The following is a 141758-nucleotide window of genomic DNA, read 5'->3' on the forward strand; positions in this document are numbered from 1 at the left end:
AAACCCATATCATGTCTCCTTGATCAACGGACCAGGAGACATGAAACGGCCCAATCGAATCAAATGAATGGTTCCAATTGTGAAATGAATGTGATTCCAAATCCATGGCATCTCCAATATAGGCCTGTATGATGAATGGTCCAGATGAAGCTAACCCAAAACATAAAATACCGGCCGAAATGTTACGAGAAGAAACAACGACAAACTACATTATGTGTATTCTCTCTATCGAATCGATATCTAAACGAGGACGGCAGGTACAATCATTGATGCCAATTCAAACATAATATCTCTTTCCCCCCCTAAAGATTCTTCTCATTTGGATCATCCTATGCAAAAACAAAGCTTCAAAACTCGATACTTCCCACGCCCACATTACAAACCACAAAAAACAAAAACCCAACCCCCATTTTCCCCACAAACCCCTCCTTCAAAAACACAGAGGTAAAAAAAAAAAAACTCACATTAGCCGCGGAATGCTATCTCGTGCCTTTCGTCCGAGACCAAAATTCGACCGGAAAAGCCCGAAAAGCGTCGGATATGAAGGAAGCAGCAGCCAGTCGGGTTACTCACAGCTGCCGGTTGAAGAAGGAACAACCGGCGGGTGTGAGTTTCCGATGCAAGTGACGTTTTGTGACGGGAGTGGTTTTAGGGCTTTGGGACTGAAAGAGGTTTTGCGGTCTTCTGTTCAGGTTTTGGGGGAAAGCCGGTTTGGGATATCGGAAAAGGTGGTTTTGGTGGAGGGAGTGGTTTTTTGTGCTAAGCGGTTTCGGAGGGTTTGTGTGGGAAAGGTGGAGTTTGGGAGGCGTGTGGAGTGTTTGGCACGTGTTACGGGGCAGAGCTCGTATTTGGTTCCTCTCCGCGCGTATATGTACTCGAAGCGTACTAAGGTCGTGCTCTGCGATTATTACGCCATGGGAAGCCTCGCCGATTTGCTGGCCGGTGAGTATACGTATTATTGCGTCTGCTATGGTGTTCGCGCGTGAAGTCCGGTATGTTTCGAAAGTACAGTGGGGGCCGCTTTATAGGATGATCGAAACCGTTCATTTGTTGGGTCAACAACGTAAATAGGCTTTACCACTTAGATCATCTCCATATGCTGATCCTAACCCTACGATCTATAGAGGTTTCTATCGGAGGGTTATGATCATCTTTGGATCATCCTTTGAAGCGGTCCCACTGTACTTGTCAAAAGATACTGGAGTTTTGGTTTGGTGCCCATAATTGCACCGATGAACGGTCCGGATCATCCAATTACCAAAGGTCATACTTTTGGGAAGTAGGCAATCCAATCCGAGGTGGGTTGACTGGATGGACGCCCCGGATCAGTTAGTTATCAAACAGTCCATCATCCTGAAAAAATAGAAAGCTGAGTAATGATACCGCACTACCGGGCTTCGGACCCTTGAATTGGCCCACATAAGTGGCGCCAGTGGGGCCTCATATGTCAGCCTTTGTCTTCCTATTTTTCGAGTTTTAAACAATTCATTAGCTCTTCTAGTTTTACTCACACCTAAAAAATCCTCTTTCACGTCCAATGGATGATGTGTCTTAGATTGCAGCATGGGCTTATTTGGAAGGGGCCCATATTGGTCCTCCACAGGGCCTAGCACTCAAATGGGCATGTGCACATTATCCTAATTATGGGTCTATAATTTTTCGGCCTTAATAGAATCCAAAAATAAAGGCCCATAAAGAGTTTGTCGGATTAAAGTTATTGTCCATACTCATTTTAATCGGATCCTATGGGACCTAATTGAATCCTAAACTATGGATCTGTAAAGTTTTTGTCGGACTACTGTTTAGTGTCCATATCCATTCCAATGGGATCCTATAAGACCCTGACGATTAGTTGGACCATCAGGATCTTTTGACAACCCTACTCTTAGGCATGGTTTTAAATTTCGGTTTCGGTCCAAATTTCGGCATTGGACGAAATTGCCAAAATTTCAGCCGAAGTCCAGTAAAAAGAGACGAAATGTCATTTCTTTGGGCCGAAATTACCAAACTTTCGGCTGAAGTTCGGTAAAATAATATTTAAATGGAATTTCAACCAAATTTTTGTACATTTCGGATATTTCGGTGCGTTTCGGTTTCAGTCTTGAATTTCAGATTATGGTCGAAATTTAAAACCATGCTCTTAAGTATCTAAACAGCATTTGAGATTATATGAGAACATAGTCACAAATATCTCTGATTATTTTGAAAATATTGTGATATTTTGTAATTTTTTGATAAAACGACAAAATCTAAAAAAAAATCTGAGGTTTTGAAAAAATATCAAGATATCTTCATCTTCATTTTGGATATTTTTTGATAATTATCACCTTGCCTTTTATTTTTAATTGGCCGCAGAGGGAATTGTAGTAGCCTTTGACAGCTGGTTAACTAATAAAAGATAAGGTGATCGAGCTCACCCTGTTATCAAAACATGCTAGTGCGAATGTCAGTAGCCTCTATTTTTTATTGCTAAATATCGCAATAACTTCATGATATTATTTGTTGTCTTCATTTTGTTCTTGAATGTTATTTTTTTTTATATATTTCATTCACTGAGAAATTCCTGAGATAAATATTTGTGACCAAGGTTTAAAATTTCGGTTTTGGTACCGGTTTCGGACCTTGAAATTTTGAAATTTCGGTCGAAATCTAGTACAAAACCCGAAACTAATATTTTATTCAATATTAAATTTCGGCCGAAATTACTGAAATTTCGGTGAAATATTAAAAAAACAGATTTTTTGGGGCAAATTTCGGAAAAACCGAAATTTCGACCGAAATTCCAAAATTTCGGCCGAAATAAAGACCGTTTCGGTTTTTATGGATTTCGTTGTTGGTCGATGTCGGTCCGAAATTTCGGATTTCGGTCGAAATTTAAAACCATGTTTGTGACTGTATGATAACTGAAACCTATATGAGTATTGAATCTGGATTATTTTCTTAAGGTACAAGGGAGCACGGCCACACCCCGCTAGATTGGCACACTCGATTTGTTATAATTCTTAATGTGGCGAGAGCGATAGCGTTCATCCACAACCAATCTCCAACGCACAATGAAGACCTCCAAATGAACGTTCATGGCAACATCAAATCCTCCAATGTGTTCATAAATACAGATTTTACGGCCCGTTTATCAGACTACGGATTCGCCCACCTAGCCGAGCCGGCAGAATTCTCTTCGCCGCGGAAGCTGCCTGATAAAGGGAGCTTGGACTCTCCCCCGGAGTTGTCTCAGAAAAGTGACATTTATAACTTTGGGTCCATGGTGTTGGACATTCTAGCTGGGCCCAATGCCCCAATTCAAATACACTGTATATTAGAGAGGAAGGAGGAGATTAGAAAGGGAGTCTTTGAATTTTTTGAGTTCCATGTAGAGGGGAGAAGCAGAAGGGAGGCCTTTCTTGTGATGGAGATTGCATTGGCTTGCACCGAGTCTCCTGAGGGAAGGCCCTCTGCTGATCAGATGGTGGTAGCTTTGAGAGAGATTGTTAGCATTAGATAAATTACCTGTCTATACTTATATGCCGTCCTATAGGCCCTGTTTGGTTTGCAGTAAAGCTCTTTCCACCTTGGAAAGGCTTTCTAGGAAAACCCTTTTCTTTTCCTTTTCCATGGAAATCCATTTCGTCGTTTCGTACAAGAAACATGAAATAAAAAGCTTTTTACTAGGAGATATTTCTCTTGTTTGGATACATGTTGTTGGGAAAAGAAATGTAAGCACATTAGTTAAGTGATTAATAATGACCAATGGGCCCTACATTTTTCTTGTTGAAATTTGGATGTTTCTAATTCTCTGTTCGATCTCTATGACTGTTACATAAGTAGGCTATTGATGGATAGCTAAGATAATAGGATTTCTATGAGTTTAGCTCTATGTGAGCACCCACGGGGTGGTTCGCTAGATTGACAGCCACGACTCATTCCATGCGAGTCGAGATGGTTAGGAATTCTCTACATTTAAATCCCAAATGTGCATTATAATTTTCTAATCAGCACTCTTGATCATGTACACCAACATGTCGCGGGGCAACATGGCACTCAGTCATGTGATCCAAACCCAGTAAAGGATAATTCAGAAAAAAATTATGCCTAAATGAGGAATTACATCTACAAGATATAGAACTCCATACCACAATCCAGACTTTATATCATTTAACAGTAAAAGGGAATCCAGTCCTCAACTATTGAACAAAATACAAAAGTTTCGCAATCAGACAATTTACCGTGCCCACTCCATCAGGGAAAATCCTCATTGAAATTAAAATCGAGCAGCCCAGATTATCTACAAACCCTTAAAGTCGACAGTTCAGAAGAGAAATATACAAACATCTGAGATCTGACAAGGAAAAACCTAAATCAGAAACTAATCAATAAGAACATAATGGAAAAACCGAGAAACCAAACCCAACGACAGACCAAACCCTAGACATCATTGAAGTATGTGAGATATAATAAGTCGTGATACAACCCCGATATTTCTTTCTGTCCGCGGAAAGGAAACACGCATTCCAAGTTCTCAAACAGAAAGAAATTCGGGGATTTGCGATGAGTTTATTTAAAAAATGGAAAGAGCAATCCATGAAGGATTTCCTTTCCGTCTACAAACAAACACCGGAAAGAGGTGAAAAAGTGGAAAAGGGTTTCCTTTCCAGCTCTTTCCACACCTTTCTTGCAAACCAAACAGGCCCATAGAGAAAATACTGTGTGTTTGCTTTTGTACTACTAGATACTCTAAAATTCAATATTTATACCCAAACTGCTCCTATTTGTTAGATAACAAACTTAGAAAAACTTAATTCATACATTTTAAAAGGGAAATGATAGTCACTCCCTTTTCTTACCCAGGCCACCCCCTCTAGTGTATGCATGGCATGACTACTCCTTTTCCAACAAGGGGGTGACCCCGGGAAGAAAACGGGGTGATTGTTATCATTTCCAATTTTAAAATGTGGCCTGTTTGAATTCTGGTCCCTTTTATGCAAGAAAGAGAGACTAACCTCTAAGTTTAAGTAATGCCCAACGGTCAATAGTGGGAGGAAAGGGCGAAAAGAAACCTCTTTAGAAGTGTAATAGAGGACCAGAGATCCGAAGCGAACAATCAGTTGAAGAAGCAGAGTTTTGAGGCCTATTATTAAAGGGACACACTTGTTCTAGTGGCGTACCCTCTGCGAACAATCAGTTGAAGGAGCAGAGTTTTGAGGCCTATTATCAAAGGGACACACTTGTTGTAGTGGCGTACCCTTTGCGAACAATCAGTTGAAGGAGCTGACTTTTGAGGCCTATTATTAAACGGACACACTTGTTCTAGCGGCATACCCTTTGTATGACGGGTGAGCTTGGAAATAGGAATCACCGATTAAGCCATTGGATGCAGACGCTTTCCAGAGGTGGAGTCTTCTACTTCTTCCTATTTTCTACAAAAAACTCTTAACATAGAGGAATGCTAACATGAAGGGCGACTTTGGAAAAAACCAGCTACAAGGGCGCCCCATTGTACCATCTCACCAAAGTGTATTTACAATGGCAGACAAAATATAAAATTAAAGAAAAAATAATTGTACTTTGGTGAGATGGTCCAATTGTAGCTGGCTTTTGCAAAGGCATCCTTAAGCTTAGCATTTAGCTGCCGAGTGTTATCAGAAGGATCCAAATCCTTGAACAACTCAAGCTTGGAGAAGACAAAATTGGAAATCACATCCATTCAAAACATCTCCAATCAATCGATGGTATATCTCGAATTTGCACCTCTGATAATTTTTTATGTACCGTTCATTGGAAGTCATTTATTGGAATTGGAGAGTTGGGATAACCAAGTACAATTTTCGGGTAATCTCATCCCCATGATAAAGAGCCTATAACAAATAGAGCTTTAATGACTTTGAGATTACATTAGTCGTGTTGGGGATAAGCTTCTCGTGCAGTTTCCTCTCATAGTTGTGATTTCATAGGGCGGGAATGTATAGTCACAAGAAGTAAAGTGGGCCCACATATTTAAGATGATCTAACCCGTTGATTTGTAGGTCTCCTCTGTAGATAGGTCGTGCCCCCACAAATCTTCTCCATATTGATGATTTGAACCCTTTGATTTGTGGACGTTTAATACTGTAATTCTTTAAAAATTTCTCAGCTGCCTATATTATATCCAATATAACCCCTTCTTTTCTTCATACTATTAGCCATGCAATTCACATACTCATCATCCCCTTCATTTCCTCCTACTTTTAGCCATGTAATTCACATGTTCATTCCCACAAATATAAGCAAAACGGAACACTACAAAGTCCACCATAAGACGATAAGAAGTTCAAAATTCAGATGGTATAGGATTACTTAAATTTAAAAGATTATAGACTTGGGTTTAATCATCAAAAGCCCATCACGAGGATGGGCCTCATTACCATCTCAAGAGAGGAATATCCGGGCATTTTCCTGTAAAGTTGGCAAATTTCTTTGGCAAGAAGGAAAACAAAAAAAAGTAGGGTAAAAAGGGCAGAGAACATATATTATGGATGATAATACTCTTCCATGCTACAGGATTGACAATTTGCCACACTATTTTGATGCAGATTCTTATGGTGGGGAATAAACAATGCAACAAAAAAGAGATGCATCGGAAAAAGGGTTAATGGATGAAAGAATTAGTATATTACCAAAGCCTTAATGGCCGAAAGGCGACATTGCCTGCATGGGCAGCTCTTCATCTTGGCCTTGCCCTAACTGCATCGATCCAGCACCCATGTTGGGAGGCAGGGCTCCAGCCATTGGATACATGTGATTGGGAACGTGAGCGGGCAAAGATGCCATAACCGCAAGACCTGCATTCCAATTTCCCAAGGGCCTAGACCCCATAATCCCATTGGGTGTGGCTCCGAAAGGAATGTTGTTGTATTGAGATGCGTCCATACCAACCATTGGAAACGGCTGCTGCCCCAGAATTGAAGGCTGGTTGCTTAACATCGTAGTGTTAGGGATTGTATAATCTCTGCTTCGATCGTTGTTTGCCTGAAATAGCAAAAACCAGTTAAAAACATATAGATAGATTCTCCTCTGCAAACCATATATAAGCTGTGCTCGATGCCATAGAACCCTGATTCAGAGTTCGCCATGTTCCAGTGGAATTAGGAGAAAGTAGATTTTTTTTATTTTTTTGAAAGGTAACAATTTCATTGATGACTGTAAACTTATTGCAACGACGGGGCCAAGGCGTCCCAACAATGTAACACGTCTGGAGCAAGCCCCACAAAAATTAACCCACATTTAGTTTTTCCTACCCCCGAAAAAATATACAACCCAATGTGCCCAATATAGGAGAAAGTAGCTGGAGTGGACTTCATAAATCTGATGGAGATAAACCGGAATCACATGCAACTTGCTATGAGAAACTCAAATAGGTTGACTGCCAAATAGTCAAGACTCATTGGCATTTTCTAAAACCAAACGAGACAATTCCCTTAGAGTTAGTTTGGTGTGCAATGTAATTGGATTATCCGTGCAATTTGTGTGCAAACTTGGAATCGATTCTTTATTTAGTTAGATTGCAAGTTTAACACAAATTGCAGCCCGTAATCCAGTTAGACTGCACGCCCAATTTGCTACTATGTTAGGAATACCTTAACATTGAGATCGGTGTGGCGTGAATATGAGAGATGAAGCTTGCAAAACCCTCCATCATAGATGCAGTGTCCTTCTAGGGCTTCCTTGGCAACAATAGCTGTCTGCACATCTGCACAAGGACCAATGCCATTGCAAGATGCAAAGGTGTAAATTTACAATTTATTTAATCATCTGTAACTGCAAGACAAGGAATTTCTTCAACTATGCTAGCTATATGAACGACAGAGAAAGGTAACCTTAATTTGGGATTTTCAGGTAAAAAAATGGGATGAACTTGATCACTATGAGCCCATAGCCCCTACTCTCGACGATATAAAAATACAAACCAAGCAATGCAGGTTCTCCAAATTTCTCGCAGGCTTGAATCGATATCTAGAGCTTCAACAGGCTAAGAGTGATCGAGAAAGATGAGTTACCTAATCTTGAATCCATCTACAACTATATCATAGGAGAAGCTACTCAGTACTCTCTCATCATACTACCTTTCTCCGCACGAACTGGACCATTGGCTTTGGTCCCCCGACACGGATGGCGAGTTCTTGGTGCGGTCATTTTTTAAAAAGTTGAATGACGATAGCGGTCCTCCATCTCGATGTTCATGCGTATTGAGTCGGATTGCTCCCCCTCGAGTCACGGCTTATGCATGGACTGTGGTGCATCATTGCATTAACTCTTGTTATCGCCTCAAGCGACGAGGAATTCGCCTTGCAAGCTGGTTTGTGCTATGCAGGAAATCGGAGGAAACTCTGGACCATTTATTACTTCATTGTCATTATTCTTACAGAACATGGAACTACGTTAAATTTTTTTGGCATCTCTTGGATTTTTCACGGTAGGATATCGAAAACAATTACTAATTGGTGTGGTGCGTTCCATGGCTGCCTTGGAAAATCTATGCGGGACGCTATCCCATATGCGGTTATCTGGAATATCTGGGCAGAGCGAAATGGCAGGATATTTCAAAGCAAGGATAAAAATGGCAAGATATCGCGCTCAACTGCAAATTATCTATCATCGCCTGGGTTCACGCAAAGGAGGGTCTGCCTAATTCCGTTGGGACGGCACTGCATAATTGGACCTCCATTATTTATGAAAAAAAGGCATCAAATCTTATAGCACCGAGTTGGAAACCTCCGCCAGATGGGTGGTTTAAGCTTAACTTCGACTGGAGTTCTTTTGGAAATCCGGGAAGAGCTGGTCTTGGTGGCGTGATCCGGGATGCTGAGGGTCGCGTTGTTATGACATATTCAGGATCGGCAGGTGTCTGCGATGCAAATGAAGCGTAGGCGAAGACACTACTATTTGGCTTGAAGTGGTACGAAGGAAACAACCTTGGCCCTTTAATTGTGGAGGATGAGACTGCAAATACCATTGAGTGGGCTCTGAATCGCACCTGCGGACCGTGGAGACTTCACAACACAATTGATGAAATCTGGGATTTGGTGTGTCTCATACGCCCTCAAATCCACCACATGAAGCGTACTGCAAAAACTATGGCAGACGGTTTGGCTAGGGAAGGTGTGGAAATTCCTAACACACGTGTTATTGTATCAGAATTGGCTACGGTCACACCAATCTGATTTTGGCTACAAAATGTTTCTTTGTATTGGGTTTTATCCTGGCCTTTATGGTCTTTTTGGGGGACCTCTTGTCCCCCCTCTCCTGTAATACCTTATAGTCTCATCTAATAAAATTTGTTACCTTTCAAAAAAATAATCATAGGAGAAGCTAGCTGAAAATCCACTTTTTGGGTGCTGGTTCGGAAACCAATGTAGAGCCTTCAACTCAAGCAAGCATACTTGAGAGGACATCTGCCAGCACAACCACAGTTGAGAGGGGAGTAGACAGGGATTGATCAACACACTGCAGCAACATCAACGACAAACCAAAGTGATCTAGCTAAGAAGGATCTAAATCAACAATTTGCTGCCCTCAAAGTATCATCCAGTGCCTTTTCTACTAAGAAGTATCTGCACATGCATCTGCTAATCACGCTTCTAAAAAAAGGGTCATGTTTCGGCCGAAATTTTGTAACTTCCAAAAAATTTCAAAAAAAATGGAATTAGCCGAAATTTGGGCCGACACCGAATTCATGCACTTTCGATATCGGCCCTAGCCGAAATCCGAAATTTCATTTTCGACTGAAATTTGAAACCAAGCTTCTACTTCATGGATCATTGATTCAGGTGCGACAGGCCATATGATGACTCGATGAGTAAGCATAATGAGAGTCTGTCCTTTTTTTCCTATGTTTGGTAGGATTAAACTTGCAGATGGATCCTTTTCTAAGTTAACCAGAAAAGGAATCCACCAATTGTCTTCTTTAATTTCATTATCCCTCTCATTGCATTTTCCAGGATCTGAAAAATGAAACTTGTGATTGATGATGGGCGTGAGGATAACGGACCATACAAGCTATATATGAAGACTCATCCCTACAATGTGTCATTCAGAGTTAGTCGATCATTCACATGAAGTGTATTTGTGGCATTATCGTTTGGGCCATATGTCGTTGAAGTCTTTAAAAATGCTATTTCTGAATAAATTTAGTTCGGGTGATGAATCGAAGGAACCTTTCAGTATTAATAAAAGTTCTACACCATTCTCTTTAATCCATTCAGATGAATGGGATCCAGCTCCTTTAAAATATGTTTTTGGCTTTCGTTACTTTGTTTATGATTATTCACACATTACTTGGATATGTTTGATTAAACCGCAACAAAATGGCGTGGCTACAAGGAAAAACCGTCACCCATTAGAAATGACTCGATCACTTCTCATCGGGATGTCTAAAAATCCATTGGGGTGAAGAAATTTTAACTACATCCTATATGATTAATCAGATGCCTACACCTTTCCTAGAGGGAAATTATCCCTATAAACTTCACAAATTCAATAATTCACTATTTTATTTTCCTCCAAAGACATTTGGGTGTGTGCATTGTTCATTAACTGAGTCTAGCAAGGACCAAGTTAGATTTTCTTTTTCCTTTTTTTTTCTTTTTTTTGAATGGACCAAGTTAGATTTTCAATCCAAGAAGTGTGTATTTTTTGGATATTGCAACACTCATAAAGGATGGAAATGTTTTTGTCCAATCGTTCAGAAACGAGTTGTATCTGAAGATGCCACTTTTTATGATATTTCATAATTATCTTCTTGATCGATATGGTTATTTCATATTTATCTTTTTGATCGATATGGTTACAGCTACTCTCCTTTCAATCCATACCTCTTCCAGTCGTGATTATGATTCAAGAGAATGTCTAGAAAAGACTCTGCATGTTTACACTAGGAAAAAGTCTCAGATCCAGCAAATAGACCAGCCCAAAAACACCTATAATCATCTATTTCATTAGGTATTCCTTCTACCCTTCATGTATTTCTTTTCTTTTTTCTTTTGAATACCCTCCACGTATTTCTTATATTCGTTTTACTTCTTCTTATTTTCCTATTGCTCTCTGTAAATAAAAGAGGATTTGTACTCATCATCAACTAAATCACTTTGTTTCTATTGTTCACTGTCTCCTTTGTTTCTATTCCTGCCAATCTTGTAGATGCCTTGACTCATCCTAAGTGGAAGAAGCAATGGCCGAGGAGATGAGATCATTAGAGAAATAGAGATCTTGGGATCTAGTTGACTTAAGTAAAGCATGTTGGATGAAAGTGGGTTTACACTACGAAGTACAAGCCAAATGGAGATGTTGATGGGTGTAAAGCTCGCGTTGTGGGTTATGGCAAAAGCCTTCACACAATAGGAGACTTTCTCCCTTTTTTCTAAGCTAAACTCAGGGAGTGTTCTTCAATCTGATGTTGCCACATACTCTAGGCCATTAAATCAGTTAGACGTGAAAGAATGCATTTTTCACAAAGATCTTCAGAAGAAAGTCTACATGGAGTTTCCTCAAGGGGAGAAAGGGAAGGCGTGTAGACTTATAGAGGCCATTCTTAGTTGAAGCAATCACCACGTGCATGGTTTCAGCATCTACGTGCATCTCTTTCTCAGCATTGCTTTCAATGAAGTATCTGTGACCATTCAATCTTCATTAGGTAGACATCAAGTACTACAAGTCTACAACTATTCTGATAGCATATGTAGGAGACATTCTACAAATAAATAAATAAAAGAATGTAGGTGACATTGTGTTTATTGGGGATCGTTCAAGAGAATGAAAATGTTCAACAATACGTGCAGTGTGATCGATATCAAGGATCTACAGTATCTTAAGTATTATTAAAATTGCTTGTTCTAAGGAAAAAAGGGACTGATTCCCAATTCCAAGTCCATACCAACGAAATATGAAATAACTAAATGGCATGGAGTCATAAAAATCCAATCAAGACAACAAAAATATGATATATTGTTATTTTAGAACAAGCAGAAAACACCATAAAAAATTCAGATGACATCAATGTACATAGAATCATTCCAAAAATAGAGTAGAAAATATTGACACTAGAATGACTAATTTCAAGACTAACCAGAAAAATTTCAACTTTCTAGCACTTGTAATGCATAAGTGGGACGTCAAAATAGCCACAGCATTCTCAGTCAGTTGATTCATGTTATCAAGTACACAGATAGGAGGTATATAGGGGTTGGGTCTTTAGATAAATCAGCCAAGGCTTTTTGCCTCAACCTTGAGGTCGTAGTTTCAATCCCAGCTTATCTACGAGAAAAAGGAGGTACATACACCATAGCTTATTCGACACAAATAAAACCAGCTGGAAGTACATAACAAAGAGCCGTATCCAATAAGATGTGAGTTTGAAGAGTACCAGCATACTGAACTAAAGCTTGAATTCCAGCATTCTTCTCAAACATGGCAATTTTTTGGATAGGACCAAAAGCCGAAAAAACCTGACCAACAAACAAAACATGGAAGGTAACTGGAGTATGGACTAAAGCATTCCTAACTAAGCAAATAAAGCATTAGAAATAGTAACTAATTACCGTGTGTAAAACATCCACATTCACAGCATATTGCATGTTCTCAATGGATGCAAGAAGAACATTACTCTCGGGTTCTTGTTTTTTACCATCAAGCCCCGTACAGAACTGCATTGTCGACAGTGACGTTCATTTTATAAGATAGAAGCATGGATTTAAATTTTGGTTCCGGTTAATTTCGGCCGAAATCTGGTAAAAAAAAGTCTAATTTTTAGTTTTGAAATTTCAGTAATTTCGGCCGAAATTTTGGAAAAATATCATATTTTTGAAAGAAAAAAAAATCATTCTCCCCAAATTTTGGCGGGTTCGGCAGATTTTGGTTTCAGTCCCAACCGAAATCCGAAATTCAGGTATTTCGGCCGAAATTAAAACCATGGATAGAAGTCAGAAATAACCCCTACTGTCCCTAATATGTTCCCATGGAACAGCTATTACTATTCACATACCTGACCATTGCCATCAATAGCTGAAGCAGCAACAGGAAGGTAGGGATTTGTGTAGTCCCTAAGCATGAGGGAAAAAATAAGTACTGCAAATGTCAATAAAAAGTCTAAAAGAGACAACAGCATCCGCCAACCATTACAAGGAAACCCCAACAAGAGAGAAGAAAACGAACTCAAATAAGAGATACATCTGATGTAAAGACTAAGAAAGATCTTGTGCAGCATGAAGATGAAAAACTTATGAGTATCAAAATTACTTAAAAAATAAAAGAATGGATAAAAAAATCCATTCAAGCATAAGAAAATCAAGAAAAAAGCAAACAGGAATAACTTATTGTTATAAAGGAAAAACATATCCGCGTCAGTCTCCCTAGATAAATTCAAAAAAAAAAAAAAACCCAAGTCATTATTGTAAAAACCCAAAATAGATTCTAAAATCCAAAGTCTATGCATTTACTTTTTAAGCCAAAAACCCTCAATCCTCCTTCCCTGGCAGATGGCTCCCATTATCAGACAGCAACAACTAAGTTCTGAAAGTTCAAAAACATTTCACAGCACCAACTAATTCTTACAGTTTAGAAACATTTCAAAATAAAAATAAAAATTGGTAAGTAAGCTGGGATTAAAAACATTTCAAATTCTAGTACATTTATACAAATTCATCTTCTAAGGGAACTACATTGTAATCTAGAGGTATATTATGTATAGATCACTCCAAGAAGTCATCATTATACGTTTAATTTATTTTCAAAATAAAAAACATCTAATAATAGGTAAGTAAATATTCAAACTATGCAGATCTCTCACACTCGAAAATCCTCATTCTAAGGAGCAACCAACACAGTTATGAGAAACTCATTCCAAGCCAACAGTATGAGAAACTCAGAAACTGCAATGACTTCTACGCAAACAAGATAGGAAAAAGTGCCTCCTTTCCCATAGTTTGCAGTGAAACCGTAACTGTTCCTCCTCCAGTTCAGTTATGCCGCATTCAAACACAATAAATGTGAGAGGCTGCTGAGTAATTCTATTTTCTGAGTCTTGGCCATTATATGGGAAAATTCATACGTATACGATAAAGCACCAACGGTTTGACCATAAATTGAATGGACTTGGGTTTTAAAAAGAAAATGCCCTATCAGACACATTTCATAAGCCATATTCAGCAGCTGCACATGCATACTAATAGCTAAAAAAACTAGCTTACCGGCTCCGGTGGCTTTGAAATTTCACATTCAGATCAGTGTGTCCAGAAAAAGTTATCCTGAGTGTACATGGCCCAACATGCTCCTGAAGCAAGTATCTATAATTTCTCATAGAAAAATGAAAAATACTGTTAAAGTATAAAAGATTAAATAACACCTTCTCCAATAGCTTAAGCTTTTGGACTAATTGGTTGTTTCACATGGTCTCAGAGCAATGATCGTGAGTTCAAACCTCAATATTAAAAATCCACATGGCCAGCCCAAAAAGAGGGGCCACATGTGCCATGTGTAGGCCAACCCTAAAAAGAGGGTCCACACGTGAGGGGGACTGTTAAAGTATAAAGATTAAATAACACTTTCTCCAATAGCTTAAGCTTTTGGAGTAATTGGTTGTTTCACAAATACCTCAGTAATCTATCCAGTCCACAAACGCCAAACTGAATGAAAATTACAGATTCAATCTCACCTAGGAATGCTTCTCCCATCCAGAGCATTTTTTGCAGCACATGAAGTTTCAGAATCAGAAAACTGAACCAATGCCTAAAGAGCACAGATTTTGTGAATAAAAAAAGATTTAAATACAAAGAAAGAGCACATAGAACTCTGACATGATGACAATTGACAAGATAAATATAGACAAGCATATAACCTGAAAACCAGCTGTCTTCTCAAAGGTAGCAATCTTATGTACAAACCCATAAGCGGAAAAGACCTGCATCAGGACAACTGTGAGTTCTACCAACAAATTCCAAAGCGAAACTTGGAGTAAATTAAAAAAGTATGCAGTGTCCATTTGTATTCAATTAAGGTTTTAAGTACTCCAAGAAACTGGGCAATGTATAGAAACCAGAAAGTTGCAGTGCCAATAGGCTGTTGGATTTGGATGCATAAATTAACATGGTTGGGCAAATTACCAGGCACATCCCCATAATAATATAAGTACACATCAACCTGGAACACTGCGCAGCACTTGTGTTGCATGAAAATAGAATAAGGGCACTAACATCAATAGAAGAGAAAACCACACAGAGACATAAATATATGCATGAAGGACAGTACTCAGAAAGAAAAAACGTAGCATCATGACTGTTATCCAAAACATATGGACAAAGTATGGTTGAGAATCAAGCATACATAGTGGCCCAGATGCCAGTGAGAGAAAGTGATAAACCTACAAAAATGAAACAGCTATGGTAAAACGTATTGTCAAGCAAAAACACAAAAAAGTAATGATGCATGATAATATGATGTGGTCCCATGACTTGAAAGAATCAACCCTTGGAAATAAACTTTGGAGCAAAAATAGAGTTTAGAAGCTCAGACGAGAACTTAGCCAAGGTAAAAAGTAGTCAACCTGTGCTAGTTGGTGATTGATGAGGTCATTTTTTTGCTTACTCACAGAAGTCAAAGGAGTTTTTTCAATAGGGTGAAACTCGGACACAGACTAGAACTGGGCCAAAGGTAAAATCAAGTAGTCTTCGGTGAGTCAATGACTGACTCAGGGAGTTTTTAAACACCGCAAAAAAAAAAAAAAAAAAAACACTGAAGGTACCTGAACACCCAATTGTCATAGATATCAATGGATATCTCAACCTTAGCCTCTCTTCTTCATAATCTGACAATGTCTTGAGCATTTGCTATTCCCATTTTCTAGAAGCAATACATTGAAAAAAGAAAAAGAAAAAAAGAAAAAACTTGCACCGTGTCTGGTCTGATCTTTCTTCACAGAGAAATTTTGCATATCTTTTCCAGTGAGTTTTTTCCATTAAGCTACTAGGATTTATCTAATTCCAATAGTGTAAAGAAAGGGTGACATAATACTAATTTTCAGTCAATCCTTGAACTTCAGGGCTGTATACAATCTCACTAAACTTTGTAATGTCATTTGTCACCCTCTCCTTCAGATCAAATACTAAAGCTCCATACAAGAAAGTGCAGCCCTCAACACAAACAAAGGATTTCCCCATGACTATTAGAGTCTTGATTTTTCTCCAATAACACGAGGGAAGACACACACGAAAGCTGTCAAACCACTTGGCTGTCTGGTGGAATCCAATTGTAAAATTTGAACAACATTAGTTTCTTTAGCATCAAAATTGAATAAAATTTATTAGATAATAAACACATAGCATTAGTTTGGCATCAACATAAGTACTTTAAGAAATTGACTTAAATTTACTAGCCAATAAACACATAGCATTAATTTGTTTCAACATAAATACCTCAAGAACAAAAAATAGTACTAATACATGTGAAACACTCATAAACCTGGAAATGTATGCAGTGTGTATGAAACAACTTTAGTAAGTTGATTGATAAAAAATGGTAATTGGATCTCAATTAATTCAATTTTTCCTTAAATATCACATTTGGAATAAGGAGATTGTTTCATATTTCCTAATCTCCGTGCGCTTAACGTCTCCTTAGCACATTATTTCTCAAGTTCTACTTTACGGACCACATTGGTCCAAAATATTTTGGGCGACCCTGGTCCACTGTACAAAAATGCCTATTTACTATAGCTCAAGCCACATGCAAAGTGAATCCTAATGGCAGGAAACACAGCTTATAATGATGTAGAATACAAATAATAAAAAAATATGTAACCTAGTGATATATAGCAACAACTTCAAAAAGAATTGTTCATGAGCATAAGAAGCCACACTAGACTAGCAGTGACACACACACGGTTCCAGCGAAGAGCATATATAGAAAATAAAGTCACTGATTCTTATATGCTAAAGTTCCATATTGACAAACAAACAAATAGAGAAATTTCATGTCTTAAATTTCTTGGACATAATAATGGGAGAAGGGGTGAGGGATAGAGAGGAGAGAAGAAAACAGAGAAACCCTAGCTCTTTTAGATTGTAAGGATAGGAGGAGAAGTAGGGTCAAGAGACGGCATTGAGCCAGGGAAAGGAGACAAACACACATGCGCTTTCTCCCGATGCAGTAGGCTGCCATCAAAGATGTTTCCGTGTGAAATGGACCTGCTGATCCATTTAGATTCATGTTAAACAAAAGCCTTACAATAATTACAAGCTATTCTATATTCATATCAGCATCCCCTGCAAATGAAAGTGAGCCATTAGGGACACGTATTCCTCTCTCTTCCATAAACAAAAAGCTAAGAATTTGCTTACCAAGTGTAAAACATCAATGCTGACATCGCCTGCCTCAACACCCTCAATTGTTATCAGCAACACATTGCTAGCAATGTCCCCGGTAGTTTTGTTATTGACTATCTCTTGCCTGTTGGAATATTGAAGGTAGACAGGTTTCCCTCGTACCTGAGCCGGCTCAGACGACGAAGCATAATATGAAATCATCGCAATTGCTTGATTTAAATCTGCCTGCAAGTATTCAAAAAAGCACAAAAGGATGAATGTCAACGTGTTTGAATCAGAAGAAAGGATGTGACCGACAAGTTTGGGTCAAAACTATCGTACTCACAAATTCAATAAAGGCCTGGTTGTGATTTGCTCCAACATTGCATTTCGTGTTGACAACTTTACCAAATGGCTTCCCCAGTTCAATCAATTCTTGTTCAGTGCATTCCCATGGTAAATTTCTCAAATGAAGTACCTTAGAAGGTGGTTGGGTGTAACGAAACTGGGGCTGACCAGACACAGATGCCATTGAACCCAAAACCTAGATGCTATTTGCTGAGGAAAATATGCAATATTAGAAAGACAAAAACACATATTACACATTCCTGGCATAGAAAAAGTTATTAAAAAAGAAATCACACTTCAAGTTTGGAACAAAGTTAACAAATAATAACAAAAATTTTGTTTAAAGCACGAAATATTTGGATTCCGTCATGGATTAGGCCAACTACAGAAACAATAGCAAACCAGAGACAAAACATGTTTCTATCCCGAAAATCTCTCCTCTCTCTTAAGTCTCCTTTATCTCCTCTCTTCTTCTTTTTTGAATGGTTCCCGTTCCTTTATCTCCTTTTTTTCTAGACTTTTATTTTTCTTTTAGTAATAGTTTTGTTCTGTTATCGTATCCTAAATTTTAGTTCATTGCGATTAAATAATAGCCATCTTATGGCTTGTAAAGCAGAGAAGTTTCGTTGAATACAAATTTGGAGAGTTTTCACCTTTTTTTATAGGTAAGCTAGGGTTTGGAAGGGACCCCTACCGGTTTATTAGTTAGAGAGAAAGATGTTACATCCAAGGGAACAAGATGTCGTCCCTACCTCGGAAAACATGAGTGAGAGAAATACAAAAACCCGGGTTAGACAAAGACATAACATTAAACCTAAAAATTCAAATTGATCAATGCTCTTGAGTTACATAATCAACTAGCGTGATGGGAGCATGTGGGGATCATTGGAAGCGTCTTAGGCAATTCTTCTTTGGAACCGTTTGCCACACCTTCGGATAGTGATACATTTGACTTCTCCAGTTCCGGGACCTCTCCTTCACTGTCCTCTTGCTCAACTGGGATCAAATTGACTAGATGATGCTCATCCACCCATGATACTTTCTTCTTCCGAGCTTCTTTCCTAGGCTATTTTTCTCTCCCCGACTCACCTTAAAGATTAATAGTTATCTCCCTTCCATATTTATTGTTTAGCTGATTTCCTTCATTCATCTTTGTTGTTTCTAGATCCTCGGTTTCTATTAGATCATCTTCACTCTCAGAGGAGTATTTCGATTAGAGATTTTCTTCTTCAAAATTCACAATATTTGTGTGTTGAATCAAAGAGGCTCGGGAAACATATCACAGCACCAGATAAAAAGATATTCGGCCATCCTAAGTAAAAACAATTCAGAAAAAAATCCATCACCAACGTAGACAATTTCAAATCACAATTTCAATCTACATAAACTCAAAAAAAAAAAAAAAAAAAATACTAGAACTGCTTACATGTTTCAGATTTCAACTTCAAAATATAGAAAATCGAACCGAGAACGAACAATCAATGCAAAGAAAACCAAACAGAAAGTCATGAAACACAGATCTAAGAGCATGGAATCTACAACTGGGAGAAATATAACATAAAATGTTGACGAAATAGAGGAAAAATAGGGAAGAATTACGAGATGTATGGCAAATCAACCATGAATAAAAAAGCATTCGAGGCGCGAAATAGTTTGAGAAACGGCAAGGGGGGAAAGTTACCTGAAAATCGCTCTCTTAGTTTCCCGATTAGGGTAACAGAAAAAAAAAAGTGCTTTAATGGAGAAAGTGTATGGTAGAAGATGACACGGAACGTTTTGGCTCTGGTAATTGGATTTTGGGGTCCTTTTAGCGGTGAGGTTCGTTGGGCGCACAAAATTGCAAGTACGCATGGTGACTATTTTTAGATGAAGATGTAAATATTATGGGGAATGATAAATTCGCACCCACTATTGGATAATTCGCATCATCCACTACAAAGGACGGTGTGTGGCACACTTTTAACGCTTTTTAACGTCTAACTATCCTACAGGGGTGCGAATTTATTTTCACGCGGAGCATCGTATACTAGTAGGAGCCCTACACTATAATGAGAGATGCTTTTTATGGAAATGATTATATTCGCCCCATTTTCTTGTTAACTTTTTATGTGAAAAAATCTTTTTGCAATTCAAACCTACGATGGAGTATTTTTTTGTCATTATGTGTTTGTCCCTTTTATTTTTTTGGGACTTGCTTTATGCTTCTGGGCTTCCCTCTTAAAGTACTAAAGCCATGAGAAAACTTTAGTCATAGGTGGGAAGTGTGAGAGGGTGAGAGTGGCCATATATATACTTTTCTTGTGAATGAGCAAGAGATCATGGGGATCCTACGCGCACGGATCGCCCACTTGGATCCGGCGGGCTTTTGGTCTTACCACACACGCGCGCCGCCCAGCTCGACCGTGCGTGTGGGCTTGACCTTCTTATTTTCCTTTTGTTAAGATTTTCTTTTTCCTTTAAATTTTAATCTTATCCTTTTAGTTACCATTTTGATGAGTGGTTTCGTGTGGGGAAGTTGACCGTTTGAAAACGTCTTTTATGCAAATAGTGGGTGCGACGTTTCAACTTAACTGATCCTTCCTTATCTCTAAAGATTCGTTTTTTAGAGAGAAGAATCCTTCGGGAAAAAGACTCTTCATTTTTCTCTCGTTTCTTCTTTCCGCCCTTTGCGATCTATCTGCTTTTCCTCCAAGTTTTTCGATCGAGGCATCAGGCTCACATAGGCAAGTTCGATAGGCTTTGAGTTGCGTGAGTGCACACCCCTGAAGCGAAAGTCGTTGTATCGTGGAGGCATACGTCGTGAAGCCCATTTGCACCATTGATCCATCATTATGGGGCGAGATTTGTCTCGAGGACATCGGATTTTAATCCATGCCTCGACTCCATAAGTTCTTCTTTTCTTATCTTCTATTTACAGATCTTTTTACGCTACTGGTTTATTGCATCTGCCAATTCGATTTCTTCGTTAAGGTATTGTTGCTTTTGCCATTAATCCCTAAATTCAGATATACATAGTTCTAACATTTCTTCCCGCTGAGTATTCATAAATACACTACGGGGGTGGCCCGGCGAAGAAAATGGGGTGAATATATCACTTCAGGCTGTTTATACCTTTCTTTCTTTTTTTAATGGGTAGCTGTTTATACCTTTACCTTAACTATCCACGATTAGTATTCACAATTGGCAATTGCTGTATTTGATGGATAGGAAGATAATGGCATTGCCTCTTTTTTAGTAAGGAAATAAATTAGGGCTTTTAAAAAAAATAATAAAAGACCACTTGTCATATGAACAATAGATGCAAGGGCCCTCTTTATGCAAGGGCTAAAGAAGGGCCCTTGAATAGATCCACGTCATTAAGTGCAACCTAATTCAGTTTCTCAACCGGCTTTAAAAATGACACGGATCTATTCAATGGCCCTTCTCCGACCCTTGCATAAAGAGGGCCCTTGCATCTATCATTCCTCAAGAAATTCTTAAAAAGCACCTTTTTCTTCTCCACGGAATATAGAAACCCGCCTATTGTTTGCCTTCTAATATCAAATGACCACCTCTTGTCTGATCATCATGGTAGGAGGTAAGATCGACTTCCACCTAAGATTAATAAATGTCAATTAAAATGAACACAGCCAATGGATCCCATTCAATAGCATTGATTGAACGGTCATTGTCTTTCAACCGACAAGTTTCAGAGTACGAGCCACCTCGATGGGACCCTTAATCTTAAATGGGTTTTTTCTGATAGGTGGGCACCGATTTAGGTGGTGTTGGGGTTCCACGCAAAAGCAATAGTCTCACATTGGACATGTGAAATGGATGTGGATTGGTTATAAGGGAATGGGCACCCTCCCTCTAACAGCTAGCTTTTAGGGGTTGAGTTCTTTCCAGTTTGATTCCCTACTGGTGGCAATGAGATGGCAATGAGATCAGACAAAATCATTAGATAATTAAAAATGAAAAAAAAAAAAAAAAAAACATGTAATAGGATTTGAGACCAACCTTGACCTAAGAAGACAGATGAATGGTGCACCAAATAGTTCAAACTAACGAAAGCATGGCAGACATTGCTGACTCTCCCTTGAACCTCGAGCTCCCCTTGAAGAGGCAATGCTAGAAGCCCTTGAGGGAGAGTGAGCAGTGGATGCCATGGATGGACTTTGCTCCACATAACTAACCAGGGCAAGGAACCATAAATAGCGGTCGCGTAAGCGAGACTAGATTTGTTCACTCAACCCCCAAGAACTTCGAACTGGTCCAATGTGGCAACACCAACTGGGTCACCCGCGGAAAGGTTTGAAGCCTTTGACAGAGAGTGAACAAAGAAAGCCGTGAAAAATCCACACATAGCCAAGTAAATGAGACACGCTTTGTTCACTCGCCCCAAGAGCTTCGAACCCGTCTGATGTGGCAGTGCCAGTGTGCCCTAGGACACTTGGCTCAGCCTACATGGCAAGGTTTGAAGCCCTTGAGGGAGAGTGAACAACCAATGCCGCAAAAAATCCACACATGCCATTGTTTGATTGGCTTGACTAACTAAGCAATGACCTGAGACTTCCATTTTATAGGCCACAGAAATGGCAACAAAGGGGATTTGACTGGTTTCTATGGTGGGCCCAACATATCTTTTGACACTTGTTATTAGTGGTGAAACCATATCCAACTGATTCCCAAAGGAATACCAAAAGTCAATTGGAAGGCTGCCCCTTTAAGCCTTAGCCTTAGCAGGGCCTTATCTCAATCAGAAAGAATAAAGTGGAATGGTTCCCATTGACATTCCATGCATCTTTTCCTTGGTTTTCATCTCTTCAATGGCATTTTACAACTTGACCATGGATCTCCCAATCCTATTGCAGCTGTTTTTACTCACTTGAAACCTGGTTAATCAAGGAAATTGAAACGCCTGAAAACCTACCCTTGAATGTTAGGATCAATTGGGATTGTGAATAGAACATTAATAAGTGGGTTTTATGCCATGTGTTGGGGAACCTTGACTTTGTTTTTTCATTGAATATTAGATCACCAAGAGGCGAGAGATGTATAGGGAGAGTGGGTCTGTGGGAGAGGGAGAGAATTGCGTAGGTATGAGGGAGGAGATGATGCAAAGTGGCTGAAAAATAATGAAAGAAAAAACTCCTTTTGGCATCATCTCCTCTCTCGTGCCATCTTTATTCTCTCCCCATCCCGCCCTTCTTACCCCGCCTCTCCCACAACTTTATTAACTTATTCCATGCAAGAAAATTACGTGGCTGCCAAACATGGCTATCGTTGTTCTTTTCCGTTCTTGGGTTATTGCCTTTGCGGCTCCTTCATTGTAATCATCTGTTTTTTCTTTTAATATATCTGGTCAGGTTCTGCCTGACCCCAGCTTACCCATCAATAAAAACAAGCGACCCCTAATAAGCCATAACCATAACCATATCATTTCCCTCTAGATCGTGGATAGGAAAAAGATTTTTGTTTCCTTCCATCTAAACAGCATTGGTTCGTCGATGATCTTACGGCATAGGATGGATTGGGCGATTAGTATATCAATGGTCTCGATCAGCCTACATGTGTGAATCTCTCTCTCTCTCGTTCATCCGAAAATGTTCGCCACGTCCTCACTTTTTAAAAACTGGAAGCATCGCCGATTCAAGACCCTCAGATTTCATGCGACCTTTCGAAATAATCCTCCCTTGAAACCCCTCTCGGATGTAGTTTCTTGTAACATCTCGATAACAATTAACGCGCGTATGGGCGAATTAGAAACCGCCCGCAAACTGTTCGACGAAATGCCTCAAAGAACCGTCGTGTCTTGGAACTCCTTAATTTCTGGCTATACCAAGTGGGGTAGAAGCAACGAAGCGTTAGATATAGTTTCCATGATGCATCAACACGGAATAAAACTCAATGAAACCACTTTCTCTACTGTTCTGAGTGCGTGTTCTCGTTCAAAATCTTTGTATCATGGGAAACAGATACATTGCCTTGTTTTGAAATCTGGGTCTGAGGATTTCGAGTTCGTTGGGAGTTCTTTGCTGAATTTCTACGCGTCCTGTTATGATATCGATGATGCCCGTCGAGTGTTTGAGATATTGCGTGAGAGGAATCATTCGGTATGGAGTTTGATGCTTGTGGGTTATGTCCAGTGTAATTTGATGGATGATGCTCTGGATGTTTTCATGAGAATGCCATCTAGAGATCTCATTTCGTGGACCGCTTTGATTTCGGGTTATGCGAGGAGCGAGGAAGAATGTAAGAAGGCTTTGGAATTCTTTTGCTTACTGAGAGTTAGCGGTGAGGTTGAACCAAATGAATTTACATTGGATAGTGTTATAAGGGCTTGTGGTAGGTTGGGAGCTCTGAATCAAGGGAAAAAGATTCATGGGCTTTTGATTAGATATGGGTTTGAATTTGATCACTCAATCTGTGGGGGACTGATTTATTTTTACTGTAAGTGTAATTATATCGACGATGCGAAGAGGTTATATGATGGATTGAGTAACCCATGTTTAAGCATTTCAAACACACTAATTGACGGTTTTATCTCTATGCTTAGGATTGAAGAAGCAGAGATCATCTTTAAAGGAATGGTTGAATTGAGTCCAGTGTCATATAACCTAATGATCAAAGGGTATGGACAGAGTGGCCGAATAGAGGATTCAGAAAGCTTGTTTGAGAAAATGCCTTGCAAAACCATAGTTTCTTCGAATACCATGATCTCTGTTTATTGCCGGAATGGTAAATTCACTGAAGCTTTGAAGATTTTCGAAGGGACGAAAGGGGAGAAAAACACAGTGGCATGGAATTCAATGATTTCGGGTTATGTTCAAAATGATCAATCCGAAGAGGCGTTAAAGCTTTATGTGTGTATGCACCGATTAGCGGTAGAACGTAACAGGTCCACGTTCTCTACATTATTTCACGTCTGTTCGGGACTTGGAGTTATTCAACAAGGAAAACTACTCCATGCCCATGTGATTAAAACACCATTTGAATCAAACGTCTATGTTGGGACGTCTCTAATAGATATGTATGCTAAATGTGGGAGTATAAATGATGCTCAAACCGCATTCCTTAACACCAATTCCCCTAATGTGGCTGCATGGACTGCTTTGATCAATGGGTACGCCCATCATGGACTTGGAATTGAAGCAGCTTTACTATTTGAGCAGATGTTAGAGCAAGAAGTAAGTCCAAATGTGGTTACTTTTGTTGGGATTTTACTGGGTTGCAGCCGGGCGGGTCTGGTCAGTGAGGGGATGAGTTTCTTCCATGCCATGGAAAGGAACTTTGGCCTAGTGCCGACTTTAGAACACTATGCTTGTGTGGTTGATCTTCTAGGCCGATCAGGTTATCTACGCGAAGCTGAGGAATTTATTAATGGAATGCCAATTGAAGCAGATAGTGTGGTTTGGGGGACATTGCTTAGTGCTTGTTGGTTTTTTATGGACATGGAGGTGGGTGAGAGGGTGGCGGAGAGAATGCTTGGTTTGGATCCTAAACAGGTTTCTACTTATGTGATTATGTCTAATATTTATGCAGGAGTAGGGAGGTGGGAAGACGTGTTGAAGCTGAGGAAAAGATTGAGAAACATGGAATTGAAGAAGAAACCAGGGTGTAGTTGGATTGAGGTAAATAACACTGTTCATGTATTTTGTGTAGAAGATAGAAATCACCCACGCTGTAATGAGATCTATGCAATTTTGGAGGAGCTAACAGCAAAATGTTTACTCTAATTTTCACTTTGATTATTCTCTCTACCAATATCAAAAGTATAATTTTTTTTCATCATCCCACACTCCCACCCTTTTAAATTTAGTATCATTATTATTCTCTAAATCATAAACATCAAAAAGATGTTCTCTACCCCCTTTTGATCTTCCTGTTTTGTGTGTGCACAGGGGGGAATTTGTTTGTTTTTTTGTTTTTTGAGCATTAACGACAGAAACTTTATAGTTTATATATAGCAAATGAACCAACATTTACAGCAGCAGTGGTAAATCAAGTTAGGAGGTGGGCTTCCTTGGGCCGACGGAGATTGGCCCTCGAGTGCAAAGGCAAAAGGGAGCTTGACTGGAAGACCCACCTGTCGAGTGGGGATGGAAGTTGGCCTTAGTGATCCGATGGTGCTGAGTGGAAGGCCGTGATACGTCATCAACATAACAGAAAACCCCAAATTGAACCAGAAATTCCACGCCTTGTAAGATTTTAACCCTGCCAAATCCCAATTGCCTTCTATGAAAATCCTCAAGAATGCCTCCTTTCGTGGTGGACAGTTCAACTAGAGTGGAACTGATTCACCTACTTGTTAGAATGTTTTCATTCTTAGGTGGCCTGGGTGTGAGCCCATCATTTGCCATTCTCAACATGGCAACATTCTTGTATTGGACTTTTGATTAGAGGCTAATTTTAGAAAGCAAGAAGCTTGATGGAAGCTTTTGCATATTGATTATAAGAGCAATGATAGATGCAAGGGAGCCCTTGCATAAAGAGGCGTAATAGGGCCCGTGATTGGTTCCACGTCATTAATTGTAACCGAATTTGCTTTTTCAACTGATTTGAAACAGTTACACTCAATGACGTGGAACCAATCAAGGGCCCTTTTTTGGCTCTTTATGCAAGGGCTCCCTTGCATCTATCATTCCTCTGATTATAAATAGCCCAAGGGTCAGTTTTCCCATGCTCTCTTATGAATGAAAATCACATACTCTATCGTTTTGGGTTTTGGGGAAAGGAGAGTAAGTTTTTATGTTCAAAAAAGATATTCCTCAATGAGAAAGCTTCTTGGTACTGTTTCTTACGTCCTCGAGCTATGGTGTCTCACAAGGCACTGCTCAAGTGGAAAGGGAAGATAATCTCGTATGGGAGATTGCACCAAAGTGGAATAAAATCCTTACGATTTCTATTACTCATGACTCCTTAAATACAACTTCAAAATACGCATATTGGATAACTCTTAAAAGATAGCTACCATCCCTACAAGATAACTCTTATCAAAACAACCTAGCTAACTCTATCTTATCCTAACAAAATAAAAAGAAAAGAGTCCTACCTAACAAAAAAAACACACGTACCAACCCACCTCCCTACAACAGCCTTGTCCTCAAGGTCGAACCACTCCTCCCGTAATTGAACGCCTTCCTTTTCTTCATCAAATTCAATGCCTTCTACCCAAAATAATTGTTGTAACTTGCACCGATGGCCAGGTGGAACCTTTCGTCACAGTTGTAACATAACCCACATTGTCTTCGATCTTTAGCTTCGTCTGGTGTGAGATGCTTATGGAAGGAATTGAAGGATCCTTAGTTGTGGTAGTCGAACCACAAGATGGCATGCTCGGTCGCACCACATGAAGCCAGATAACCTCCTCTTCCTCCTGGAGCCGTGCTAAATTGAAAACTTTAGGAAAAGTAGCCGGTTTCATCTTCACCAACCCTTAACTCGTCCTTGAGACCGCTAATGAAAACCTTAGTAAGGTAGGATTCAAATTGTAATGCCCCGGATTTTTAGAAATACCAACTCGGTGCGTAGAAGAATATTACATCATCTTTCTCAAAAACTTTCATTATTCCCAAGATCTCAAATACAATAACTACGTTTAGAGGGTTTACAGAAATTAGGTCTAACTTATTACATCTTAATTCAAGACATAGTTGATACATATTTAAAACATATTTGTCCTTTAGAACAGTTCTGGATTCAACTCTAGCATTCCTCATCTTTCATCTATACTTCACCTGGGGGTTGGAACAATAAAACAAGGAAAAAAGGGTGAGCTCAAATAGCCCAGTAGGGTATAAACAACAAGTGATGTAGAATTGTCAAGCTCATAAGAACATGATATTTTGCAGATAGGACATCTCACATTATAAACATAGAAAGAAAGAATAAGCACAACATACTTTCCAAACGTATAGAGAAAACTTACAGAACTTGATATCAAGAATTATATATAGAATTATATATATAGACTTCATTAAGCATAGATGCTTTCATTCATAGCCATATCTCGGCCCATTCATAACCATACCTCGGCTCATAATCCTCTAGATTTACACTCTCTAGAGTCGTCTTTACCCACGTGCACATGGAGGACTATAACGCGTCCACCCGTCATCATATCATAACTCAGTTCATATTCAAAATTAGGGTATCACAAGATAAACTCTAAACATAAACATATCTCACGGAAACAAGTTTTGAGGATACAAAATGGAATTATAGCTTTATCAGTAAAATCATTTATCTGAAAGGAATGGGGTCTGAAAGAAAGGATCCCCCTTGGATTCTCATCAGTTGTGGATCTTAGAAGGATAGAAACTCTTATAGCAATTGCGTATAAAGAGAATCAAAGAATATGAAATATTCACATCCAGTATATCAAAAGAGAATCAATGGAAGAAAACCCTTACATATAGCAAAAGATAATCAATGGAAGAAAACCCTTACATATAGCAAAAGAGAATCAATGGAAGAAAACCCTTACATATAGTTTTCCAGTCACAGGTTTGTTTGAGCTTACACCTTGGAGTGGATAACCTGTAAATATATTCCAATTTTATCAAATTCATGTTTTAAGGCAGTGTCCTTTCTGTCCAGGTAATGTCCATCTATGTCCAAAATAATGTTTCCTGTGTTCAGTGTTCTTTCTATTAAATTTTTAAGATCATGGGGCCCAGCATGCACTATTTATATGGACCCCACATGTTACTATTCATTTGGACCCCACAGGTTACTATGCTCAGCAGTTCACCATTCTTTGATTTAGATTATTTCTTGGCTATTATGCTCAGCAGTTCGTCTTTCTTTGATTAAAGTTTACTTTACGATTACTATGCTAGCATTTCACCGTTCAAATAAGATGATAAAACTTGCATAATCTATAGCGAGTTATCGCCTCTTATGCATGCTTTATCCTAATATTTACATAGGTGGTAGAACCAACCATATTACCCATAATAAATACTTTAACTACCTATATGAAAGACTTACCTTGGTAGTGATAAAGTGGATTTCCTTTTCCTTCTCCTCTCTCTTACTCTTTCTTCTCTCTCGTTCTCTTTTCTCTCTCTCTTTTTTTCTTCTTCTTCTTCTCTTCCTCTATTTATAGGTATTTTTTTCAACTACAGTCTTAAATTCACAACTATTCTCTTAAATGCTTTCACAAATATATAAGAATAGTAAAGGTATAAATAAATGAATAGTAAAGGCTGCTTGAATAGTAACAGGATGATTAATATTATTTAATTATTATTTTCGTCGGTAAAGCGCAACTACTCATTAATGATAGTGGTTGTGGAGTGACCCGTTTAACCAATGAGTTAATGAAAGTGGTTGCGGTGTGTCCTTCTGGTAGCGGTTCCCACTAGTGATGGGTCCCGCTGGCGTTGGGTCCCGCTATTTGTGGGTCCCACTGGTGGTAGGACCCGCTTGTGTGGGGCCCGCTGATGTGGGACCCGCTTATGTGGGGCCGGCTGATGTGGGACCCACTGTTGGTGGGACCCGCTTGTGAATAGTACTCGGTGGGTCCTACTGTGAATAGTAATTTTGAATAGTTTATCTCAATAGTGAACTTGCTTAGTATTTCTGCATAGTAATCTTACGTAGTATTTCTGCATAGTAATCTTGCATAGTGACTATTGTAAATAGTAATTATGAATAGTAACTATTAGTAATTTTTAATATGTGTAAGTATCTACTCATTTTTAGTTGACATCTGGGGCGGTGGTTTAGTGGTAGGAAGCCGTTCAATCCTCGCTCAGCGTTGGGTTCGAATCGCGTACGCCCCATTATGCCAGATGTTCTCATGCCCGATTAACTCGGGAAAAAATGAGTAATGGCCGATGATTACCCACCTATGAGGTCATTTTTATTTATTTATATATATATATATATATATATATATATATATATTTTACCGGTTATTACACAAATAACTATTTTACCTTGTTGGACAACTCATGGAATTCCTTTTGATATTCCAAAACCGTAGAAACTTGCTGTAGCTTAGATAATCGGCATGCATAATTTTCGCTACGTATAGGACCGAAACAAGCATCCATTGCTCCCACCATATCGTCCCATGTTGCCTCGAGCTTATAATCGGTATACCATTGGTACCATTTAAGTGTGTCACCTTCCATATTAAGAGTCGCCACAATTAACCATTGCTCCACTCGTACTTGATGATACCTAAAATAATGCTTTGCCTGGAGGATCCATCCGTTTGGATTTTTTCCCATCAAAGCAAGGGAAATCTAATCGCAACAACCTTATTTGGATTCCTTCTTTGTTCCAAAGGATTGATCGATGCCCCTAGTCGCGCTGCTATGCGAAGGTATGCTTCCTTGTGCTTGAGAGCAATCGATAGAGCCTTCCGAGTCCCTAAGTGCTGGATGCAACTTATTTAATTTTTTTACGATCTCATGTAGTATCGCACCGTGTTGCCCGCGCCCCTCTCATTCATGTGATATATTCTTGTTCCATTAGCCATCGGATTGTACGGCTATGATACCAAGTTGTTATGTTCAAAAAAGATATTCCTCAATGAGAAAGCTTTTCGGTAATGTTTCGTGCGTCCTCAAGCTATGGTGTCTTACAAGGCACTGCTCAAGAGGAAAGGGAAGATAAAATCGTATGAGAGAATGCACCAAACTAGAGGGGAAATGATTTCTACTATTGATGACTCCTTAAATACAGCTACAAAATACGCATACTAGATAACTCCTAAAGAGATAGCTACCATCTCTACAATATAGCATCTAATGACTTTATTTACACATATTACTCTTATCAAAACAACCTACCCGATTATATCTTATTCTAACAGACAACAAAGAAAAGAATCCTACCTAACAAAAAAAACACACACACACACTTATCACAGGAGTTCTCTTTCACGGCTGAGAGTGGTGGCTTTCCATCAGCCTAGAAAGGTAGGACAGGAGAGAAGAGCTCTGAGAGTTTCTTGCTCAAGCTCAAGATTCGAGAAGGATATCTCATCCGCTCGGAAAAAGCTTAGGGATGACCAAAGGTACACCTCTCGCCCTCCATTAACCAATAAATTTTCTTTGATGTTGATGGCCAAAGATCCGGAAGAGACCAACCATAAAGTTTTATGTGTTACCCTACTCTTTTCTTTCTAGACCTTCTTTTGCTAGCTATTGCATGTGAGAGCAGCCACACAGCCTCACTTTTCAGCAGATTTTCTCTTCATTCATTTAATAATTCATCTGTCACAACAGCCAGCCGTGAAATGCCTTTAGTCCCTAGCAATCCCTTTAGAACATGGTAGTGCCGATATCTGTAAGCTTATTCGCTGCAATTTCTATGCATTTGTATTGTCGGACGGGGCAATAATAAATTCGCACCCCTGTATCATGAATTGGGGTTAAAAGTCTGCCACATACGCTCCTTTACAGTGGTGCGAATTATCCTACAAGGGGTGCGAATTTATCATCTCCCTTTCGGACGTGCTATCTAATCAGTATGTGTTTTGTGGGTCCCACATCAATCAACGGTGTTTATAAAATACACGTGTGCAACGCGTACAATTGATTATTATTATTATAGGCTTGTAACGCAATAATTTAGAGTAGAGAATGTGGTGACGTGGAGTGATAGGAGGTATAGAAATTGAGATGCACAGCAGGTGAGAGGATAAGCAGAGAGCGCGGGAAAACCCCCAATTCCCACTCCTTCCCAACAAAGTCTCCATTCGAAATCTACTTTGTAAATGCGACACAGATGAATTCTTCTCCTCTAACCAGGTCAGTAGAAAAATCTCTCTCTCTCAAAAGGGTTTAAACAAAAAATTAGTTTCTCCGTTTTAATTTCTGCTTATAATCCGATTTCAGCACCTGTTATTCGATCGGTTGGAGCTCTTCCATCTCCCTTTTACAGTTAGGGTTTCTCTGCAATGGAAGAAATGAAATTAGGGTTTACTCCAACAAGAATTTCAGCCAGAGATTTCCTAGGGCAAGCCTTTCGTCTGGTATCTTTCACTTTTTTTTTATTCAAATCCTTTTCAAGTAGATACCTTGTTCTTCGATCTGCCTGTGGATTTCTCTGCTTTACTATTTCGTTTCATTTTGACTTTTCAATTATTCTGTTTTTTTTGTCTGAATGATTAGTTACTGTTCTGTTTGATTTTTAGCGTAATGTAGCTAGTATTTCATTTCTTTATTGAATCATGTTGAGATTCTGATTTAAATTTTAAGTCAATTGTTCGTGTATTTTTCGAATGAGTTTAATTGGTTTTTGATTCTTAGAGATTTCATTCAGATACTGGTGCAGGCGTGTCTCATGAAGCTATGTTAATTAGTTCAAGAGCAAATGGGCTATGTGCATTTGGTTTGCCTTGGATCTGTTGCTGGTTTTTGTTATTTTGTTCTGATTGTGTTGTGCTTTGAGGTGCCTTTAAGTGCTACTCATTTGCATCTTTTGTAGAATTGCAAATGACTGGGTTTTGGATTATATGTAAGGCTAATTCAAATCCAACAATTCAGTTTGGTCAATTAAAATCCAACAGTTCAATTTATGTTCATAGAAATTAAGTCACAATACTAGTCGAGTCCTGTTTTGCAAGATTGAGCATGAATTGCATAATTCGATTAGAGATAGAATAACATATAATTCTGTCGTAGATATTTGTAACGATTTTAAATTTAATTTTACCTGTAGAAAATTGGCAGGCTACTATTCAAAACAAAAATAAATAAATAAAAATAAATTAAAACTGGCGGGCCAAATATGATCATGCAAAAGAATAAGAAAGCAATACACAAAGATCATACACATGATTTACGTGGTTCAGCATAAAAGCCTACATTCACATGTGAGTTAGAGAACTTCCACTATGAGAAAAATATTGAAGATTTCAATGATTTCCCTTGATCAATCGAGCCCCAACCCCCCAAGAGGTCTCTCTCTCTCTCTCTCTCTCTCTACCACAAGGAAAAGCTCTCCTGTGTTGTTCTTCCCTAGAGTTCAAAATAGGAAACAAGACAAAAACCCAACAATCTCCACCTTGCCTTGCTTCGCAATCCTCATTACCTGAAGATCAACTATATTGTATACTATCAAGTCGATGGAACCTTTACGACTCCCCATACATTGGAATGCATGTATTTAAATATACTGTTCCTTCTATGTTACTCATGTCTTGAACCTAACCTTGCACTGTTTCCCATACAAACAATACTTGCGAAAGCCCAATTTGCACATTCTAACCTGCTTAAGCAATTTTCTCTCATGAATGCAACTCCTTCTTGCTCGTATGACCTAGATGCGTGTGCTATAGGGCTACATCATCTTTAAAGTGGATTAGTCACAATTGATCCTTATCATTGTATTCCCTTGCAACCTATACAAGGTTTCTTCATTCTTTTCATTCGTCACAACCATTGCCCCTTTGTTACTTTTAGGCTCATGTATGTTGCCATGAAGGTGCACTAATTGGAATCTAAAGCCCCCGAGGAGATCAAAATTTTCAACTGTGAGACATGCCTCATATTAGATAAAGTCCTCACCATCCCATCAAACATCTTGATTCTAAGGGCTCATATTATGATTGTCTTGCATGTTGCATCATTGCCTATTAGAATTGTTCTTATGTTCCAAGGTTTGTAAGAATCAGACAAATCCTTATATGGACACTGTTTGTGATATTATAAATAACCGCAAGTGCACGGATCGTGTAAATACGGGTCGAACTCAGGGAAGAGCTTATTGTGATTTCGACCATTATACTACTTAGAAAATAAACTTAGATATATTGTTGCTTGGAATGGACTCAGGATTTCCGTGGACTACAACCTCGGATCCAACAATATATTTGAGTTTATAAACTAAATAGATATGGATTGAATACAATGAAGAAACGATTACCAATTTAATCCTTATATTTAGGCAAAGTGAACCAATAAAGGATTTCTATTAATTATCTAACCTAATTAGAAAACCAAAATCTAAAACCTAAATTAATTGAGAAAAATTGATTAGAAAAACTACTCTAAAGTGAATTGAAAAATCAATTGGAAAAGTATTTGGAAATCTAATTGAAACTTTAATTTGATTAAAAAATCAATTGGAAAAGTAATTGGAAATCTAATTGAAACTTTAATTCGATTAAAATATTACTTAGGGTTAGAATCCACCATGTGTTCGGATTGGATAATTAATTAAACCAATTTTTGCTTTAGATAGTGTGTTTGATAAATCCTCTCAATGGGGAATAAGATCTATGGATGTCATTACCCATGAGTGATTGGTCAAACATGCTACCCAATTTTATAGATTATATAAGAAATTATATTTGTTTATCGACAATTACTCATACGAAAGGGGAAAGCCAATGTCATGAATAATTGGGAATCCACAAATATAAACCCCTATATATGATGTTATTTTATGCTATTGATTTTAATTAATCATCTTTCTCCTTCCCTATGGTTTCATCTAAACCCCAAGTAATTTGGGTTTAGTTACTCATGGAGAGGTAGAAAGAAACAAACATAAAGAAAAATAATGCCATCTAGAACTTAGAAAAGGGAAAAGAGACAAAAATAACTTCTTCTCTAGTCTTGAATTATCAAAAAGTATATCGAATTGTAATTGTAATAATGGGCAAAAAAAAAAAAAAAACTTAGTCTTTTTCTCCTCCTTGCGATGGTTGAATCCTTGATCGCCTTGCTTCAAGCCTTGGTGTCGCCTTTGACGGTTGGATCGAATGAATGAACACACCACACGCCTTTATGTAATTTGAAGAGAAAGATAGAACAAGAGCAAGTGATGGGCGGGATTTCTTTGAAGAGAACAAGAGAAAAGTGGCTGAAAAATTGGAGCAAGAAGACATAGAGAGAGAGAGAGAGAGAGTAAAAACAAAAACTCTAAAAGGGAGAGTGAGAGTGTTTTTCGAAATTTTTGTGTGTCTCAATAAAAATAAACATCCACCCCCTTCAAAATAGTAACCGGCCTCTTTCCTTATCATACTCCTCCTCTATTAGGTATATCTTTCCAATTGTAGCTAATTGTGTTAACATAGTTGCTAACAACAAGCTAACCATAGTAGAAATAATCTTTCAAGGTAGTATGCTTCTTAACAACAAAAAGGTGGGGCCTACAATAGCAATTCCATTTTATCGTGGGTATGGGTAATGTTTTAGTAACAAGAAAGCAATGAATGGCATGCATTCCTAAACTAACGTCCAGGTGGGTCCCACATATGTTGCCATAGAAATTAAGCTTCTATTATTCACAATCCCTGTTGTCATCTTTCCATGCACGTGCATGCATGCCTTCTTTATAATCCTTTCCATGCAAAGTACATTGCTTTACGTGCATGTTTATGCATACTCTTCTCCATGCAAGGCAACAGTACCTTGTATCGTGTTTTTATCAATAATAATGCCCATAATGGCTGGACGAGAATGCATTTTTAACATGAGAGAGTTGGCACCTTGGTGTAATCCCAACCATCCATTCAAGTAAGCCACTATATCGATTAACTTGTACCCCTAATAATTCCCTTTAGGGTCATCCAGACCGTTCATCCAAATGAGAATTTTGATAAAATTATTGGTGAACAAAACCACTTTATAAGACCCACTTAATCAAAACCGTTCACTTGATTGGGTCACATAGGTTGCATCCCAAGATATCATTTCCATTGATGGGGCCTACAATACAACTTGCCGTCCCTCTAATTTACCTTCATAAACCGATCCGACCGTCCATTTTATGGTCAAAGATATGAATTAGTAACGCCCATAACCCATTTCCATAGATTGATCTAAACCGTAAAATTGTAGATATTATATGATTGGTTTGGATCGTCCATGATGGTGTCTGTACCACTCGACCAAATTGGTGTGGGCTTATAAAAAGGGCTGATCCGAACTGCTCAAAGGATGGGCTACAAAGATGGCATTAATGTAGATGATCCGAACCACTTCCTTTGGATAATCTAGACCGTCCAATTTGCTTGTCTAATTTAGCAACTTAGAAATGGGCAAAAAATGGAAAGTTCAAAATTGAATTGGGATCAAGAATTGGGAGCAATGGTAGGACCAATGTTGGGTGTAAGAGCAAGATTCGGCCAATGTTAGATTCGCAATGATGAGGTCAGAGGGGGCAAATTTGAATTTTTGATGGGAGACGGCCAATTGGATATAGGGAATTAATGACATGGGATATGGGTATTGACCATTGGCATTGAGTGCACTGACTTGGTCAAGCCGGATTGCAGGTTGCAGTTACATGTTTTGGATTGACACGGGTTGTCTAGGGCTAACTTGAGTTCTTATATTTGACCCATGGTTGATCTCACACTTGAATGTTCTTCGGAATTTCATCTCTTTACCTCCATTTTTCATGGAAATTCAAGAATAACCCTGAAATACCAAAAACAAAGAAAATACCTTAGTAGTACCGCTCTAAACAATAAAATATGCATGCTTTTCCTACCTACAATTCACACATAAATTTGCTCATCAGACACATGTGGTAAGAACATTCAAACTCCATGATCCACGCCTCTATTAAGTAGTTCATGGAAACAGATAATGCATCCTCCTCATTATCTTAACTATTTGGTTGCAACACTAACCTAATTAGAGGCCCTATCCTTCTTTGTTTCCTCTAGATCAAGCAGATGTTTCTTGCAATCCATCTTCGTATGATCCCCCTTTTGTCACCAGTAGCATACTAGCTTTCTACTCTTTCCTCTTGTGTTAGATCAAGATCCTCTCTTAAAAGGACGCTCTTCCTTGACCTCCCCATTCCTTATCTACTATTATTTCTCTTGGCTAAGTGGCTATCAAGCCTTCATTCTCAATCTCCACCTCAATAGTCAACACTTGAGTTATAATTATGTTGAAACTGTTTAGATGAGAAATAAGAGTAGCCACTTCTTCCATTCCAAGTCCATACAATTATTTCCTTTTCAAATAACTTGTTTGTCAAAGATTTTGCCACATTTAGACTTTCTATTCTATAATCCATGAGTAGAATTAATACCAAGGACATTGTCCATTACCTCATCTACAAGACATAGTCGAATATCATCGACTGCTTTAAACTCATCCCAATTTCCAGTTTTCATTGTTTCCGATTTCATTGCTTTTCCTGACAATACCTTGAGTAACCCTTCTTGAACCAACAAGTCATTCACTCTTTGTTGCCATTTTCTGAAATTATCCTTGTCATCAAACCTTTCAACCTCAATCTCCGTGTTTGAGCAATTGAGCCTTTCATAGCCATCTTGGATCACTCCTTCAAGCTCATCGCAAAACTCCACCTCCAACGAGAATCTACCGCCCCCTCACCGAGTTTCGTAGTTCTTGCCTGATTTAATCAATCTAACAACTCTGATTCCGCTTTGTACAAAACCAACACGCCAAATACGATTAAATATCATGCCAACAAACAAGAAAAATGGCAACACGCAGAGTATGCACATGATTTATGTGGTTCGACGTAAAACCCTACGTCCACGGACGAGTGAGAGAACTTCCTCTATGAGTAAGAACTGGAAGATTACAATAGTTTCCCTTGATCATTCTTACCCATATCAATTGAATCCAGAACCCTTTCTCCTATTCTCTCTCACATTTCCCCACAAAAGCTCTCTCTCTCTCTCTCTCTCTCTCTCTCTCTCTCTCTCTCCTTCATTAGATCTTTATCTTTTACCACAAGAAAAAAAACACTTTCCTCTATTGTTCTTCCCATTTGGTTGTAACTTTTACCACAAGAAAAAAACAGTTTCCTCTGTTGTTCTTCCCATTTGGTTGTAACTTTTAGTATCTCCCCATTCCTTTGCCGTAACATGTGGTCGCATCCTTTATTTACGCTCTATGAAATGGTTTTTTTTTTTTTTTTTGAATGGTCTATGAAATTGTTCTTATTTATTAGTTTGTTTGTTTACACTGAGCAGCAGAATATTGCTAACCTACGCAGTGTTTATTTTACCTATAGCATCTACAATAATTGTTATTTGCATGCTTGAGTTTACTTTTTGAATTTCTGCTGTTTCTTTTCTTTTTAAATGGTGTGTGATCTGACTTAATGAACATATTTTTCTTTGAATGTAATTGTATTGGATAATCAGACCAAGACATTGATCGTTCTGTATGTGTGCTCTCTGTATCTTTTATATAGCTAGCCCGTGTTTAGTCTTTCTATAAAGGTGGCATTTCAAATTGTTTGTTCTGGTTTTGAAAGATTAACATGATATGGTGTCTGCACAGTCTGAATTACTTGTTTGGATATCTCTGGACCATGGGTTGATTCCCTCTACTTTTTGGATATAATTTTCTGTCCTTCCAGATCCACTATTGGTCCAGGCTGCGAGAGGAGATCCCATCAGTCGACCTCCAGCATGGATGATGCGGCAAGCGGGAAGGTATATGGCTGTTTACAGAAAGCTTGCAGAGAAATACCCATCCTTCAGAGAGAGGTCAGAGACCACTGAACTCATTGTGGAAATTTCTTTGCAGCCTTGGAAATCCTTCCGTCCTGATGGCGTTATTATTTTCTCGGACATACTTACCCCTCTACCTGCATTTGGTGTTCCATTTGACATAGAGGACGTAAAGGGTCCAGTTATTCAGTCTCCAATTTGTTCTGAAGAGGGGCTGAAGACATTGCATCCCATTGACTTGGAGAAACTTCATTTTGTAGGGGAATCACTAAGAATTTTGCGAAGGGAGGTAAATATGACAGCTCTAAATGTTTAGATTTTTTTTGGCTACTTTTAATTTTAGGAAATTTCTTTTAAAGTAAGTGAATCATTGATACCCTGGTATTTTCACTGTTTTCCTCCGTAATTTTATCTCAATCAGATACTTTTCCCGGCACCCTGTTTCTCAGATCAGTTTTATGCACATGTTCACCATTTTAGCATCTAATGGCGCACTTGATACTGTTGCCTCGGTCTTGCGCCACTCATTAGGTGTTCAGTCATTCAGATGCGCTAGTCTGATGAATAACATTTTCCAAGTATATTCTGTGCATGACTGAGAGATCTACACTTTGTTTTTCTGTGGGTCGCCTCTTACTCTTGAGGATATTAGATTGTATCAGAATCTCCGTTTTACCTCTCAACAGGCCTAGTTAATTCTTTTGTCAAATCATTTACTATTGAGACTCAGACTTCAGTTAGCTAGCCTCCGGAAGATCAACTTAGCAAGATACCTCTTGAGTTCAGTATCTATTTTACTGTTTGCATGGTGTTAAAGTATAAAAAAGATTAAATAACACCTTCTCCAACAGCTTAAGCTTTTGGAGTAGTTGGTCGTTTCACATGGTATTAGAGCTAAGGTCATGGGTTCAAAACTCCTTGATATTAAAAATCCACATCTAATGGCCAACCCAAAAGAGAGGCCACATGTGCCACGTGTAGGCCGACCCTAAAAAGAGGGGCCAAACGTGAGGGGGAGTGTTAAAGTATAAAAAGATTAAATAAAGCCTTCTCCATCAGCTTAAGCTTTTGGAGTAATTGGTCATTTCACACATGGCATGTGGGGCTTTTTGAATTTGATTCTTTTTTCAATTGATGGTTCATCTACCTGAAGTATAATTTTTTTTTTTCACACTGATGATCATGATCTTTCTTCTTGTTATATCCTTGTCTGACTTTCCTCAGTCTTTCCTTATATATAGGTTGGGGACAAGGCAGCAGTTCTGGGTTTTGTAGGAGCACCATGGACAATTGCTACATATGTTGTGGAAGGGGGTACAACTCGCACATATACAACTATAAAGAGCATGTGTCATACTGCACCACATGTATTGATGGCTCTTCTCTCTCATCTGAGTCAGGCAATATCTGACTATATCATTTTCCAAGTAAATTCTGGAGCCCAATGCATACAAATCTTTGACTCATGGGGTGGACAGCTACCGCCTGATATGTGGGAGAGATGGTCAAAGCCTTACATTGAAGAGGTAATTAGTTTCTTGATAGTGACAGAATGGTATGTGGTTAACTGGTTATGAGGCTCAAAGAGTTGACTTTGCAAATTGAGTTACTGTATCACCTAATTGTCAGTGATGAAAGATAGGTTCCGCTGTGAAGTCTATGAAATAGCATCCAGTGAAACATGCATAATCAGTTATTTATGGAGTGGAGACATGTTTTTAAAATGCTTACAAGGGGTTCATCATAAATGGAGTAATGTGAAATTCAAAATTGTTCACTTTGGTTGTCTTGTCAGTTTCATTGATAGCAAAGTTGCACTAGAAGCTCACCGAAATTGAAGCACCTCAAAACTGAGGTGAGTACATCTAGGATGCTGAACACACACACCTCTCCTTTATAGGCATTTAATGATAACCAGAAAACATTAGAAAAACATCATTAGTTATTCCAGTATACCTATTCACAGTCTTGAAAACATTATTGGCCTAAAGTATTTTATTTTATTATTATTATTTTTTTGAATGGTGCCTAAAGTATTTTATTAGATAATCTGTTTTGCATTTTACCTTTCCCAGAGTCAGAAATTCTTTTTGCTTTGTTAAAAGCCAATTAACTGGACCAATGAGGCAGATGCCATTCTTGGCTGGCCATGTCTGTCATCCAATGCTTTCCAATTCTGATTTTTTGTCTGGCCACCTTATAAAGAGAATCCATTTCAGGCATCATGTCAAATTCAAGAGAGAACATGTCCACTTTCTTGAGTTAAGTGGATGAAGTTGAGAAAGACCATTCCGTCGAAGTTGTTTAGGAAGGAGAGCTGTCCAAGTCACATGACAAACAATCACTGAAATACACTCAAACCATCTATTAGATGGTTCTGATCCACACCGCATTAAATTGATGCTTGGTTCTTCTAAAAGTCTGGACTTTCGTCAAACATTCATCATAAACAAAATACAAGGAACATGGCTCATGCGTCTTGGCATTGCCAGATGATTGAATTGCATGGTGGTCTGTTACACTTGTTGATGAATGACAATATTGCTTCTGGATCTGATGCATGTAGTCCTCTTTCCTATAGTTTAATGTGGCCTTGTATATTCAAATACACCAAATAGCATGTATCTATGACAATGGGGGTTCTAGTTTCAACTGCCACGTTATCTCTTAAGCTCATGGATGTACTAATCCATCGAACTGGCAAAAGAACTTTCACCCTTTCTTTCAAAACTTGAATCAGCTGTCCACACCATGCATCTTATGCTGTACTTTCTGATTCTTGGCGATTTGTTAGTTTCATTTTAGCCTTAACTTAAAACAATTAAACTGAAAACTATTAAGATAAAATTGATTTAAATGAAGGATTTGCTTTTCGCCATATATGGGGTTATCTGTAGCTTCGAACCTGAAGGGCCCAGCTACTAACATTGTCTAATTAGATCATATGCTAGCGGGCATCTTCTTCTGCATTGAAGTATTGTCTTCCTTGTTCAAACTGGCGGTTGCTTCTACCTTTTCAATTTTTTTCTTCTTTTATTTGTAGTCTTTTATGTTTTAATCTGATTAGATATTTAAATATGGAAGAGGCAACATAAACAGGAAAACCAAAAGTGCCTTTGTTCATTTGTTTTCATGATCTGTGGATGTTTTCAGCGACCCCAAACTGTCTTATGCATACATGACTCTGTCAGACACTGGCCTTCACATAAGAAAAGGATATGTTGCCATGAAATCTCGATTTACTTGTTATACTGTGATGACCATTTGAGATTGTTGAACTGCAGATGGTGAGTGCAGTAAGGAAGAAGTGCCCTCAAACACCACTTGTCCTATACATCAATGGCAATGGTGGCCTTCTTGAGCGCATGAAAGGAATCGGAGTTGATGTGATTGGGCTTGACTGGACTGTAGATATGGCAGATGGAAGAAGGCGGTTAGGCAGTGAAATTAGCGTCCAGGGAAATGTCGACCCAGCTTATTTATTTTCCCCTCTTTCAGCTTTGACAGATGAAATTCAGAGGTTATATTCTGTAGATTTTTAGTGTTTTAGTAGTTTCTTGCTAGCCCTCACCCAATCTTCAAAATAGGCCTGTTGACTTGCCCTCGGTCTATTTTGTTACTCTTTATTGACCATAAACTTTCACCCTTCTTTTTTCCTTTTTAAGATGAAAAATTGTTATTAACTTTTTAGTAAAAAGAAAAAGAACAGACACTGTGGTCACTCTTTTTTCAGGGGTAAGCTGGGTTTGAACCTTTGACTATTATTGACTTTGATTTTTGGCTAGCTAGATCAATACTAGTCTTGAGTTTTAGTGTTTTAAGCTAAGTGCGTCAAGGTTTTGGCATGTTTCAACTTTCAACCATAGCTTAAGATACCAACAAAAAAAAGATACAAATATTTGCAAGTTACAAGTTTCTATTAATCATTTAAATACTCCAGCAACATGGGTCACCCAAAAATCGAAGTTTCATGATTTCATTGATTTGGATCTATTTCTTTATTTATTTCAGCAGTTGGAAGTTTTGATCGGCTCTGGAAGTCATTCTATTGCCTAAAAAAATCTTCAGGGCTCACCGTTCTTATCTTTTAGCATCTTCATTGATCATTTCCAGTTCTCCAAACTGCAATTTTTCTGCTTCATCTGTCATAATTGAATTGTGATATCATGCCTATCTGATTAAGCTGATAAGAGGGCATTTGGCAGGGTCGTGGGATGTGCTGGACAAAAGGGGCATATCCTTAACCTTGGGCACGGTGTGCTTGTGGGAACTCCTGAAGAGGCCGTGGCACATTTCTTTGATGTTGCAAGGGGGTTGAAGTATGATACAGTATTCAAAGACAGCGTGGCAGAGAAATTAGAATCAGTAGTTTGAAGATGGACTATGAGGCAAACTGCAAATTAGAAGTTCTATTATCCACCAACATTGCATATTGCTTCCTCAAATCAAAATTTTGAGCTTATTTTAGAGTGCAGAGCGCTGTAACGAGTGGTCTATTGTTGTTCAAGCGATGGATCCTCAACGGAACATGTGGCGGAAAACTCTGCACGCCTGTAGATGAACATGTAAGCAAGCGTCCTCTTTTTTTTTGTGTGTACTATTTCTCCAGCTAATCGAATTAGTAAAAATGATAAAATGCCTTGATTCTTGTCCATTCCATGCTTGTCTCCTTTGTTGGAAACGAATTGAAAGGCGCTTTTCTGATTATTCGGAAATGAGAAGTTTGAAATTCATGGTTCAATGGATATTTCATTTTAAACATTGGTCAATAGGCTCAAATTTTCAGGATTGAACTCATTATATTTAAAAGTAGAAAGATGGAATGTGATGCTCTAACAATCAAGCTCGAAATGTGTACATCGGGTGTGGAGATCCACTGCACATCACTTAACTTGCAACAGGTGACACTAATGTCCTCTCCTTGTCCAATTGCAGGTTTATTATTGTTATTATTATTGTTTTGAGATAAATTTTAGGTTGTTTAATTACCCAAAAAAAGGAAAATTATTGCAAGCCATGATTATGGCGGGGTTCCCACTGACAGCAAAAATGCCGTTGAACATGTTTATAACATCTTGATCCTATGATTCTGTCTTTGATCCATTAAACCTCTTTTGGGTGATGCCAATAGAAGTGAAAGCCTTGATTTTGTGGTCCTTTTATCTTTTGCTTGGGATGTGTATTCGGAATGGGACCCAAGGCTGTATGGGTCTCCTGATGTTCTACAAGATCAATGGTCTTGATTGCACTTACATAGCCTCTTGTGGGATCTTAGAATTGGTCGTCATAGTTGATCTTGACAGTACCGTATACCTAGTTGTTCTCTTGAATTAGCTGATAGAGCACTGCTAGGAAAACGGGATTTCGTTTTGGGAAGAAAAAAGGGCTTCAACCATTTGAGCCACGTCTATTAAAAGACAAATGGAGGGAGCTCAAATCCCCACGAAAGCAATAAATACACATTTAAAAGGGTCACATAAACGGTCATTTCTGTCCCCTTCTTATTTCCCAAACGGAATACCGTTTTCAAAATGTTTTCCAAACTGAAAAATTTGAGTGTTTTTCATGTGATAGTGGGTTGCGGGCTTGCCCAAGTACGGGGCTAGGTGGGACTCAGCCCGGTATGGGACATGTCTAAATAACTTAATATAAATAACTTAATCTAACATGTATAAAACACCCAAAAGCCTCAATAATACTTAAGCCCTTCAGACCTGTCTCATACTTAGTTGGGTCCCACCTATAGTCTCATACGCAGGCAGGGCAGGTCTCCACTTAGAACCGTATAATAGGGAAAAATCCTGTTGAGCTTATGTATCAAACAATGATTTCTCCTCACTGTCATTGAAGTATAGTATTTGTTAGTACGGCAAAAATTCACATGCTACAGATGTTAAAAATGGAATGATTGGAAATAAGTTTTAGACCACAGGAGATCTGAAACAAGTTCAGACCTTCCCGATCAATCAAAGGTGGGAGGGACCCACTATGTTGGGGTGAGCAGTGAGCATGCCTCATTGTCTACAGAAGTAGGAAATAACTATGCGTTTTGCTCACGAGTGATGAGCATTCAAATGCTCTTGGAAAATGGAAACAGTATCCTACACATGTTTTGATTAAAAAGCCTAAAAACATGTGTAATATATTGTTTCCAAGAGCATTTAAATGGGCTCTCGTCAGCTAAACCCAATAACGTTTGGGACATAGGATGCCGAGAAGATTTGGATTTGAATTTGGATTTCTCACATTTGCAGCTATTTTTGCATTGTAATTTGGATCCGATCAAATTCTTGGATTTCTAATTCAACAGCTGACAGAGAAAAAAATTTGATTTATAAATATGCTGTGGAAATAAGAAATTGGAAATCCACAGATCTGGCAGTTTCCTTCACCCTCTTTGCTCCTCAACCTCTCCTCTCCACTAGGAAGTATACCCCCTTCCCCCTCTCTCTCTGTCTCCCTCTCCATGAGCTGCCGGACGGGCCCTAACAGAAGTTGCAAACAATCAATGGTTAAGGGCGAATGTATCATTTTCCGTTTTTTTTTCTTTAAAATGGAAAAAACTGAAAATGCGTTTGCCGGGAGTCGAACCCGGGTCTATTGCTTGGAAGGCAATTATCCTGACCGTTGGACTACAAACGCTTTACTGGCAATTTTTTTCATTTAAAAATTTTATTTTCTGTGACATAAGACAGGAAACGAATAAAGTTATGCCGCGAATAAGCTCGTGTTCTGTCGTCAAAAATTTGTCCTGAAATCGAACGAACAGAGACAAAATGAGATAGAGAGTAGGTATGGAAATTGATTGAAGATGAAAGAAAGGGGAGATGCCCGTAGGATCTGTTAACGTGAACTTTTTGAGGTCAAATCACTTTACAAGGGGAGCGCATAATCCTACAATTGGGGCGAAAAAAGCGTACCTCGTCTTCGATACGAACAAAGTGTTTTTCAGTTTTGTTCGATTTAACGACGATTTCTCCAGAGAGGAACATCAGAAGCTTTCCAGAGTGGTTTTAAGCTTCGATTTCTACAAGTAGGTTTACATAGAGAGTAAAAATTCTCAAAATCGCCTCTGTTTTTCTTGCATTTCTCAATCAACAAAGTTTCCGCAATGGCGCAAGTAGTAGCTTCTAGATCTGTTACTGGCTCTTTACTGTGCCCTACTTCAAGATCTGAAAACGGAAAAATGGTGCTCGAGAAGCTCAAACCCTCTAGTTTTCTGCCAAAATTCTTACGAGTGAAGAATCAGAACAAGGAAAAACTTTTCCGCTGCGGCGTTCCTGTCATGGCTAAGAGATCAGTCCGAGCTGAGCCAGATGTTCTTCCAGTTTTTCCGGAAGATGTTCCGAAGATTGTAAGATTCTGAAACCTTAGTTCATCTGCCTGGAAAGAGGAAATGTTTTATTTTCCTTTTGAAATCTCTTATAGACTCCGAACTTTAATTTTATTTAATCTGATAGTTATGATATTTTTTTCCTTTTTAAATCTCTTTTAGAGCTGCATTCCTCTGTGATTTGATCTCTCTCTCTCTCTCTCTCCGAACTTTAATTTCCCTGGACCTTTTTCTTAATCGTTATGACCTAACAGAACTTGTTGTATGAATTGTAAGAGATTAATGCAATATTTGTCCATCTCTTGTTTGCATGATTTTCCTAATTTTTCTTTTTAACTGTAAGCGATCAAAGGATTTTTCTTCTATTTGCGCTTGGTTCTTGTTACGAACCCGAACGGTTCGTAACGTGATTGATCTTCTTAGAGGGAAGATCAGCCTCTTGATCCACTTTGAGGGAAGGATCAGTCCTCCTTTGTGCAAAAGACACAATTTTTAAGATGCTTTCTTCATTCATTTCCATTAACAATAACATCTGCTTATATAAAACACTCAAAGACAAACATAAAAAGATCTTATTATAAGAATAGAAATAGCGAATTAGAAACTCTCCTAATCTAACCTAACTACTAAATATATTAAGATATGATCTTATTCACTAAAATATCTAATTAACCTATTCCACTAAGTGGGACCCATCTAGGTACATATCAGTTCTATGGAGTATAGAGATTTTACAAGTAAGTTTTTTGTCTATTCACTTTAGTTACTTTCCGAATAGAAATTTTCTTCAAATTAGGCTTACTGCACATGACCACTACTTTTGCCTTATTTGTTTGGTGCTGACGAGTGCATTATGAATTTTTTCTTTCCAAGTAATTGGTCATCACACCCAAGGTTTTAAATTTCGGTTTCGGCTACAATTTTGGACTTCACCGGAACGGAAATTTCAGCCAAAATCCCTAAATTTTGGTCAAAATTGGGTAAAGTTATCGAAACAGCTGATTTTTCTCCCCAAGTTGAAATTTCGACCGAAATTTGGTACGTTTCGGGAATTCGGTTTTGGTTTCGTTGTTGACTGAAATCCGAAATTTCGGATTTCAGTAGAAATTTAAAACCTTGATCACACCTACTTGTTTATTGGTGGCTGCATTTGAATTTCTTTCGATTTTTCATTTTCAAAACCTTTTTTTTTAATGGTTTCATTTTCAAATCTTAGGATGTATAACTTCACTGCTAAGAGATCTGACTACATGTAGATATTAGTCTATTTGTGACAATGAATTCGTGAACATGTATTTTACATGTTATCAGCCATAAGAAGATATGATTTGGAATATATGCCATGATTACTGCATAAGCTTTCTTCACTTATTGATGGACTGATGTTTTTGTGAAACAAGTTGACTTTTTTGTTATAAACTATACATTATGCTGGAAGATATCATGCATTTTGAAGTCCCTTTAATTAATCTGCTTATTTATTGGCGTAATCAAGGATGTTGGATATGTTGGTTTGAAAATCCGACCCAATTAATCTGCTCCCTTTCAAGTGCATGGTATCTGGTATTGCAACCGTCACATTGATTTTGAGCACATAGTCCTTTAAAGCATGATCAAATATAATGATATTGCTAATGTATAGAAGTCTGTAAGATGGTTTGTGAAGCTGCATCGACTGTGTCAATGGTTCGGTTTGTGCTATACCTAATCCACCCATATATGTGAAGATCAAATCATTGGCCTGACCCATGTAGTTGGGGGACATTCGATTACACCAAATTATAACCTATCTTTTATTTTTACATTAATATCAATCTGTTGAGTATGATTGAATTTGCTTCAGCTTGGTTCATTAGAAATTTGTTTGTTAGCTAATGTCATCTATTACACCCTTACTATTTTGAAGGCTTATTTATGACCACATGCCTTTCAATTTAAATAGAAGCATTTGATCGTACTCAACCCTTGTTAGGATTTCATTTTTTTTACTTCACTAATTAATGATACTTATTGATGGTCAGGGAGAAGAGGAATTTCAACATCTCCAGGGCATTCCGCAGTTTGGGGACACATCTATGGGCATGTGGTCTAAGCCAAGTGTTAGACGCAAGACAAAAATTGTTTGCACGATAGGTCCTTCGACTAATACGCGAGAAATGATATGGAAGCTAGCTGAGTCTGGTATGAATGTTGCGCGAATGAACATGTCTCATGGAGACCATGCATCTCATCAGAAAGTCATTGATCTTGTCAAAGAATACAATGCTCAATCAAAAGACAATGTGATTGCTATTATGCTTGATACTAAGGCATGCTTTCTCCATACTATATCCTTTTCTTGCATTATTAACTTGGCAGGTAAGGTTGCTTAGCCAAAATTGAAAGGTTTGGGTCATTAAATAATGCTTTTGCCACTTTGTTTTTTAACAGAATAATCGTTTTCTTCATACTATATCCTTTTTTTTTATTTTTGCATTATAATGTTTTTGCCACTTTTGTCTCTAAAACAGTATTGGTCAGGTAGCAGTTTCTGAGTATCCCCGTCTTTTCATTCTATGGGACTTATGCACTTTGATGAGTGAAGTCCTTGATAATTTAATAAAGGTCCGCCTAATTTTTCATATGCTGCGTCGCGTGGGAGCCAATATCCTGGAATATTTGTCTTTGTGTTCCAGGTTTCCATGCATATGCATAGGCATGCATATGTTAATATTGCAGACAGTTCTTCCCTCATTGCAAATTAATGGATGAAATTATAAAGGCCGCGAGCTGCTGTCTAATACACAATTCTTGAATTTCAACTTTCCTCTCATTTATAATTTTCATTTTCATTTGTTATATTTCAGGGCCCTGAGGTTAGGAGTGGGGACTTGCCACAGCCTATTGTGTTAGCTAGTGGCCAAGAATTCACTTTCACCATCCAAAGAGGAGTTGGGACAGAAAATTGTGTTAGTGTAAACTATGATGATTTTGTTAATGATGTAGAAGTGGGCGACATGCTTCTGGTTGATGGTATGTGATCAATTCAAGACTCACATATATTTGTTGGGGATCATAAATCTTCTTTGCTGTGATATTAAAATTTGAAAATTGGAACTTCTAGAAACTGCACAAATTTGGCTTCTATGATGATTTAGTTAAACTAACCCTCAGTTTGTTTCTTTAGGAGGAATGATGTCATTTTTGGTGAAGTCCAAGACAGAGGATTCAGTCAAATGTGAAGTTGTAGATGGAGGTGAACTCAAGTCGAGACGACATTTGAATGTTCGAGGAAAGAGTGCTACCTTACCATCCATCACGGGTGAGCTTTTGAACTGCATCCAATCGTATCATTGTCAATTTCTCGAGGGTTTTTTTAATGGTGATTTTATGAATGAAAAACCCTATGACCGAGGTGGTCAAGAGGTGGAGTACAATAAAATGAAAACACAAAAAATGTAAGATACAACACAATTTTCTAGAGGGTTTGTCAGTGTCTTTTGGTGATTCCTATCTTATGGATGGTCTTTAATTTGATGATAGTTCTTTCTTCTTGTATAAATGCAGATAACCATTTGCTTCTTCTTTTTTTTGAATGGTATAACCATTTGCTTCTATTTTCTGCAGAAAAAGATTGGGATGACATTAAATTTGGGGTTGATAATAAAGTGGACTGCTATGCTGTTTCCTTTGTTAAAGATGCAAAAGTGGTCCATGAATTGAAGGATTATCTACGAAGTAAGTATCTGGTACAAATCTCTATCTTTTGATAGGTATATGTTAAATCAAGAAGCACATTTTGGCTGGATTTATTTTACGCAACATCAGTTAAATCTCCTGTCCTATTGTTTTTGCAGATTGTGGTGCAGATATACATGTGATTGTCAAAATTGAAAGTGCAGACTCTATACCAAATCTCCATTCTATTATTTCTGCATCTGATGGGGTATAGCACCAGAATCTGTATATTGCAAATCTTCAACTTGTTTCTAAATTTATTACCTATCCCAAACCTATATGTTTGGTTCCACTGTTTGGATTTCTTAACAGTTTAGTCAGTATCTTTTGCCCCTTGGTATGCTCCCCAATCTTGTCGGTGTTGAAACATCAGGGTCTGGGATCCTTGGTCGTCTTCTCCTTTGTGTTAAAGAGAAACTTATCGTGCCAAAGTAATTGTGATTGTGTTTGTCTGGAGTTGACACACTTTGTTATCTTCCAGCATCTATTATATGTAAAAGAACCAAGTCTTCGTGGTTGGTTATCTGTTAGAGCTTATTGTGCTATAGTAGTTGGTGTGATCTGGATCTTTAGATAAGAATGGACGAACTCCTTCCAAGTTTTTAAGCCCACTATGGTATTCTTTCACTGTTATTCTTGTTGTGTACAATGATTTGCACTTTCAAACACTATTTAAATATCTTCCTTCGTGTTCTTTGCAATTCATATTTGAAAGTTGTTCTAGGCTTCTAGCTATAGTTTAGAGGTTAGGTTACAACAATGCTGTTTCTGTGGAGTGAGCTAAAATCCAAAATATGGAATAAACAAGTGTTTGCATGAATTTACAGCTCAGTCAATTCTGTTCCCATTCTCTAACCAAGGATTTGGATATCTATCATGTTTTGTTTCGTCGAACATCTAATTCAGATGGTGCAGTAGTTTACTATTAGAGAAGAACTATTTGATATAAAATGTAAATATCAGATTAGAGTGGGAGTTTTCATATGGCGGATGGTCATGAATGCAAGTGCATAAAAAAATAAAATGGGGCCTATCGACGTCAGGGCTCAGCAAATGAATGGTTTAGATCGCTCTTTATATGGGCCCAACTTTATATATAGTTTTTACGCACTTGCATGCACAGCCTTTCACCTTATAAAAACTCATTATAACAGCATCGTGCACTAAATAATGAATTATTGTCTCTAATCCATCTTTGATTTTTTGGCCATGAATAAAAAAAAATTGAAGCCCTTTTAGATTGATTACTTTTATTTTAACTTTACCCTTCTGACACTTTGTATCATTATCAAGTTTGCCCTTTGCATGTTTAAACTTAGATGGTCCTCGGTGTGTATGTGAACGCCTTAATAGTTATTACCTGGAGCATAGTGGTTACAATGTGAAGTTACTATCGTCTTGGCGACTGTCGTTTTTTCATCATAGAATGGTGAAACTACATTACAGTCTTTTCTATCTGTGATGAACTGAATTTGCTTTCTTACAGGCAAGATCTTATTTTTTGGCTTGGTTTATTTGCAATTATTCTCGTGTCTTTTTATTAGTTATAAATTATTTTATTGTATACACATTGGTTTATGATATTTCTGAGTGAAGGCTATGGTGGCTCGGGGTGATCTCGGGGCTGAGCTCCCTGTTGAGGAGGTTCCTTTGCTACAGGTATATTCATTTTTTTTTTTTGAATGGTTGCTACAGGTATATTCATATGCTGTTCGATTTCGTATTCATTGATGCGCTCTTCGATGTATTATATATTATCTCAATCCACTGATATTATTTCTATTGATTTACCTTTCAAATCCCACCTTTTTGGTTGCTTGGCTTAAATGTTTATTTATGCACCATTCACGTGCTTTAAGAATACAAGGTATTTATCTTCAGATTAGTCAATAACAAGAGAATCAATTTATAGGGCATTGTATAGCTGGGAAAATTGGTAACTGAGCACTTCCATTGCCATGTGCATCTTTTCTGTAACTCTCCCCTGGTGGTATTCTGAGATTGCTCACCGTCATAAGTCTTGGACCATCCAAAGCCATGATTTCTCATGCCACTGTGTATGTTGTCTACGTCACCAAGAATTTGGAGGTTGACACTGAACAGTGATTGAAAACTGGATGGGTATAAAATAATATAATATTTTTGTATGATTTGCAGAAGCTCTTGAAGGACGGTAATAGGGAATGAGAAATAGAAGCTAATAGTTTTCTATGGTCTTTGTTTAGATTATCTAGAACTACTAGAGCCTTTTATCTTTCGGGGCGTGCGATCATTTGTGGTCTCTTTCGGGGCGTGCGATCATTTATTCTAGATCGCTGCTCTCCTTATTAGGCCCATCCAGAGTGTGTGATTCTAACGAGGCTGAATTGAGAGTACTCCTATGAGCCTAAGATGGTATACAAATGTTAAGGCTTGCCCCCTTGCTCATCGAAGGTGATTAAGCAAATGTTTTATCATGGGCTAGCAGCAAAGCAAGTGGACCATGGAAGTTTGCAATTATTATTTTAGAAATCAGGGATCTTGTCCGGAAAATCGGGCCACAACTCCAACATATGAAGAGATCAGAAAATGAACAAGCTGATAAATTGGCAAAAGGAGTGGATAAGGAAGGAGTGGAGATTGTTAATCTAGATTTAGAGGAACCAACGGTGGAGCTTTAACGATTAGTAGAGTGGACTGTTTTGGGCTTTTCTGCTGTAAATACTTTGAAGGACATCTTGTCCCTATGTTGGACTGCTGTTTTAGTTTGATAGTAATGAAATCATTACTTTTCAAGAAAAAAACTACTAGAACCTTGTAATCATCAGAAATAGGTTTTCTGATTTTGGCCTAACTTGTCACATACAGTTTTTAAGTGAAATAATTTTTTTAAAGGTAACAGAATTTTATTAATGAGACAAGAGCCTAGTTACAACAACTGGGACAACATCCCACATCTGCTAACCCCAATATTACATCTGTGACACCCGCTCCCCAAGCCCAAGACCCTCTAAATGTGTAACATATTTAACCACTGAGAACTGAGAACCCCACAACCCACTAGGTATGATCCCTGAAATTGCTGGGAGAGCCTTTTCATCGTGAGGCTCCCAAGAGATGGATGCCAAAACTGGATGTCTTGCGGCATAGCAATCTGCAGACAGATGACAGCACCAGGGTGAAACAAAACTTCTATACCGAGAGAATTGAATCCAAACCGAACCAGGAAAAAAATATGGACAGGGTCATGATGATCCCACTGGAACCAGCAGAACCATACTCTGAAATGCAATCCTTTTAACACAACAGGTAGTCAGGATTAAGCCTCTAGCTCAATTGGTTAAGGCTTTGTTCTTCAACCTAGATGTTGAAGGTTCAATCCCCACTTACCTACCAAAAAGAAGCATAAGGGGCCGTTTGGATACATGGATTCTAGAACCTTGGATTTCCTCAAAATCGTAGATGGGAGAGGAGAGAAGGAGACCAATCTGTTTCACTTCTCTTTAGAATCTTGGATTTTAGGTAAGAAATCGAGGTTTTAGAAATCTCTCCCCCATCCTGAGATTATTAAATATGAAATGATGGACAAAATGTATTTTTAGTAGTTTTCATGCTCAACATATCTCAATCGCATCTTCTTTTGTTCCTATTACATTTGATTGTTTTCAATCAGTATTTATGGTAATAAAACTTTAGTTTCTGTTAACCTTTGATAAGCTGGCTATAAGTTTCAATGAACCATATACATGTCTACCTTGAGAGGGCTTTCTGTGCAACTTTACTTCCTTCTGCGGACTAACAATATACATTGTCACCAAACTGCATGTTGATACCTGGCATCAGTTCATAGGCACACAGACTTCGAGAAAAACTATAGCACATATAAAAGTTGGCAATATTTGCCTGTATTGAGTACTATCATTTTCAAGGCATATGTTGCTTGGTTATTGCCATGATCTTTAAAATTAAGTTTATTTGTAAGGGGCTAATCAATTTTTTATTTGAGTCTATATAAAAGTATCTATTTGATACACTAATCGAACAGGCTTCATCAAAACTTGTATTTCTTGTGCACGCAGGAAGAGATTATTAGGATGTGCCGTAGTATGGGAAAAGCAGTTATTGTAGCGACAAATATGTTGGAAAGCATGATTGTTCATCCTACCCCAACCCGAGCAGAGGTCTCAGACATTGCTATTGCAGTTCGTGAGGGTGCTGATGCAGTCATGCTCTCTGGAGAAACTGCTCATGGAAAGTATGAATTCTATTATTTTTCAATAATTTTTCTCATTAGAACTTCAGAATCTAGAAAAAAACCCAAGGAGATCATATCTATTTGAAGAAACTGGACTTGTGATGCTTAATAACTTGCATATTTGGTGATTAACCCTTAAATTATTTATATTTACAAGCCAAAATTGTACAGTGTAGAGATGAATGATCTATTTAATTCAAACTGTGAATAGTATGTTTTATACCAGAACAGGGTACACTTCTGTTTGGTTCGGATTTAAGCTTGCAGCAATGAAGCCAGGATAGGGTAACAATATTATGAGATTGTTAATACTGCCTGAGCAAGGAACTGTTCTTTTCTGCATGCTGTTTGGGAGGCCAGTAAGATCGGTGACTCATTGGCCAAAGCTGGTAGTTGTGGGACTTATTGGGGGCAATCTCTGCCTCGTTTGTTAATTTTTGTATTTCTGGACACACTCTGCCCTTCTGTACCTACTGTTCTTTTGTTTGAATGTGTCACTTTTCTTACAAATAAATATAATTTTAGAAAGAGATAAACATACTATATCACGAAATAATTATGATAGCTTACGTAGTCCACCCACTCAGTGAACCAAACAATCCGAAAACAGACCAGAGAACCAGGACACTAAGACAACAATATTTTTTCTATGCATTATACAGGACTTGGAAAGGCATTTTCCAGGTTCTTATGTTTTGTTGCCAGACATGATATACAGCTATCACATGCCCTATAATTTCTAGTCAAAATTTTGTTTTTTTCATTTGACTTCAGATGAATCATTTTGTGTTTGTCAATATTGCATTTTTCCATCAGCCAATTAATTATTGTTGATTATAGTCGTTTTGACTATGGTTAACTCCTCGAGGGAAAGAAGTTTTCACTAATCAGGCTTTGATGCAGGTTTCCACTGAAAGCCTTAAAGGTTATGCACACAGTTGCTTTGAGGACAGAAGCAACTATGGTTGGAGGAGAGAAACCTTCTAATCTCGGTCGAGCTTTCAAGGTTATTATCATGTCATTATCCTGTGTTGCAATAGCTTTTATTATGCTTTCCTTTCTTCCTTTTCTCTGCTTTTTGCGGACCCTAATTTCTTACTTCAATATTCCTGTGTTCTTTAGAACCACATGAGTGAAATGTTTGCATTCCATGCTACCATGATGTCGAACACTCTTGGCACATCTATTGTTGTCTTCACCAGAACTGGGTTTATGGCGATACTACTAAGTCACTATCGACCTTCTGGCACAATTTTTGCTTTTACAGATGAGTGAGTCCCTTGCTCGTAATCTGTAAATGCTTTGCAATTTTACCTTTCTCCTTTCTTGGTTTCACAAGTAAGCTGCAAAAATGCTACCAAGGAAGGTGCTTGTATGCGTGCCAAGCACTTGCACTTCTCTACTGGCAGATTTGCTGGCTTGTTATTTCCATGGAATATTAGTTGAGGGAGAGAGAGGGAGAGACTTGAGAGGGCATGAGGGAGGATAGTGTGAGAAGTGCATGAAAAACAGGGAAAAGAAAAACTTCACTCGAAATCGAGTTTTTGTTTTCCTTATTTTTCAGCCACTTCGCACCATCCTTATTCAATCCGTCTCAATTCTCTCCCTCTCCCTACCTCTCTTAACACTTGGTAAGCTAATATTCCATGAAAACAATTCAGGGTAACCAAACATGGCCTTAGAATTATTGCTGAATGATTTGTTGATTGATGGGCATGCAGGGAGAGAGTGAGACAGAGACTGGCCTTGTACCAAGGGGTATGCCCCATACACTTACAATTCTCAGACAATGCCGAGGAGACTTTCGAAAAGGCCTTATCTTACTTGCAGGTAAGTCCAGCTGATTGCTCTTTTGGTTCATTCATCATCTTTCTCCTCAGTATTATATGAATAAAAGTGAACAACGATATGGTGAGACCAGTCTCGTTTAAAAAGAAATGAACCATTCATGTTTCCCCTTAGGATTATATGAATAAAAGCAAACACCTATACAGTGTGAGAGATTATGAAAATTACAGAAAATAAACTCAGTACATTCTTGGGTGCCTTCGCACTATATTTATAGAGAAATTTTTACAAGTGGTTCCCATGAAAAACACGTGCTTAACGGCCTATAACTACTTGTGTTTGAAATTTAAAACACATAACTAAAAGAATAAAGATATGGAGGCCGAATTGGGGACCGAGAATTGAACCGGACTAATAGCCTTTTTACACGTTAGAAATCTTAGTTCCTTGATTTTCGACTTTTTACCCCCTTGAATAGCAAAACTACCCTTCCTATGCCATGTAGGAATTTGTTCGGTCCCCAACTCGGTCTTCATAGCAGCACTCTAACTAAAATAACTTCCTAATCGACCACTATATTGATCCAACGGTCAGATCTCCTAATATATTCTAACATGGTGAGACCAGTCTCATTTAAAAAGAAATGAGATGGCTCATGACCGGCGCAATACAGGCCTGACAAATAAGTGGGCAAAACTAACTAATAAATTCTATTTATTTTTCAAACCATCTTTTTTATTTGATCTAAATCATATACAATTTTCTGATTCAGAAGCAAGGGATGGTGAAGGAAGGGGAAGAGGTTGCTCTTGTTCAGAGCGGGAGGCGACCCATCTGGCGGTTCCAGTCCACGCATAATATCCAGGTGAGGAAAGTGTAGTTGGAAAGCAAATGTGAGACTGAGTTGGGACTCAGTACCCGCTCGCCGTTTGTCGTTTAGTTGAAAATATCTCATGCATTGTATTTTAATGGTGTTCTTCGTTGTAGAGATCCCTATCAGGAATTCGGCCTTTTCTGTCGCTTTTTTTTTTTTTTTAATTTGTAATATTTTATTCTGATATTTGTTTGAGTGAATTTATAATGTATGGTAATACTACTTCCCAAATATTTTTTGGAACATATTTTTAAGACGAGCTTAGTAATTTTTTTATTTTTAAGGAAAACGACTATTTTATTACCTTTCAATCTCAATTTTTTGTTATTAGTTCAATGTCTTTGTGTATCATAATAGGGTGGTGTATGGGCAATTTCGCAAAAAGCCTTCTCAGGGCGTCTCTTTCAAGAGTGAAAGAGACACCCGCAGACTCTCCTATTATAGCAGGGTGTCCAGGCAATTTCGCAAAAAGCCTTTCATCGCTCCTCTTCTTCGTTAAAGAGTCGACCTCATAGCAGAAGTTGTCTTATTTAATTCATATTAGGTTGCCTTATGCTCTGTATGGTTGCCAGGTTTTTTTTGTCCGCGGGAGTTATGTGGGAGAAAAAAATACCCTGGGAGATAGGTGGGAAAAAAAGAAGTCCTGGAAGTATCCTGGTAAAATAAAAATCCCATGTTTGGTTGTGTGGGAGAAAAAAATACCCTCGGAGATATGGTGGGCAAAAAAAAAACCTTTGTTTGGTTGCTTGAATTGTTGGGTAGAAAAAAAAAATTCTTCTCAAGCTTATTTTTGGTTCCTGAGTTTATTTTTGTTCCTGGGGATGGGATGAAAAGGCAATCATTACAAAAGTGGGATTAAAAAATTCACCCCACAAGTAATCATTACAAGAGTGGGATTAAAATAAACATAGTGCTAAAAGGCAACCAAACATGGGAATTGACCAAAATTTAACTTACTCTCCCACAAAACTCCTTTTAACAATGCCCTTCCAATCTGTACTTTACCCTTTTCTGGCTTAAAGGCTGATGTTATAATTCCTGAGCTAACTGTACATAAAATAAGGGAATTTTCACCCCCTATGCAGTACGCATTCGCCCCATTATATTGTGACCAGTGTGCAACTTTAGCACTTCTTTGACGTCAAATCACGTTAACAGTGGGGCGAATGTGTACTAAAGTGGGCGTGGGGGGGGGGGTGAAAATATCATCGCCCTAAAATAAACCTCTGCTTATTAATATTATTCTCAAGATGTTACCTACTTTCCCTTTGTGCCATTATGTCCTAGAAAGGGAAAGGGAAAGGGAATGTAGATATCATTTCCTTTTTTCTTTTTAATTTTAATATTGAAGAATGGACTTTTGATGAGAAGCTCTTCAGTCTTCACCGCCTTGGTTGACCTTGGATAAGGGTGTCAATTTTGGCTCGGGCTTGGAAGCTCGCTCGAGCTCGGCTAGAATCCTTAACGAGCCGAGCCGGCTCGCCAGGCTCGTTAAGCTTAACGAGCCGAGCCCGATTTAGGCCAGGCTCGGCTCGGCTCGGCTCGTTAAGAATTTAATATATATATACATTAAAAGGGTTGTCCAGAGAGTGAAAGGGGAGGGCAAAATATGTCACTTCATTTTTGGAACCCCATTTGTTACTAGGACCACCCCCCATAGTGTAAAAAAAGTAGTCAAATTACACTAGTAGGGCTGTCCAGGGAAGATGAGGGGTGTGAGCTTAATATAACCCGAGCTCGGTAAGGCTCGCGAGCCTGACCGAGCCGAGCCGAGCCTGGCCGAGCTCGGCTCGGCTCGGCTCATTTATACCCCTAACCTTGGACAACAGAATGAGGGGTGCAACTCGGGTAAGGTTGAACCTGATTTTTTGCCTGGTCGGGTTGGGTTTTTCGAAATCCAGGTTGGGTTCGGGTTGGAAAAACTCAACCAGATTTGAATTCGGGTTGGGGTGTCGGGAGCCTGACCCGACCCGAAACCCAACTTGTATTTTTAAAATAATAAAAAATACTTAAAATGAAAGTTTAAAATTTGCCTTTTTGATTTTCCCTCTCAAAAATTTTAATTTTCTATTTTACTTATAACATTACCTAAATTAGTAAAAGTAAAAAAACTAACAAAAAGGAATGATATTATCCCTCTGACGCATAAAATATTAAAATCCCCCCTTTCACACATTACTTATTTGTTAAGTTTTCAAGGCACATGGAAAGACGGAAAGTTAGAAACGTTAAAAGGCTTAAAGCCTACAGGGGTCAACCGGACCCAACCCGAACCTATTTGAAAATCGGGTTGCGTCGGTTCTGGTTCGGGTTGAGCAAATGGTCGGGTCAGGTTGAGCAAATGGCTCCTCGGGTTGGGTTCGGGTCGACCTCAACCCGACCCGACCCTACCCGCGCGTTGCACCTTACAGAATCTATTCCACGTATATAATATGATATTACACAAATCAATAGAAATCAAGATATTAAGTCAGAGACTCATAACATATGGCTACGTGAAACTTTGCACGGGAAGTCTCAGTACATTTCAAAAAGTACAGTGGGCCCACTTCTTAGGATGATCCAAACCGTTCATTTGATGGGCCACAACTTAAGTAGGTTATATCCGGTAAATAACTAAATATCATAATGCATTTGATGGGCCGCAACGTAAGTAGGTTACATCTGGTAAATTATCTCCATATGATGATCATAACCTTCTGATATGTAGAGAAGCAACATGGTCAGCGTGTGAAATCCGGCCCAATATTTTTAAGAAAGTATATTGGGCTCACTTCTTAGGATGATCCAAACCGTTCACTTGATTGGCCACGGCGTAAGTAGCCAATACCTCATAAATCATCTCTATAGAATGATCCTAACCCTCTGATCTATAGAGGCATGGCCCCACATTTTACACCATGTTTTGATAGGTTGGGTACAATCAACTCCTCTCAAACCCATGCAGCAGGTGGGGCCAACCATTTTTCATATTTTGATGGGTCTCATGATCTCACCCAAGTCCATGCATAGGACCAGGGACACCATTTTACACCTCATATTTTGAACTTCGGGCCCTCTATTTTACACTCGGGCATAGCATGGGCCAAGAATATTAGTAAACTTAAGCATTAATTATTCATTTAAGAGAGATAATTCTATGCCAAAAAGGGAAATGTTATCAGCACTACTGTATTTTGATGAGGGCACTCATTTTATTAAAAGTTTGGTACGGCCCACACCATATGATGATCCAAACCGTCCCATTAGATGGGCCGCGGCCTAAATAGGTTGTGACACAAAAATCATTTCCATAGGTTGATCATAACCCTCCGATCTGAATGTTAGAGGTTTGATCCTAACCCTCTACAGATCGGAGGGTTAGGAACTTAGGATCAACCTATGGAAATGATTTTTGGGGAACAACCTATTTAGGCTGTGGCCCATCTAATGGACAATTTGGATCATCCTATGGTGAGGGCCATACCATACTTTTAATAAAGTGAGGAGTGCCCTCATCAAAATACAGTAGTGCTGATAACATTCAATGGATGGATTCAGGGAGATGTGATTCCTTCTGTCTGTGTTGTGTGTACGAGAGAGAGAGAGAGAGAGAGAGAGAGAGAGAGAGAGAGAGTTTTCAAAGATTAATGTATTTCTAATATCATCAGTAAGAGGAGAGATTTTAGGGATTGTGAGATTTTCCTTAATCTTCTAACTAAAAGTAAATTTTATTTAGGGAAATGATATTTACACTCCAATGTTTTGATATCACACTCTACCAGCTTGTCTTTTAGTCTTTAAAAGGCTGTGAACAGGTTATTACTGTTCCCAAAAGCTCTCACAATCTCATTAAATACTAAAAGACAAGCAATGATAGCTTGGATATCAAAACATTGAAGTACTGATATTATTTCCTTTTAGGGAAACCGTCCATTAGATGGGCCACAGTCTAAATAGGGTGTACCCAAAAATTATTTCCATAGGTTTATCCTAACCCTCCGATCAAAAGAGGGTTAGGTTAAACCCTCTAACATTCAGATCGGAGGGTTAGGATCAATCTATGAAAATGATTTTGGGGGCACAGCCTATTTAGGTTGTGGCCCATCTAATGGACGGTTTGGATCATCCTATGGTGCGGGCCATACTTCTAATAAAGTGAGGATTGCCCTCATCAAAATACAGTAGTGCTGATAACATTTCCCTTCCTTTTATTTATAATTAATGGTAAAATTGGTCAGTTCTGATGAAGGCCTGGGTACACGTTCTTAGTGCCAACTTAATCCAGCCCTGTCAGCTACTTAATAATATGTGGGTTATCATACCATAAACATTATTTTTTTCCCTGAGTAGCGTCATGAGTGTCGAATGAGGCCTTTTAATTGACGGGCCAGGCATCAAAATTCACTCCTATTGGATATTCTAACCATGCGTGCGCGTGCAGTCCAGTATTTTTAAAAATTACTGCAGGGCCCACTTTGTAGGATGATACAAAACATTCATTAGGTGGGCCACACCGCAAATAGGCTGTACCCCGTAAAACATCTCCATAGGATGATGCTAACTCTCTGATCTACAGAGGATCATCTACATGGTCTCCCCCCTCATCTCCTTTATGAAAAAAGGGCGTCCGATGTCTTGAATATGAGCAACAAAGAAAGCCTTAAATATTGATATGAAAAAAGGGCGTCCGTTTCTCAGTTACAGCCCACCCCTCCCCCCGGGACTTTTATATTTCCAAACAGAGGCCCAGTTGAGTAATTCTCGGACTACCAAAGGTTGAGCCAAATCATCCTGTGAACCCACCTAAAGTGGGCATTGTCATCTCATCGAGTAGACAACCCATTTTCGAATGGTCTGGTCTGCAAACAGACAGTTGAAACAAGGCTATGCTCCCGCCAGTGCAAAGTTCATCAAGTGCTGGTATGCTAGGACGCCTATACGAAGGGGCCGTCTGGATACGTGGATTTTAGAATTTGGGATTTCTTCAAAATTGTAGCTAAGAGACGAGAGAAGAAGCGGACCAGCCATTGTTTTTTACTCGTTTTTTACTTCGCCCTTCTTCCCATCAGCAAGAGAGTAGCAGATCCTCCCATATTTCCAGGTTTTAGAAATCTTAGGATGCTAGAGAGATTTTTAAAACCTGAATTTCTCTCGCTTAAAATCCAAGAAACGCTGTCACGACAGCAGACAGCAGCTTGCTTGATCATGAAGCCTCTTTTACACTGTTTTCAAACTAAAAACCTAGATTCTAAAATCTGCGTATCCAAACGGCCCCGAAGTGTAATCAAAGAAAAAAGCAATCCATCAAATCTCATCAAAAAGATTCGAGGCAGAAGTGGGGAGGAGGTTCTCCTACAACTTGAATACTTGATCCCCGGGATTCTGAGACTTGAACCAGTTTCCACTCAAACCGACATTGTAAAGTATCAAGGCTCGGTCAAGATTCTCATCTCATTGTCAAGCGTCAGAATCAAAACCAAACTTAGCAAGACAATTAGACAATACAGATTCAACATAGGCTATGAGGGACTGAATGGCCAACAAAGCATGAAAAGAATATGCATTCATAAGTACCCAAAAGAGAGAGTTATGTGACCTACCCAATGAAAAGAGTACGATAGTACAACTATTACTGCACACAAGAAGTTCATGGTGAGTCATAAGGAAAAAAAAATCATCAGTAATAGTTAGCACAGCATTTTCCATAAAGAGAAAGAGGTGAAATGGATGATAACTGATTTATATTTAAAAGCAGCATTATAAGGCAGATATGGTTGCAGCAAACACTTTTTTTATAACCATAAACTCCACATGAGGCTAACTGTCTATTTACAAGACTTTGCACCAAGTATTTACACAATAAGAAACCTAATAAAACCCGACCCCCTTAACCCCTCACCCGTTTGCTCATTATTTCACAAGGGCATCAAACGAATTACTTTTAAGTTCCTAATCATATAATAATCAATGAATGAGAAAACTTGCCTTTCTCATCTCCAAACAACAAAATCACCAAGACACAGGACCCAAACAGTGACTGCTAGAACCAAATAAACCACATAACAAAGACAGAGAAAGAGGAAATCTACTTACTGGTTCGCTTCAAACCCAGTTGTGAGGCACCACGTAAGACCTCGCCTGCTTAGATGAACTACTTTCTACTTGATTGCCGGCACCACTCACTAGCATTGCCATCAGACTCCCTCCATGCACCCTCCCTTCCGGAAGGGCGACAGAACTGCGTGGCAGGACTTGATGTGTGTGTGTCTTCGGATCACAACCATTCCAACCCATAAAATTCTCTCCATTATTCCTGGTTTTCACTACATCGATGTGCATTTCTTCAATGGCAACCTCTTTCAACTTCTCAGTCTGGCTAAGTTTTGGGCCCTGGCCACTGGGTCCAAGTGTGCCCCCACCATGCACTCGCTTATCCTCCACCAAGGCACTGTGGGCAGCACATAGCCCAATCTTTCCCCTAGCAAACCGGTCACAGAAGGATTGGCCACCAAGATCTGATTGGCCCCACGAGCACCGCTTGCCTCCACCATGTGCCTTGCAGAAGTCAGTACTTCCTTGCGCACTCTTCCCGCATCCCTCATATCTGCATCGCTTTCCCCCACCATGACGAACACAAAAATCTGTTCGACCCCTCGCACTTTTAGTGCACTCTGCGATGGCACACCTCTTCCCACCCCCATGTGCAACGCAAAATTGCGTTCCCCCATGCACACTCTTGGGGCACACATTGCCTCCGTGGAATGAGCAACGCTTTCCTCCCCCATGCCCTTTGCAGAAGGGTGTGCTCCCTTCTGCGCCCTTTGTGCACCCTAAAACTGTGCACCTCTTTCCTCCACCATGTGCTTTGCAGAACATCGTGCTTCCTTGGGCACCCTTCAAGCATGCCAGGAACTGGCACCGCCGTCCACCACCATGGGAGATACAGAGTCCAGAAAAACCTTCTGCACTTTTTGTGCAGTTTTCCTTCTGACACCTCTTACCACCACCATGCCTTATGCACAAACCAGATTTACCCCTTGCAGCTCTGGTGCAACCTTCGTGGCTACATCGCCGGCCACCGCCATGGGCTATACAGTAATCTGTGCGGCCTTCAGCACTCTTTGTGCAACCGAGAAATTCGCATCGTCGGCCACCACCATGAGCCTTGCAGTACACAGTTCGGCCTTCGGCTCCCTTATGGCAACCTGCTTTCTGACACCTTCGCCCCCCACCATGTGCAATGCACAGGCCAGAAGCACCTCTGGCTCCCTTTCCACATCCCTGGAACTGACAAATCTTTGTACTAGAGTTACGCTGTTGCTGAGTAAGCCCGGAAGTACAGGTGACTGAGCTTTTTGGCTTTGATATCATGGTTGACGAGAGGTCTGGAACAGCTGATATCGAATTGGCTTTGCTGGAAATAGGGCTGAGAGTGAAGCCTGTCTCTGCAATATGCAAAGGTGGAACAATATTCCCTAATTTCAAACAAGACGATGTTGATCCTTCATCTGTAAATGGCATTTTTCCAATCGCTAATGAGGTCTCACAGTTATTCTGATATGGAGTTGAGCTTGGTGTGACACTGGTGATTTCTGATTCAGATGGTCCTGTTGAGAGACTCAATTGGAGGTCAAATTTAGGCCTCGTTTTAATTGTGGGCTTCTTTGGGCTGGGTGCCTTTTCATTGCCAAGATGGAGATGGAAATTCAAACCCAGATCCATGGAAGATTCCTCATCGGTTTCTTTGACTGAAGAGACAGTGCAAGCAGTTGCGAAACTTCCTTTGCTGTCTGAGGAACTTGGAGAACGTCCTAAACCGAGAACCAGGGAAGAGCCATCTTCCCGACCAGTGGGTTTGTCAACAACACTCCACTTCCTCTTGGTGCCCTTCGATGTGGAATGAAACATGGCAGAAGCACAAGGGAAATCGAGTCGTAAAGTGGTATCTGTGAAAAATTCAGCTCCAACTTGAAGAACTTTGCTCAAATTCCCAAATGCATTTGAGGACGAATTGTCGGCAGCAAAACCCAAGTGTTGAAACCCTTTATCCATTATCGAATATCAGCTGAGAAAAGGAACCCCTTAACTAGACCAAATCTTGATGTAAAACCAGTCACCTTAACTTCCGGGATTAAGAAAACATGAACAAAATGAGGGTCAAAAGTCCTTGAAGACCTTGAAGGAATGGATACCACCTCCGCTAACAAACCCCGAAGTATCACAACGATCCATTTGCTAAGAACTTAAAACCTCCCTTAATCAAAAGCAGTTGTTGAAGATAAACCAGATCAACAAAAACCTCTAGCATTCACCTTAATCAAAGTGGTCGAACATTCCTGCTATAGAGCAAACAACGCAATTAAATAATGGAACTGACAAGCTAAAAGAAAAAACAGCCAATCAGGACTAAATTGTTCATGTTTGGGGTTCAAAGATACTCCTAGTTTATGTAGATTGATGAAGATTGTTTACTTCTTTTTAAAAAAAATGATTATACTTAAAATAAAGCGTAGGATTCTAAATCCTCACTTGATCAGCAAGAACTGACCTATATCTCTAAGGGTGTCAATTTTGGCTCGGGCTCGGAAGCTCGCTCGAGCTCGGCTCGAATCCTTAACGAGCCGAGCCGAGCCGGCTCGTTAAGCTTAACGAGCCGAGCCCGAGTTAGGCCGGCTCGGCTCGGCTCGTCTCGTTAAGGCTCGTTAAGAATTTAATATATTTAAATATATATATTATATATTAATATATACACTAAAAAGGTTGTCTAGGGAGTGAAAGGGGGAGGCAAAATATGTCACTTCTTTTTTGGAACCCCATTTGTTACTTGGACCACCCCCCTAGTATAAAAAGAGTAGTAAAAAAACACTAGATAGGGCTGTCCAGGGAAAATGAGGGGTGTAAAATTAATATAATTCGATCTCGATAAGGCTCGCGAGCCTGGCCGAGCCTGACTGAGCCGAGCCGAGCCGAGCCTGGTTTGAGCCCGAGCCCGAGCCGAGCCTGGCTTTTGAGCTTAACGAGCCGAGCCTGGCCAAGCTCGGCTCGTTTACACCTAATATCTCAATAAAAAGTAGAATTTCCATTTAGATTAGGGAATAGTGTAAGAATATTAAAATAAAACAGTATCAATCTATGATTTGTGGACACCTACACGAGTCACGTGTCGACACGGCCACGGAGTGTCAGACACATCAAACCCCAAAATTTAGAAACGGGGACACAACTAAAATAGAAGTATATAGAATTATGATTTGTGTATACAAATTCGTGTGTTAGGGTTCCAACACGGATACAAGGTCTCTGACATGGCAACCCTGAAAATATAGAAATAGCGACACACCCATACACATACATAAATATTAAATTACTAATTACTATCATGATTTGCAAAAATATAAAAACAATATTCATTTAACAAACCAAGGTTTTAAATTTCGACCGAAATCCAAAATTTCGGGTTTCGGTCGAGAATGAAACCGAAATTGGGTATACATGAAACGGTATAAAATTTCGGTCGAAATTTTGAAATTTCCGCCAAAACTTTAGGGATTTCACCCAAAAAGTAGATTTTTTTCCATTAAATAATATTTTCCTGAAATTTTGGCCGAAGTAACTGAAATTTTCTATGGAATAAAATATTATTTTATTGGATTTCGTGGATTTCGCCCGAAATTTCAAAATTTCGGCCGAAAATTTCGGTTTCAGTTTCGGACCGAAACTACCCCTGAAACTGAAATTTAAAACCTCGTAACAAACTACCATTAAAAAAATCATTTAAAAAACTAATAGTTATTAGGTTTAATCAACTATAATCTAAAAACAAACATGAGATAATAAAAATAACAATGCATTCATCAATTTACTCTAGTTCTCTTCCATCTCCCATATGTGGAGAGAAAGGGAGAGCAATAGGATATAATAAATAACATATTAGAATAAAAGTTTGCTTGGGGTTTTAGGTTAGAGGACGCGATATACCATCAAATATTAGTTAAAGAAGAGTTAATAATAAAAGAGGTAAACACAATATTCAATAATAAAACAGAATGTCATACTTAGCACAGTACAAAAACGTGTTGACGTGCCCACATTAAGTCTGAAACTTTCAACAGTACATTTAAAAGGGTCAAAAGGAATGTTGACACACGTGTCGTTTCGGACACAACATAACACATATGTCGGTAATAAATTTAAAGTGTCGGTTAAATCATAGGAGCTGAATAATCAGTAGAAAGCAAATTCTAAGCATGATTATGAAAGTACTCACATACCAACCACCTACTGAAGAAATAACTCTTCTAACTACCAGCTACTCCGGCAGTCTGTAACTAAACATATTTCCATTGAATCATTAACAAACGCAGTGTTTAAAAATGCGGATGTGACGCAGAATGCGGCCAAGAAAAATCCTTGTCATATCGACGCGGACGCAGCCAAGAACGGGGTTGATGAGGTTGACGCGGTGATAACTCGGGAGAGTCAAGGAGTTTATTGACTTTGTAGGGCAAAACGCGGAATGCGGATGTGGTTCAATGCGGAACGAGGCCAAGGCAAAAAGGAGTCGACTCGGGCGAGTTCCTTGTTGAGTCAAGGAGTTTTTAAATACTGGACAAACATGACACAAACTTTAAAGAGTTCAACGATATGCTCTTTAACATGAAAACAGAACCAAAAGCCCACAACGAGGAGACAGAAAAAAAACTGAAGGAGCAAAAAAGAAAGTTTGTCTTCACTATGTGTCTCAGAACTTTGCAAGAATCAATCTGGAAATATGGTAGAGAGCTGTAAAAGGGGGAGCAAAAGAAGGTAGGGCAGATCAAGACACTCGTACACGTCAATGGTCATATCCTCACAGTCAGGCAGGCTGTTAGAAGAGAATACAGTTGACTATTAGAAAACACATCCTCAGAGCTTCAACAGTCAGGTCACAGTAGATCAGGCCAGGACAATGAATAACATTTCTAAGCCGAAAATGTGTAAATCATAGACCAGTCCAAATCTTAATAACCGGAAGTAGGGGTGTAAACGAGCTGAGCCGAGCCGAGCTTGGCCAGGCGCGGCTCGGCTCGGGCTCGGTCAGGCTCGCGAGCCTTACCGAGCTCGAGTTATATTATGTTCACACCCCTCATCTTCCCTGGACAGCCCTACTAGTGTAATTTGACTACTTTTTTTACACTATGGGGGGTGGTCCTACTAACAAATGGGGTTCCAAAAATGAAGTGACATATTTTGCCCCCCCTTTTCACTCCATGGACAACCCTTTTAATGTATATATTAATATATAATATATATATTTAAATATATTAAATTCTTAACGAGCCTTAACGAGCCGAGCCGAGCCTGGCGTAACTCGGGCTCGGCTCGTTAAGGATTCGAGCCGAGCTCGAGCGAGCTTCCGAGCCCGAGCCAAAATTGACACCCTTAACCGGAAGTGGAATAAACGAGCAGAAAAAAACTATTTTATGATTTTTAGTCTCTAGGAATTGTGACACCCCAAGCAGAAGAATCATGCAACTATTGTCCAAAGCTGCAGATATCACTTAATCCAAGCAAGATTATGAAGAACTACAACAGACATCCACCTAGTCAGAACATTCACACGGAGAAAAAGAAAAGATGACTCCCAACACAAATACCATAGTAATATGCAGTGCCACATAATCATAGAACACAAGGCTTTCGAACGCAAGATGGCTAAAACCCATCACAAAAGCAGAGTAAACCACCAATTCGTACCCCAGAATAATGGCACTAAAAATGATGTTGACAAACATTAGAGGAGCTAGCAAACCAGAAATTATTTTTGGGTGTGGGACAAGCAACAAATAATTAATCAGGAAAAGATGAAAGTATAAACAGCCAATTGAAACAACATAAAAACTTCAATGCTAGGATGCTGTGCAACACCTATGTTGTTCATGCCAAGAGATCCTGGGAAAGTGAAAAATACTAAGGAGATTTATAGCTGCCGGGAAAAACAAGTGAAAAATAGGAAAAAAATGAATTACTTGAAATATATTCATTGACGGGATAAAGACATGAGAAAAAACCAGATTAGCTGAATCCTCTTAACCACATACGTGAATAACAAATAAAGAGCTCAGGTTCATTGCATTTAGACATGGACAAAAAATGGAAATCCCAAAGGACATAGCCAAAAATCAACTAATTTGCAATAAAGACTATATTTTTCAATAAACACGGGCCAAAAACAGAAAGCACGAAAAATATAACCAGGAAAAGAAGAAAAATAATATATAACCTTCGATCTAATGGAATCCTATTACTTACTTTCAGATCCTCTAAACTAGAACACCAAAGACGTTTGTGTCCTTGAATTCATGAATTTACAGATACTGGAAACCTAAACCTAGAAGGCTAGAACAAATTTTAAAGAAAACTAAATCTCAAATCAGGTTTCAAAGCAATAGCTGCTAAAGCAAATCTAAATCACAGATTTTTCGTCATGAAGTCATTAAAAACCGTCGAAAAAAACAAAATTCACACAGCAATATCCGAATAATTAAAAAAATTGCAGAGACAAAACGAGAGAAAATCAAGAAACAAAATATTAGAGTTTTTTGACAAGTCAAACAGATTATAACACTAAAGAGCTTAAACCTAAATCGATTCGATCCGAAACACACGATTTCTACACTCAAATAGAGAGATTCAAGCAGAAAAAAAGAAAAGCAAGCAACATACTATTAGAGTTTTTGATGAATCAAACAAATTTAGACAACAAAGAGCTTAAACCTCAATAGATTGGATCCGAAATCAGATATTCCACATAACGTTGGTATAAAACACGCGATTTCTACAGTTTCAAGAAGAAAAATCATCAAAATTCAGATTCAAGAGAAAAAAGAGAGGAAATTTTCGAGAAAGATGAGGATAATTACCTCAAAGCTTTGATTTTGTAGCGAAAATGAGGGGAAAATCAAGATATGAGAAGAAAGCGCCAGCTAGGGTTTCGTACGCGGAAAAACCGAGAACGCGCGCCCGCGAGAGAAAGAGAGAGTGAAAGGATGGAATGAAAGTGAGTAGTGGCGAGATTTTATATGGTGTAAGCCGGTATAGTGCCGTATTTTCAAAAGACACTGTACGGGATGATCTAAACCGTCCATTTGTTGGGCCACAACGTAAAAAAATCATGTCCATAACATGATCCTAGCCCTGATCTATATAGGTTTCCAGAGAATGGAATTCCTCTATAGATTGGAGAGCTACGATTATCCTATAGACATGATTTTTTGGGTCAAATGGACGGTTTGGATTATCCTATTGTGAGGCCGTACAGTACCGTTTGAATAATACTGTACCATACGGGCTTACGCCATATAAAATCTCGCGAAAGGAAAGCCCAAGTAAGACGGAAGTGCGCACGATAGCAGAACGGGGTATGGTAAGAGGTGCGTCATATTCCACGTATGCAGCGGCTCGTTACCTCACATGGTGCGCCTGCGATGGGTCCCACATGCTCTGGGCCCGCTTCATTTAGCTAACATATTAATTTGGATCCCCATTCCCCACCGATACAATGCCTTTGGACCCCACCGAAAACATGCCCACTTTCTTCCGCGGGCCGCCCCACTTGTAGTGGAAGAGAAGGATGTGAGACATGGAATAGGTGGGTCCCACTTATACTTTAGCGCGATCGTACTTTTCCTCGCTCCATAAAATAAAAATATATATGTGCATCTATCATAAACCCATTTAAGGACTTTTATTGGAAATATATTTCAAGAAATAAAACTGTTTAGTCATGAACATTTCTTCGTTTCGGATGATTAATTGGAGACTAATTTGTAAATTAGCGCCTTGTTAAAATAAAATCCCCATAATCGCACAACCACGATGTAGACTCATCTTATTTCGATTCCAATTCCAATTCCAATTCCAATTGCCCTGTAAATGGTATGGAAAAAATAAATTAAATTTAAAAACCAGGCTGAAGAACAAAGCCTTGACCATTGTGCTAGAGACTAATCCTCTTTATAATATTGTTGACATGAAGTGATAAGCGTAACCCCTACTCTCATGTCTTGGAGAGGGCATCCTACCATGAAGGGAGGAGATGAAGGATTATGTTCTGGAGAGAGAGTTCTATTTGCATACAGATAGAAGAAGGAGAAGGGTTTGTTTTGCTTCTTAAATTAAAAGAAGTACAGCTAAAGTAACATTTTAAATGAAAAGCTTAGGAGTGTGTAAAAAGGAAAAGTATTATAAAATAACCAAATTTAAGTTTAAACAGGGAATATTTTTATCTTATTATAAAGTAAGGGGTAATTGATCTTTGGGTGATGATTTTTTCACCCACCTATGCATTCGCCCCCCTTTTAACGTGATTTGACGACAAATAGCGTTAAAGTTGCCCTCTGTTCACGTTAAAAGGGGGGCGAATGAATATTGCTGGGGGGTGAAAAAAATCATCTTCCTTGATCTTTTTGTCAAAACTACCAATTAGACAAATGAGCTTATCACTAGCCCATAGCAACTTTCCCTTCAACTCGGAGCCAATCTTCCTTCAGCTTCTTGGAGGCCGGTGGTCTTTTAATAGATATTAAAGAACAATAAGTAGTATTTCATTACTTTGAAAGATGTAAGTGGTTTTGTAAAAATATGTTAAACAATAAGTGATTGTTTTTGAAAAATCACTTCACCCTTGACTGTTGTAAAATTTCTGACATTAGTTTTGCAGAATTATCCTTCTTCCACTGTTTGAAAAAATGTCGTTGATAAAGAAGAAAACCTAAAAAAGAATGTTTTTATCCATAAACCCTTTGTAAAATAAATTTCAATTAGTCACCGAGAATCATAATTAGCCCCAAAATTTAGGCTCTGTTTATTTTGGATTTTGAGAACTGATCGTGAGTCCAAAACTGGCTATTAGACACAAAATCACATTTAAATTTTAGTCTAACCTTAGTTTTTTGAAAAATAATTATAGTATTATTTATATTCCAATTTGTCGCGGAGACTGTAGCAAAAAAAATGAGCATTTAGAAAAAGAGTAATGCTAGGGAAAGCAGGAATAGGACCTAAAAGGGCACCCAACAAATTGATTCATGCCACAACATTACAAGTGACTTGAGCCGGCCCTTAATTTTAGTGAGATCATTAGGGTGTGTTCCGCAAGGCTTCTCATTCTCGCCTAATTAACCAGGCGAGAAACGGAGGGATGAGAATCTTGGAAGGGACTATTAGTTGCTACAAAAAATCTTAGCTTTTAGCCTAAAAAGAAGGCAGAAGTTTAGAAACGGGCTTAGTGGGCTGGATTGTTGAACAAGATTTTTTTGGTTACTTTTGGGTTTTTCATTCTCCACGCCTAAAAAAGTGGAGAATGAGGCAAATAAATGGTTGCCGAATACACCCTAAATTTTCTTTGAACACATGGCATACTCTAACTACAGATCTCTTGCTAGGTCGTACTCTGGCTCCATATCATTTTCCTTAGAGAATAACGATATGGAAACCCAGTTGGGGACCTAGAGTAGAATTGAACAAATAGCCTCTTAACGCATAGCAATAAATCCCTTGATTTTTGAATTTTTTCTTCCTAAAATGGCAAAACTACCCCGCCCATTCCATGTGGCATGGGGGGATTGTTAGGTTATACTTTTGGTTCCACTGTCGGTCTCCATAGCAGCATTATGAGTACAAATGCATCCTTTTTTAGGAATTTGCCAGCGTCCATCACATAAGGCATTTCGGGGATGGCATATTCCATGTGAGAGCAGCCACACAGGATCACTTTTCAGCAGATTTTGTCTTCATTCACGAGGTGGCTGCTGTCACATGCAATAGACCATCCACGAAATGCCTTCCAAAAATTTTTTAGCTTTTTTTTTTTGTCATCGGGATGCTAGACATTCAGAAGTGCCCTTGCAAAAAGGGGAGTAGAGGGCGCCCCCATTGGTCAAAGTGCATTTAAGACGGCAATTGGACCAATGGGGGTGCCCTTTACTCACCTTTTTTGCAAGGGTGCCTGTTAATCTAGCATTCCTCTTCAAAAAAGGAAATATTAACGCTAATAAATGATTTTCCTAGTCGGCCGAATAGAGAAGTTTTCTAGTCTGTCCGCCAAAAAATCAGTGCGGGCCCACAATTTTTGTGTGATCCGAAACATTCATTTAATAGGCCCTGACATGGATAGGGTGTGCCCAAAAACTCAGCTCCATAGGATCATCCCAACCCTACGATTTGTGGAGGTTAAAATGGATGGGTATAAAACTTCACTAATTTGTCCAATTTTTAGCTCCACAAATCTAAGGGTTAAGATGATCCTATGGAACTGATTTTTTGGGCACACCCTATCTATGTCAGGGCCTATCAAATGAATGCTTTGGATCATCCAAACATTGTAGGCCCACTGTGTTTTGGGTCGGCGGACTAGAGAAGGTTCTCTAGTCGGCCGACTAGAGAAACTTTTCTCTTGTAAAAATTCTGTATGTTCAATGATGGTTGCGGTGACATCTGCACTCCTGCGTTTTGATAATTGCACTCCTCTCTTTATTTTATCCGTCTCTTTCTTAACTGTTAAATGCCATTTTAATTCTTTGAAAACCTGTCAACAGCCAATGAAAGGAGTGTTTAATTAATAAAGTGGCCAGTGCCATTATCAAAACAAGAGCACGGATACTATTTCACTTTCCATATATTTAAAGACTACTGATATTCACACTACTGTGTTTTCATAATTGCACAAAGCCACCTTGTCTTTTATTACTTAACCAGCTATCAAAGCTTATTTCAGTTCCCCAAAAGCTTTCAGAAGGCAATTAACTTACAAAACATGGTCGTACAATTAAGCTTTGTGCAATTATCAAAACATGGTAGTGCCTATTTAAAACATCGTAGTGCAACTCTCAAAACACGGTAATGCCTATCAAAGCTTATTAATCTTTTTGTGCAATTATAAAAAATTGGAGGAAAAAAAACTTTGACTGTTGGTTAAATAAGAAAAGACAAGGTAGGGTTTGTATAATTATCAAAACATGGTAGTGCTGATATCAGTAGCTTAGTTAAATTAAGGGAAAATGACCAAATAGAAGGGGTTTCTTCTGACTATGACATTTCAAGAGGGCTGTTTTCTAAATCACCAATCAAGAGTGCATATGACTAAAATGCCCTTGACTCTCTCTCTCTCTCTCTCCCCCTATCAAATCACCTATTTGAAATGATTACATTTAGGAGAAAACAAATCCCAAAACCCACCTTTTTCCCTCTTCTTCTTCTTCCTCCCACCTACCAAAAAAACGTACGTATGAAAAACCCAAAAACCTCCATTTTTGAAACCCAAAAACCTCCATTGTTAGATGCCAAAAGCTCCATTCTAATGCTAAAAACCTCATTTTAGATGTGAAAGCCTTCCTAACCCTTCATTGCATTGCACAACGCTTCCATTTTCAACAAATATTGGAAAAAAAACGTTATTAGATTTGGAAATCTTAAAAATGTTCACTAGAAACCACCATTCCATTGCAGAAAGCTTCCATTGAATGGAAAGGTACCCCTCTCCCTTCTCTTTCCATTATAAGGCATGTTTATAAACTTGAATGAAAGTTTTTCATGTTAAACTACTGTCTTCAATTGCAGAAAGCCTTCAATCACTATTTAATCTTATTTAAATTACTTTAAACACTTTATAATCGTTGTTATTTTACTGTAATCCACTAATTTCTTAAGTTAAACCAGTATTTCACTACCATAAACCAGTACTCAAGTGGGTGTTTATAAGTGGTTTATATAGGTTCTTTGGGTAAGATTCCTCCGTAGTGGTTTATAATCGTAAGTAGTGGTTTATTAAGGGTTACCAGTTGTTTAGAGTGTTTATAATTGGTTTATAAGGATTAACAATGGTTTAAAATGTTTATAAATGATTTATACAGGGTAAGAAGTAGTTTATAGTGTTTATAAGTGGTTTATATAGGCTTATCAGTAGTTTAGAGTGTTTACAACTGGTTTATATAGGGTAAACAGTGGTTTATATAAGCCTATCAGTGGTTTAGACTGTTTATAAGTGGTTTATGTAGGCTTATCAGTGGTTTAAAGTACTTATACATGGTTTATACAGGGTAAGAAGTATTTTATACTGTTTATAAGTGGTTTATATAGGTTTATCAGTGGTTTAAGTTTTTACAACTGGTTTATATAAGGTAAACAGTGGTTTATATAGGCCTATCAGTGGTTTAGACTGTTTATAAGTGGTTTATATAGGCTTATCAGTGGTTTAGAGTGTTTATAGATGGTTTATATAGGGTAAGAAGTAGTTTATAGTGTTTATAAGTGGTTTATATAGGTTTATCAGTGGTTTAGAGTTTTTACAACTGCTTTATATAAGGTAAACAGTGGTTTATATAAGCCTATCAGTAGTTTATATAAGCCTATCAGTGGTTTAGACTGTTTATAAGTGGTTTATGTAGGCTTATCAGTGGTTTAGAGTGTTTATACATGGTTTATACAGGGTAAGAAGTAGTTTATACTGTTTATAAGTGGTTTATATAGGTTTATCAGTGGTTTAGAGTTTTTACAACTGCTTTATATAGGGTAAACAGTGGTTTATATAAGCTTATCAGTGGTTTAGACTGTTTATAAGTGGTTTATGTAGGCTTATCAGTGGTTTAGAATGTTTATATATGGTTTATACAAGGTAAGAAGTAGTTTATAGTGTTTATAAGTGGTTTATATAGGTTTATCAGTGGTTTAGAGTTTTTACAACTGCTTTATATAAGGTAAACAGTGGTTTATATAAGTCTATCAGTGGTTTAGACTGTTTATAAGTGGTTTATGTAGGCTTATCAGTGGTTTAGAGTGTTTATACATGGTTTATACAGGGTAAGAAGTAGTTTATACTGTTTAAAAGTGGTTTTTATAGGTTTATCAGTGGTTTAGAGTTTTTACAACTGCTTTATATAAAGTAAACAGTGGTTTATATAAGCCTATCAGTGGTTTATATAAGCCTATCAGTGGTTTATACTGTTTATAAGTGGTTTATGTAGGCTTATCAGTGGTTTAGAGTGTTTATACATGGTTTATACAGGGTAAGAAGTAGTTTATACTGTTTATAAGTGGTTTATATAGGTTTATCGGTGGTTTAGAGTTTTTACAACTGCTTTATATAACCCTATCAGTGGTTTAGAGTGTTTATAAGTAGTTTATATAGACCAGTGGTTTTAGAGTGTTTATAAGTTGTTTATTTAGGATAACCATTGGTTTAAAGTGTTTATAAGTGGTTTATATTGGCTTAACAGTGGTTTATATTGGCTTAACAGTGGTTTATAGTATTTCTAAGTGCTTTATATGGGGTAAGTAGTGGTTCATATTTCCTTGTCATGACTTAGTAGGTCTTAGTAGTGGTTTATGTTGTTTTATGGAGACTTAGCAATGGTTGAAGTTGTGCATAATTCAAAAATGGGTGCTTTACTTGTTAATTGGAATGGTTTTTTTTTGAATTTGTTATTTTGACAATGGTTTAATTTTGTGTAAACAGGAGAACAGTAGAACGAAGAGCTTCTTTTATCTTACACGTCGACGGCTTTGTAAAGGATGCGGTATCATTTGAATACGTAGGAGGGAAGAAGTTGCCATTAATTGTGGGTCAGAAAATAAAATTTAGAGAATTTGACACTCTAATTCACAGGAAAATTGGGACTAATCGAAGTAATGTTTCTTTATCCATCAAGTGTCGATATATTTTAGACCCATATCAGATCATCTTATACGATATTCGAGATGATAACGACCTTGATCTGGTGATGATGCTTTTTGATAGTACGGTTATTAATTTTCTGAGCTTGTATGTAACTAAAGAGTACAATTTTGGAGGAAACAATTCTCCTCACCCTACGGATGTCGGTCTGCTGTATCGGTGTGGAGATCCTCTTGATGAAGGAAGATGTGGTGATAGATATACGAGTGATAGGTAAAATAGTTGATTGTTTACAATCCATTTGTGAAATTGCCTTCCCTTTATTGTTACTCACCTTTGCGCAGATGTCACGCCAACTTAAGTGAAGTTTATGAAGATCATATTTCTTACCGGAATGTTGGTGTCGCAACGATCCCTACCTCATTTGCAGACGCTTCGAGGCCGAAAATTAATTTTGTCCCTGCATTACCGAGTCCATCTGTCGTTGCTCGAGAAGGAAAAAAAAGAAGACATAGCAGTAGTCATAACATACATCGGTAAATTATAGTAGAGATCAATTGTTGAGTGCTATTCATATTCCTTCCTTTCATTTATGAATCGAATATTTTATCTCTAATTGCTACCCGATGTGCAGCTACGAAGTGGACTTGAATCAGGATTTTGATGATCCCAATTTTAATGAGACCGACACCACTGAGACCGAGTTTGAGACAACCCACCCAAGCCAATACGAGGAGGAGTTGTCTAGGAATTTTGGAGGTGATGTTCATGCTAATGAATTGATTAGACCGAACGATGGCAGTAATAACGATGATGATGACTTTGGTGATGATGAAGAGGACTTCAGTGACAGTGAGGACATGGGTGATGAGCAAGATGAACCTACTAATTATCTAGGCAATGCTTTGGGAAATATGTATGAAAGGCAGCCGATGGAAGCAGATGAAATGGTTGTAGGGGCTGATGAAGTAAATGAGATTGTGCGACTTGAGGAGTTCACGGTTGGGGCAATGTTCCCAAATCTTAAAGTCTTTGAAAAGAAAGTCAAAGACTATGCAATCCAGCATCATTTTGTGTTTGTCCCACAGGAGAAAAATCCCACAAAGTATGGCGTTAGATGCAAGGAGCGTAGTTGCCCGTGGCGTATCACAGGGACCACTTACACAGATTATGTTAAGGTAAAAACATTTATCCCCCAACACACATGCTCAGGCACAGTGAAAGGGAACGATCATCCCATGGCCACTGCAAAATGGGCTGCTGAAAATTGTGTAGCTGTAGACACCCCATTTTGACCGGACCCAAGTTCGCTATGCTTGGGCGAAATCCCGTTCAATCATTTCCGCCATGTTTCGCACTTTTCCGTTAAGTGTTGAGAGAGATTATTCCCAAGAATCCGAACAAGAGAGAATTTGGATCCGATTGATGGGCCCGTCTTGAGCATTTGTTTAGATTTGAATCAAACAGGGTGGCCCGCACATTGTTTTAGTGAAAAATGAGTTTTGAACCTACTTCGATCCAACACCTAAAGATGATCATCAAGAGAACGGTCAAGATCTCAGAGAAGTCGTTTTAACAACCAATTTTGTTTCGATCATCAGGTTGAGTTACTCGGATCAGCCCATTGAAATGATTTAGGAGGACACAACCTACTTAGGTAGGGGACCCATCAATTGGATGGTCTGGATCGTCATAGAGGAATGATTTAAGGGAGCACAACCAATTTACATTGCGACCCACCATTTGAACGGTCAAGATCATCAATTGTCGCCCATCAAATGGACGGTTCGGATCATCAAATGGGAGTGATTTAAAAATGGGGTAACATATTCACATTTTGATCTATTGGATGGTTTGGATCAGCCCATAGGATTGATTAGTGGAGCACAAATTAAATCACATCGCAGCCCACTATTTGAACGGTCAAGATCATCAATTGTCGCCCATCAAATGGACGGTTCGGATCATCAAATAGGAGTGATTTAAAAATGGGGTAACATATTCACATTTTGATCTATTGGATGGCTTGGATCAGCCCATAGGATTGATTAGCGGAGCACAAATTAAATCACATTGTCGCCCATCAAATGAACGGTTCCGATCATACTTTGGAGTGGGGCATATGATTTTATGCACAATTGGGAATTTGGTCACATATGGGACCCATTTGGGTTATCTTTTACCTACTCAAAAGAACTTTAAAAAACATGCATGGGGTCACACACATGTCAAAATTCAATGTCCACAATGGTGGCCACCTACCATGGAATATGTCCACAATGGTGGCCACCTACCATGGAATAAGTCCACAATGGTGGCCACCACCCTCCCATTCCTTTGCTATAAATGGTTCAATGAGGGTGAGTAAGAGGAAGGGAGAACTCATTTCTCTTCTATCATGTGTTCTAACAAAGTTGCTATGAGGGGTTGAAAAGAAAAAAAGAAGAAAAGAAACAAGAAAAGAAGAAAAAGAAACAAAAAAGAAGCAAAAAGAGAAAGAAAGCGGAAGCGATCGCACGGAGGCGGAATTTTTGAGTTTTTCGGCTCTCGGATTCGGCGAGGATTTCGATCACAGGTAGGTACACCGTTCTCGGAATTTTTTTAGAATTATTTGGTATATTTTCGGATTTTTGCATGATTTTTAACAAAGAAAACTAAACGATATACTAAACAGATTCCAAAAATAATGAAATTTCGTGAGAAAATAATATGATAATGATACATTCTACCATGAATTTGTGAGAATTTTTGGATTTTGTTTGGTATATTATTTTACGCATTCTTTGAAAATTATCAGATTTTGGGAGAATTGTTACTGACGTCAAATCACAGATAAAATTCTCCAAAGTTTTACAGTAGTCTTAAATTCTATACTTCTTGCTTCTGTAAAATTTTCAAGTGATTTGGATCTTGTTTCATATGAGCTGTAGTGTTAATTCATAATCTGGTTTGAAATTTGAAAAATCCGAAACTGATAGTAAATAGTTTTCTAAATTCATGGAAATCTCACAGCATGCTATTTTCACTTATCTCTTACTACTGTAGAAATTTCATAGAATTTAGATATCTATTTCTAGTAGTTTATGTGTTATTTTTGCAATCTGGTTAATTAATTTTTAAATCCATATTAAATATGAGTTTAATGTAAAAATCTGTAAAAATCTTCCAGTAAATTACATCTCATCATATCTTGTTGGTGGAGAAGTTTCAACTCATTTCGAGTTCGTTTGCAACAGCTTCACTTGTAAAATCACTCATATGGTTAAAAATGGGTAAAATCCATTAAAAAAATAAAAATTAAGTGAAAATCATCTTAAAATCTCTAAAGCACCTTCATCTTTGTGTTTGTTTGGGAGACCCGCCCGGTCTCATTCTCTCGTTAGTCCTCTTTGTGCGCCGTTTGGTTTTGGGAGAACACCATACTCGGCTTGGCTTCATACCCCTACCCTTATGGGTATTGGGTTGCACATTTGTTGCACCCTAGGGCTAGGTAGCTGTCCGGCCCGGCTGGGTGTTTTACCTCTGCCAAATGTTCAAATTCGTGTTTCCTTTTCTCTTAGAGAGTCTTTGACTCATTTATCTTTAGTTGGTGTTAGTGGAGTCTTTGACTCATGTTTCCATTTCTTTTATAGAGTCTTTGACTCATCTATCATTTAGTGGGTGTTAGTGGAGTCTCTGACTCGTGTTTCCTTTTCTTTTAGAGAGTCTTTGATTCACTTCGTTTTCTTAGTAGGTATTATTAGAGAGTCTTTGACTCATTCGTTCTTTTGTGGTATTACTAGGGAGTCTTTGACTCATTGGTTCTTCTGTTGGCGTTTTTTGGGAGTCTTTGACTCATTCCTCCTCTAAGTTGTAGTATTAGAGAGTCTCTGACTCATTTGTTCCCCTCTTTAGTGTTGTTAGTTCGGAGTTTCTCCTTTAGAGTTGTTGATTACTTCGCTTTGATTAGAGGCTAACTCAGTCTTATTAAAGCTTTGCTTGCTTGGGATCTTGGATCGTTTTCTCTCTTCTTGGGACGCTATCTTTCTTGTTGTGGTTCGTCTCTTTGAGGCGTTAGTTGCTTGTTTGGGGTTTCCCCTTTTTGCTTTAGGGCTTTGCCCTAGTTTATGGTTATGCTTGTTTGTTCTCTGTAAGAGTGAATTCATCTAAAGGTCCTGAGCATTGGAAAAGCTTTAAAATCCAAAAAACATTAGAAATTTAAAACTCAAAAATATTTGAAAACTTTAAAAATATCAAAAACATTTGAAAATATAAAAAAACCTTAAAAAATCTGAAGTGTGAGTGTTTCTTTTAGAAGCGTAGTTTGAGAGTTCGTTTTCGAACTACGTTGGCTTGATCCTCTTCCGAGGTACGTAGTGCAGCTTGGGATTTACATCCCAAGTCCAGCCAAACTTTTTTTGTAAATAAACGTTTTAAACCTTCTTCAAAAACCTTTAAAATATTGTTTTCAAAAGACCTTCCTCTAGAGTTAGGAGTTTCTCCTCGATAGAGAATTTTAGAGTTAGGGTTTTTCTTTTGATAGGTTGTTTGATTGATTGTTTGCTGTGTGCTTGTTTTAGAGTTAGAGGTCTGTCCTAGAGTTATAGGAGCGCCTCCGTCCGGTCAGTTGGCGATCCACATCGCCGAGTGATGACTAGAGTAGGATACGCTAGTCCACCCTTGGTTTTCCTTAGGAAATACAGCCTAGTCACACATAGGTTGTAAGAACCACCTGCATCAGCGTAGGGCTAATCTGCATTTAGTTAGGGCATATAGGGTGTCCTAAAATTCACAATTCACTGGAATTTAAATAATCGTACAATAAACTTTAATAATTGGTCCGGTCTTTTAGATCGAGTTTAGGATAGAGGGCTAGGTGTCTTAGGCATCATAACTTAGAATAGGCGCGAAGAACTACGTTGCCTTGATTCTCGTGGAGGCGGGGATACGTAGGCTTCTTTGGATGAATACCAGACCATCTGAGGACTCGGGCTAATCACTTTTAAAACTGTTGAAACAATCAAATCACTTAGGATTTTCCATGAAATTAGAATTTTAGGAGAACTTTCACTTAGATTGAATCCAAACCAATTAAGAAATCAAGATACACATTTAGGATTCACATTGAAATTAGATCATAGGATGCATGTCACATAGATAGCACATTAACAGAGAGTTGAATGAGCCATTAAAAATGAATTTAAAAGAGTTAACTTTTGGAATTGAAGACCGATTATCGGGCAGGAATGGTGCATGTGGTGGATAAATCCCCATACCTTCCATTCTTGTAACCAGGTAGCGAGTCTAGATTTCTGGTTAATTATGGGTCCTAGATCCCACATCTAGGTGGCGACTCTGTCAGTCTCTTTTGTGTGGAATTCGGATTGCCTTAGTGATCCCAAGTTCACATAAAAGACGAATTAAAATTAATAATAAAAGGCACACGCCAATCGCGTGGGTACGAGAGACCAAGAGAAGAGAGCGTGGCGGCGCGCCCCACGCCCCTCTCGCGGGATCGGGTCCCACAGTAGCCTTATTCCCCCGGCCAGAAGACGTCAAGGCTACTTTGATAAGAGAGTACATCAAGGTCCAGTGGGGTATAACATTGTCCTATCGAAAAGCCCACATGGCAAGGAGCTTATACACGAAATTAAGTGCGGAAATGCCGAGGCGTCTTACCGCATCCTGCCTGCGTATACTGAGGAGTTGGTAAGAAGGAATCATGGCACAATAATACGGTTGTGCCGATCCCGAGAGTTACGGCCAAGAGGGGATGATACTTTCGCCCGTTTATTTTGGTCATTTGGCCCTAGCATACTTGCATTCAACCGAACAGTTAGGCCCCTCGCCCTAATTGACGGGACCCATTTGCGGGGGAAGTACAGGGGGGACTCTACTAGCGGCAACTGGGATAGACGGCAACGGTGGGTTATTCCCGCTAGCATTTGCAGTAGTCGAGGCTGAGACGTATGAAAGCTGGGTATGGTTTCTGCATTTGTTCCGTCATAATTTCATTTCAGAGGGTCGAGATGTCATCACGATTGGGTCGGACCGGATGAAGGGGTTGCCTAGAGCCGTAACTGAAGCTTTGCCCAGGTCACACCATAGCTATTGCATCCATCACCTCAGTGCCAACTTCCATTCAACCTTTAAAAATGAAAAGCTCCGGAAACTCTTTATGACAGCTGCATATTCCCTAAGGGAGGGTGCTTTTAAGGATGCGATGGAGAGTATTAAAAGTCAGAGTAAAAGAGCACACCAATGGATATCGGACATTCCTAAAGAAAATTGGGCGAGCGCGTATTTTGAGGGATGCAGATATAATGTGTTGACAACTAACGCAGCTGAGTGCTTCAATGCCGTTTTAAAGGGAGCAAGGGAGTTGCCAATTGCAGCACTTGTCGAACACACAAGATGGAAAGTTTGCGACTTCTTTCAGTTCCGTCAGAAGACATGTAGCAAATGGACGACTCGTTTGACACCAAAAGCGGAATCCTGGTTGGCGGAAGCACGTAAAGAAGCAGGTGCCTATACGCCGTGGCAGTGTAGTTGGACCGAATTTCAAGTAACGTCCAGGTATCACGTTGACCAGGTGGACTTAGCTAAGCAAACATGTACGTGTCGTATGTTCCAAACGATGGGAATTCCGTGCGGGCATGCGATAGCAGCCATGGGACTAAACCACCAAGATCCATACTGTTACTGCCAGGATTGGTATCTGGCCGATGCATATCGGAAGACTTATGATGGAGTAGTTTATCCCACGTTAGATCGATCGCAATGGCCAGATCCTTCCCATACTTTGCCGTTGGTATTGCCGCCAAAAGTAAGACGACAGCCAGGGCGACCAAAAAAAGTCAGAGTGGAGAGAGGACTGGAAAGAGGAGTGCATCATAAGTGCGGTACCTGCGGGCAACTTGGACATAATAAGAGATCGTGCAAGAATCCTCCCATCGTAAATCGTCAGCAAAACGAGGCTCCAATCGGGCCTTCCGCACCAATGGAGAACAGGTATGATCAATCTAACATGTTTTTTTTACTAGTCCTCAATACAACCCGTGCTGGCGTTAATCGATTCGTGCAAATTTTATTGCAGGCCTGGTCTATCCTGCCTGCCTCCGTTTTTTCTGTAAGTATGAATTGTAGGCCCGGCATTTTTTGGAATTCATAAACATTTTTTGGAATAATTGTATGTTTTTTTGGATTACATGTATGTTTTCTGTAATGGGGTGCTATAATTAATGAGAATTTTTTTTTTTAACGAAGCAAAGGAACACTTACAATTGTCAAAACCTGAAAGCGACTGATCACAGAATCTACCTATCAGGTGCTTGGCCAGCATACGAACTACATTATCCAAATTATCATCCAAGAAGATAAGCTTAATACATCATATGTCAGTATATATAAAGCGTCTGAGCAAAAAAGTATCTATCATCATCGGAGAACTGAAGCCATCTACTGCTCTGGAGGTGGTGGTGGAGGATATGAGGAACTGGCAGGCTGCTGACCCCACTGACCACCGGAGAGGTACTGGTAATAGGTGGTCCACTGTTCATCAATGTGTGTAGTAAGAGTCTGAAAGCGACTACCCATCTCCGTGTCAACGTGAGTACTGAGCGCCTGGAAGCGACTGGCCATCTCCGTGTCAACGTGAGTAGTGAGCGTTTCGAAGCGACTGGTCATCTCCCTGTCAACGTGAGTAGTGAGCTTCTCAAACTGAGAAGCCATGGATAGCTGAAGGGCCTCCTGCATAGCGGTGAAATCCTGAGATGCCCGTGGTGCCACAGGTGCCTCAGTATCCTGATCCGCCTCTTCTTCTTCATCTTCTTCTTCTTCTTCTTCCTCTCCTTCTTCTTCTCCTTCTTCGTCTTCTTCTCCAGCTGCAACTTCAACTACTTCTTTGTTTAGAGCCATGCGCCGGAAAGACTTATCATCAAATGGAGCGGTAGGAATGATGGTCGCCTCACTATCTAGAGCAATGCCAAAGTTGCGGAAGATACACGTAAGGAGCATGCCATATGGCAAGGAGGCTCTGGACCGCTTAAGTGTTTGGAACATAAAACGGAAGATGATATAGGGTAGGCAAACCTTGCGACGCTCAAGAATACAATAGATGAGGTAGGCCTCTAAGGGCCTTAGAGCATCGGTCATGCCCCCGCGAGGGGTGAAGTTGCTGAACATGAAGTTGTGAAGCATCTTAGCTTCAGGAATGAGATGGGAGGCTTTCACTATCATGTTGGATCTATAACTCCGGGTAATCCGACCATACACAGTGTCGTGATCAAGATCATTAAGTGAATGGATCCCATTTCCAGGCCAAAAGTAATGCTCAAAACCATTGGAACTAATCTCAAGCATCTCAGCAAGTTCATGATAATTGAGTCGAATCGTTGTTTTCTTGACGCGAGACTCAATTTCGAAGTACGTAGGACTGATTGTGAGATTGGCATAGAAAAGACGTACCAATCTAGGATAGATAAGCTCATCAAGATGAAGAAATTGTGTCCATCCAAGAGCGTCAAACCGAGCTTTAAGGTCGAAGTGTTTGAGGACGTCGGGCTCTATGAAGCGTCCGGTGCGGACACCACGATTAGCCATTTTCAGCCATGCCTTCTTCGCTTGTGCAGAGGAGAAGTAGGAATTTGGAATAAGCTCCGGTTCGGGAGCCGGAGCCGTAGCTTTCTTAGACCGCTTCCTCGATGGTCCTTCATCGTCCTGGCGTTGGGTAGAACCTCTGATTTGGACATTTTTGGTTCGAGGCATCTTGAGAACAGTTAGGGAATAAGAGAAGTTGTAATGGAGGGTAAAACGGAAGATGGGAAACCTTAGATTTCTGAAAATGGAGATTATGAAAGAAAATGGAAGAGAAATTGATTATAATGGAAGAGATGACAAAGAAAATGAGGAATGTGGAAGAAAAAGAAGAGAAAATGGAAGGAGAAGGAGTGTGAATGGAAGAAAATTGACAAAAGGAGGAGGAAATTGAGGAATAGGAAGAGAAATTGGGGGTTTTAGCAGGGATGACGTATTTTATGGGTTTTTGGGTAAAAAACAGGGTTGTGGAGGATGAAGATGATAAATTAGGGTTAGATTTGAACGGATTGTAAGGGAGAATGGTTAATGGAGTTAGGGTTTGGAAACGGTTTTCAGAGAGAACGGAAAACGAAGGGAGATTAGAAGAGGGAAATGAAAAAAAAACCACGTTCGAGGGTTTAAAAGGAGTTACATAAGTTTCGGAATTCCGAGACTATGTCTCGGAATTCCGAAAGTTTTTTAAAAACCATCAGACTCGCTGCGGAATTCCGAGACATAATTCTCGGAGTTCCGACCAGATAGATTTTGCGGATTCCAAAAAGTCGAAGTTTACTGCGGAATTCCGAGAAGAAACTCTCGGAATTCCGACTAGGGTTGTGAAAAACACATAAATTTGCATATACGTTCTACGGAATTCCGAAAATAATTCTCGGAATTCCGAGTAAATGTCGGACTTCCGAGCAGTACTAAATTTTTTTTTCCTAACATAAATATCATATGTACCCTATTGTGCTATGTTGGATTTGTTTGACCACCTCCATTATGTCCATTATTTTGGAGCCTTTTCCATCCATCCTATCCCCATGAAAACAAAAAAAATTGAATTTGTTTCGAATAGTGTATCTCACTGCAAGCAGCATATGTGAACTCATGACCATGCGCAACAATCAAATCCTAATCCAACCAATTATTAGATGCCAAGGTCATGAAAGTTACATTCGATTTGAACCTGCATTGGAGTTGGAAAATGGAAGAGATTGTCTGATCCTTACACAATGGACAAATTTACACACATTACAATTTGGAACTGAAGAAATGGAATAAGTGGTCTGACAATCACCATAATACATTACAATTTACAGACATTACAATTTCGAAATGATATGTCTCGAGAGCGTCGACCTGCAACAACACCACCACAGCCCCTACAAGTTGACAGTCGTGCCACACCGGCCATCTAAAAAATCCTCCAGTAGTTGTCTTCTCATGACCGTGATTTCTGCCTGACTGAACTTTGGCGGCACATCACGTGCCAGGCAATCCATCTCCTTCAGCACAAACAACCCACAATCATTGCTGCAAAAGAAGAAGACATCATCGACCAAGCTCGTGGAGCGCAAATAAGAGGCACAATGAATTTAAGTTTCCTAACCCCTGATTCTAATGAAATTTAGTACCTGTTTCTCTGTATGGGCCTTTTGTCAAGTTCTTCCACTAGAAACTTACTTACGTCCACCTTCCACTTTTCTAAGTATAGCCCCTCCAGGTATCGAACCTATGAAACAATCATTACAGGGTAACAGTTTTATATACTTACAAATTTAACGAAGGAAGGTGAGACTCGAACTCACCAATGGTCGAACCTCTGTCCAGTACTTAACATCTTTCAAGGAGTTGTAGATGTAGAACTTTTCGTCCACCATATCAAGGACCAGAAGAATCCAATGTTGAGGGACATGCACCGGGAAGAGGACTCTTTTTAGGGTATCCGGCGGGCATTGATTCAAGCGGCAAACGTATTTCTCAACGGAGTCGGGCCCGGCGTAGCCCTTGTCAGTTATACAATCCTACAGAAGCAATACAAGCAAAGTGATTCGTGACCAACACACATTCAAAGCTTCCTAAAAAATTATAAAATGAAAGTTTGGGAATGAAAAACGATTTATTCTTACGTAGAGGTAGGTGCTGATGGAAACACAGGCTCTTTCTCCAGGTTTTCTATTCTGTTCATCCCGGACGTTCAGATACTCGCCGTATACGTTCATAAGCTACGTAAGATAACATATAGATATTAGAGACGAATATCACTACTGAAAGAAGTCAGTATTAGAAAAAATAACCAAAACACTTACCGGAGAAGTTAACCACGCTACGGGGTCGTTAAGAATAACCAAGTCTTCCGCACACATGTACTCGTTGTTGATCTGTATGACTCGGTGGCTGCAAAACTCCGAATTGTTTAGCATTTACAAAGGGTAGATAACTATATTACAGAAGAGCTTCAATCCAATTTACCTTTTCGGAAGTGCAAGAAGCAGTCCGAGCAACCGATGGTTTTGCGGCTCTATCACCGTCTGTTTATTGTTCGTCTTCTTACGCCCAATACCTCTAAACGGCGAACTAGTGTATTTAGAGGCTTTCTTCCTTCTTAAACCCAGCTTCACTACTCTCTCAATACTCCAAACTTTCCGACCCATAGGTTTTACTGGAGTGTCGTGGATGGAAATTACTACCGGCTCTATTCCCTTTCGTCGGTCTTGGCTTCCAAACATGACCAACTGCTGGTCGTCCCCTCCATCCGGACCTTCACCTTCAACCACCTCCGGTGTATCCTGGCTGGGAATGATGACCAACTGTTGGTCATCCCCTCCTTTCATCACCTCCCCCACTCCTTCATCTCCATCCTGGCCTTCGGCCTCCTGCTCCCCTTCAGCCTCCTGGTCCCCTTCAGCCAGCTTCCTCTTCAACTCAGCTACTTCATCTTCCAACTCAGCCACTTCATCTTCAAGTTGTCTTAACCTCCCCACTATGAAATTTAATTCAGCCCTGCTTATAGGCTTCTCTTCTCCATCCACTTTATTCTTTTCCTTATCAGTTTCTTTTTTTGTCCATCTTCTTCTCTTAACAGCTACGTTGCTCTGCAAAACATAAATGTGAAGTTAATAACATATGAAATATATAGTTATTGAAAATGAACTATAAAGACCGTACCAGTAGACTCAGGGACGCTATCGTTTCTTCCTCTGAAATGTGAATGTCTTGAAGACGATCATTGTCTCCAACACCTTTTCTCTTATAAACCTACGAAGATTAAAGAAAATTTAGATAACTTGAATACAATGACCCTATGTAAGCAAGAGAGTGATGTTCCTTACCACTGATATCGGAGTAGAACGTTTTCCGATCAACACATTCTCGACATCTAAGACATCATCTTCTACGACGGACTGCCGCTGTCCCTCTTCTCGAGGAAGAAGAGGATCGTCGAGATTGTCTACATCATCTGCTACGATGGATAAGAGACTCTCTTCTTCAGGAATAGGTAGTAAGCACTTCACAACCTGAAATCGAATAGTTCATTTCGGTTAGAATAAGTGAGACCTAGAGGAGTACAGAAGCTTTATGTCTCACCTCCTTCTTCTTTAGCTTCCTATCACGGATCAGGGTAATGAGGGTTGTCTGCTCCTTCATCCGTGTATCGATCCTCGAGGTCCACTTCAATAGGCGTGGACGCGCATCTGGAACTGAAGGTTCCCACAGGGTAGTATGCTCGAATAGCCACACCTGGAATGAAGACGTACGATGATTATAGAACAAAAATTTAACTTACATATCACTTATATGGTACATACTATATGTACTCTTTACCTGTAGCAGAATAGCACAACCGTTGATATATCCCATCCCCTTCTTCGAATATGAATCCAATGACTCTATGAGGAAGTCATAGACAGGGTATGCCCAACCAATTCTTCTGATGGTCTCTGCTTCTAAGTAGGGGAAAATGCAGGATTTCGTCTTGTGATCCGTGGCGTCGGCATGTGCAAAAAGCACAGAGCAGCAGAGGAGTAGCAAGACATGTCTGACTGTCGCCTGGATCGATAAAATCTCGTCCGACATGGACTCTGCCCTAATAACCTTCGCAATCTCAGCGAATCTTGCCGTTGGACTGCCAAACCTCCAACCTTCGACCTCTTCCGTCGAATGCCAGTCTATCCTTATTCTATCCCCTTTAAGGCTTAGACCTAATGCTAATGCTACATCCTTAACCTCAAAGGGGACTACGATGCCGCCTACTCTAAATGCCCTGGACTTGGGTATCCAGGATCGCACGAGGGTGGTCAAAATTGCCTTGTGCAATTTTACACCTTCTAGGTTAAGCAAGCCTCCAAATGGGCTTCTACTTAGGATATCAGTATGTACATTCCTCAACTGCAGGGACTGGAAGAAGTCGTAAAACTTGGAGGGGCAGCATCTTGACGTAACATAAGACGGCTGGAAAATAAAGCATTATTAGATATATAGCACATTACCAGAAATACAACACTTAAAAGAATAACAGGAGGCATTACCATGATTTCACGAGATGATTACTATATGCAAAAGATGAATATGAATCCAAATAATCAGATGTGGACCTGTTCAAACACAATGTGAGGAAACAAATTAACAAATATCCATTTAATTTCTTAGAAGCCTATTAGGGTGTTGAGCAAATCTCTAAGGAGAATTAAACCCCTAATTTATCTATTAAACCACTGTTAACATGAAAAATTAGGGGTTTAAACACCTGATTGCTCGCAAACTCAAACCCAATATACCACTGAAATGTCTATTCTATTTTTTAATAGCCTAGTAGGGTGCTGACCAAATCACTACGGAGAATAAACCCCTAATTTATCAATTAAATCACTGTTAACATAAAAAAGTAAGGGTTTAAACAACTGATTTGTAACAAATTCAGCCCCTATAGAGCAATGACATGTCCATTCATTTTATTACAAGCCTATTAGGGTGTTGAGCAAATCACTATGGAGAATAAACGCGCCATTTCTCAATTAAACCACTAATTTCTCCTAAATTAGGTTTTTAAACCACCAATAGTTAGTTCAAACACCTTATTTATCAATTAAACGACTGATTTCTCACAAATTAGGTGTTTCAACAAATAATTTCTCAGAAATTAGGAGTTTAAACCACCGATTTCTCAGAAATTAGGTGTTTAAACCACTGCTTTCTAACAAATTAGGGGATTATAACCATCAATAGTTACTTCAAATCCCTCATTTATCAATTAAATCACTGAGATTGGTTTAAACCACTGATTTTTCATAACCCTAACTGAGAAAACGACTAAATCACTGACTTATCAAAACCCTAAATGACAAAACCACATAGAGACTGAAAGGGAGAGAGTGACAGTGAGAGAAATGGGTTACCAACCTGTGAGATTTCCCGCTGAGATTTGCCGCTCAGATTTACCTAGAGAGAGATACAGAGAGGCCGAGAGAGAGAGAGAGAGAGAGAGAGAGAGAGAGAGAGAGAGAGATGGAGAGACTTGCCGGAATTTCTCCGCCGACGCTCGTATTTGCAGAGAGAGAGAGAGAGAGAGAGTAAACAGTGGAAAGTAAAAAGTAAAAAAAAAATCAAGAGAGTAAAAACAGAGGGAGAGAAATAGAGTAAAGTTAAAACCGTGTTTTTTAACTAAGGGTATTTCCGTCCCATGGTCATCCAAACCAGTCAACATCACTTCTGTTTGGTGATTTAGAAAACAGCCCTTTTGAAATGTCATTCTCAGTAGAAACCGCTTCTATTTGGTCATTTTCCCTTAAATTAATAGAGCTATGTACAACATAGAAAATATCTCCACGCCCGTCTTTTTCCAAGAAGAAAACAATCAATCTCATTTCACAATTTACTTTGGGAGATGATATTTTCACCCCTCTGCAGTACTCATTCGCCCCCTTTTAACGTGATTTGACGTAAAAAAAAAACGTTAAAGTTGCCCACTGTTCACGTTATAAGGACTCAAGTCTCTGCCTCTCTTGCCACCTCTCACAACTGGCACCACAAATACTCCCTAGAATATTTTTTCATGGTTTCCAATGCATGCCCTAAATAATTATTTTTCCGAGGTAAAAATGTTGTATTGCCTAAACATGCCCGTGAAGAACAGATGCAAGTACAAAAACCAAGTGGGTGGCACTATAAATTTCCTAACTTTGTACTGTACATTATCTTTGGAAATTACTTTTCTTTCTTATAAAATAACGTTGCCAAAAGAAATAGGAAAATGATATATGCGCCAGAGTGTTTTGATAAACATGCGCTCCACTTGTTTGTCTTGTAGTATTTAAAGGGCTTTAAGAGCTTTTTGAGAACCGTAATATTCTCTGACATCCCTTTAAATACTACACGACAGACAAGTGGAGAATAAAGGTGTATTTAAGGTACTATAATAGAGATATCTAGAGAGAGAGAGAGAGAGAGATCAACTTCCGCCTCCTTCGGTTTCTGAGTTGGAATATATATATATATATATATATATATATATATATATATATATATATATATATATATATATATAGAGAGAGAGAGAGAGAGAGAGAGAGAGAGAGAGAGAGAGAGAGAGAGAGAGAGAGATTGGGATAAATATGATATGGGAAAAAAAAATCCACTTGGTTTCCGACTTGGTGCAAACCAAAGTCGTCGTTCCCTTTGGTTCGCACAACCATGTTTATCAAAACACTTTGGTGCAGATATCATTTCCGAAGAAACATTATAGCTTCTTATAGAGGTTTTCATACAAGGAAATGAAGACTTTGAGGAGAAGATTCGAACCCACTATGACTGCACTGAAACACAAAATCTCTTTCCAGTCTATCAAAACTAGTGGATGCCCAAATAGTTAGTAACTTTTCATTCTCCGAATAGCAGGCACGTGAAAACATGAATATATCACGTGGAAACTCGAATATGTGGAAAAGGGGTGGGTACTCTTCCCTTTACCTATTTTGATTTTAGGTGGGCCTACCTTTGATCAATCTGGACTGTCAACTTGGTGGGGTCACTCTGGATGATCCTAATATGTTGTTGTGTACCACTCATCTCAGCTCAGATCTCGGTTTATCTCCATAAGCTCTCTACACACAAGGTAGGATCGGTACTTTCTATATGATGATTGCAGGTGACGTTAAGTATTTTTTGAAAATGTATAGTGGGGCTCACTTCATAGGATGATCCAACCGTTAATTTGTTGGGCCACAACATAAATTGACAAAGAAGAATGTAATAGGTGGAATGACAGATGCAAGGGCACCCTTGCATAAACAACCGGAAAAGGGCCTTTGATTGGATCCACGTCATTAAGTGCAACTGAATTTACTTTCTCAACTAAATTTAGAAAGTTACCAAAAATGATGTGGATGCAATATGATATAAGCCCATATAGTCCAGTATTTTTTCAAAAAGTATTGTACGGCTTACACCCCATGATGATCTAAACCGTCAATTTGATGGGCCACAATGTAAATAGGTTTTTCGCTCAAAATCGTTACCATAGAATGATCCCAACCCTCCAATCTATAGAGGTTTTCATCTTATATGATCCTCTATAGTTAGTTCGGAGGGCTAGGATCATCCTATGGAAATGATTTTTTGGGCACAACATATTTACATTGTAGCCCATCAGATGGATGGTTTGGATCATCATACGGTATAAGCCGTACAATACTTTTTTGAAAAATACTAGACCATTCGGGCAGATAGTTAATATTCTTCCTCGAACAAATTTGCTTCATTCTTAGTAGAAAACAACATTACACAAATCAAATTGCAGGAGTGAAAAAATGTAGATGCCCAACTTTGAAATCAACAAGGTATAGAAGAGCAGAAAATCTTGGGTATTTCAAAGAGGAGTTATAGTGTCACGCACATTGCGTGGAGATCCTTGTGGAAAGTGCCCTAACGGCTCTTCATCCACGTTTGCATATTGAGACCCTGCTTTGAATGCCTGCACAATATTCTATCGGTAAAACTACTAAAAATTACATCAAAACTCATCTAACATAATCCCCATAAAATTTCCTTAATACCGTTGTATAACTTTAAAATTTTTCTTTACCAATTTTACCCGTAATTATAAGGGATTTGCTAGGCAATTTCGCAGAAAGCCAGAAACATAATATTGAGTGATAGAATGAAGGGTTCCGGGCATCCTCATTGGTCCTTTTCAGCAAAGCTTTGCGGAAACGACCGACCAATAGGAGCGCCCTTGTAGCTGATTTTTGCAAGGCTCGCTTCATTCTATCATTCCTCATATTCTATCATTCCTCATGCTTAAGCTTGCTAGCATTGTTGGCCCATGCTATGATTGAGTGTAAAATAGAAGGCCCACCCCCATGCGCTTTGCAGAAACCGACCAATAGGAGCGCCCTTGTAGCTGATTTTTCAAGGCACCCTTCATTCTATCATTCCTCATGCATAAGCTTGTGAGCATTCTTGGCCCATGCTATGATTGAGTGTAAATAGAAGGCCCACCCCATCAAAACATGAGGTGTAAAATAGTGGCTCACCACGTCAATTTACTGATTGTAAATGGTGGGCCCTGCCCTATTCATGAATTAGAATGGCCTATGAAAATATAAAGAACCAACAGTATGTATTCACTGGCTCAAATTGGAGGGTTAGAATCGTCCAATGTGAGTGGATTTTTTATGCTTGGCCCATACACAACCGGGTCTAGCTAGCAGGAAAATGGATTGGGCTCCCTTTGTACTTCGAGGTTTTCTAATAGATGAAACTAGAGAAAAAGGAAAAAAACAAAGTGGTGGATCAGAGTGGTCTAACACCATGTTAGAGCCAAAAGAATTGATGAAGGATACGGAAAGAACTCAAGCTAAAGGGGAAGATATAAGAGAAGAAGATGGAAAAAAACCCACTAAAAATACCCTTTAGTAGGCCCTTTTTAGACTGCAAGAATTTTCTAGAAAAGTTTAGAAAGGAAAAATATTTGAAAAATTTCCTACCTTTTTAACACACAAATAAAGATAACTTGACTGACCCCATTCAATTTTTATTTAGACGGACCTTCAATTTATGATGATATCCCTCTAACTAAACCATAATCAAATTATTTTCCTCTAAATTGTGAAAAGAAAAGAAAATTACAAGAAAAAAAATTCATTAGAAATAATTTTCTTGCATGCCAAACAGGGGCTAAACTTCATTAACAAAAAAAACCCCTTTTTTTTGGATAATTGCCGAAATAGCTAGTCCTTTGATTAAAAAAGCTTTCTTTTAGAAATTTTTTTTATTCTACTTATTTGATCTTTTCTTGATTAATATTCTTTAAAAAATTGATAATTTCCCCCCTCTCAAGGAAAATTGCAAACTTACTAGACTCGGAGTATATTTTTCATGTAATATTATTTTCCATGGAATTTTTTTACACCTCATGCATAGGATGGGTGGGGTTCACCATTTTACACCTCATATTTTGATACGGTGTGGCCCACCATTTACACACATGCATAGCATGGGTGCGACCATCGTTTAACAGCTAATGTTTTGATGGAATGGAAGTATGGAACCCTTCATTTTATCCATATGTTTTGATTAGGGTGGGACCCACCATCTCTACCCATCCCATGCATAGGGTGGGCCCACCATTTTACCCCTATGCTTTGATAGGTGGGGCCACCATTTTATACCCATGGGTCAATGGGTGGGGGCAACCTAACTTCTCCGTCCAAACCCATGCATGGTGTGACTGTGGGGCGCACCATTTTACACGTTTGATAGAGTGGGCATGTCCATGAATGCTAAAGTCAAAACAAGCACCACTTAATTAGTTCATAACGATACATCTGCATAGCAACAGATCTACTAAAAAGTTTCCCATGTGTCTATAGATCTAGCCCACATCTCTTGATTTACTTCTTAGGTGTTTAAAAGTCTCGAGCCATTGAGGAGAATTTAGAACATGAAAAGAGGACCTCTTTGCTAGTCGGTGCACACAATGTTGACACTTTCATAGGGTCAATGACATCTTGCTTGCAACAATAAACACGTGGTTTTTCCACCACTAATCTCGGCTGTAAGTAGCCGAGTATCCAAGGTTTTTTTTTGTCACTTAATTATTATTTTTATTTGCTAGGGATCATCGCATCGCTAAGACCGGATGTTACGTGAGAGAGCACCTCACCCATAGGATGAATTAAATGAATAAGACAAAACCTTTGAAAGTAAGCCTCTGCGGCTGCTCTCTCATGTACCAGCCTGTCCGCAAAATGCCTAAAATGATCCCTTGGATCTTGGACATTCAAATTAAAGAAAACCTTTGTTTCATATTAGGTGGGTTAAAAATACCTTGTGCCATTGCTGACTCTTCAAAGCTTTAAATCAGACGAAGTCCTTTGCTTTTCCGAGCACCGAACCGACTGAGAAATGCCCTTTGCTCTTGTCTTCCTTCTCCTCTCTATACTGTTAATGGGAAACCTTTCCTTTTGATGTGAACTCACTCTAACAAGAGGTGAAAATTCATTGAGAGAGGAAGAGGGACCAAATGCCCTTATTTATAAGCCACGAGAGCTCCCATTAAGGTTTCTTAACTTAGACAAATTCGTTTGGCATATTGGGCACAATATTAGCAAGTTTATTAGTGCATATTTTGATCCCAAAAGCATACCCAAACTTAGGTGATCATTGGTTTCCTAAATAAAGAATTACTTTAATGCAAGGCCGTAAGTTTCAAAATAAAAACTTCAAACAATGGTCCCTAGCAAATCCCTAAATTTTTTTGCCACTTTAATTTTCCTATTTTATTTAAAAGGAAAATTTTGTCACCTAGGGTACGTTTGGCTACCATGAATTTTTTTTCCCATGGATTATCAGTGTTAAACAACCAGTAACTCCAAAAGCGGACTGTTGGATAAGGTGTTATTTAATCTTTTATACTTTAACACTCTCCTTCATGTGGGGCCCCACTTTTAGGGTTGGCCTACGCGTGGCACATGTAGCCCCCGTTTTGGGTTTGGCCATTGCATGTGAATTTTTACTATCAAGGAGGTTTGAACTTTGAAATCGGGACTTTGTGCTCTTATACCATGTTAAACAACCAGTTACTCCAAAAGCTTAAGCTGTTGGATATGATGTTATTTGATCTTTTATACTTTAACAATTAGCTTACCCAATGTGAGAGATGGTGGGAGAGGGATCGATAGGACACAGAGTGAGTGAGGAGTGGGAAAGAAAAGCCTGAAAAACCAGGAAACAAAAAACTCAGCTCAGAATACGACCAAAATTTTCCTTATTTTAGCCACTGCTCCACCCTCAAATCATTCGTACCCACTCAAGCCTCTCTCTCTCTCTCTCTCCCCTTGGAGACACTAGTTTATCATGAAAAAAAAATTCTTGGCTGCCAGACATGGCCTTAGTGGTTTATATAGGCAAGAAAATAGCATGCTGTGCACGCCAATATTTGTCATATGAAATTAACATGTTTTTATGGGTAGACTTTTGTGAGGTAAAAATAAAAACAGAGCTTAAAAATGTAAGGGATTTTATACGTATAAAGAAATCTGCATCTATAAGAAATTTAATACTTATGAAGAAATCTATATTATAAGTCAAAGAAAACTTTACATTTATAATAGAATAGAATGGTTCCTTGTTATACAAAGTATATAATAGCTATAATAATATTTACATTTACAAGGTCTAGGAAATAATTGGTTTGGATCATTGAGAAAGTGTCCCGCTGTCCTTTTGACCTACCATTCAAAAGAGAAAAAAAAGTCTACAAACTGTAGTTTAGTCAATATTATGCCATTGACCATCTTTCGAGGTCTGCTGTGCCTTTGTTGCCTTTGACAAATCTCAACCGCTACCAGTATTCTCTTGTTGCTGCATAAGAGTTGGGTGAGATCTCTCTCATTAGAGTTGGGTGCATCTCTCTCTCTCTCTCTCTCTCTCTCTCAACATTTCAAATCAAATTCACTAGAGTTGGGTGCTCTCTCTCTCTCTCTCAACATTTCAAATCAAATTCGAGGACAACCGGGATTAAGATGGTTGTACCTAACATGATTAGCTCACCTAAAAATTCATGGAGGTTCACAGAGTTGATTGATGAGATTCGAGACCATGTGGACGGGCATTTATTCCAGTTTCAATGTCCGTCGATGGGTAGATCGGTTTGCCAGAGTTGGGATGAACAGAGAGTCCCTTAGGAATTTTGATTATCTCCCCTCTTGAGATTAGCATATATTTTTTTCTTTGTATTGATTTTTTCTCAATTGTACACCTCCTTGGTCTTGGGTTTTGCCCCTCTTTTTCAACACAGCTTACACCAGTTAAAAAAAAAAGGAGGACACATACGTGGCTCTAATAACCATATTATATAAAACTCAATTAGGACGGAATTATTGTAATATAAGCCTCACATCTCAAGCATCATCGTTGTAAGTTCATAACTGATTATTGGACTCAAATTTAGGCCCTGATTGTTTTGGATTTTGAGAAATGATCGAGTTCAAAAGTGATTATTGGAATCAAAATTAAAGGCAATTTTAAGTCCAAGGCAATTTTGACTCCAATAATCAGTTTTGGACTCACAATCGAAAAACCAAAATAAAAAGGTCCAAAGAGAGATGATATCATCACTCCCTTATTTTAAACTCTCAGTAAAGACACCCGTCTTTGCATTTTATAAGTTTCTGGTTGGTAAACTTGGGCGGCCTAATGTTATTTATAAATGTAAATTCCTCTGCAACTATTAAATTTCTTATAAGTGTAGACTTCTCTATATCTATTAAATACCTTATAAATATAAATCTAACTGTTAAATACCTAGGATTCAATAGATTATTCCAAACTCAGAATCCAATAATTTTTGTCACATTAAAAAAAGCAATTTTATGCTCCATGCATGTCACGTCTACAAAATTAATGTATTCGAGTTGAATTGATACTCAGCCACAATTCTAACCAGTTGTAGCTGGTCCCACTATAATTAGATGATCCTAGAACCCAATGTTCAAAAACTCCTTGACTCGACAAGGAACTCCCCCGAGTCGACTCCTTTTTGCCTTGGCCGCATTCCGCATTGCACCACATCCGCATTCCGCGTTTTGCCCTACATAGTCATTAAACTCCTTCGACTCTCCCAAATTATGACCGCGTCAACCTCGTCAACCGCATTCTTGGCCGCGTCCGCGTTGAGTCGACAAGGATTTTTCCTGGCCGCGTTCCGCGTCAAATCCGTGTTTTTAAACACTGCTAGAACCTTGATCAGATAAGTCGTCTTTATGATCTTTCCGGATGAAGTTAAACAATATATTGATTTTTGTCAGCATTGATCTTATAGATCAGGCGTGCATGCGGCATAGGACCAGAATCATGTAGGTCACCTAATGAGATCGAAAAAATCAACGGTCTGAATCACATGTATGTCATGTGGGACACAAGACTGATCATTATGATCGTATCTTAGCAAATGATCGTTTGGGTAGTGAACTCATAAATTTACATGGTAGTGCTCAATTCTTACCATCTTTTTATTTACTTCATATAAAAACATATATAAATCTTGTTAGAAGGTCGACTTCATCATGGGCAGTTCATGAATATGATTGGAGATGTTTAGAACCAAGTGGAAGGCAACCCAAGTCGCTTTCAGCATATTAGAAGGTCGGCCAATAGTGATGCAAATCAGTTGGCCGGAGTGGGAGTTGATACAGCCCGTATGGAGATCTTTGATTTTTCTTCCTCGTTAAGATTTCTCCATGTTTGGCTTTCCTGTGCGCTTTTTGTAGCTATCTCTGTTCTTTGTAATGACGATCTCGGCATCGGGTTTTTCCTTCTTTGGGCAACAATATTTTTCTATCATTCAAACAAAAATCATAATCATAAAAGCAGATATTTTTTGCCCTAGTTCATGCATAGTGCATGCTATTTCCTTTTTAAATGAAAGCAAATAAATTAAAACGCATTACATGATATAAAGAAATAAAAACACACAAAAATATGCATCCGGTTATTGATAACCCCACCGATATTCAACGGATATATTTGCACCACATGATTTATGAAGGTTTCTATAAAACAATGTCATTGAAGATAATGATATTTATTTATTCAATTATTAGATTTTATTACATTCTAGGTAGAAATTTTCAGACCATCCTTAGAAGTTTCTAGACAAATCATGAAGAGCACGAAATTGCAAGGGAGTAATACTCTAATCACTTTTATTGTGATATGCAAGTGCTTAATTGGGACCGTCACATTAAATGGTATAGTAGGACAAGCTAAATCACCTACTCTTTCTAACTCTAATTTTCTCAATAACATTCATACAACTTGATATCAAGACGAAGGCGAAAGTAAACGTCTCCCTCGAAAGAATCTGTTGACACAGTAGCGATTCCGCGGGTCATGAAGAAGTCTCCGGTGCCACCGATCACTGAAATGTCCCTAGTCTTGTTCATCAGAGGATCGGCCCCCGCAAAGTTTATGGTTCCTTTATAATCTGTGCTATTGAGCACAAAACTAAAGGCGAACCAAGCAGTGAAGATCTCCTTCCTGTCATAGAAGTAGAAACCCTGCGCCCTACCGACTGGCTTGGAATGTAGATTGTTGTCTAGGGTGATTGGGTCATCAAACACGACCATGTCCCCGAAATGGCTATGCCCGGCTAAGATTGTTCGGTTCCCCCACGCCGGTGCCCCTACAATAGCTGAAGTTGAATTCGCGGCGTTCTTGCCATTATAGATGATGTCATGGAAGTATAACAGCAAGTTCTTACATGGCTTAAGTTGGTTTCTCTTCTTGACAGCCATGGCAAATGACCCAGAGAGGAAGAGAAGGAAGAAGAAGATGAAAAGAATGGGAGTGGGTCTTTTTCCTTCCATGTCTAGCTAGCTTCCTTGATGCAGGAGAGGCGGAAGAGCAGAAGAGAGAACCAAAAGGCAACACTACAAAAAACTTATTCTCCTTACCTCATTATATAAGGATTGTTGATTAACATTGGTGTAATAAACTATCAAGTTGGAAAGACCGGTAACCTTGAGTTTCAAGTTATGTTACGCTGTCCCTCACAAAAGAGGTCATGTCTTCCCACGTGGCTTTTTCTCCATCATGTTTCCTTGCTACCTACTACTACCAATAACAAAGGAATCATAACAACTAGAGACCTTTGCTTTTACTCCTATCATGTCCAACTTACCCTAACAACTATCAAATGGTGTTCACAAGCCATAGAACATGTATAAACAGTAGTATAAGCATCCGTCAATTTTCAATAAAGATGATAATATAAGAACACTCGAGCACAATCACTACAGGTCACTAGCTGGATTTGAGACTGTAGAAATTGTGGTCCACAGTTAATAATACATTGTTTCTTAAGTAACTAAATAGTTTGTTAATTAGGTTTATATTGAAGGGGATTACTAGTTAGTTAAGCAACTATGCATCATTGAGCATAGGATACTATAGGGAGGCGAAAGATAAAAAATCAGAGCAGTACCATCTATAACTAGGCTTAGATAGTACCATGGGAAAAAAAGAGTGGGTGGCACAATACAGACGTGGTAATTGGGGTCCAGTTACCAACCGAAGGTATTGGAACACGTGAAATGATTTTCCACCAATCGGAGTGAGTGAACATCTAAATTAATTTCCTTATAAAATTTCAATGGGGCCCTCTATTTCATTTTGTTATTTCTTTTTGGGAAATGATAACCACCCCCTCACCCGCCCTAATATTATTCATTAGATTTTAAAGGCAAAGAAAAACGTTAAAATGGGTGAATTTATCCTCAAGCAGTGAACCACTCTCACAGAAACAGTTAAAGGGGGGGGGGGGGGGGGGGGATTTTATCCGTTTAAGGCGTGGAAAATATTTCAGCGCCCTTCTTTTTACCCCATCTCTTGCAAACAAACTTAGGAGTGGGTGTTCATGTGACATTCCTTGTGGCCATTTTTAATAATTTCTGCGATTATAGTTTGTTTCTTTTTCTTTTTTTTTTCTTAAAAATGAATTCCATTAAAAAATTGGCCCTGTTCATCTTTCTTTTTTTTTCTGGTTTTTAGTAGGTAAATACTGTTGAATTAGGAAGATAAGATCCTTAACTACTTCTGCCACTGATGGGTCTCTTTCATAGTTCCATGCCATCGGGCAACACTATAGGGGCTATTGTCCATGAGGATAAGAATCCTTGGATAAGCTGTTGTTGGGATTGTTTATCCTAGTTGGATAATTTTATCTCGAATGAACCACATTGGCTACCCTGTCGCAATATAGTATGTCCTACCCATTTGTGCCGTTCTCGACCTGAACGGAGGATAGCAATCTTATCCAAGGGTAAAATAAGCCACATGCTTGCTATCTCCGCTAAGAAGACCCCCATAACAATGATATCTGGATCTAGGTCTTTTCTTGGCGAGTCCCTGTAAAACCCTAGATGGTGTATTTATTTATTTTTATTTTTTTGTTTTGCAATGAGGTCATTGGTGACGATATATAAAGACTCCTTGTTTTATTGAAAATTTATTTTCCAGAACAAACTTAAATTAAGGCCATGTTGGTTTTAGATGATGTGAACCGGACTCACAATCGATTCTCATCATCTTAAACCAACACGGCCTAAGACTGAACTAAACAATAATCACTTTCACAAATAATTAAGGGTAGGGCCCTTTTCATTTAAGATTATGACAACCGATTGTGGGTGCCTAGTGGTAGGCTAGGACTTTCAGTTTCCCACCTGTTATCACCGCCTTCCATTGTTAACTCTCAAATTTACATTTAAATTTGAGTCCGATTTGGCACCCACAATCGGTTGTCGTCATCTTAAACTAACAGAGCTTAAATGTACTCATGGTAGCACTTAGCGTGGCACAATGTACCACCCGCTTGGATACAAATAATTTTATTTTTATCGTTAACGTAATCTAAAACCTTTCCAACTCATAAAGATTGTAAATTACAGTTAGCTTACAAGGATTGTAACTTTAGTTATTGTATTATATAGTTTTGATTATTTTTAAATGCTAACTTAAGTGGAGGGAAAATGAAGTCATTCGTATGGATGCTTACCTACTGGTTTGAGCATTGCTTCCTTCGGAATAATTCGTGGCAGTATACCTTGACCAGTGACCACAGACAATGAGAAGCCTGATTTGGAAAGTGTTAGTGACTTTTAATTTTTTTTCTATTTTCATTTTAGGCATTCTAATCCAATAGACGACACTCATGTAAGTGATTTTTGGAGATTTTATATGGCCTGGCACACTGTATTTTTCAAAAACTACTGTATGGCACACTTCATGGGATGATCCAAACCGTTCATTTGTTGAACCAAAATGTACTATGAAGCGGACGGTACAGTACTTTTGAAAAATACTGGACTATACGGCCGCACACCGTATAAAATCTCGTGATTTTGATGGTTAATTTCCTGGCCCCACTGTGGATGGACCATTACTAAAAATCACATTGATGAACAATCCTAATCATCGCAATGTTAGGCTTGTAGGGTGGCCCTGATTTTTTTGTTGTTGTGGATGACCCATTATGTGTTGGGACCGAGGTAGAACTCACCCTTAAAAGCTAGCCGTTAAGGGGAGGGTGCCCAAGTCCTTATAAGGCCATCAACATCCACTCACTCTCGGATGAGGGATCTTTGCTTTTGCGTAGAACCCCCAACAATCTCCCCCTCGGCGGAAGCAACATGGGCAATCTCGCTCCACACGGGAGCAACGTGGGAACTATGAGATCTTCTCCGAGGGAATTCCACCATCCTCAAAGGTACACTGGGTTTACTGAGATCTTCCCCAAGGAAATTTCAACGTCCTCGAGAGTACACCAAGGTTACCACGCCCCCGGCTCTTATACCATCTGTTGGAACTCAGGTAGAGCTCGCCCTTAAAAGCTAGCCTTAAGAGGAGGCTGCCCAAGTCCTTATAAGCCCATCCACATCCATTCACTTTCTGATGTGGGATCTTTGCTTTTGCATGGAACCCCCAACACATTATTTAGAAATTAAATTGATAATTGGAAAATTTCGAAAGGGATCTTTGCTTTTGCGTGGAACCCCCAACACGTTATTTAGAAATTGAATTGATAATTGTAAAATTTCGAAAGGAGTTGGCCGTTGAAAGGAAGGATCTTCTGGAGAACGGTAAAGCTGGCTTAGATATGGATTCTTTGGAAGGAGAGAAATGCAAGGCTCTTCAAGAACCAATCTAAAGATCCTATTTTTACATTTACAAAGATCGCATCCACCATCATATCTTGGGTAAAGAGTTCTCTCCCCTTCAGATTATACTCTAGCTCTAGCTCTAATCTCAATAGAGGTTGAAAGGAAATATTCCACTCTTCTGAAAGAGGGAGTAGTTTCTCCTAGTTGGTTGTAGCGTGACCCTGGGTGCCTAAAGCAAATTTTGATGGGTCTAGCATGGGAGATCCAGGGCCTGATGGAGAAGGGGGTTTACTTAGAGATGAGGAGGAGGCAACAGGGTGTGCATTCTCGAGACCCATTGGGGTCAAGGACTCCAATGAGGTAGAGGTCGGACCAGTGCTCTAGGGCATACGAATCGTGGATGATAGACTTCTAGATAGATTGATACCCGAGGGGGATCCTCTTAATGCGATTAGATGGATGGAGGGAAGCCCCGTGGAGATTTGTGGATTTGATTGAAGAAATTTGTGACCGTGTGGATGGTCATCATGTACAGTTTTAGCATGTGCGTCGCTTGGCAAATAGAGTCACGGATCGTTTAGCTAGGGAAGGGGTGAATCAGGCTTCATTGGAGATGTTTGACTTCCTCCCGCCACAATTTGTGTTTATCGTTACCCTTTTTTTCCCTTGTGACTTGTATTTCCCCATGATCTTCTCGGTCTTGGGACACACTTCTTTTTTATTTAATACAACCTTGCCATTTCATTAAAAAAAAATTCGAAAGGCATAATCTGATCAATAATGCAAAAAGGAAATAAGAAAACAACTCAATAATCAGTTTGGGCTCACTATCAATTGTCATAATCTAAAACAAACATGGCCTTATCCGGGGTACCTCATGTAGTGGAGTGTAGACACCCCATTTTGCCTAGTTCGAAGTGACGATAGGCTGTCACGATGCCAACTCCGATGAGAATCAACTATCTAAAGTGCAGACCGAATGTTTTTGTGGGCAGGAAAACTAATAGAATTCATTACCTGGAACCATTCAACCATCACCCACATCTGGATACATCAAAATACCAATATCCTCCAGTTTCCAGCCCAAACCAAGTCCTAAGCCAGCTTGCAGTCGCACGTGCTAAACCTCAAGGCCTTCTCAAGTTATGAATCAATGTAGGTAGATTATACGGTGGACGGCCATGCATGCACGTGGAGCCCCAAAATACAATGGGCCCCCATTGTTTTGGTGATCCAGACCATTCCTTTGTTGGGCCCTAACGTAGATAAGGTGTACCTGGAAAATCAGATTCATGCCACCTCTAACCAATTGGAACCTCTTCCAAATCACCTCTTCTCATTTCTAAACAGCAAAAGAATGTGAAACAATACTCTTCTCTACAATCAAACCCCTCAAGATTGAATCTATAAGGTTCTTCTCCCACTAAGTCGCTACTCTTGTGCTCTGATACTACTTTCTAGGGGAAAAAAGCACTGAGGTCTACTACTATCCACATGGCACATACACAAGTAATATAGTAAACACATCACAAGAGAAACGATGTACATGACTGTTAATGAGATTCGGCGAGGCGCCTACATCCACGAGAGTTGCTCAGAAATCCTCTATAAGAAAGAACAAAAGGTTGTAATGGTTTTCCCTTTATCTAAAATCTAAAACCATGACAAAATACACACGTCTTCTTATAATCTCTTTAAGCTTACTCTTGTTACTCGCACAAAACTCCATATTTGGGGTTTGTAGAAATGCCCTTGTTCTCAACTAATTCTGCAGATACGTTTCCTTCTCTATAAAAACCAGAAATTTCATTCATGCTCAGGAAGCAAAGAATATATCTACTAATTATAATTACGTGCCTGAAGAAGGAAAAAACTGAGGATTTTCCATTCGTAATGTCATTCAATACAAAAGTAAGAAGTTCATCATCTTACAAGCACATGGGCTCACTACCAGAACTCGATATACAAAACCCAATCAAACTTTAGAATTCACACTACAGAAGCCACAGTCCTCTCCTTCGGCGGGTTATTTGCCGGTTTGGAACAGAAAGAACCTACAGTATTCTGTCTTCTCATTCTCAATTTCTTCTTCCTTGAAAGCTTCCTCTCCAAATCCCTCACTCTACCATTCAGATCAGATATAACTGCTAACTGATGTTTCCCAGCTTCAATAACCTTCTCCAACATCTCCTTCATATTCATGTTCTGTTCCACCAGGCTCTCTTCTTTCCTCCCCAATTCAAAATCCGAAACTGAATCCCTCATACCCAGAGGCAATTTAATTTCAATTACAGCTTGTTTCTCCTCTGTTTCGGACCCAACTTTATATTCAGTTGGCATAACACCAACCTCACTCGCGTCTTCTGATCCTGGACTTGCTTCTTTATTCTCATTAGATAGTTCTGTGTCTGATAATTGGCACTCATGGTTGCAATTTTCTTGTACCATCTTAGTACTGCTATCGTCCTCCAACTTTCGAACATCACTCTCTTGCACAGCTTCAGAACATAAATTGTCTGCAACACCAGTGGAGTCAATGGGAGAGCCCTCCGAGAAGACTTCTTCGTCATATGGCTGCATTGAAATCTCCTCTAATTTAGAATAAGCCTCTTCATCTTGCACCGACAATGGATCATTGAGAGACCCCACAGACTGTTCTGCAACTCCAGACCTAGCCTCCACAACCGCCTTTGGGCATTCTTCTTCATCCAAAATTGCCAGCGCTATAGGAGCTGACACTTGTGGAAGCTCCTCCTCCTTTAGTTTAGATTCAGCTTCTACATCTTGAACTGATGGAGGCTCTGCACCCACTTCCATAGAATCAGCTATAATTCCAAATTCAGACTCTCCTGCTGCTGATGGAAGCTCCACGGACTCCAAATTAGTAGGCTCTCCAACTTTAGCTGCCTGCGGTGCCTCCACTAGCTCATCCACTCCCAACTCAGCCAACGATTCCGTGGGCCCATCCACTGTAGAACACGCTCTTTCATCTGCTGATGGGAGTTCAACAGATTCATGTATCCTAGAATGTGACTCGCTGCCCGCCGACTGCCCTTCAATAGGCACAGCCACTTCTGAATAAGAGATCTTGTCTTTCATTGGAAGCATATTCGCAAGTTCTTCAACCAGTTCCTCTGGATTAGATTCTCTCTTTTTACTTTCCACCAGAGGCAATTCAGAAGTTTCCTCCTTTTTAACTTCAATGTGTTGTTCTTTGTCAACTAATGGTGGCTCAAAAACACCCTCCAATTTCAAGTCAGAAACTACAACTCTCTCGGACTTTGGCTCAACTGATTTTTCCTGCTGAGAAATAGATTCTGGAAGCAGCCCTTCATGGCCCTCAGAGGTTTTACGCTCAGGAACCATTTCAGCCAGAGCTGGTTCGTCTCCATCTGCTGCCTGAACAGTCAAGGAATCAAGCTTCTCCTGCAGGCAAACAAGCTCCCTTGCTACTGATTTTCTGATCTCTCTTACACTTGGGTGTAAGCCCTGTTGAACATAATCCATGAGGCAAAACTGAAAAGAGTAAGTTATCAAGGACGAATAATAACCAAACTATAGCCAGTAAAATATGTGGTGCATGCATTGTCAAGGGTTAAAATACTGCGAAATTTACTCTAAAATTAGCTAAGGAACGCACATACCTGAATGGTGTCGAGCTGCAGAAGAAGACCCATTATGGTCTCACTGATGACTATCCTTTCCTTCTCATCCTGCAGCAGCCTAGAAGAGGTCTCGAGTCCATGAATTTTCTCCTTGACATCATTCACCTGTTCAGAAACTCTTGCTATTTGCTTCAGTTTCTTCAAGGGTTCCCATCTCCTCACCTCAAAACCACGATAAGCAGACTGAATAAGGATAGCTGCATCTGTGTTGGATAGTTCCTTTCTTTTCAGCTTGTGTTCTTTCCCTCCTTTACTTTCCACAGCCTCCATAGCTACTTCCTTGTGTTCTTCAGTCCCATCCTTTCTTTCATTTGTTTCAGCTTCATTTGCAACTTTTTCCTTTGAAGTATCTTCAGTAGAAACTAGAGGCAACTCAATCTGAATTTGAGCCTGATCCTGTTTGCTTTCATCATCTCTGTCTAAAACATTAACGGGCCTATCTTTTGACTGTCCTTCCAGGGCTTTTTCTGGTTGAGTCATCATCTTTTCCTTAACCTCAATCACCTTAGTATCCTTTTTCTTAGGTTTCCCTTCCTTGGTTTTGTCTTCAATAGATTCAGGTGCCTTGGAATCCAGTTGCCCTCTCTCCTTTGCACCAGGTGGACTAGGAGACCTTGAATTGCTATTTCTGGTTCTCTTTGGCAATGGATCAACTCTCAAGCAAACAGGAGGTAACTTTGATGCTTTCACTGGAGATGAAGATGGCTTCTTTACATTGCTAATATCTGACGACTTCTTCTCTCTGATCTCTTCGTTCTCTTTCAACTGCTTCACAGGAATGCTTTTAGGTCTAGTTTCTTTCGCAGATGGAACCCCATTGCCAGTAGTTTCTTTGCCCCCGCATTTCTCATTCTCAGGAAGCCTCACTGGAATAACCTTCAATTCTGATGGCAGCTCTTCGGAAACTTTTGGGCTGGAATTGACCTCCTTCAAATCCTCCTTTTCAGCTTCCTCCGGTTTGTAAAAACCCGGTATCCAGATTATAGGATATGGTAACTGGGTTTTATTGTCTTCAATATGCGGATTTTGTTCTCTCTCTTCTTGCTGATTCTGGTTCCTCTTATCTTCTCCACCCTGCTTCAGAGATCGGATGCTGTTCAACTCAAAAGGAACCCATCCGTTCCAGGCCTTGGATTCTAATTCAGATGGTTTGCTCGTCTCTTTGTCCTTCACATAATTAGGAGGAATCCAAGCTAATGGATAAGGGTGGTTTTGCAATTTAACCAAACCAGTGGGGTCATTATCCTTTTGTTCATGCATGGTCTTCTCTTCTTCAATCTTGACATTACTATCACCCTTACAGTTGCAACTATGGGTCATACACCCACAGCAGTGATGTCTTGACATGTTTTTATCGTATTCATATCGAGCCTGGTCCGACGGATAATGAGGGGGAACAAAGTAAGCTGGGTAAGAATCGGTAAAATAAGAATAGGGCCCATGAAAAGAGAGAGGAGGAGATGGGTGTTGAAAGTGCGGTGGTCTGAAACTATAGTATCCAGAAGGGTAGCAATTATTGCAGCAGCCATGGCATCCTGTCGGATCCGGGTAGCCGAAGCCATGATTGTAAGACCATGGTTCAAAAGCTGTGGAAGATTTAGCTGGGTCGACATTCATTTGAGGAGGGGGAGTTACTTCCCAACTTGGATAGTAATGGTGCGAATAAGGGCTGTGGTTTCCTAGATGAAGTGGCCGTGGATATGAATCCGTGAATTTGTGAACAGGATACATCTTTATCTTTATTATAATTTATAAAGCTAACCCAAATGACAGGTTCTTCGGCAGCAAAGGCCTGTGAATGTTTTGCTCTTTCTTGAGGATTAGCAAAGAGAGACCGAGTTATATCCCAAAACCAAAAGCTTACGCTCAAAGCTGTACCATAAGAATTAAAAGCACGTGAGGGGAAGAAGATGAAACCGAAAGCCAAGTGTGAACTGACATATGCAAAGATGAAATCAAACTGACATAAAAATCGAATTGATAACATAAATCATGGAAAAAGGAACATAATCACTAATCAAACAACAACTGCAGCATTGCTAATCCACATTGGAACACAAAACAGCAATGAACATGCATAAATGCTCATAGCACCATAGCAAATCTCCTTTCTCAGCAACGTGAAATCTCATAAGATTTTCAGTATTTTCCCTAGTAATTTGAAACAACATAGCTTATGGAATAAACTGGAGAAGAAACAATACACAACAAAATCATGAAAGTACAGCGAAAGGATACAGTACTTTTGCAAGAAAACTAGATTTTGTATGTCAGTATGATTGCAGTTCAAAATCTTTATCGAAAATTAAATGTAAATTTTAGTCCAATGATCAGTTTTGGACTCACAATCATTTCTCAAAATCCAAAACAAACAGTGCCTAAGTAATTGGCTAAGTGTTGTCTGCTGTAGAAGTTAAAAATGACTACTATTTCCAGAGATCAGGGGGGGTCTGGTAATACAACTCAGAAGTAACAATTCAAACTAAAGAACAAAAAATAAAAGAAAATAGTAAATTTAATTTCCTAATTTAAGGCGGAAATTTTTTTTTGAAAAAAGAATACAAAAAGCAGAGTTAGAATTGATCTATGATCCAGGTTAAGTTGAAATTATAAATGACATTTCATAGCTTCAATCCACAATCAACAGGCCACACAGATACACACCAGACCACAAAACCCAACAGAATCTATGCTTAAACTCCTTGCCCTGTTTGTTTTGGATATTGAGAATTGATTGCGAGACCAAAACTGACAATTGGACTCAAAATTAAACGCATATTTGAGCCCAATAATCAGTTTTGGACTCATAATCGGTTCTCAAAATCCATAACAAACAGGGCCAAGTCCTTCAATTTCAAACCACCACCAAAACTGCATCTCCATATGAAACCACAGTAGATTTTGGATTTTATATTGACAAAATACATCTAAAATCATTTGGCAAACTAAAATGTCATTCCTAACTTCAAAAACATGAAAATGTTGGAATCATTAATATGAGATTGCAAACATTAGGAGAAATAATCGTTCAAAATCTCACAAACATCATTCCCATTGAATATGTCCTAAATTTTATCTCACTGATGATCAAAACAAAAACTACAAAAAGCATAAAAGAAAATTCATAGAAAACTACAACCACGGACCCTGTTTAGATTGAAAGAAAAACATTTCTGACAGAAAATTTTGAAGAAGACGCACATTTGCAGGATAATCGTATTTATGACTGAATTAACAGATCTACATATAAGAACAATAGAGAGAGAGAGAGAGAGAGAGAGAGAGAGAGAGAGAGAATTACTTACTATTTATGCCTTCTGTTGATTTTCTTTAAACCTTCCCAACGATTCCTCGGTCCCAATGATTCGGTTAACAGTGCAAAGCGGTCCTCAATTCCCAAAATCGCAGATGGTTTTTCAGTTTTTCTCGCTCGTTCTATCGATTCTCTGAGAAACGAGAAGAGAGAAAGGGCGTTTTATAGTGAGAGAGCGTGGAAGAACGAAGGCCTTCTCACGGCTTCCAGATTATTCTGTACTTTTCCACGTGGAAATCTCTCGAATTTTCTTACACCAACGTCTGCCATGTGTATTGTTATGTTTGGAGGAGTAAGACTCAAGAAGAACTTGTAGGGTCCATTCAGCTGCCAGTTTAGATACTTAAATACTCGTTGCCATAAGACGAGGCAGGCGAGTATGGACCCCACCTTTGACTGATCTAGACCGTCCATCATCTCATAGAACCCACGTGTGCTTCTATCGTTCGTCCAATCAATGACTCCATTTTTGTTGTTGCTTGATCCTAGTTAAGCAACAATGAGACTTCCAATTCTGAATGGGACTGAGTCAGTGTAGAAGATCTATGGTACATACGTTCCGCTTGGGATCCGATGTTTGTTGTTTTCGAACATTTTCTTACTTTCTTTAATCGCGTATTGCTCAAATGATTCTCTATGATCCTTGTTAAGCATTCATGGCTGAATGGTTAAAGCGCCTAACTCATAATTGGTAGTAGGTTCAATTCCTACTAGATGCACGCCAATGGGACACCATAAACTGGATAGGCCAGAGCTTCAGAATGAGTCAATCCCAAGTGATTATGCGAAATGCCGATCTCCACTAGATTCAACTGCGGATACTAAGCAAGATCAATGGTCTCGATTACACATGCCCCGTGTGGGACACACAAGATCAATTGTCGCAATAACAATGTCTCGTTTGGAAACCAAGTATTGATGGTTAAGAATGGTCAATGGCTGGGAATTGCCAGGCAATTTCACGGAAAGCCATTCTGCGGATGGCTTTTGTGGGAGAGAGCAGCCACACAGGCTCACTTTTTGGCAGATTTTGTCTTGCTCATTTAATTCATCTGAGGTGGCTGTTCTCGTTTTGAAATAAAAAATTTTAGTTTATTTTTCCTTGTATTCCATTTCCAAGGAAATCGAAATGCCAAATCCGATTCTTGATTGCTGAAATCCAAAGACAGAATAGTTCTCTTTACTCTTTAGACTATTGTGTTTAGACCTGGCAAACGGTTGGGTTACCCATGGGTGGGTGCGGGTCAAACGGGTTGGGTCAAAATGACCCTGAGTCACCACTAGGTGACCCGCACTCATTGCGGGTGGGTTGGGTCAACCCAACGGGTAACACGCAAGTTTTTGCCAAAGAGGTTTTTTTTTTGGTTGGGGAGGGGCCGGTTGAATAAGGAAATTATAGCAACAAAAACATAAGAAGAAACCTAGAAAAAAAAGCTTGGAGAACCTTCACTGCAAACAAACCCTTGTACCTTTTATACTAGGAAGCATTTCCTCCTAATCTATACAGTCCATTTCTCTTTTTCTTTGATCTCACGGTTTGTATTGATTGCTTCTCCATGAAGCAACTCAAAATGCGTGGAGTAGTCTCCACAAAAGAGAGAAATCCCCTCTTTTATCTAAAAGCTGTCCCCAAAAAAAAAAAAAAAAAACAAAAAATGAAATGCGGGTACCCGTGGGTTCATCCTACCCAGCCCATGTTTTGGCAGGTTGAGTGATCTGCGGGTCAATTTTGACGGGTCACTCAAATGCCAACCCATACCTGCAAATTTACGGGTGGGTTGGGTCGACCCACGGGCACGAGTTGATTTTGCCAGGTCTAATTGTGTTGACAGTATAGGTGCAACTTTTTTTGTTTTTGTTAAAAATAATAAATAGGACTCAACCAAGATCGGACCCGAATTTAAGGCAAAATCTCAACCTCAATTCGTAAGAATCGACCAAAGTTGCACCCCTAGTTGACAACGGACCCATGCTAAACGATGCCATAAATGGGTCCAACCATGGGTCATCCTAGATTGGACTGTGATGCCATCAATGCATTAAGCTCAGAATTAAAAGAAAAAAGGCTACTAATATTGCCGCTACCATGTTTTGATAATTAACATCTTGTTCTTTATTACTTAAACAGCTGTCAAAGATTAATACAGTTCTCAAAAAGCTCTTAGAAGCCAGTTAAAAAAGAAAATACAAGGTGAGTTTGCTCGGTTATTAAAACATGGTAGTCCCAATATCAGTAATCACTAGCCAAAAGAAAAACTTAAGGAAAATGCTAAAAAATCGAGAAAATAAGGAAAATAATTTAAAAAAGAAGAAGACTAAAACTACTCACAAAGTCACTAGTAGGATCAATGGTTGAAAAACAAGTCATAGTGGCACAGCGGAAGCGTGGTGGGCCCATAACCCACAAGTCCCTTCTCTGTTATAGTGTTATGTGCAGTTTTTATGTGTGCCCATACTTTATGGGGTTGAGTATCTAGCTCAATCGGCAAGGCTTTGCTCCAATCCCAGCTTACCTGCCAATAAAAGGATTAATGGTAAAAGCCAATTTTGGGGTACCACAAGGGGACATGGGGGGACATGTATGTGATATCAAGATGGTTGATCATGTAGAATATCACAAAGCAACTCACATGATCTTGTTCATATTGCCAATTGACATTCCATGTGTAAAGTGAAGGGCTACAAAAATCAATGGTTTAAGTTTTCTTGGTGAAACCTTAATTAATGAAGCTTGATCAGGCTTAATGAATCAAGGGCTTAGAACATCCGATCAAGGTAATCTAAATCATGATCTAATCAAGTGAAAAGGCAGAAGTGGGGCCCAATTAGTGTTGTGGGAAGGAGCCTAAAAGTAACCATTTTCTCAACAAAACATATTTACCAAATGTGCATTTAGCAGGAAAACTAATTTTTAGCTATTTCCTTTAACCTCAAGGTGTCAAACGGCATGGCCCACAAAAAGGCATGGGCCCACGTGGCCCGCGGGCTAGACACAGTGGTAGGTAGGCCTGTAAATGGATATTCGAAAATCCGATTACCGTCCGCAACCGAATCCGTTTAAAGCGAATATTATCCGAATCCGTTTGAAGCGGATATTATCCGAATCCGTTTATGAGATATCCGGCTCTTAGCGGATACGAATCTGGTAAATGGTACATCCGATCCGTTTAACATCCGAATCCGAGAAGTACATCCGTTTATCCTGAATATCCGGATCCGGATCCGTATATCCGAATCCGTATCCGAATACCCGGATCCGAATATCCGAATATCCGGATCCGAATCCGTATCCGAATATCCGGATCCGAATATCCGAATCCGTATCCGAATATCCGTATCCGTATATCCGAATCCGTATCCGTGTATCCGAATCCGTGAAAATAATTTTCTTAGAAATAAATCCAAAATAACTACAATAGAAACAATTTTCTTGAAAATTATTTTCTCTCCACATTCTAGAGGGAAATTAAATGAATATGGTTACTTGCTTGGAGCCTTGGAGGTAGGGGTGTTCATTATTCGGTTAAAACCGAATAACCGAACCGAACCGAATTGGTTCGGTCGGTTCGGTTCGGTTTTTTTCCGTTTCGGTTCGGTTTCGGTTTTTTTATTTGGCAATTCGGTTATTCGGTTTCGGTTATCTAAAAAAAAATTCGGTTAACCGAAATAATGATAAAAATCATTATTTTTTCAAAAAAAAAGTGTGATATGGGCACTCCAAAGGATGATCAAAACCGTCCATTTGATTGATCACAACTTAATTAGGTTGTGCTTCAAAAATCATTTCGATTGGATGATCCTAGCCCTCCGATCGAAACCAAGATTTTGCTTTTTTCCCCTCTTTATTAGAATTAATTTAAGAGAAAGTCAACTTGAAATACCAGAGAAATTATCTGATGCCCGACCGTGATGTCACGTCAAGGTGGTACGCCAGAGGTATCACCCTTGATATTTGATCCAACAGCAGCATCTTAAAAAGTGATCTGCTGTTGGATCAAATATCAAGGGTGGCACCGCTTTGACGTTACTTCACGGTCGAGCATCATATAAAAACTCGGAATACCATATGGGTTTTCAGTTTTCTAATAGGGAAATGTTATCAGCACTATGTATTTTGATGAGGGCACTCCTCACTTTATTAGAAGTATGGTATGGACAGCACTATAGGATGATCCAAACCGTCCATTAGATGGGCCACAGCCTAAATAGGTTGTGCCTCAAAAATCATTTCCATAGGTTATAACCCTCCTATCTGAATATTATAGTGTTGATCCTAACCCTTTTCAACTTGCCCCTCTCATTCATGTTGCCTTTTAGGAAAACTCTAATGTGTTGCCTTTCACCATTTACTATTGATGGTGAAAGTGATTTCCTACATAATTGTGCTCTTCTTCTATTCTCCATCACTTCTCTCCACTCTCCTTCATGTAATATGTTCCCTTTTACCATTTACTATTGATGGTGAAAGTGACTTTCTGCCTAGTTGCCTCTTCCTTTATATTTTATTATTTATCACCAGGCAACTGATTGGGCGGTTAGGATTGCTTGATTGATGCCATGGACCATCATCCCATTGGTCTAATTCTAGGGAGGTAGAAAAATGTATGCGGGAACAAACTCATTGTCACAGATGACTAAAGTGCGATGTGGACATACAAGGTGGGGTCCACAATCTAGACTTCAGCCTTCACACGGTGTTTAGCCTTCACACGGTGTTTTGCAAATTTAGTCCCACATCGGGATAGAGGAGAAAACTTGTGTGAAGCTGTGGGTATAAATACGGGCCGAGGGTTAATGAGAAAATTGCCTTAAACAAATGATTAAGGAAAACAAAGCGAACGGTGGGGCTTGCTCGCCGCGCTTATAAAATATTTTGCGAATTTAAATTCGGATATCTATTTATGAATTCGAATTCGGATTTTGCGGATTTAAATTCGGATATTTGTCTATGAATTCGGATTTGAATTTGGATAAACAGATACGTTTCAGATATCCGTTTATGAATTCGGATTTGAATCCGGATAAACGTTTCAGATATCTGTTTATGAATTCGGATTTGAATCCGGATAAACGGATACGGATATTATTCGGATTTGAATTTGGTTCGAATTAAATTCGGATTTGAATTTGGATAAACGGATGAGGATAATATCCGAATTCGGATATTATTCGAATTAAATTCGGATTTGAATTCGGATAAACGGATACGGATAATATCCGAATTCGAATAATATCTGTTGGATGCGAATTCGGTAATAAATTTTAATTATCCGTCGAAGTCGAATTCGGATACGGATACTGAATTTTGTAAACGAATTCGGATTCGGATATAGCACTATCCGATTCGAATTCGATCCGTTTACACCCCTAGTGGTAGGCCAAGATTCACTCACAAACCAGGCCGACACGGCCCATGAATTAGGGTGGTGGGAACGGCCCATGACCGACGGCCCAGTTGGGTCATGCCGGGTCATGCAAGCCTCCCTCCCCCTTTTTTAATGAAATTTTTTGATAAATCATAACTCATAAGACTAAATTGGCTCCAAGAAAATTAAATAATTAAATAGAGTCAAGAAAAAGTTTACAATTAAAATTGAGAAATATTAATACTCTTATTTTACGAAATATAAAGCATACGAAGTTATAAAATAGCCCCCAAACTACTGTTCGTAGGTATTTTGGTAAAAAACATTCAACTTACCAAAATACTTCCATAACCAGTTGTTATATTGTTGGGAGGGTATTTTGGTAAATAACCAAAGTCATGGGGCGTGCCGTGCCCAAACCTTAGGGCCAGCCCAGCCCAGACCATTGGGTCTGGGTATTTTGGTAAAACGTTGGTAGGTATTTTGGTAAAAAGCATTCAAATACTTCCATAAGTAGTTGTTAAACAGTTGTTGGGAGGGTATTTTGGTAAAAATAACCAAAGTCATGAGGGCATTGAAAAGGAGGTTTTAGTAAATTACCTTACTTTGTCTCGTTGCGCACGTGTCACGAGAGACGCTCTCGTCTTTTTCTTCCTAACGGGATTCCAGTTTTGCTACCAACCTCTAACGTTAAAAGTTAAAACAATAAAACTCTGCCATTTTACAGACTAGTCAGTACTCAAGAACAAGAAAGAAAGCTTATAAAAACCCATCTTCTCCCTCTTTCAGACCGCGCTCTCTTTCTCCCCTTCTCCTCCTTCTTCTTCTTGCATGCTCTGTTTTCTTGAATCCATCGTTGTTCAATCCCAACCGTTCGATTCAAAGAAAGAAACAAAGACGAGAGAGAGAGAGTTCGAGAAAGAGATCGAGAACCCAATGGAGAATCGAAAGCCTATGGATTTTCAGCTCCTCGAGATCAACTTGATCTCAGCCCAGAATCTCAAACCGATCACCACTAACCTACGCCGGATGCACACCTACGCCGTCGCATGGGTAGACCCCACTAAAAAGCTCCGCACACGTATCGACCATGTCGGAGGCGAATTCCCCACGTGGAACGATAAATTCATCTTCCGAGTCGGTCATCATTTTCTCTCCGGCGAGAATTCCGCCGTCTGTATTGAAATCTACGCCGTCGGTTACGTAAAGGACACTCTCATTGGCACCGTCCGTTTCCTCATCAACGGCCATATTTCCTCCGGCGGACCTTCTTTCTCCGCCGTCCAGATTCGCCGCCCCTCCGGCAGGTTTCACGGCGTTCTCAATCTCGGCGCCACCATGATATCCGGCTCCCTCCACGTGTCCTTCCCTGATAACAAGGCGATCGGATATCGCGATCTCATGGGGGGGAAAATCAAGACTCGCCGGCGCCAGCCGATTGGCAAGAACGGGGAGAATTCCGGCGAGGATTCGTCGGGGGAATATTCCGGCGGGAGGCAGGAAGATTCGGATGCGTCTTCGGCATTGAAGAATTGGAATGGGATGAGGGAGGTTTTGGGAGGGAGTCGGACTTTGAATTTGTGTGGGTTAGGGTTTCAGCGGAAGATTCATTTGAGTCCGTCGGATCAGAATCTGGATTCTTTTTCACCGTCCGATGATATAAAGAATAGCTTATGAGCGGTCGAGATCTTTGCTCCCTTCTCCCACGTCAATTCCTACATGTGCGTGCGTGGGTTGGATTCATCTGTAATTTCTCATTCTTTGGGACCTTTTTTCGTTATTTTGTGTCGTTGGCAATGAAAATTTCTTCGCCTAAAGTGATGGGGCATTTTTGTGAATTTGAGAGAGCTGTGGGGGCTTTTTTGTATTTTTACCCTATCTCGTGTATCTTCTTCCTGAAGATGATTATAGCTGTTGCTAGTGAATGTGAAGTTAAAGATTCATTTGAGATTGCATTTGTGACTTTTGTTCTCTTTTGAATTCTTTGAAGTTGCTGCCTACTAAGAGATCATGTTATGGCAAAACTATGTGTTCATTTTTATCTACAAGGACTCTAATTTGCTTCATACCCTTGACCTTCCAAATGTGTCTTACACTGAAGAAGTAGACGAGATAAGTGTTGTCTTGTATATAAAATTAGGAGAAAGTTGAATGATATGTCTTGTTACATGTCATGAAGTGAGCCATCTTGGAAAAATATCTGCCAAAACATAGATAAGATCCTGTCCATGTAGGGCAAATAGGCCTGAGAGAGAGAGAGAGAGATTTGAAGGGGCGGTGAGTGAATAGTAGTGGGTTCAACTCTTAATTGGGAAAGCAACAATTCCACAGCGGAATGTGAAAGGGCTTAGGCACCCTCGCCCTCGCCATAAAGGATAACTTTTATGGGTGAGTTCTACCCGGGTCCCAATACCCACATTAGAAGCTTCACATGCTAACTCGAAGATCTTTGAAAAAATCTAAAACTTTGAGAATAGGCGATTCAATCAAAATCCTTTCCTCAACTTTTATGGGTGAGTTCTATCCGGGTCCCAATACCCACATTAGAAGCTTCACATGCTAACTCGAAGATCTTTGAAAAAATCTAAAACTTTGAGAATAGGCGATTCAATCAAAATCCTTTCCTCACTTTATGAATCGTCTTTGTTGCTATTAGGACCCTGATGGAACTCACCCTTAAAAGCTAGCCTTCAAGGGGAGGGCACCAAAGTCCTTATAAGCCCTTCTACATTCATTCACTTTTCGGATGTGGGATCTTTATAAGCCCAAAGTCCTTATAAGCCCTTCTCAACATGCACCAACTCTGAAACCACTAGTTGGAATGGGTATAACTAAGGAGGCTACCCAAGTCCATATAAGCCCTTTCACATCCATTCATTTTTTCGATGTGGGATCTGTGTTTTCATATGGAAACCCCAAACAGATGCTGGCCCAACCAAAAATAAAACTAATTTCAGTAAATAGACAAACTATAAGCATTAAGATTTTCTAAAATTCTAATCCATCATCCAAGTATCCACTTGTGGCCTGCATTATCGTGACGATGCCGAATTAGGATCGAAGGCTTGTATGATCTCCTTGATAGGTTTTAAAATGTTGAATTTTATTTGGGTCTGAGAGAGAGAGAGAGAGAGAGGATCCCAAAAAGCTCTCACAAGCCAATTAAATAAGAAAAGACAAGGTGGGCCTATGCGATTATTAAAACATGGTTGTGCTGATATCATTTCCCAAGTTAAAGTGAATTAATACAATAGTAATCAAATCAAAGCTTAGATGTTTCATTTCACTTCATATGTAGATTTAATTGTGAATTTGAACGTCTTATACCCGTGCTTATGTGGGTAGCATTATTGAGAGAATGACTAGGTAAAAAGTGACTTTCACGATCAAATAACTTTCGGGTCCCACATGGAACATGCAAACGAAATCAAGACAGTTGATCTGGTAGAACATTATGAGGCGACACACACAATCTTGGTCCCATCCTGAACCTAAATCTCATGCATTAGATAAAGGACTACAAAATCAATGGTTTAGCTTTTCTTGATGGATCCCTGAATGAGGCTTGGTGGATTTATGGCCGATGATCATCTGATCAAGGGTTAATAACGACATTTGGCCAGAGTTGTGGTTTTTTTCCGATCAATGGATCTGTTCATGTACACGAGGGATATGTGGGGCACACTCAATGTCTTTCAGGAAGGAATATAGTAACTTTTCTTTTTACCACATGCCCATCATCAATAGGGAAAGAAAAGACTCAAAAGTAAAGAGTTCCATCAACTATCATGATGGTAATGTAAATTATTATTACGCAGGACAAGTATCGGTAGACTGTTTATAGGGTGTATTGGTTTCGTGGGCTATCACTAAGGGGGATCTAGGCCATCTAGATCGGTCTGCAAGAACGAGCCATTCAAGGACCAAATTGCTTGTGATTTTCTAATGTCAACAGACATCCTAACACTAAATTGCAAGTAAGAACCACATCCAAACCCCTACTGGAGATGAAACTCAGGTTGTAGAATATGAATGGAAGCCCAAACCTTGCAAAACCTGTCTTGACTTTAGTCATTCTTCTGAAGGATGCCCTAAGAACCAAATGCCTCCTCCCCTTCTCTCTCAGCCCATCTCGTTTCCTGTTCAATCCAGAAAGGAATGGAGGCCAATCACTAAGGATAGTGATAAAGCTGTTCAGTTAAGTTCTGATTCTCCAATTGCTCATAATAGGATCAGCTTGGATCATCCTGAAACCCCTTCTACCTATAGTGCCTTATCTAGAAATAAATTCTCAGTCATTGGCTCTGATATCCCCGAGACATCTACAAAGCAGACCAAGCCTCCGGACCTTTCTCTCTCTTTATCGTCCCCATCGTCTGAAGGTCCTTGGAATTTAGTTCAGAACAAGAAGAATAAAAAAGGAAAGTCAGATGCTTCCCTCCTTAAGCCTCCTTCTTCCTGTGTGCTGCCATCCATCTCCCTGATCCCCACTACTGGAATAAGGTCCCCATTTCGTGGGCTCATTCCGGGAGGCTGATCATGATTTGGGGTCTGCTCTTGGTGCTGGTGTTTTTGGGTCTGCTGTTAGCTCTGGTGCTGTTTGTTTTTGTGGTAGCTGTTCGAATTTTGGCAGTGTTGTGGCTGTTGTTTTCATTTTGCTGAAGCGGTTAGGTTGTTCTCCTTTGTTTGTCTTTGCCGTTTTGTTGGATGGCCTTTGGCTCCCTTTTGATTGTTTGTTTGCCCTTCTTCTGATGTGCGAGGGGCTTGCTTTTCTGTTTTCTTGTAGTATCTTTATTGATCTTTCTTAATATATCTGGTCGGGGTCTGCCTAACCCCAGCTTACCTATTTCAAAAAAAAGAACCAATTCTGGGTCACGTGAAATAGGCCCAAAAGAATTTGATGGAGCAACTGTGCTTTGCACCAAAAATTTATCGCAAATCACCGTAAATTTTTGCTCGAGATTTGGGGGAAAAAGCATATAAGTGTTGTCGTGGATCATCCTAGGCACATTAGCATGCATATTCTTGGTCGAAACATAATTTCTTATGAGGATAGATAGGACGATTCAGGTGTGATATTTCTGCTCGCTTGTAACGAAAGGTTAAAGATTGGGTTTATTTTATCCTTAAATAATATATTATTAAAAATATAGTACTTAAGGCAGTAGGTATTTTAAGATAAACTTATCCAAGTAAGATAAACAATGGCCGCGATAATTTTAAGGAAAGCTACTTCAAGTATGATGGCCAATCCTAAGAATAGCTTATCTAAGGATTTCTATCTTCATGTTGAACAAAAGAAATGCGTCAGATTATGGGTGAAACTTGTTCAAGTCAGGTCAGGTCGGGTCAAGGCCAACACTAATCTAACCTGAGGTAGCATTACCTCAACCCTAACCTGACCTAACCAAACCATCGGGCTGAGGAATGTCAACCCTAACACAACCTGCCTTTAGATCTCTCAACCCTAACCCAACCCATCTAACTCGATTCTATAAATCAAGCATGTTGATGCCGAAATCCAAACTGGAGCTTGGAGGTGCGGTTGATACATAGATCGATGATTGTATACAACTTGTGCTCAAATACAAAATTGGTAGGGAGACCCGGAGTTGTCTCTGAAAAAATCCTCTGACGCTCAAGTCAGAACACACAGCTCAACAACAAAGAATCCGAGCAAAGGCAAGAGGAGCTTACACGTGGTTCCAAGAGTTACATACCTTGCAGACCTTGCAGTTTGGGGAACTTGCTGTTCTAAAGTCTTTCCAATTGGCCAACTTTCCTAAGAAGTCGGTTTCCAAGTTTATCTTTGCTGCTAGTAGGGTTGTCGTTTGAGTCTTGGTTTCAACAATTAGGGCTTATGGAAGAGATGCAAAGTGACCCTTTTACCCCCAGTTGCCAGTTGGCGTCACGTGTCACTCGAAGTAGCATTTTTGCCCCAATAGGATCAGGTCAAGCTGAGGTTGGCTTAGGAAAAAATACAAAAGAAATACCAAAAAAAAGAAAAAGAAAAGGATATTGGGTCTAAATAAAGTCACTATAAAATAAGGGGGACAATGTCAGGTTTGAGTCTAGTCGAGTTGCCTGAGGCCTCAACCCTCACCCAACCCAGAATTAAATCGGATTTGGTTTTCCCAGCTCTAACCCTAACCCAATCCAACTCAAGGGAAGGCCAACCCAACCTAAGCCGAAATCTGGTTGGGCCCGACCCAAGTTGCACCCCTAAGTAAGAACCCTGCATCCCGCTCCCATAAGCTCATTTACTGTTTCAGCGGGGCAAGCAGGAAATGATACTAGCACAACCATATTTTAATAATTACACTAAACCTTCTTGTCTTTTATTATTTAAAGAGCTGTCAAACTTCGTTACAGCTCCCAAAAAGCTGTCACAGGCCGATTAAAAAAGAAAACACACTCCGAGTTTGTGCAATTACGAAAATATGGTTGTGCTGATATCATTCCCCGGCAAACCCGTAAATTCTACAACATTAAGGACAATTTTGTCAGCTTAGAACAAAGCACCAAAGCCTAATCATATCAATTTCCCATCTTTTAATATTTCCCGTTTACTTTTTGTTGGTTTTGAGGAGAGAGAGAGAGAGTATTTTTGTATTTTGTCTGTAATTCTCATCCGGCAAGAAAATGACAGAATTTAAGTCACAGTGAACTACTAGAAAGTGTGAAAACCCTACTTGCCAAACAGAGAAACAAGAAAAACAAATTCAGAGAGGAAAAAAAAAAGATCAGAGAGAGAGAGAGAGAGAGAATGGGAATAAAACGAGGCTGTAAGGATTGAAGAGAATGGAAGGAGAAAAAGGTAGAGGTGCGGCAGAAAAGCAAGAATTTTTAGGCATAAAGTTGAAACGCGGGATTTTGGTAGGGAAAAAGGGGGGCCCTTGTACTCCAGTGCCCACATGGAAATTGGGGGGTGCCCAGGATAATAATGAGGGTTTAAATTTACCTTCTCTCTCTGCAAGGAAGCTGGGAGCCAGCCTCTGGGAGATTCAAGAACCCCCTATTGCTAAAATGAGCCGGGGTGTCAGAGTTCGCCAAAACAAAGACAAGGGTTTGGAACTCCCAACACATTTGGATGATCCTTCTCACTGTCCCCCTGATCAGGTAAAATTAATCGATTTTTTTTTAGTTTTTGTTTAATGGGTTCTTTGTTTTTAAGAGAAAAAAGTGTTTTTTATTGTGATTTGGTAGGGTTTATCAGGGTTTTTAGTAACTAGACTTGATTTTGTTCCTATATTTTATTATGAATAAAAATTGTTGTTTTTGTTACTATGGTGGGATCCTTTCTGTTGAGGGTTTGTGTGTGTTTTTAATTGTTAGTCCTGATTTGAATATAACTTGTGGAATTGATTTACTTTGTGTTTAATGGGTTCTTTGTCTTTAAGAGAAAGCTGTTCTTTTTGTTGTGATTTGGCTTTTTAGGCTGTTCTTTTGGTAGGGTTTATCAGGGTTTTTAGTTCATACACCTAATTTTTTCCCCTTCTTTTATTTAGAATGAAATTGTTCTTTTTGTTGCTATAGTGGGATCCCTTTGTTGAAGGTTTTTGTGGGTTTTAATTGGTAGTCCTGATTTGACCATCACTTGTCCAGAGGGAAAATGCTATTATTTTTGTTCTTTTAGATTCTTCTGAAGATGGGTTTATCAGGGTTTTTACTTCCCACACATGATTTTTTTTTTCCATTTCTTTAATTAAGAATGAAATTGTTGTTTTGGTTGCTATAGTGGGATCCTTTTTGCTGAGGATTTTTGTGGCTTTTTAATTGTTAGTCCTGATTTGATCATCACTTGTCCAGAGGAAAATTGCAATTATTTTTGTTCTTTGAGATTCTTCTGAAGATGGGTTTATATGGGATTGTACTGGTTGGTTCTGATTTTTTGTTGGTTTCGTAGTTTTTTGTTGTTCTAATTTATGGGTGCATCTAGTGGTAAAAGAAACTTTATGTAGCTGAACTTATTTTCTGTGACTGGCTTCTATTTCTATCATTTGGTCTTCTGTTGATGGGATTTATATGGTGCTTGAGCCTTGATATCTTATTGATCTTGTTTTGATTTATGGGTTTATCTGGCTGGGCATTTGATCGCTTTCTTTGGAGGAAGTTGCTTTTCGGGTCCCTGTGTTAATGAATTCATCTGGTTTTGATCATGTTTTGATTTGGGGGTTTATCTGGCTTGGCATTTTTTGGCTTAGACTTTTGATCACTTTCTTTGGAGGAAGTTGCTTTTCGGGTTCCTTTGTTAATGAATTCAGCTGGTTTTAATCCTGTTTTCATTTATGGGTTTATCAAGCTGCGTATTTTTTGCTTAGGTGTTTGGTCACCTTTTTTCGGAGGAAATTGCTTTTGGGGTCCTTTTGTTAATGAATTCTTCTGGTTTTGAGTCTTGGTTTGTTGATGGCCGTTTGGTTTGTTTATTTGTTGATCTCATTTACGTTCTACAAGTTGTCTTGGTTTAAATTCCACAAAATTCTCGCTTTGTGTTTTTATCCCGTCTTCATGGATTTATCTAAAAATAGTTGGGCCTAGTTTTCATAGTTATCTTGCCGTGGCATGTTCTTTTATTTACAATTTATTTATCTTCTTATTTTTTGGTCTATTTAACTGAACAGTTTTAGTAGTTTTCATCATCATTTTTCTAGAAGATTTGAGTTCCTGCATTTTTTTATTTTGAATATTCTTCTGCTAATTTTTGTTTTTATTTTTTTTCTTCCTAATTTTACCTTTCTAATATCAATTGATGGTTTGTAAGATGATTTGTGTCTTCGTTTCTTCCAGTGGTACTTCATTGAGTCATGTTGCCTCTGCTTCTTTGGCCTCTCTTGGCAAGAAAGGTTTAATGGCATCGATCTAGGAAGAGTAAAGGTTCTTTTTTCTTTAGTGGAACTATGCAAAATGGTTAATTGTGGCCAGTCTATCCTTTATTCTATACTTTAGTAGAAATGTAAGAACTTCATCTTAGGAAATTCAGATACCATCTAAGGAAAATGACCCTATATTAGTTTGAATTTTCACCATCTACCATATGAGAAACACTCTTTTTCGGTGGGGGCTTAATTTTTTGTCCAAAACTAAAAGGATTTTTAATAAAACTATTGAATTTTTTATTTAGTTCTAGCTTGTTTGAGTTGAAATCGTGTTAATGCGAAATGAAAGAAGCTGCATATTATGTGGAGTGTCGTGTCCTACTAAATTGCTGACATCTGAAACTTGGCTTTCACAATGTAACGTTGTTGTGGCAAATCAAGAAGTTCGATTTTCTATATAAATGGATCTCTGGCTAATTTTTGTTGGAATGGGTGCTCACCATTCAATTCCATCTTTGGACTTTAAGCGATTATTTTTCTTTTGAAGCGATGGACTTTAAGCGATTATTCTAACTAGAAACTGACTTAACCTTTTTCTAAACATGTTCCTACAGCCATTTCTCATGAAGATCTGGGGTCCTTGTTGCTATTTCTAGTTTGAGCTTAAGACTATTCTTTGCGTACTGTTCGCAATCATGGCTAATTTTTTCTACATCTTTATGTGCTCGTAGATCTGATGCAGGTTCTGTTTTTTTAGTTCTTGTATCCTGCAGTATAGGAGTAGCCCATTTTTAAGTTTAGGCATCTTTGATTTGCACTTTGATGATACTGATGCACTGGGACTGGAAAGTCTGAATCTATCTGTGTTGGGTTCTCTTCTGCCTCTTATCTTTTTGTCTTTTTATCCCAGCCAGCAAGTGTCAGTAGTTTGAGGCGGCATCTGGCAGCGTCATTGATGCAACACCATAAGTTGATAGAACGTAATAGTCGAGCTCTACAACCTGTATCTCCATCTAGTTATACTAGCTCAATGGAGGTAATATTAATATAAACACATCTTTCTATCTCTTTCATTTTAGTTGAATTAGCTGCTCTGTCTTGCAAATTCTAAATGAGGCACCGTGATCCTTGGTTGTAATTCTACTTAACTGTCAGTGTCTCTTTGAACATCTTTCATAAAAGATGATATGATTTGGTTTTATAGTAATAGTAAAATGTTGAAGATGTGATTAGACTCACTCCATTTAGTAAATTGATCAAATAGTATTGTGTCGTTTTCTGCTATTTACAGATAGCAGCCTATAATCAGCCTCCCACTCCTACCGGTTCTTTGGACTTTAAGGGAAGGTTTGGAGAGTCAGGTTATAGTCTTAAAACATCTACGGAGTTACTAAAAGTATTAAACCGAATATGGAGCCTTGAAGAACAGCATGCGTCCAATATGTCATTAGTGAAATCTCTAAAGATGGAGCTACAACATGCCCGGGCTCGGATTCAGGAGCTGACACAAGAGCGAGAGGCAGACCGTCATGAGATAGATGACCTAATGAAACAAGTTGTGGAGGACAAACTAATAAGGAAAAGCAAAGAGCAAGATAAGATTAAAGCCGCAGTTCAATCTGTAAGGGATGAGCTCGAAGATGAGAGGAAATTGAGGAGACGATCAGAGAGCTTGCATCGAAAGTTAGCTAGAGAATTGTCCGACGTCAAGTCCGCATTTTCAAAGGCTCTGAAAGAACTGGAAAGAGAGAGAAAAGCACGGGTTTTGTTGGAAGACCTATGTGATGAGTTTGCGAGGGGAGTGGGGGATTACGAACAAGAGGTACGGGCACTGAACCACAAGTCCGCGAAAGATCGTGATAACAGAGATGATCGGTTAATACTCCATATATCTGAAGCATGGTTGGATGAACGAGTGCAGATGAAACTTGCAGAAGGTCAATGTGATTTGCCTGAAAAGGACACAATGGTGGATAGGTTGCGATGTGAAATTGAGACATTTCTTCGAGCCAAACGGTTGAATATCTCTAAGAATGATATCTTGTTCCCAAATGATGCCAAAAGGGATAGTTATTTGCGTCGACAATCCCTTGAGTCCGTCCACCTTAATGAGGCTGTAAGTGCACCCCAAGATGTGGGGGATGAAGACTCTATGGCCAGTGACTTACACTGCATTGAACTAAACAAAAATGTTAATGACAACGGAGAAAAAGGCGTAGAGGATTTGGAAGAGATGAAGAAATCTAATTCTGCGAAGAAAAAGCTGGGGTCCCGCGAAAGGGTAAAGAGTCGTACTTCATCTAGCTTGCAAGTTCAGTTTGAAGAACAAACAGATATGGCTAATGGAAACAAGACGAGACCTACAGAAAGGGTTCAAGGGAGCTCTATGGATGGTTTAGTTGATGGAGGAGAAGAGAAAGCAAATCAGATTGAAATAAGCATCTCTCAGAAGTTTGGAAGCTCTGAGGCACGAGAGGGCAGCCATGATAAGAAAGGTAAACGGGATATCACCAATGGATTGAATCATGCAATTGAGAACTTAATCAGAACCCAGTCATCATTTTCTGAAGGCAGTAAGATTCGCCCAGAGACTGATAACAGGGAAGATTCATATGGTCACTTGCCGTGGAGGGGTCATTCTGGTGGTAGGGACAATGCGTTGGGTGATGCTGTCGGTGTATCGAGTCCGGTACAGCAGTGGAGTTACAGACATGCGTCTCCTGATCTTGAGATATCTGAAAGTTCTTCGAAGTGGCCGCGAAGCTTGAAGGAGAATACATTGAAGGCAAAATTACTTGAAGCAAGGTTGGAAGGGCAGCATGCGCGGTTGAAAAGTTCAAAATCTTAGTAGATTGATGGGAGAGATGTTATACATGGTTATCATTCCATCAAGCAAATACTAAGTTCAGGTTAGAATTCATGCATTTCTCAACTGTGGCCCAAGGTACTTAAAGTGGAAGGTGTGGTGCTTTTCTACTTGTGGTGTTTTTTTATTTGTAATTTTGGAGTTTACTTCTGTATATGAGAAATTGTGAAATCGTAAAATGGTGACCTCTCAGACCCTTCACTTTTTTTCTCCAAATTTTTATTGCATATGGCAAATGCATCAGAAATTCATTTTGCTTCTTATCAGTTGCTCTGTCTTTTCTACAAGGTGATTTCTATTAGATCTCTTCAACTGGAGACATTCCATTCTGATTAAAACTAAAGCTAAATTTTTTCTTTCCAACTCTTATTTACTGAATCTGCATGAACACTGTTGATGTGCTCTTCAATATATGTAGATTGGCTACTAAAGGAATTTTTTTTCCAAGTGGTGCTTTGGGGGCTGTGGATGAAGAGGAATAACAGTATGTTTAGAGCCCAAAGGAAAAAAAACAAAGGCCTTGAAGCCCAAACTTTAGTGGCAAATTTGAGTTACTAACATTCCCACTACCATGTTATGATAATGCGACAAAAAAACCTTGTCTTTAATTTAACCAGCAGTCAAAATCTATTACAATACCCAAAAAGCTCTTAGCAGCCAATTAGAAAAGAAATGACAAGATGAGTTCGTCTCAGTACCAAAGCATGGTAGTGCGATTATCAGTAGCCAGAACTCATTGTGACAGGTCGCCCACACAAAAGGAAAAACCAATTAAAGAAGGGAAATGTTATCAGCACTGTCATATTTTGTTTGATGATCACACTCCTCACTTTATTAAAAAGTACGGTATGGCCTGCCACATAGGATGATCCAAACCGTCCATTAGAAGGGCCATAGCCTAAATAGCTTGTGCCCCAAAAATCATTTCCATAGGTTGATCCTAACCCTCCGATCTATGGAGGGTTAGAATCAATCTTCTAATATTCACTCCCTCTATAGATCAGGTGGTTAGGATCAACCTATGGAAATGATTTTTAGGGCACAAGCTATTTAGGTTGTGGCCCATCTGATGGACGGTTTGGATCATCCTATGGTGTGGGCCATACCGTACTTTTTTAATAAAGTGACCAGCGCGATCATCAAAATATGGTAGTGTGCTGATAACATTTCCCAAGAAGGGAATAGAAACTATAGTAAGGGCAAAGAATGCCAGATCTACAAGTGATTGCGACTCGGGTTGAGCTTTTATCATAAAATCGGGTTGGGTTCATTCTCTTTTTTTTCTTTTTTGCAAAAAGCTAAACCCAACCCAAGTTGCACCCCTACTTGAAACACCTTCATCGTTGGAGTCACCTCAGCTGACTATCGTGATTGAATGCCAAAGCGAGAGGTATAACAACATGTTGTATAACTTTAGCAGGGGATTGTCACAACAGGGCTTTCGGGTCCATCTAAATGTTGTTGGAGTCATGTTGGATGTGCATAAGATAAGCATCCCCTCCAATCATAGTCTTTTGATCTCATGAATGGCACATTAGTCTCTATGAACCATGGTTTGTCAGGGTTTAAGATTGAGAACCCTGTCAATCCATAGATTCAGTAGTAGATTCAGAAGTTGTTAGACGGATGTAAACTTTAGAGTAGATTCTCCGGGGTCCATAAAGATACTACACTGCTCAATTCTACATCAGCAGGGGCGGGGGCCAAGTAAGCAATAGTTTATACCTCCCCAAAACCTTGATAAATCCCTAATCAGGATTCATGATGAACATGATTTTGAATGTCCCCATTATTGGCGCTATTAAACCGTGTTGTGCTAAGCTCCACAAAATCCACGGTCATCTAGCCCTTGCCTTCTCGGTAGATACGCATAGCGGAGAATTGGGATAGTTGAGGGCTTGGAATTACACAGAAGAACCGGGTGTAGCGGTATTTCACTACAACTGTTTGGGTCTATTGAGAGGCACTGCTCGTCAGCAATTTCCACTCAAGTTTCATGGCAAAGACACAATTCTCTTCTTTTCTTATTCCTGGGGGCCTCCAATACCCCTTTGGTTGACAAATATGGGACCAACAAAAAAAGGTTGGAAGAACTTTTTTCCTTGTATTTCCAAAAGAAATTGTCATTGTAACTGACTGAATGTGTAGATGATGGATTGAGGTTTGGTGAAACATGACACATAGTGGTTGGGGAAGCCAATGAGAACTGAAAGTTTCTCTGCAAGAGGAATTGGGCAATGTTTAAGTTCCTTCTAAGGAGGCAGTTGGAAGAGAAGAGAACATGGCAATGACTACTTCCACCCATAATACCAGATTGAGCACTTTGCCTTGAAGATACAAAGCCTGAAGAGTGCATACCTCTGTGTCATAAGACGCTTAGAGCATAAGATGCTTTAATAACCGCGCCACAATAAACTCTGAACACACCAATTATACCTACAAGGCAGATTTTTTTAGAGCTTCCAAAAAAATAAGGTTGAGACAATTAATAGGTGGAGACCATATATCCACCACTTCGTTCTCGTTTAATTGGGCTCCAAGCGATATCCTTGTAGTGGTGGCAAAAGCCCCATACAAAAGCAGCCCCTCTGCAAAGCAGGGTAAGGCTGCGTACATCTAGCCCTCCCCACACCCCGCAATGGCGGAAGCCTCATGCACTGGGTCGTAGGACTATCTGATTAACTAGAACATAAATAAGAGTTGCTAACCCCATTCAGTTGAAGTCATTGTCTATGTCCTAGAGAAATAATACCTAGTTTCACCACAAGGTATATAACAATTATCAAAATCATTCAAGTTGTAAAAGATGCTGACAAAACTGAGCCATTTATAGTATAGAACCACCAAAGTTTTCACATGCATTTCTTGGAGCTACGGGCATTACCTAGAAACTACCCGATCGTCGTCAACTGCACATAATGGACTTGCTTTGTACATTGCATGAACAGGTGCATAGGCTCCACCAATTTCCTGATTAAAAAAAGAAATCAACAACTGAATTTCAGGTTTCAATGATGATAAATTTAGAATCCAGCAATGTGTCTAAGAGTTACAAGTTGACAATGCAACTAAAAAAATTATTTGTTCACATCTAAAATGGTAAAACTTGTTTGGAAGAAGCACAGTTTCCCATATCCAAATTCTAATCTTGCATATAGCAAGCTCAAGAAACTTTGCAATTTTTTTTCTTTTTCTTTTTTCCCGAAGGGAATACTCGGAATCTTTTGAACTCAATATGAGGAACATATATATCAAGAGTTCATGTTACTAGTAGAAGAAGTTACGTAGAACCTGAAGAGAGAAATAGAAGAATGGGGAGAAAAAGAGGAGAAGAAGAGAATAGAAGGAGAACAATAGAAAAAGAGTAGATGAAGAATAGAATAGAAGAAGAAGAGAATAAAAGAAGATTAAAATTAGAGGTAGAAGAGAAGACTTAGACGGGAGAAAAAGAGAGGAAATTAGAGGGGAGAATCTCAATTCAATTAATCATCCAAAACTTGATAATCTATACTACATAAGGCCTATATACACCCAATGAAACTAAAATTCCATAGAAAATAAAAGCACTAGAAATAACATGAAAAATAAAATCCTAGAAACTAAATAACATGGAAAACTAAAAACATGTAAATAAATACTAATGGTCCAATATGCCTCTTATTGGGCCTACTATCTACATCATTCTCTCCCGCTTGAAAAGAACTCACCCTCGAGTTCTAGTCCGCCTGGATCAAATATGTAGACGGCTCACTCAAGCAGTAGGAGTCGTAATCTGTTGAAGGCACTCAGCCAATGCACGGGACAACCGTGAGAATCGTCTGCACTGCAGACAGAGCGATAGGGAAGAAATCGCCCACGTAGAATCATAAGAATACAAACTGTGCCGGAGAAGTAAACTGGCTGGGAAGATAGCAACGTACTCTTCCTGGATCTGTGGGATCAGCATGACAGCTATTGGCAGTACCAATCCATGACTAGTCAGCATCTGCTAGTATCAAATCTGGCTCAATGGAATCAGGAATAAAGCCAACTGCTAGAACTATATCTGGCTCAATGATGTCAGGCTGACAACCCTCCTAATGATCATCATGTGCACTGAAATCCTCTGTCTCAACCTCCACAATCATCTCGAGCGGAACATCTACCGTAGAATCAGTCCTGTCATTGTGCGCATATACTGATATGGAATCAGCATCCTCAATGAACTGCTCGTGCTCTGCATGCTATGGCAATGAATCATCAATCACTGGACGCTCTGGCTCTATATCGTCCATCTCTGATTCTGTATCTACCATCATGGACTCTGTATCTGACATAAGCATCGGCTCAACAACTATAATGGTCTCGTCAACACTAGCATCTGGCTCATCAATAGTGCTAGCAATTACCTTCTCTCATTTGTTAGAGCTAATATCATCAAGGTGGGGGAGAAGAAATAGCTAAATGGTTCTGCAAATCCCACTCACGGCTAGGTTTTAAATTTCAGCCTTTCAGATTTCGATGAGGACCGAAACCGAAACGTTCCGAAACCGAAATCGCCGAAATCTTGGAAATTTCGGCGAAATTTATGATAAAATATTAATTTTTTAATCCTTTACAAAATTTCAGCCGAAATTTTCGGCACAAAAAACGACATTTCGATTGCTTCTACTAAATTTCGGCCGAAATTTTGGGATTTCGGCTAAAATTTTGGTTTCGGTGAGGACCGAAATTACCTCCGAAACCGAAATTTAAAACCTTGACTCACGGCGGTCTGCGGCTTCCCGTTTACATAAATAATCCAAAACTTAATAATCTCTACTACACAAGGCTTATATATAGAAAAAGGAACTAAAATTCCATGGAAAATACAAGCCCTAAAAATAATATGGAAAATAAAATCCTAGAAACTAAATAACATGGAAAACTAAAAACATGTAAATAAATACTAATGGGCCAATATGCATCTTATTGGGCCTACTATTTGCATCAAGAGGGCAATGGTGTGAGACTGAATGGGCAAAGAGCCTTTTGGCAAACTTCTGGAGCGAAATAAGTTTTAGCTTGATACCGCGTTTCTGATTTGCCTGAGTCAAGTGGTTGTTGGTTTGTTGGTTAAATAAAAGACAATCCATTAGTAGCTAACTGATGGGATACTTTGGATAATTTGTTTTAAAAAAAACGTGCTAATGTTGTATGGTTGATTGAGGATATGAATAGTTGTTTTTAGAGTTTTAAGATGTAGTTCTTATCTGTGAGATTGTTTTACATTCTCTAATAATGGGATTATCAATGGGATTGTTCATATTCTTTATTGGCGTCCCAACCCCTCTAACTCACATATCATATGTTTCTTTTTTGGTTTCTTGTATATTTTGTAAATGTTCAACAATTGCTATGACATGGATCATAGGGTACCAAAAGATGTGCTACAAAAAGCTTTTTGAGAAGACTATTCTAGTTCTCTAATCTGATCGTGGTAAGACAAACGGTTCAAAAAAGTTATAAATTTACCCCTACTATATGTGGTCAATGGAACATACGAAGTCAAATACCTCCTTACTATACAGAACACACAGTAATTCAAAGCTGAACCAATATAGGCAAGTAGATTACTCTGAAATAGTTTACCCCAAAACGGGTTAACCCCTCGTATTTACCTTCACTGGAACAGGCCCTAATTGGATGGTTGGACTGCAAATTTGGAGAAGAATTAACTGCATAAGCTATCAAATCGCCATTGACCATTCACATCATGCCCAGATCTTCAATATCATTGTTTACCTATATATTAGCAAACTTGATTGTATGTATGTCAGCAAACATAATTGTATATTCAATTTCCATTGGTATTCTTTTTCATTTATTTTATTTTTGAAATGGCAAAGTAAATCATGTAAATGTAAGGGAACTCAAATGCATATATTTTCTCATCTGGGAAGATGATAGGTGTGATAAACCAACCACACATGCAAATTTTACGAATCTTCAGGTAGAAAATAAATATAATAGGTGGTGCAAGAGCTGTCGAAGGTTAAGAAAGAGTTGGTCAAGAAGACTGAGGAGCTACAACAATTAAAAGATGTCTCTTCAGCAATGCATATAGAGAATACATTCAATGGGCAATATTTGGAAAAAGATGCAGAATATGGCAACAAATTGGCAAAATATGATTCTGCCTATCTCAATGTGAAGCAATGTTTACAAGACCATACATCGTCAACATATCTTAGAATACAAAAAGGGGAACTATTCCTTCATCATCATTTAAAGGTTAAAAAAAGGTAAAAATGAAGTTCCAGTGGTGGACAAGCTAAAAAACAAATCTTTTTTTCTTCATCATCTTCTTCTTCGACTTAGAGGAGAATAAATTGGTCTCTTTTGCAGATAAGAACATGAAGTTGTGCTACAAGAAAAGTAAATAGAAGTTAGCAAAATAATACAACCAGTCGAAAAAAAATAAACACTTATGATGAGCTTACAGAGAGTGTCGATACAAGGTACTTGTAAGAATATATTTTGCTACAGGAAAAAGGAGGCCTGACCGGGTATACAAGATCTACAATGAATATAAAACCACCCAGTGAAATGTGATTATTAAAAATAATAATTACCTATAAACAATGACACCATTTATATGATGAACCTGTGATTTTCAAGTGCAGAAGGTTCTATAAGATCCATGTTTACTGTTTGGCTTCTTTTAAGAGGATTTTTGCATGTTTTTCTATTGTGTCCAAATTGGCCGCATTGACTACACTTATTATGAGTTCCAAGTCTCGACACTCGCTCTGTCCTTCCTGTCTTGGGCCTTCCCCGCTTTCTTATTTGACAACTATTCATGTTTACTGCTTGGCTTCTTTTTTGAGGATTTTTGCATGATCTTTTATTGTGTCCAAATTCGCCACATTGTTTGCACTTATTATGGGGTTTAAGTGTCAACTCTTTCTCTGTGCTTGTCTTGGGCCTTCCCGTTGTTCTTCTTGCAAGAGGTGGTAACACTAACGGCAAAGGGTGTGGAGAGGGCTCCCATTGTGCTCGATCCAATGTTGGATATATCGTCTCTTCATATGTATCTCGGTACTTCTCAGCAAAGAACCATGACTGGCAGAAATCATACGGATCTAGCATCCTGTTACTTATAGCTGCCATGGCATGAGCGCATGGGAGGCCCATCGTCTGAAATACACCACAACTACATGTTCGAGCTTCTAAGTCAACAACATCCTTTTGTTCTACCGACCGCACTTCAAATGCATAAATCCCACATGGATATATTGTGTATTTACGCCCTATTTCAGCAGCCAATTGTACATGTTTTTCCCCATAGGAAGTCAAATGTTTGGTCCAAGTTTGACCAACTTTTCGACGAAGTTGAAAGAAGTTTGAAATTTTCGATCGTGTGTGTTCCACCAATGCAACAATGGGTAACCCCCTTGCTTCCTTCAAAATAGCATTGAAGCACTCTGATCTATTCGTTGTCAATGCATCATATCTATTCCCCTTGAAATAGACACTGGCCCAATTTTCCTTCGGGATCTCAGAAATCCATTGGTATGCATTTTCATCATGTTCTTTAATACTCTCCATAGCCCACTTGAACTCACTCTCTCTTAATGTCCTCGCAGCCTTCCAAAATAAATTATAGAGAGCCATATTCTTGAATATATCATGAAAGTATTCACTCAGGTGGCGCATGCAAAAACTATGGTGTGAGTTAGGAAACACTTCAGGTACAGCTTTCAGTAAGCCCTTTTGTGGATCAGAGCAAATAGTGATTGCATTAGATCTCGCTGACATGAATTGGGTACGAAACAAATTTAGAAACCAACTCCAACTTTCATACATCTCCGTCTCAACAATAGCGAATGCCAACGGGAATAATCCATTGTTTCCATCTATACCACATGCGATCAACAATATCCCAGGATACTTGCCCTTCAAATGTGTACCATCCATCAATACAAGGGGTCTAAGTGTGCGATTGAAAGCACGTATGCATGGGCCAAATGTCCAAAATAAACGAGCAAATGAGTCATCTCCATTAGGAGATAAATCACGAGATCGGACTATACACATATAGCTGCCATGGTTTGATCTTGTCAACTCAAATGAATATGCAGGTAATATGCGATAAGAGTCCTCATCATTTCCACAAATACTATCAAGTAGTATTTGCTTTGCAATAAATGCTTTTCGATAGCTCATAGTTATACCCCATTGCACTTTGATGTGATTAACTATAGATGAGACCTTGATATCTGCAGGACGAGAGAATAGGTCACTGCAAGTTTCTGCTACCCAAGCCGCTGAAACAAAAGGATGATCATTGTTGTTGACTTTCAATGAACATGTGTGATCTGATAAAAACTTTTTCACCCTCACGACACTCAAAGATTTGATAGCACATATCCGCCAAGGGCAACTTTTTTCTTTGCATCGTGCTGAATACTTTTTAGTATTTTTGGTAGTTGCGTAAAATATGAATTTGCGTCGAATCGCAAATTCTCGAAGCACCCTCTTGAAATGTCCCAAACTTCGAAAAGTAGCACCCACCTTTAAATCACATTGCCCATCGCCGACCTTGTCATCCTCTGAATGTGTGATGACCATTTCGTCTTCTATGGGTAGATTTATACTTGGTAAACTGCAAATAAAGAAAAAAGTTGATATGTATCATTTAAAGTTAATAATGCCTAAATAAAAATTTGCAATTTTGATGAGTACCTGGGCGTATGTGTGGAATCTGACTGACCAACCACATTGTCATGTGGTTCATCAACATTTGCATCCATGTTATTGTCCTCAGCATCTGTACATATATCATCAACTTGTTCATGCACTTGGTTATGACGATAACCATCCTCGAAATCCTTCATTAAGTCTATTCCATTCCTGATTAGTTGGGACTCATCAAAATTAGGAATTTAAAATGACAATTTCATAGCAAAAATAGAGAAGTTACAAAAAAAATAAAAAATAAAAAATTGAAGACTTCAGTACCTGAGTATGTCTAATGGTTCATTCTCCAATGGATCATTAATACATTGCCGATCTTGGGGGATGACACTTGGTGGGATCGAAGTAGAGAAAGGTGTGGTTTGATAATTAATGGTTTTAGCTATTTGATGTTTTGTTATGTATAGGCACAAAGAGTTATACCCTTTATTATCGAAAATCTCCATCATTGATTGTAGGTCATCATCATCTTTAATTTCATATAAAATGACATGTAATGGATCTACTACATATCGACACTTTATAGATAATGATACCTCATTGGATCTAGTTCCAATCTTATTATGAATTAGAGATTCTAGTTCTAGAAATTTAATTCGGCGATCCACCATGACAAATTTAATGCTCCCACCCACATAGTCAAATGAACCTTCCTGCTTTAAGTATCCATCACAATGCAAGATAAAGGATGCCTTAGCTTCTCCCATTTTTGAAGACACTCCTAAAACCTACAAGAGTTGGGAACAACCATTTAGTAATGCAGTCCGTATTTTCAACAAGCATTAAGAAGAAGTGTTCACATTTCACAACACATAAAAGAAAATAAACTCGAATAAACTTAAATAAATTCATGTTAGGTCATACAGTAAGTCATGTTATGAGTCAGGGCAAATCATGTTAAGAGTGAAGGTAAATCATGTAAAAATCAGGGTAAATTCATGTTATAAGTTGGGGTTAATCACGTTGGGATTCAGGATAAATCATGTTAGGATTCAGGGTAAATCACATTAGGATTCAGATTAAATCATCTAAAGATTCAGGATAAATCATGTTAGGAGTCAATTAAATCTTGTTAGGAATCAAGATAAATCATGTAAAGAGTTAGGATAAATCATGTTGTAAGTCAAGGTAAATAATGTTAGCAGTCAAGGTAAATCATGTTAAGATTTCTTTGTAAATAATGTTAGGAGTCAGGGTAAATCATGTTAGGAATCAAGGTAGTTAGGAGTCAGCGCAAATTATGTTAGGAAATAGGGTAACCAACAAATTGCATTGATATTGCGTTTTCTCATTCCTTCTAGTTGAAAGGAAGATGTCAATGACAAAGATATAAAGAAATTGAGAGTGATTGTCTCATTGATACACTACCTTGTAATGAAGATGTCAATGACAAAGGAGAAAAGCACTGAACGAGGGCATTTATTGCAACATAGTACGGAACGCGGACACCTTTCATCTTATCGACGAAACACGCACGATTCTTCAAAAACAGGTGGAAAAAAGACTCCAATGCCTTTCATGCCCTTCCTGACATAATCAGAGCCCAGATACCCTCCTCGTATCTGGTGCAAAGGCAGTACACCTCAATCATTCTATTTGCATCCCCCTTTTCATTATTTTAGTATTTCTTAATGAGAAAATGGGGCTGCATTTAATGCATTTCTCGTTCCTCGTTAATGCATGGGATACTAATGGAATTGCACAAGTAATTCTCGCTTCCTCTACACGCTTATCTCTATACACATCAAATAAAGGAGATAGTGCTGGTGTTTTCAAATAGACGTTGTCGTTATCACGTATAAACATTGTTTCCCTTATATGAAGCGAGCCCGAATTTTAAAGATTGTCTGGAACGTTGCCAGTATTCGGTTTGTGTATTAACTCCTTCGAGTCAAGCCATCAGGAACGCCACCGGAATCTCGAATACGCCGCCGGAATATTAAATACGCCGTCAGAATTTATGGGTTCAAACACATGTTCAAATATATCAGTACGTCGCCGGAATCTCGAGTAAGCCGCCGGAATATCAAGAACGCTGTCGAAATTTCTGGGTTCAAACCAAGGTTGCCAAGGCGGGAATCGAAAGCGGGAATCAAAGGCTTCTGGGATGGTGGGAAGCGGGAATCGTGGGTTGCCAGAGAGTCGACGGGGATTCTCCGGGGATTCGCCGGGGAATCACTGAGAGTCACTGGGGAGTTGGGATTTGATGGGGATTCGCAGGGAATCGCCTGGGAATCAGGGTTCCTATAAAGTGGGAATCGGGGTTTTCATAAATTGGGAATCGGGGTTCCCCAGAATCGGGGATTCGAATCGAATCATGGTTCGGATTCGCGAATCCCCAACTCCAGGTACGAATCCTGCTTCTCTGGTTCAAACACATGTTCAAACATATCGAGTACGCCGCTGAAATATCAAGTACGCTGCCGGAAATTTTGGGTTCAAACCAAGGTTGCCAAGGCGGGAATCGTGGGTTTGCCAGAGATTCGACGGGGATTCGTCGGGAATTCGCTGAGAGTCGTGGGGAGTTGGGATTCGCTGGGGATTCACAGGGAATCGCCTGGGAATTGGGGTTTTCATAAATTGGGAATCGGGGTTCCCTTGGGAATCGGGGATTCAAATCGAATCACGGTTTGGATTCGCGATTTGGGGATTCGCGAATCCCCAACTTCAGGTACGAATCCTGCTTCTCTGGTTCAAACACATGTTCAAACATATCGAGTACGCCACCGGAATATCTCAAGTACATTAAAATATGTCCACTTATCAAGGATCCAACGGTCTCTGCTTACGGGTGACGGCCAAGATTTAAATGAACCCGAGGTTTTTTGGGTTCAAACACATGTTCAAACCAAACCAAAGCCAGCAGTAAAGAAAGGCGCTATCGTTCCATCAAAATCTGTCCACGTGTCAAATATCCACCCGTCTCTACTTATTGCTGACGGCGAAGATTAATACGAACCCAGGGTTTTTTTTATTCAAACACATGTTCAAACGAACCAAAGGATGACAAGTTTTTTAGTGAAAAAAGGTGCCTGCAAAGATAATCATGGTAAGTACCGCCTTCCACCAAATACAAGGAGGCTATCTGGGCTCTAATTATGTCAGGAAGGGCACTGGATCTTTTTTCCACCCGTTTTTTAAGAATCGTGCGTGTTTCATCGATACGATGAAAGGTGCCCGTGTTTCGTACTATGTTGCAATAAATGCCCCTGTTTCGTACTTTTCTCATGACAAAGATATAAAGAAATTGAGAGTGATTGTTTCATTGATACACTACCTCGTATGTGCCTTCAGTTAGTATTATCCAGTAGGCAACTGATGGAAGCGGCATTAGGATTCGAGGTAAATCGTGTTTGATTAGGATAACTCGGGTTTTTATCACAATAAGAGCAATATTACCTTATTAAAGGTGGTCAGTGGCGGTTGAAGGAGCCCATGATGCACACGCAGGAGAGAAAACAACGTACATATTGGATGTGTGTGACAACAGATTGGATGAGTGTGACGGCGAATAGCTGCGGAGAACAACTCGGAGGTACACGAACAAGACGGGAAGGCATCATTCAAAAAAAAAAAAAGACAAGGGTGGAGAATGCATTGTGCAGTAGGGCATAGAGGAGATAAAATAAGAGAGGAGAGAGAGAATAAAGTGGGGGGAACAAAGTTGAAAAAAGGGACTTTTGGTCTTTTTTCACATATGCCAGCCCTAAATGATTAATATTTTCAAAATCGAACTTGTTTGGTCATTTCAGCAACTTGCTGTATTTAGTTGGTAAAAAATCCCCACTTTTGATTTAAATGTTTATTATAGAAGCTAAGCTAATCTTTTAAAATTATAATTGACTATCCTAACTAATTATTTATCTTTTGTTAGTAAAATATAAAGTTTTATTTATTTTCTTTTAATTTTCGTAGTTTACATTTTCTCTAGTTAATACCAAAGACTATATACGCGTGCAGCCCTAAAAAAATTTCCAGGTGTTCTTACCATCAACCCTTGACTACCTAAAAAAATCCCTAAACCAAAAATTGTGTGCCTTGCAGCGACAATGAATTACCGTTTGTTTCTGAATATTTCTTTCCCTAAAATCGAAATTCGTCAAAAAAATTTAGCCAGTCATCGGTTTTGTTTGAAGGTTAAAAAATTGTTGTCAGAGGCAACTGGTGGTGAGAAGAGGGCAGAGTTCTTTCGAATTTAGGTAGTTAAAGACACGTGGTGGGAGAGTCGTTAGGGAGACGAAACATGAGTGGGAGGTGCCCTTTTTATTTTATTTTTTAATGTACCACCCTTTGTAACTGTAAAATTTATTTTTTTTAATTAATTTGGCACCCCCCCCCCCCCCCCCCCTGTCTATCTCTCTCCTTCCCACCACCAAAAAAAGGAGGGTAGTTTGCCTCATAGAATAGTAGTTAGTTACAATGAATTTTTGTATGATTTTTCGCATCCATTGCTGCATCACAGTCCAACTGACTACAATCAGATAGAACCAACAAACATCATCTCATTAATTTGAAAATGGAAGCAAAAGTAAACATCAAAACATTATAACCATCACCAACAGAAAAGCTAAAGAAAATCAAAACAAGAAACAGAAACCCATCTCATTATCAATAACAATTACCCAAAAAATCAGCAGACAAAACGATGCCGAGTTCAAGGCCATTCACCATCAACATTCTCCAACACACCTAGCAAATAAAAAACTGCAATGGATGCTTAACAAGCCAACAACATGCCCTCAACCTAATTTTCTATGGGGTTTTGGTGTGTTGGTTCAAAGATCACCATACTTGTAAAGAACGAACATGTGAAGAAAGAACATAATAGAACTGAAATAATTTAAAGTATTCAACATTATCAAGCGTTGGTAATTGAAACCTGAATATTACATGAGCACTTATACATGACTGTTTACAAATTTGTCACTCTAGAGTTTCTGAAATTTCATAATAAATATCACAGTTGTTTAGGCATCATTGAACATCAGTAAAATGTGCAATTCAACTTCAGAATTCTATAATGAAATCAGGGTCCACATTAATCGGTTTCACTGTTTTTTGGCTTTCCATCATTCTCTCCATAGTGAAATGATTTTGCAGATTTACTAGCAAAAAGGGAGGTGTACATTGACTCTTTGTATGTGGAGAAAGCTCTGCCCCCAATGTAACTTGCCGTTTCTTTTCTTCTTCTTTTGTAATTATAAAACCAACTACCAAAGCTGTCCCCTCTCTTGCTTTGGCTTTTATAATCTGTGAAGGGTACCTTTGTCCCCACTCATGATGGGTATGTAATAGATGAATCTATGCAAACATACATATCATTTTCCCTAATATTAGCAATTGAGGTTAGAATTAGAACTATCCAAATAGTTCTGTCTGGTCATGACATTTCAAAGAATATTGGTTTCTATTTATGTCATTTGTTGGATCTCTTTGTAAAATTGTTTATGATTAAAAATAACCATTTATCATTCCAAAAACAATAATATTTTATCATCATGTTATTTACAGAGAGGAGAGGTTATAGTCATGTTCTTTGATAAAATACATACTGGAAATGGGGAATGATGATTGAACTGTGGTTTAGTCAATTACAGACAGCTTATAGTCCCCTTAGTGAGAATATCTCAATTAATGAATCGAAGATGATCAGTTTTTTTAGGAGTGTCATAGAGAGCCATAGATTGAGCCAGTGTGTAAAAACGCAGATGCGAAGCGGAAAATGGTCGAAGAAAATCCTAGTCGACTCGGCACGACGCGGTCGAGTACTTGGTTGACGTAGCTGAGTACTCGGTTGACATGGTCATAATTTGAGAGAGTCCAAAGGAGTTTTTATTGACTCTGTAGGGCAAAATGCGGAATGCGACCAAGGTAAAAGGGAGTCAACTCGGGGGAGTCCACAATGACGCGGGATAGTTTTAAAACTATGGATTGAGCTACAATACCATATACATTCCTTATGCATCAACATAACGCAAACCAACAAGGCCCAAAAGTAAACTACTGCAAATGTCAACCTTCTCATAAACATAACATTAAATACATGACGTTGTGCTTTAGTACACAACATCAAACATTGTTTCCCAATGCTTTTCACAAGGATGCAAAAAAACGAGACACGCAAGAAAAGAAACAACTAAGAAATCCTCTTGGTTTAGTCCGATAAACTTTTTCAAAACACAAACATGGGGACCTACATAAGTATAGTACTGGGTGGTACCCAGCCAAGTATGAGACAGGTTTAATGGGCCTATCCTAAAGCGTTTCATCAGCCCTGAAGCTTTTGGCGTATTGGTTAGGTACCTAACATTTGGTATCAGAGTGAAAGCCAACACAATGTGGGTCGCCAAGGACGGCGGATGCAGAGGATTGGTGGAATGTTATAGTCCCGAGTGGGGGCTGAGTGGGGGCCTGCCTAGGTATGGGACTAGAAGGGGCTAGATGGGACGCAGCATGATATGGGAAAGGTTTAAAAGGCCTAGCCTAACGAGTTCCATCATCTCCTGTACTAAAGGGAAATGTGATCAGCACAACCATATCTTGATATTTGCACAAACCCAGCTGTTTTTTCTTCTTTAATTGGCTCGTGAGTGCTTTTTGGGAAATGTAATAACCTTTTCACAGCTCTTTAAATACTAAAAGAAA

The 141758-nt window shown here is 39.1% G+C and overlaps 13 protein-coding genes and 1 non-coding gene across 26 annotated transcripts in view; 7 read left to right on the top strand and 7 right to left on the bottom strand.

Annotated features, from left to right (window-relative positions):
• Window positions 1-346: 346 nt before the first annotated feature.
• On the top strand, window positions 347-3750 carry LOC143846966 (putative inactive receptor kinase At5g58300). The gene is made up of 2 exons (XM_077355586.1): window positions 347-942; window positions 2946-3750. The coding sequence occupies exons 1-2, from the start codon at window positions 477-479 to the stop codon at window positions 3500-3502; spliced, it is 1023 nt and encodes a 340-aa protein (XP_077211701.1). The 5' UTR covers window positions 347-476; the 3' UTR covers window positions 3503-3750.
• A 2551-nt stretch (window positions 3751-6301) lies between these two features.
• On the bottom strand, window positions 6302-19516 carry LOC143847580 (polypyrimidine tract-binding protein homolog 1-like). Of its 6 annotated transcripts, none has more exons than XM_077356502.1 (11): window positions 19351-19516; window positions 17668-17879; window positions 17358-17567; window positions 14861-14923; window positions 14678-14751; window positions 14214-14309; window positions 13010-13067; window positions 12567-12671; window positions 12392-12473; window positions 7611-7723; window positions 6302-7002 (listed from the first exon to the last, which is right to left on the bottom strand). In XM_077356502.1, the coding sequence occupies exons 2-11, from the start codon at window positions 17851-17853 to the stop codon at window positions 6658-6660; spliced, it is 1332 nt and encodes a 443-aa protein (XP_077212617.1). In that variant the 5' UTR covers window positions 17854-17879; window positions 19351-19516; the 3' UTR covers window positions 6302-6657. The 6 variants fall into 6 exon arrangements, with proteins under 6 accessions (XP_077212617.1, XP_077212618.1, XP_077212622.1 ...); XM_077356503.1 differs by lacking the exon at window positions 19351-19516 and adding an exon at window positions 19096-19229; XM_077356507.1 differs by lacking the exons at window positions 17668-17879; window positions 19351-19516 and adding an exon at window positions 17147-17204 and having other exon boundaries at window positions 17358-17524.
• Window positions 19517-22520: 3004 nt separating this feature from the next.
• On the top strand, window positions 22521-25442 carry LOC143845672 (pentatricopeptide repeat-containing protein At4g13650-like). The gene has a single exon (XM_077354069.1). The coding sequence runs from the start codon at window positions 23255-23257 to the stop codon at window positions 25385-25387; it is 2133 nt and encodes a 710-aa protein (XP_077210184.1). The 5' UTR covers window positions 22521-23254; the 3' UTR covers window positions 25388-25442.
• A 5815-nt stretch (window positions 25443-31257) lies between these two features.
• On the top strand, window positions 31258-42870 carry HEME1 (Uroporphyrinogen decarboxylase). Its single transcript, XM_077356508.1, has 6 exons — window positions 31258-31420; window positions 31508-31644; window positions 37977-38359; window positions 39312-39596; window positions 41355-41590; window positions 42276-42870. Exons 1-6 carry the CDS (start codon window positions 31398-31400, stop codon window positions 42442-42444), a joined length of 1233 nt encoding a protein of 410 aa, XP_077212623.1. The 5' UTR covers window positions 31258-31397; the 3' UTR covers window positions 42445-42870.
• Window positions 42871-44640: 1770 nt separating this feature from the next.
• Window positions 44641-44712, bottom strand: TRNAG-UCC (transfer RNA glycine (anticodon UCC)). Its single transcript has one exon. It is a non-coding gene; the product is annotated as a tRNA-Gly (tRNA).
• Window positions 44713-44885: 173 nt separating this feature from the next.
• LOC143847583 (plastidial pyruvate kinase 2-like) lies at window positions 44886-56272 on the top strand. The gene is made up of 12 exons (XM_077356509.1): window positions 44886-45424; window positions 47425-47712; window positions 48250-48415; window positions 48570-48704; window positions 49010-49120; window positions 49240-49328; window positions 50717-50779; window positions 53179-53354; window positions 54258-54360; window positions 54477-54625; window positions 55076-55184; window positions 55915-56272. The coding sequence occupies exons 1-12, from the start codon at window positions 45182-45184 to the stop codon at window positions 56020-56022; spliced, it is 1740 nt and encodes a 579-aa protein (XP_077212624.1). The 5' UTR covers window positions 44886-45181; the 3' UTR covers window positions 56023-56272.
• A 5497-nt stretch (window positions 56273-61769) lies between these two features.
• On the bottom strand, window positions 61770-69092 carry LOC143847584 (uncharacterized). Of its 3 annotated transcripts, XM_077356512.1 has the most exons (3): window positions 68901-69092; window positions 68755-68815; window positions 61770-64334 (listed from the first exon to the last, which is right to left on the bottom strand). In XM_077356512.1, exon 3 carries the CDS (start codon window positions 64048-64050, stop codon window positions 62101-62103), a length of 1950 nt encoding a protein of 649 aa, XP_077212627.1. In that variant the 5' UTR covers window positions 64051-64334; window positions 68755-68815; window positions 68901-69092; the 3' UTR covers window positions 61770-62100. The 3 variants fall into 3 exon arrangements, with proteins under 3 accessions (XP_077212627.1, XP_077212625.1, XP_077212626.1); XM_077356510.1 differs by lacking the exon at window positions 68755-68815; XM_077356511.1 differs by lacking the exon at window positions 68755-68815 and having other exon boundaries at window positions 61770-64337.
• Window positions 69093-81683: 12591 nt separating this feature from the next.
• Window positions 81684-82761, top strand: LOC143892025 (uncharacterized). The gene is made up of 2 exons (XM_077396501.1): window positions 81684-82639; window positions 82725-82761. Exons 1-2 carry the CDS (start codon window positions 81684-81686, stop codon window positions 82759-82761), a joined length of 993 nt encoding a protein of 330 aa, XP_077252616.1.
• A 3915-nt stretch (window positions 82762-86676) lies between these two features.
• Window positions 86677-89119, bottom strand: LOC143892026 (uncharacterized). Its single transcript, XM_077396502.1, has 6 exons — window positions 88738-89119; window positions 88034-88660; window positions 87797-87949; window positions 87521-87726; window positions 87377-87455; window positions 86677-87303 (listed from the first exon to the last, which is right to left on the bottom strand). Exons 1-6 carry the CDS (start codon window positions 88738-88740, stop codon window positions 86677-86679), a joined length of 1695 nt encoding a protein of 564 aa, XP_077252617.1. The 5' UTR covers window positions 88741-89119.
• Window positions 89120-98275: 9156 nt separating this feature from the next.
• LOC143845957 (disease resistance response protein 206-like) lies at window positions 98276-99179 on the bottom strand. Its single transcript, XM_077354357.1, has one exon. The coding sequence runs from the start codon at window positions 99073-99075 to the stop codon at window positions 98506-98508; it is 570 nt and encodes a 189-aa protein (XP_077210472.1). The 5' UTR covers window positions 99076-99179; the 3' UTR covers window positions 98276-98505.
• A 5048-nt stretch (window positions 99180-104227) lies between these two features.
• Window positions 104228-109499, bottom strand: BAG6 (BCL-2-associated athanogene 6). Its single transcript, XM_077356513.1, has 3 exons — window positions 109340-109499; window positions 106014-107906; window positions 104228-105858 (listed from the first exon to the last, which is right to left on the bottom strand). Exons 2-3 carry the CDS (start codon window positions 107763-107765, stop codon window positions 104359-104361), a joined length of 3252 nt encoding a protein of 1083 aa, XP_077212628.1. The 5' UTR covers window positions 107766-107906; window positions 109340-109499; the 3' UTR covers window positions 104228-104358.
• Window positions 109500-115649: 6150 nt separating this feature from the next.
• On the top strand, window positions 115650-116390 carry LOC143892027 (uncharacterized). The gene has a single exon (XM_077396503.1). The coding sequence runs from the start codon at window positions 115650-115652 to the stop codon at window positions 116388-116390; it is 741 nt and encodes a 246-aa protein (XP_077252618.1).
• Window positions 116391-121292: 4902 nt separating this feature from the next.
• On the top strand, window positions 121293-126658 carry LOC143847587 (uncharacterized protein At5g41620-like). Its single transcript, XM_077356514.1, has 3 exons — window positions 121293-121832; window positions 124440-124565; window positions 124821-126658. Exons 1-3 carry the CDS (start codon window positions 121515-121517, stop codon window positions 126375-126377), a joined length of 2001 nt encoding a protein of 666 aa, XP_077212629.1. The 5' UTR covers window positions 121293-121514; the 3' UTR covers window positions 126378-126658.
• A 2435-nt stretch (window positions 126659-129093) lies between these two features.
• The window catches only part of LOC143847589 (uncharacterized), a 13620-nt gene continuing 955 nt past the window's right edge, over window positions 129094-141758 (bottom strand). The window contains exons 2-7 of one of the 6 annotated variants that reach the window (XR_013235120.1): window positions 139736-139802; window positions 135378-135841; window positions 135102-135269; window positions 132989-135021; window positions 132035-132158; window positions 129094-129365 (exon numbers count right to left, since the gene is read on the bottom strand). Coding sequence is in view for 4 of the 6 variants with exons in the window: in XM_077356518.1 (XP_077212633.1) it covers window positions 133008-135021; window positions 135102-135269; window positions 135378-135841; window positions 139736-139777 (2688 nt within the window). In the remaining 2 variants the exon portion in view is untranslated. Of the gene's footprint in view, window positions 129366-132034; window positions 132159-132523; window positions 132781-132856; window positions 135022-135101; window positions 135270-135377; window positions 135842-139735; window positions 139818-141758 lie in introns of those variants that run through there. The other 5 variants (XM_077356518.1, XR_013235119.1, XM_077356516.1 and 2 more) reach the window with 5 other exon arrangements.

This window comes from Tasmannia lanceolata, unplaced genomic scaffold (assembly GCF_043159265.1).
Source record: "Tasmannia lanceolata isolate RefF3 unplaced genomic scaffold, GAP_Taslan_0.1 ptg000015l, whole genome shotgun sequence".
In the NCBI taxonomy this organism is placed as follows: Eukaryota; Viridiplantae; Streptophyta; class Magnoliopsida; order Canellales; family Winteraceae; genus Tasmannia; species Tasmannia lanceolata.

What these genes read in the sequence shown, in the direction of transcription:
- LOC143846966 (XM_077355586.1), top strand. Translation starts at nt 477, where the DNA reads ATGCTATCTCGTGCCTTTCGTCCGAGACCAAAATTCGACCGGAAAAGC. An exon ending in CCTCGCCGATTTGCTGGCCG is followed by an intron (nt 943 to 2,945) that starts GTGAGTATACGT and finishes TATTTTCTTAAG; the next exon opens with GTACAAGGGAGCACGGCCAC.
- LOC143847580 (XM_077356502.1), bottom strand. Translation starts at nt 17,853, where the DNA reads ATGGCATCTGTGTCTGGTCAGCCCCAGTTTCGTTACACCCAACCACCT. An exon ending in ACCAGGCCTTTATTGAATTT is followed by an intron (nt 17,568 to 17,667) that starts GTGAGTACGATA and finishes GAATACTTGCAG; the next exon opens with GCAGATTTAAATCAAGCAAT. An exon ending in ACACCGATCTCAATGTTAAG is followed by an intron (nt 7,003 to 7,610) that starts GTATTCCTAACA and finishes TTGCTATTTCAG; the next exon opens with GCAAACAACGATCGAAGCAG.
- LOC143845672 (XM_077354069.1), top strand. Translation starts at nt 23,255, where the DNA reads ATGTTCGCCACGTCCTCACTTTTTAAAAACTGGAAGCATCGCCGATTC.
- HEME1 (XM_077356508.1), top strand. Translation starts at nt 31,398, where the DNA reads ATGAATTCTTCTCCTCTAACCAG. An exon ending in TAAGAATTTTGCGAAGGGAG is followed by an intron (nt 38,360 to 39,311) that starts GTAAATATGACA and finishes CCTTATATATAG; the next exon opens with GTTGGGGACAAGGCAGCAGT. An exon ending in TTGACAGATGAAATTCAGAG is followed by an intron (nt 41,591 to 42,275) that starts GTTATATTCTGT and finishes GGCATTTGGCAG; the next exon opens with GGTCGTGGGATGTGCTGGAC.
- LOC143847583 (XM_077356509.1), top strand. Translation starts at nt 45,182, where the DNA reads ATGGCGCAAGTAGTAGCTTCTAGATCTGTTACTGGCTCTTTACTGTGC. An exon ending in ATTGAAGGATTATCTACGAA is followed by an intron (nt 49,121 to 49,239) that starts GTAAGTATCTGG and finishes TTGTTTTTGCAG; the next exon opens with ATTGTGGTGCAGATATACAT. An exon ending in GGAGAAACTGCTCATGGAAA is followed by an intron (nt 53,355 to 54,257) that starts GTATGAATTCTA and finishes GCTTTGATGCAG; the next exon opens with GTTTCCACTGAAAGCCTTAA.
- LOC143847584 (XM_077356510.1), bottom strand. Translation starts at nt 64,050, where the DNA reads ATGGATAAAGGGTTTCAACACTTGGGTTTTGCTGCCGACAATTCGTCC.
- LOC143892025 (XM_077396501.1), top strand. Translation starts at nt 81,684, where the DNA reads ATGAAGGGGTTGCCTAGAGCCGTAACTGAAGCTTTGCCCAGGTCACAC. An exon ending in TCCGCACCAATGGAGAACAG is followed by an intron (nt 82,640 to 82,724) that starts GTATGATCAATC and finishes ATTTTATTGCAG; the next exon opens with GCCTGGTCTATCCTGCCTGC.
- LOC143892026 (XM_077396502.1), bottom strand. An exon ending in GGAAGCTAAAGAAGAAGGAG is followed by an intron (nt 87,727 to 87,796) that starts GTGAGACATAAA and finishes ATTCGATTTCAG; the next exon opens with GTTGTGAAGTGCTTACTACC. An exon ending in GTAAGGAACATCACTCTCTT is followed by an intron (nt 87,456 to 87,520) that starts GCTTACATAGGG and finishes GGTTTATAAGAG; the next exon opens with AAAAGGTGTTGGAGACAATG.
- LOC143845957 (XM_077354357.1), bottom strand. Translation starts at nt 99,075, where the DNA reads ATGGAAGGAAAAAGACCCACTCCCATTCTTTTCATCTTCTTCTTCCTT.
- BAG6 (XM_077356513.1), bottom strand. Translation starts at nt 107,765, where the DNA reads ATGTATCCTGTTCACAAATTCACGGATTCATATCCACGGCCACTTCAT. An exon ending in TGCAGCTCGACACCATTCAG is followed by an intron (nt 105,859 to 106,013) that starts GTATGTGCGTTC and finishes TATGTTCAACAG; the next exon opens with GGCTTACACCCAAGTGTAAG.
- LOC143892027 (XM_077396503.1), top strand. Translation starts at nt 115,650, where the DNA reads ATGGAGAATCGAAAGCCTATGGATTTTCAGCTCCTCGAGATCAACTTG.
- LOC143847587 (XM_077356514.1), top strand. Translation starts at nt 121,515, where the DNA reads ATGGAAGGAGAAAAAGGTAGAGGTGCGGCAGAAAAGCAAGAATTTTTA. An exon ending in CTCACTGTCCCCCTGATCAG is followed by an intron (nt 121,833 to 124,439) that starts GTAAAATTAATC and finishes TTTTTATCCCAG; the next exon opens with CCAGCAAGTGTCAGTAGTTT. An exon ending in GTTATACTAGCTCAATGGAG is followed by an intron (nt 124,566 to 124,820) that starts GTAATATTAATA and finishes TGCTATTTACAG; the next exon opens with ATAGCAGCCTATAATCAGCC.